Source organism: Muntiacus reevesi, chromosome X, assembly GCF_963930625.1.
Source record: "Muntiacus reevesi chromosome X, mMunRee1.1, whole genome shotgun sequence".
NCBI classification, from domain to species: domain Eukaryota; kingdom Metazoa; phylum Chordata; class Mammalia; order Artiodactyla; family Cervidae; genus Muntiacus; species Muntiacus reevesi.
This window is the reverse complement of record NC_089271.1, coordinates 29,478,901-29,623,079: the sequence shown is the minus strand read 5'-3', so window position 1 is coordinate 29,623,079 and position 144,179 is coordinate 29,478,901. Positions and strand designations below refer to the sequence as shown.

At 39.2% G+C, this 144,179-nt stretch overlaps 1 protein-coding gene across 5 annotated transcripts; it reads right to left on the bottom strand.

The window, feature by feature from the left end:
* Positions 1-46,009: 46,009 nt before the first annotated feature.
* GK (glycerol kinase) lies at positions 46,010-124,077 on the bottom strand. 5 transcript variants are annotated; one of them, XM_065915623.1, is made up of 22 exons: positions 123,847-124,077; positions 112,434-112,507; positions 109,954-110,060; positions 102,479-102,556; positions 95,264-95,347; positions 91,503-91,579; positions 88,972-89,109; positions 86,779-86,888; positions 86,097-86,163; positions 84,977-84,994; positions 83,198-83,233; positions 82,755-82,822; positions 76,617-76,659; positions 75,845-75,925; positions 61,165-61,243; positions 59,987-60,083; positions 58,890-58,974; positions 57,921-58,041; positions 57,668-57,811; positions 55,261-55,341; positions 52,210-52,296; positions 46,010-50,393 (listed from the first exon to the last, which is right to left on the bottom strand). In XM_065915623.1, the coding sequence occupies exons 1-22, from the start codon at positions 123,922-123,924 to the stop codon at positions 50,383-50,385; spliced, it is 1,764 nt and encodes a 587-aa protein (XP_065771695.1). In that variant the 5' UTR covers positions 123,925-124,077; the 3' UTR covers positions 46,010-50,382. The 5 variants fall into 5 exon arrangements, with proteins under 5 accessions (XP_065771695.1, XP_065771698.1, XP_065771696.1 ...); XM_065915626.1 differs by lacking the exon at positions 52,210-52,296; XM_065915624.1 differs by lacking the exon at positions 84,977-84,994.
* Positions 124,078-144,179: the final 20,102 nt, after the last annotated feature.

Below are 144,179 nucleotides of genomic sequence, written 5' to 3'. Positions count from 1 at the left end.
ACTTTGCAACCCACGGATGGAGAAGCCTGGTAGGCTACAGTCCATGGGATTTTCCAGGCAAGAGTACCAGAGTCGGTTGCCATTTCCTTCTCCAGGGAATCTTCCCAACCCAGGGATCGAACCTGGGTCTCCAACATTGCCGGCAGACACTTTAACCTCTGAGCCACCAGGGAAGCTTTTATTTAAAAATAAGTTACTATTTATTAAAAAAAAAGTATATCTTCAGCTCTGATAGACTAGAAGCAATTAATTCAGCAATGTATAAACGGGCATCAGTTGAGCACTTAATATATTCCACATAATGAATGAAGTACAGGAGATCAAAAGATGATAATTTCTTCCCTCAAAATCTGAATGATCTTAATATTTTACATTCATAGATAACAATTATAATTTTAAAGCAATAAAGTGAATCAATTACCCATTCTGAGAAAAGGTTTAGAAGGTATATATAAATCAGAAAATATTGCTACTAGCTTACAATATTATCTAAGGCAGGGGTTAACAAACTGTAGCCTGTGGACCAAATCCAGCCCACTGTTTGGATATAAATAAAGTTTTATTGGAACACAGCCATACCCATTTATATATATTTATTCTATGACTGCCTTCCTAATACGGTGGCATAGCTGAATAGTTGCAACAGAATCGAATAGTTGAGATGGAAACCATAGATTGCAAAATCTAAAATATTTACTATCTGGCCCTTTACAGAAAATGTTTGCCAATCCCTTATTTAAGGGGGAAAGGAAGAATGTTTATATATAATAATAGATGGTTCTTGTTTATCTCATCATGTCTTCCAAATGTTTTACTAACATTTGACTCTCTGGTTTTTGGTTTTGTACCAATTCAGCAGATTGGACATCAACATCAGTAATATAAGACTTTGATTACTTGTGCCACTGCTACTTTGAAAACATTAAAAGAATGCTTCAGTTAGCAGATTAAGTTATTTTTGTTTCAGAGAGCACTTATTCACTCTGTTCAAGATGACAAAGATTTGATTCGGTTGGCTTAAATGACATTTTTGGAGAACTTGAATTTATTAGTGCATATATAAGTATATTGTGTGAGGCAAGTCAAATTCAGCTGACTCCAGTTTGTTTCCTGGCATTGCCCAAGACACCTGGAAGTTTCCCTTCATCTGGTGGCTGAATATCCACACCTAAATGCTTGTCCGTGTCTCAGATACAGGTTTCAAGTTCAACTCAACCCTTCTCTCCACCCTGTCCCATGCTTGTTTATAGTGTCCCCCACCTAGCCAGACGTTCCACAGGCTGGGGTTCTAATTCTGACTTCACCACTCTTGGAACTTGGGCCCACTTTTCAAACTGTCTCAAGCTTCAGCTTTCTCTTTTGTACAATGGGGACAATTGTATTCACCTCACTTAGGGTTGGTGTAAAAATTAAAGGAGACATTGAGTATAAAGTGCTTGGCTCACAGCAGATATAAAAAATTACTTCTCCTTCCAGACACTTCTCAAAACAGTAGGCTTTAAATCTTGAGAATTCAGCTTCTGCTGCAGGCTTCAAATCTTTTCCAAAAACGCGGCTATCACCTTGCTTCTTCCCTGTGTATGTGCTAAGTCGCTTCAGTCATGTCCAACTCTTTGAGACCCCATGGACTGTAACCCGCCAGGCTCCTCTGTCCATGGGTTTTTCTAGGCAAGAACACTGGAGTGGGTTGCCATGCCCTCTTCCAGGGGATCTTCCTGACAGGGGATCGAACCCGTATTTTTTGCATTGGCAGGCCGATTCTTTACAACTAGGGCCACCTGGGAAGCCTCTCTAAATGACTGCAATTATCTCCCATCTCTTCTTCCTTGCTCTGATTGCATGCTTTTTGAGTCATCTTACTACAATTTTGCTTAGCAATTTACATTTACAACAAAATAAAACTCCATTCTTAGTTTGCTACATTTGTTGATCAATTCAATCATGATCTGCCTTCCTCTCCAAGCCCGTCTCTGCTCCACCTGGTGTCTCACCTTCCAATCGGCCAGCCCAAGCGTCTTCCAATGGTAGACTCGGGGTCCAAAGAGCAGAAGAAAAGTCGCAGTGAGCTAGCACTTTTCGAGTCTCTGTGTCTTTTTCTTATTGCAATATATTATATTATACCTGCTTGTGTCCTCTTTGTTTATGTCTGATTGGATGTAACAAGTTACATGGCCTAGAGTCAGTGTGGATAAGAGTATGTATATAAGGAGAGGTTCTTCTTGGGGGGGGGCATTACTGTAACAATCTAGCCCAGTCACTTCCTGCTTATGTGACACTTGGACAAGTCACTGTTGTGACTTGTCACAACACTGACACTGTTTCTTAAATGTGTACAATGCAGACACCATTCATAAGATCCCTGTAAAGATGAATACTTTTTAATTCCTTACATATATTGTGCCTTACACATAAACCCATTGTTATAGGAACTAAGGAGAACTAAGGAAAAACAAAGGGTGTCAGTAAATATCTGTTGTTTATATAAATGAAATGATTGCCTTGAGAAATGGACTAGTTGTAATATGGTCTTTGTCAGAGATGTTTTCCACTTTAATGACTTTTTTCCTCCCGATTTAGAAGTGTATCTTTAGAGTAGAAAAATAGAGGAAAGTACAGAGGAAAGTAAAATTAACTAAAATCCCCTTCGTAAGAGAAGCACTCTTAACATCCCATCAGATTCCTCTTCAACTTTGTTTTCTATGAATTTTTTTTTTAATTTGGATTTCAAGCTCATTAATAGCTTACAAGAAAAGTTAAAACATCTTCTGAAAAGAGAAAATGGTTTAATTATTTCCACTTTTAAAACTTATTAAAAACATTTGTGTGTCGAAATAAAAGCCAACTTACTGACACACCATATAATTTTTGTTAATAAGGCATCAAGAATGGTGACTGAGAGATTGCCAGGAGACAGAAAAACATTCACTTGCTTGTTTGGCAGCTAATAAGTCACAGCCATAAAACTCACAATAACTGACAAGTGATAAATATGCCCTATTTTCGGTCTTTAAAAAATTCCTCATAATCAAAATCATTTCCTTTACTTGACTCATCACAGGCGCCTTCTGCCAAGAGTATCTTCTCCATGCAAGAGTGAAAAAGCAGCTCCACCTTTTTAAAGTTTTTTGTTTGTTTTTTACAGAGGCTACTACTGTCTAATCTTTCAGCAGTTTCTGGTTTTTCATGTGTTCCTTATTCATCTCTTGGCCACCCTGATCAATTTCATTGAACTTTTAGCAAGTGTATTGGTATGTCCTTGGGGTCTCTCCCATTCAAAACTGTTGCAAATACACATGAGCCACATGAATGCAGTTTAAACCATCTCAATTTATCAGATTTCCACTTCATTAGTGAGACTTTACACATGGTTAAAAAAGTAATATGGGCAAATAGAAAGAACTTTACCCTAATTACAAACCTACCATTGACGTAGTGACCTGCTACTAATCTAACAAGGACGATTTCAGAGGATTATTACCAATAGACTGGAAGGGAGGAAGGGAGGAGAAGAGGAAGGACTAGTAAATAATGTCTAATTTCCCTACCGTGAAGAATTAAGTCATGTTTCCATGTCTATGTGAATATGCATCTTTTTGGAATGAATTTTCAAAGGTAACCAAGTAAGCTAGGACTACTCGGTTACAGAATCACAATCATGATTGAATGGGTTGAGGGAGTTCAGATAGCCTAAGGGGTAAGTTCAAAGAATTGATTTTAGAGGAGTTGGAAAAATTTTGGCCAACCATATAGATTATTTGGCTGGGACGAGGCTGGGCATACACTTTCACCAAGACATCTGTTGAGTAGTGACCAAATCTCTACCTGAAGTTAATCGATATCACACATCAAGCAATCAGTGAATAAATGAGGAGCACCGTCAAAAGCTGGGGCTTCCCTGGTGGCTCAGCAGGTCTAGAATCTGCCTGCAATGCAGGAGATACAGGTTCGATCCCTGGGTCAAGAAGATCCCCTGGACAAGGAAACGGCAACCCACTCCAGTATTCTTACCTGGAGAATCCCCATGGGCAGAGGAGCCTGGCAGGCTGCAGTCCATGGGGTCACAGTTGGACACGACTGAGCGACTAAGCACATACATATGGCCAAAAGTTGTTGTGCATCGTTTCCTTTTCAAAAGGTAGTTTCAAGTGAAACCCTGTTAAAATGGTGAAGTCACTCTAGGCTAATCCTTTCCTCCAAGGTTTACTCCCATTCAAAATGTGCCTGCTTTGGTTCACTCTCTGGAGCCTTTAGGAAGTTATTTCTTATTTTGCTCGAGTTTTTAGTTCTCTTTGCTGAGTCACTTTATTAGGAGCCTCCTTGGCCACACAGGAAGTGGAATTCCAGGTGAATCACATTTAGCTCAGAGAACATGACCGGTATGGTACTAATTCTTTGGCCTATGTTGATACTTGTTTCATGGACCAGTTTTCGCAAACTGTGTGTTTGAAAAGAATATGTAATTCTGCCAGTATTGGGTGCAGTGTTTCTTTCATGTCAAATGGGATTATGTACTTCAAATTGTCTGTGACCTTAATGGTTTTCATCTTTGTGATACAGTAAATCAGAAGAGTACATTAATATTTTCCACTATGATTGTGGATTTGTCTACTTATCCTTGTATTTCTATCATTTTGACTATATATTTGCAGTCTGTATTAAGTGCGTAACATTTTTAGTTGTTTTGACTTCCTGGCATATTGAAACTTTTATCGTAATAATAATTTTTAAAAGTCTTTGGAAAAAAATTTTTTAAGGGAGGATAGGGGAAAAAAAAAGTCTTTGGGGCTTACCTCATGGTCCAGTGGTTAGGAATCCACCTTGCAATTCAAAGGACACCGGTTCAATCCCTGGCTTGGGAAGATCCCACATGCCAAGAGGCAATTAAAACAGTGCACAACGAAAGAATCCCTCACATTCTAGAGCCTGTGCTCCACAACAAGAGAAGTCACTACAATGAGAAGCCTGCACACAGCAACTGGAGAGTAATCCCCACTCGCTGCAACTAGAGAAAGCTCATGTGCAGCATGAAGACCCAGCATAGCCCCCCAAAAGAGAATCTTCACAGAGGTTCTTTGCAGTGTAATTGTATTCTGTTCTCTGTTTAGATCTCTTGGTTCACAGCTGTATGATAGACTTGATTTAGAAAACATTTAGCATCTATCTCATCTGAACAATGACCTTCTTTAAGGACATGCTCCTCCCTCACTTCATCCAGTTTCTGGAATTGTCGACCATAGTCTCTCTGTTCGCTTGTCCACAGTATGTAGTCTGAGAAGTAAGCAAATGGCCCCAGCTGGGCCAAAGTTCTTCCCCAGACTTTTCTGGATCATTAGCTAGACAGAAAGTTTCCCTTCTTCAATAGTCAGAAAACTACTGAGATGGATGCCCAGGATTTCCAGGTGAGGTACTCTCTCTGGAAAATTCTCTCTGCTGTGAAAGAGAATGAGACCAGCAGTGAGAGAGCAGCAGAGATAACATAGTATATGTGTGTCTGTGTGCATGTGTGTGTTGGCAAGACTGGGAATGGGGGTAGACACCACTCATGCCTGTCTAGCTCCACTGCTGGGGGCTTACATGAGATGGTAAGTTTCTACTTCATCCTTTTCCCACAAGGCTGTCTGTATGTCCGCTGCAATGAATGAACACCTTCATGAAGTCCTTTAAAAGGGTACTATGAAATTCTGGCCAAAGAAGACAGTGTAGTAACCAATAGCCATCTTCATCATAAGTTCTAAAATTTCATAGGAAGGAAAGGAGTGCTTTTCTGTTTAATAATAAAAGTATTCATACTTAGAGGAATGCAGTGATAAAATCTTCAAGAGACTTCCCTGGTGGTTCAGTGGTTTAGACTCCCCACTCCCCTATGCAGGGGGCCTAGGTTTGATCCCTGGTCAGGGAACTAGATCCTGCATGCTCCAAGTAAAATCTCTCATGCCATAACTGGGAAAAAAAAAAAAAAAAATCCTGCATGCCGCAACTAAGACCCAGCACAGCCAAATAAATAAATAAATATTTTTAAAAATCTTTAAAGTATGCAGAGCTTCCTGGGAGGCTCAGTGGTAGGGAGTTCACCTGCCGATGCAGGAGACACAGGTTCAACCCCTGGTCCAGGAGGACCCCATGTGCTGCAGAGCAACTAAGCCCATGTGCGACAACTACTGAGCCTGTGCTCCAGAGCCTGGGAGCTGCAACTACCGAAGCCTGCATGCCCTGGAGTCCATGCTTGGCAACAAGAGAAGTCACTGCAATGACACCCCACCCCACCCCCCACCCCCACCCCCCATACTGCAACTAAAGAATACCCCCTGCTCACCACATCACCAAGACTAGAGAAAGGCCTGTGCAGGCCTGCACAAACACCCAGCACAGCCAAAAGCAAACATAAATAAATAAAAATGTGCAAAAAAAAATTTTAGTGCTTAATATACCTGAATACGTGAGTACACATCATTTGTGCTTTTGGAATATACCAGGCAATGACTTGAAGGAAAACATATTGATTCAATCAAGAAGATAGAACTAATTTTGAAAATAATGATTATGATTTTATGTAGGTGGTAAAGCAATGATGTCATTTATAAACACAAAAGTCACACAAAAATAGAAAAGTGCAGTCTGGAAGCACTAAAGTCTTGATATGAAACAGGGTTTTGCATAAACAAACTAATCAAAAAAAGGCCAAAGTTTCATTTACTGGTAACATAAATTATTCTTAGCATATGCAAAAAATAATCATGAAAATACCCTTTGAAACCAAATTGTGTGTTTCAAAAAGGACAAATTTATTGAGTAAGATCAGAATCACTAATTTTAAACTTGATATTCAATTGCCACAGATACAGATAGATACTTCTCACAACATAAATATTGCATAAACAAATACTACTTTATGCAAAAGCTATTCAGCACACTAAACTCCATAATATGTCATGCTTTTTAGTAATTGTCTTTATCTCTCCAGCATGCAATATTTAATTCAAGAATAATTTACTGAAGGAAATACACAAAACTTGTTGGTAAATTTCTGATTGAAAAAGCATGTTTATTAACTCAGTTTGGATATCTTAATGATTCTTGCTTATAATCACATTCTCCCTGCCCTTTATTTATCTCCCTGTATTCTATTTTATCTCAAAGAAAGACAAATGAGATAAAGAGAAGCAAGTTGCTGGACTAGACCTATACTGGAGTCTTGCTTTATACTTAGTCAAATGCAAGACCTAGAGTGCTTCTAAATGTGGTCACTTTCTTCCATTCAGTTTTTTGCTGTAGGAGTAATATCAGATAAACAGAAAACACTGATATATATACACACACACACACACACACATAATTTACATAATACATATTTATCTATTTAAAGCAATACCTGACATGTTATTCAAATCTTGGTTGTGTGAAGTGAATCAAACTTTTGACAGTGATTTGAGTGTGTGTGTGTGTGTGTGTATGTGCAGCCTTCAAATATGTGATTTATACTAGTGAGTAGGAATATGCCCTAAAAGTAATTAATATTCCATAACTAACAAGCAAGCTCATTTCCAGGAGAAATCAGTTAGCAGCTTCTAGCTAACCCCACCTGTGAATTCCCACTCATAGCATTAAAATCACTAAGAAAGCAAATTTTAGTATCAGTTCAGTTCAGTTCAGTCGCTCAGTCATTTCCAACTCTTTGCAACCCCATGAAGCGCAGCACGCCAGGCCTCCCTGTCCATCACCAACTCCCAGAGTCTACTCAAACTCATGGCCATCAAGTCAGTGATGTCATCCAGCCATCGCATCCTCTGTCGTCCCCTTCTCCTCCTGCCCCCAATCCCTCCCAGCATCAGGGTCTTTTCCAGTGAGTCAACTCTTTGCATGAGGTGGCCAAAGTATTGGAGTTTCAGCGTCAGCATCAGTCCTTCCAATGAACACCCAGGACTGATCTCCTTTAGGATGGACTGGTTGGATCTCCTTGCAGTCCAAGGGACTCTCGAGAGTCTTCTCCAACACCATAGTTCAAAAGCATCAATTTTTCAGCGTTCAGCTTTCTTCACAGTCCAATTCTCTCATCCATACATGACCACTGGAAAAACCATAGCCTTGACCAGACGGACTTTTGCTATCTAGGTTGGTCATAACTTTCCTTCCAAGGAGTAAGCGTCTTTTAATTTCATGTCTGCAATCACCATTTGCAATGATTTTGGAGCCCAAAAAAATAAAGTCTGACACTGTTTCCACTGTCTCCCCATCTATTTCCCATGAAGTGATGGGACAAGATGCCATGATCTTAGTTTTCTGAATGTTGAGCTTTAAGCCAACTTTTTCACTCTCCTCTTTCACTTTCATCAAGAGGCTTTTTAGTTCATCCTCACTTTCTGCCATAAGGGTGGTGTCATCTGCATATCTGAGGTTATTGATATTTCTCTCGGCAATCTTGATTCCAGCTTGTACTTCTTCCAGCCCAGCGTTTCTCATGATGTACTCTGCATATAAGTTAAATAAGCAAGGTGACAATATACAGCCTTGACGTACTCCTTTTCCTGTTTGGAACCAGTCTGTTGTTCCATGTCCAGTTCTAACTGTTGCTTCCTGACCTGCATACTAGTTTCTCAAGAGGCAGGTCAGGTGGTCTGGTATTCCCATCTCTTTCAGAATTTTCCACAGTTTATTGTGATCCACACAGTCGAAGGCTTTCGTGTAGTCAATAAAGCAGAAATAGATGTTTCTCTGGAACTCTCTTGCTTTTTCGATGATCCAGCGGATGTTGACAATTTGATCTCTGGTTCCTCTGCCTTTTCTAAAACCAGCTTGAACATCTGGAAGTTCATGGTTCATGTATTGCTGAAGCCTGGCTAGGAGAATTTTGAGCATTACTTTAGTAGCGTGTGAGATGAGTGCAATTGTGCGGTAGTTAATTTTAGTATGGAGGACACCAATTATTTTTCAGCTTAAGTTCCCTTTTCCAAAACTGCCCATCTATTTCTGTCATGGAAGGATAAAGAGAAAATCATCAAAAGCTGTGGGGACTTCCCTGGTAGTCTAGTGGCTAAGATTCTCTGCTCCCAATGCAGGGGGGCTGGGTTCAATCCCTGGTCAAGGACCTAGATCCCACATGCTGTAACTAAAGATCCCGCACGCCACAACTAAGGCCCAACCCAGCCAAATAAGTGAATAATAAATATTCAAAAGAACAAAAAAGGCTGTGAAAATCAATAATATTCGCATTTGCCAAGATAGGTTAGGTTATGCTGTGATAACAACCCTCCAATCTCAGTGGCTAAACACAACAAAAGCGTATTTCTGGCCTCTGCTCAAAATGGTCATCTCACTGATGTAGGCACTTGGATCTACAATCACTGCAGCAGCAGAAGAGTGTTGTGGTGTCTACCACTGGCCATTTAATGGTGCCTCCATGTGCAATTGTGTCTGACTCTTTGAGACCCCATGGACTGTAGCCCACCAGGCTCCTCTCTCCCTGGGATTCTCCAGGAAAGAATACTGGAGTGGGTTGCCATTTCCTCCTCCAGGGGATCTTCCCGACCCAGGGACTGAACCTGTGGCTCCTGCATTGGCAGGCGGATTTTTTTTACCACTGAACCACCTGGAAAGCCCAAGCATTGTAACACCTAAAACTCAGGCAGCTGTGGGCATCTCAATTAGTACCCTGTGACTTAGATCAATTTGTATCCTGTGAATTAGAAGCAGTGACAGAAGAATACTCTTTGCCTGCAGAGAGAAGACCAAGTGGCAAGGACCTGATGGTGATCTAGCTCTTAGTTAACATAACGCTAAGGCTGACAAACCTTCCTGTCCTTGGGGTCCAAGATAAACCTGAAGGTCCATCCAATAAATGCCTTTTTTTCCCTTTGGCTGAAGCCAGTTTCTGTTGTTCAGAAACAAAAAACTTTACTACTGAATCAATACTGTTTAATCCAAGTGCCTCCTTACTGAGTAAAGTGAGCTGCTTCCCTAGGTTCAGGCTTGTGCGTTATGGAGGTACATACCGCCACCTCAATTCAAAGGAAATAAAGCATGTGATGATGCAGATACCTTCTCTTCTAAATTCTCCTACTGCATGCTCTTCTACATGATGAGTATTTTCCCCCTCAATCTCAGAGACTAAAGCTTTCTTTACTAATGCCCTAATTAGAACAGTAACTCAATGTGTCAAAGTGTTTAGCATTTTAGGCATTATGCTAAGCACTGTTTAGTTAAAGGAAGTGTGGCTTAGTTAAGTATAATGTCCAATGTCACAGAACTAGATAGCAGCACAGGTGATCTTGACCCTATCTGTCAGACTCCAGAGCTTCTGCTTTTCTTAACAGTTCTTGAAATCTCAACCTAAGCTAAACATCTATATCTCAAAACCATGAAAACAGATACAGGTACATTTTTCCCAATAAAACTTATGTTTTATTAAGAAATCCTAAGAGCATCGCCATGACACAAGATGTTCCTCTTTTTTGTCCCTCCCTTTCAATAAAGAATTGGACATCTATCCAAGAACCAAGAATTGGGCATCTATCCAAAAACTTCCCGGGTGGCTCAGACAGTAAAGCATCTGCCTATAATACAGGAGACCCAGGTTCGATCCCTGGGTCGGGAAGATCCTCTGGAGAAGGAAATGGCAACCCACTGGAAAATCCCATGGATGGAGGAGCATGGTAGGCTACAGTCCATGGGGTTGCAAAGAGTCAGACATGACTGAGCGACTTCACTCACTCCAGGAACCAAAGCACCTTTACAGGAGCTGTGGGATTGAGCACGACACACCAAGGGATTTGCCAACTGTGCATCAGACAGCCGGCAGAAAGACTTCAGTACACGCGGTGAACTGGTGAAACAGCAACCCGTCCCAGATCATCTCATGACAGTCAAGAAAAAACTTCTGAAGTGCTGACTGGGCAGGTACCCATGGACAAGACAGAAATTGCAGAAGTCCAGGCTTCCCAAAGCGAGATTCTAGCATGCCACTGGAGTAAAAATATATGGCATGCATTTTTGCAACATGTGAATACATGTAATATGTGAATGGGTTTGGACACAGGGACAACAGTAAGACCTTTACCTGTGCTGTTCTTCGTCCCTCAAGGGGATGAACAAGCAGTGGGCCTCCACCTCTAGTAGCGAAGAACTAGAGCAGGAAATGAGCGCTGACTTCTCCAGCTGTACCCGATGCAGCTGGAGAAACCCATTTTTCTCTAGCAGCACCCAGAGTACAGAGACCAGAATTCCACGGCTGGAAGGAGCAAAGAGAACCAGAAAAAAGGCGGACAAGAATACCGTATCAAAGGGCGTTAAAGGGACATGGTTCCTACTGAATTCACTCAGCAGGAAATCTACCCGCAAGCCTGTGGCAGGTACCTGCCAGGTCCCTGTGCACCCTCAATTTCCTAAATGCTAGATACACACCGCCCGCCACGCTGCAGCTGGTTGCCTGTGCACATTGCCCAGGACAGCAGGGACAGCTAGCTCTGGACAGTGAGTTCAAGAAAATAGGCCAGGGTCTACCGGCAAGGAAGCAGTCAGAAACGTGAGCTATAGTGCCACCTTCTGGAAAATGAGGTGTCCGCAGCCAGCCTGATGCGTTGTAAGAAGACATAAAAGTTCAAGGGTTCGGCCACAAGAGAGAGCAAGAGAGTGGAGCAGGTGTACCCATACAGACGCGGAAAAACCCAAGATAACAGCACTAACAAACGGAATACTCTATTTGAAAGCAACTAGCATAGATTGCTGAAGCTGAAACTCCAATACTTTGGCCACCTCATGCGAAGAGTTGATTCATTGGAAAAGACCCTGATGCTGGGAGGGATTGGGGGCAGGAGGAGAAGGGGACAACAGAAGATGAGATGGCTGGATGGCATCACTGACTCGATGGGCATGAGTTTGAGTAAACTCCGGGAGTTGGTGATGGACAGGGAGGCCTGGCGTGCTGCGATTCATGGGGTCGCAAAGAGTTGGACACGACTGAGCGACTGAACTGAACTGAGCATAGATTTTCCCTGGAGGAGGAAATGGCAACCCACCCCAGTATTCTTGCCTGGAGAACTCCATGGACATAGAAGCCTGGCAGACTACAGTCCATGGGATGGCAAACAGTCGGATACGTCTGAATTACTAACACTGGGGAGAGGTCAGAGGTGTCCCCCATGGGGCCCTGCTCCACCCTGCAGAGGCCCGGTGGTCCATGCAGCCAGCCCAACAGGCTAGACCTACTCAGAAGACTCCTCAGAAGCAGCCAGCCCTGAAGCATAGATTTAAAGATGTATCTACTAGTTCAAACGTGAAAGCAAGCAGTACAAAACTACCAGCAAGATGAAAACCAAAATCAAGGAATCATGTCATCAACAAAGATGCTTCTTCAACAATCAAGCTGTAAGGTACAAAATTCTTTGATCTAGCTGACAAAGAATTCAAAATAGCTGTTTGGAAGAAATTCAACAAGCTACAAAAAAAGAAATCACAGAAAGACAATTCATTGAAATCTCTCTCCCTCTCACACACACAATCATGATTATCATAGCAAAGGAAATCATCAACAAAATAAAAAGGCAATCTATTGAATGGGAGAAAACATTTGACCCATCACAAGCAAGGAAATCGAAACTGTAATAAAAAAATCTTCCAGCAAACGAAAGCCCAGGACCAGATGGCTTCACAGCTGAATTCTACCAAAAATTTAGAGAAGAGCTAACACCTATCTCACTCAAACTCTTCCAGAAAATTGCAGAAGAAGGCAAACTTCCAAACTCATTCTATGAGGCCACCATCACCCTAATTCCAAAACCAGACAAAGATGCCACAAAAAAAGAAAACTACAGGCCAATATCACTGATGAACATAGATGCAAAAATCCTTAACAAAATTCTAGCAAACAGAATCCAACAACATATTAAAAAAAGGATACACCATGACCAAGTGGGCTTTATCCCAGGAATGCAAGGATTCTTTAATATCCGCAAATCAATCAATGTAATACACCACATTAACAAATTGAAAGATAAAAACCATATGATTATCTCAATAGATGCAGAAAAAGCCTTTGACAAAATTCAACACTCATTTATGATAAAAACTCTCCAGAAAGCAGGAATAGAAGGAACACACCTCAACATAATAAAAGGAGGCTAATATCCAAAATATATGAAGAACCTATGAGTAAAAAAGCAAACAATCAAATTTTTAAAAATGAGCAGATCTAAACGCAGTTGACCCTTGAATAACATGCATTTGAACTGTGAGGTCCAATAGTATGCAAGTTTCTCTCTCTCAGTAAGTATGTGCTATTGTATTATTACACGATTCATGATTGGTTGAATCCACAGATGCAGAACCAGGGATACAGGGAGCTGACTAAACAGTTATTTGTAAATGTGACTGTGTCAGAGGGTTGGCACCCCAAACCCCTGCTTTGTTCAAGGGTCAATTGTAGGTATTTTTCCAAGACCTACAGATGTTTACAGAAAGATGTTCAACATCACTAATTATCAGGTAAATGCAAATCAAAACCACAATGAGATATCACCTCACAACCTGTTAGAATAGTTATTTTCTACAAAAGACAAGAAATAAGTGTTGGCAAGGATGTGGAGAAAAGGGAACCCCTGTACACTGTTGGTGGGAATGTAAATAGGTACAGCCACTCTGGAAAACAGTATGGAGGTTTCTCAGAAAATTAAAAATAGAACTACCATATAGCCCAGCCATTTCACTTCTGGATAATTATCTGAAGAATATGTAAACCTATTCAAAACCATATATGTACCCCTATGTTCATTGCAGCATTATTTACAATAGCCAGGCTATGGAAAAATCCTAACTGTTCATCAATGTATGAATGAATGAAGATGAGAGATGTGTGTGTATGAATACTCCTCATTCATAAAAAGAAAGCTGTGCCTGTTGTGACAGCATAGGCGGACCTTGACGGTATTATGCTAAGTGAAATAAGTCAGAGGAAAACAAATACTGTATGATTTCATTTTGTGTGGAATATAGAAAAAGGAAAAAACATCTCACAGATACTGAGAACAGATTGGTTACCAGAGAAGAGAATTGAGGCAAAATTGGTAGATAGGGTCAATTTGTATGGTGATGGATGGTAACTAGAGTTATGCTGGGGATCCCTTTGTAGTGTACACAAACATTAAATTATGTTTTAGGTCAAGTAAAAAATAAATGGGTGAAACAGATCACCAGCCCAGGCTGGATGCATGAGACAAGTGCTCGGGCCTGGTGCACTGGGAAGACCCAGAGGAATTGGGTGGAGAGGGAGGTGGGAGGGGGGGAATACATGTAAATCCATGGCTGATTCATGTCAATGTATGACAAAAACCACTACAATATTGTAAAGTAATTAGCCTCCAACTAATAAAAATAAATGAAAAAAATGTTCAAAATGAGATATTTACTGAAGAGATAAAAGTCATTTAAAAGAACTAAGCAAAATTTCTAGAGCTAAAAAAAAAGTCAATGAATGAAGTGAAAAAATGCAATAGAGAGCAGCTGGAATAAAGCAGAGCAAACAGAAGACAGAATAAATGAGATGATAGGAATTTTGAAATAACCCAGTCAGAAAAGAACAAAGAAAAAAGAATGAAAAAGAGACGAAAGTGTATGTGACTTGTAGAAGTCCATCAAAGAAGTAAATATTAGAATATTCAGGGTTTTACACAAAGAAGAAAGGGGGAAGGGGGCAGATAGCTTATCTAAAAAAATAGCTCAAAGAACTCAAACCTGGGAAGTGAATTAGACATCCAAATTCATGAAGCTAATAGATTAATTTATTATCTCAATGCAAAAAGATCTTCTCCAAGACATTATATGAAACTATCAAAACTCAAAAACAAAAAGAATCCTAAAAGCAGCCATGGAAGAGAAATTATAATCTACAAAAGGAAGCCCCATTAGGCTATCAATGGGTTTCTCAGCAAATACTCTACAGGTCCAGATTAAGTGAAACGACACATCCGAAGAGTTTAATGAAAAAAAGTCACCAGCCAAGTATATTCCATTCTGAATTTTGAAAGAGACATAAATACTTTCCAAGACAAAAAGCTGAGGGAGTTCATCACCACTAGCTCTATCTTGTAAGAAATGTTGAAAGTAGTTCTTCAAGCAGAAATGAAACCGACACTAATCAGTGACGTGAAAACATATGAAAGAACACAGCCCACCGGTGAAGAAAAATAAGCAGTCAGATTTAAAAACTTTAATTGTATAATGCAACAGTGTGTTAACCACTTAACTACAGTACAAAGATAAAAGGAAAACAATAATTAGAGCTATGCAATTTGTTAATGAATATACAATATAAAAAGTGGTAAATAATGGCATCAGAAATAGAAAAGGGGGGAGTAAAAGGGTGAAGTTTTTGCAGACAATTGAAGTTAAGTTCCTATCAGCTTAAAATGGACTGTTTTATTTATGAGATGTCCAACATAAGCCTCATGATTACTACAAAGTAAAAATCTAGAATAGATGCACAAAAGATAATCAGAAATAGAACCACAGAAAAATCACCTACTTACAAAGATACATATAAACAGAGGGGAAAAGAATCAATGGAAATACAAAACTATCAGAAAACAGAAAGATGGTATTAGTAAGTTCTTAGATATCAACACTGACTCTAAATGCAAGTGGACTGAATTCATCAGACAAAATGCACAGTGACTGAATGCATTTAAAAAAAAATCAAGACCCAACCAAATGCTGCCTACAAGAAACTCACTTCAACTTTAAGGACATACACATAGGCTCAAAGTGAAGGGATAGAAAAAATATATTTCATAAGTGGAAAATGAAAGAAAGCAGAGATAGTTATACTTTTATCAAATAATGCATACTTGAAGTCAAAATTCATAACAAGACCAAGTCATGTAATGATAACGGGATCAGTCATCAAGAAAATATAACAATCATAAATATTTATGTATACAACAGAGCACATAAATATATCAAGAAAATACTAACAGATCTGAATGGATAAATAAATAATATAATAATAGTAGGGGATTTCAGTATCCAACTTTCAGCAATGGATAGGGCATCCAGAAAGAAACCCAAGAAGGAAACACTGGACTTGAACCATACATTAGACCAAATGGACTTAACAGATAGTTGTAAAATATCCCATCCATTTTTCCATTTTTTTCAAGTGCACATGGAACATTTTCCAGAAGTGATCAAATGATAGTACTCAAAACAGTATAGCAAATTTAAGAAGACTGAAATCATACCAAGTATCTTTCCAACCACAACTATATGAAACTAGAAGTCACAAGAAGAAAGCTGGAAAATCTAGGAATATGTGGAAATTTAACAATGACTGCTCAACAACCTTGGGTCAAAATAGCAAATTTTATTTTTATTTTTTTGAGTTTTTTTTTCCATTTATTTTTATTAGTTGGAGGCTAATTACTTTACAATATTGTAGTGGTTTTTGCCATACATTGACATGAATCAGCCATGGATTTACATGTGTTCCCCATCCCAATCCCCCCTCCCCATCCCATCCCGCTGGGTCTTCCCAGTGCACCAGCCCCGAGCACTTGTCTCATGCATCCAACCTGGGCTGGTGATCTGTTTCACCCTTGATAGTATACTTGTTTTGATGCTGTTCTCTCGAAACATCCCACCCTCGCCTTCTCCCACAGAGTCCAAAAGTCTATTCTGTACATCTGTGTATTGAAAACAGAAATATAAAAAAAAAAAACAGAAATATAACATATCAAAACCTATAGGATGCTTAAAAAAAGCACTTTTGAAAGTTTTCTTTTTTACTTTTGAAAGTTTAGAGTGATAAATACAAATATTACAAAAACAGATTACAAATAAACAACTTTACACCTCAAGGGACTAGAAAAAGAAATTTCTTTTCTAAGCCCAAAATTAGCAGAAGGAAGAAAGTAACAAATTTCAGAATGGAAATAGAGACCAGAAAAATAGAAAAAAAATTAAACTAAGAATGGATTCTTTGAAAAAATAAGCAGAATTGATGAATCTTTAAGTAGACTAAGAAAGTAAGATTCAAATAACATCAGAAATATAAAATATGACCCAAATGAACTTATCTACAAAACAGAAACAGATTCACAGATACAGAGAACAGACCTGTGGTTGCCAGTGTGGTAGGGGAGGGATGGACTGGGAGTCTGGAGCTAGTAGATGCAAACTATTACATTTAGAATGGATAAATAACAAGGTCCTATTGTATAGCACAGGGAACTATATTCAGTATTCTGTGATAAACCATAATGGAAAAGAATATGAAAAAAATGTATATATGTGTAACTGAATCATATTGCTGTACAGTAGAAATCAACAGCACTGTAAATCAACAACAATAAAATAACATTAAAGAATAACATCAGAAATCCAAGAGGAGACATTGCAACTGATACTATAGAAATACAAAGAATTATAAGAGACTACTATGAATAATTATATGCTGGGAGATTACATAACATAGAAGAAGAAATGGATAAATTCCTGGAAATACACAATCTTATACCAAGACTAGATCATGAAGAAATAGGTAAATTGAACACACCAAGTAAGGAGATTGAATCAGTAATCAAAAACTTTCGAACACAGAAAACCTCAGGATCAGATGGCTTTACTGGTGAGTTCTACCAAAATTTGAGAGAAAAATTAATATCAATCATTCTCAAATTCTTCCAAAAAAGCCATGGAAGAGGGAATACTTCCAAAATTATTTCATCAGGCCAGCATTATCCTGATGTCAAAGTCAGGTAAAGACACTACAACAAAACCACAGATCAATATCCTGATAAATACAGATGCAAAAACTCTGTAACAGCAAACCAAAATTTATAACATGTAAATAAGGATTATATACCACAAACAAATGGAGTTTATCCCTGGGATGCAAGGCTAGTTCAACATATGTAAATCAATAAATATCATATACCACTTTAATAGAATGAAAGGTAAACATCATATGATCATTTCATTTAGATGTAGAAAAAGCATCTGATAAAATGTAACATCCTTTCATGATTAAAAAAAGAAACTGGAAAAAAAAAAAAAAGAAACTGGGTATCTAAAGGACGTGGTGGGGGTAATTTAGTCGTTAAGTCGTGTCCAATTTTCGTGACCCTATGAACTGTAGTCCGCCAGGCTCCTCTGTCCATGGGATTCTCCAGGCAAGAATAATGGAGTGTGTTGCCATTTCCTTCTCCATATAAAGAATGTATGTCAACATAATAAAAATCATATGAAACAACACTGAACTAATACTGTAATTCAAAGGTGCAAAACTAAAAACTTTCCTGTAAGACCAGCAACATAACAAGGGAGCTCATTCTCACCACTCTTATTGAATGTAGTACTGGAATCCTAGCTAGAGAAATTAGGCAAGACAAATAAAAGGCATCTAAATCAGAAAGGAAGAAGTCAACTGTCATTATTTGCAGATGATATAACAGAAAATCCTCATGACTCAACCAAAATAATGGCTAGAATAAACCGACTCAATAAAGTTGCAGGATATAAAATCAATACACAGAAATCAATTTTTATACACTAACAATAAAACATCTGAAGGAGAAACAAAAATATCCCACTCATAACACAATCAGAAACAGTGCTTAGGAATAGATTTAATCCAGGAGATAAAAGATCTGTATATTGAAAACTATGACTTTGATCAAAGACATTGAAGACAAACAAAGGAAAATATCCTGAGTTCATATATCAAAAGAATTATTAGAATGTCCATACTATTCAAAGTCATCTATAGATTCAATGCATTTCCTATTAAAATTCCAATGGGATTTTTCATAGAAATAGAAAAAAATTCTAAAATTTGTATAGAACTACAGAACGCCCTGAATAACCAAAAGGTCAACAATGGAAGCATCACACTTCTTGGTTTCAAACCATACCATAATGCTATAGTAACTTAAACAGTATGGTACTAGTATAAAAATAGATATTTTGAGCACTGGAACAGAATAACCCCCAGAAATAAACTCTTGCATTTACAGTCAAGTAATATTTGACAAAGGAGCCAAATACACTCAATGGGGAAGCGTAGTTTATTTAACAATGGGGTTGGGAAAACTGGATAACCATGTGCAGAAGAATCAAATAAAAATAGCATATAATATCATTTATATTGAAAATCTAAGGGAACTCCCTGGCACGTCGGTGGTTTGGATTCCAGACTTTCACTGCTGAGAGCCCAGGTTCAATCCCTGGTTAAGGAAATAAGATCCCACAAGCTGCATGGCAAGGCCAAAAGGAAAAAAAAAGAAAAAGCCTACTTGTAAAATCAAGAGAGTAGAATGGTGGTTACCAGAGACTGGGGAGCACGGGAATTAGGGAGATGTTGTTTAAGGGTACAAACTTGCAAAAAGCATATATAAATAAGTTTTGGAGATCTAACACACAGCACAGTAATTACAGCCAACAATACTGTATTATAAACCCCAAAGTTGCTGAGAGTTCAGTTCTTAACTATTCCCACCACAAAAAAAGAACTAGGTGATATAATAGAGGTGTTAGCTAACACTATGGTGTTAATCACGTTACATGTAAATATATTACGCCAACACACACATCTTAAACGTAAACATGTGTGCTTAGTCATTCAGTTGTGTCTGACTCTTTGCAACCCCATGGACTATAGCCCGCCAGGCTCCTCTCTCCATGGGGATTCTCTAGGCAAGAATACTGGAGTAGGTTGCCATTCCCTCTCTCCAAGGGATCTTCCCAAGCCAGGGATGGAACCCAGGTCTCCGGCATTGCAGGCAGATTCTTAACTTTTTGAACCCAGGTTGTGTCAATCATTTCAATAATAAATTTCTAACATTAAGAAACTATAGAAGTCTACACTTTTAGAAATATTTGCACTTACTCATTAGTATACATAATTCATGTAAATTTTATTTTTGCATTCTAAGGCAGTCCTTGAAAGCATAATACATTTTTTAAAAAGTTTGTGTGGGCCCTGCAGTGACTCATGTTTACTAATGGAGAAGATTCAAAAGAAACAGTCTGCTGGTTAATAGCTTCTATAGCGAGTATATATTTGCCTTTCATGAAAAACCAAACCTGCGTCAGGACCCCAGCTGAAGGCTGAAACTGCTTGCTTAGTAATCTCAAGCGGTACTTGCACTGGTGAATATGGGCAGGGAAAATTTGAGGGGGCCCATCAAAACAGACTGTTTCTTTTGCTCTAGTCATGCAGGGAATATTTTCAGAGTGGATATGGAGTTCTTTGGGGGTCGACATTGGAGTTTCTATTATTTATCCGCTTTCAAAATACCTTCACCTCACATGATGGTGAGTCATTTTGTGATGTCCAAATCCCTAGGCATGAGTTTGATCAAACTCTGGGAGATGGTGAAGGAAAGGGGAGGCTGGCGTGCTGGAGTCCACGGGGTCAGAAAGAGTCGGGTACAACTGAGGGACAGAACAACAACAAATTTTGTGCTGATGTTCAAGCCCCCAGTACTGGTTGTTCTGAGGCTCAAGTTTATCCTGCCCTTTGCTCCACTTGGTTCAGCCTCAAAACACGCAGGGGGCTTCCAATGACTCTTTCTTTGGCCGAAGCTATAGAGTATAGCTTTTACTATTTGACAAAGTACTGCAAAGCTCTGGCTTAGAACCAACATTAATTGAGCTCACGATACTGTGAGTCAGCTGGCTGATGCTGGGCTGCCCGGGTTGATCTTGTCCAGCTGCAAGCCCTCTTCAAACCTCTGATGGCCTCAGAATTTTTCAGCTCCCCCTGGCCAAAGCAAGTCACTTGATCATCCCAGATTCAAGAGGCAGATAGACCATCCCCTTGTGAAGAGAGAAAAACAATTACGGCCAGGTTTGCAATCCACCACAGTTTGTTTAAACTGATTTCCTGTAGCTTGTAATGAACCACTGATGAAAACTTTTAATTAATTTCTTTGGCCACACCACATGGCTTGTAGGATCTTAGTTCCCTGACCAGGGAGTGAACCCAGGCTCTCAGCAGTGAAAATGTGGAGTCCTAACCACTGGACTGCTGGGGAATTCCCTATTTTTAATTTTTAAAGTGTTAATATAATGTTTTTATAATCACATCTCATTGGCACAATGATCACACAGCTAATCAGGCAAACTTTACAAGAAATACATTAAGTTGATAAACCAACCGTGACTACAAACCAATCTCCTGCTGACATTTAAACCCTTAAAAATGGGTAATCCCACTTTCAAAGACTTTAGATGGGCTCTTTAATGATCTTGGAGACTCACATTGTGTGTATACATATATTTTTGTGTCCTGAAACTACTTCCTTTGTAAATTTAGTCCATAATATTCCCAAGTGCTTTTCTCCTAGTAGGCAAGGAGGGAAAGTTCTGGAAACTGCTGTTGTGGCAAACACAATAATGGCTCACACATTCTGTTGCAGAAGAGAGCAGTACTGATGATTTTGTCACACTTGGTGTATATTTTACCAGAAATGCTGGAGGTTTACACTTAAAACCCCTCCCAAAGTGGTAGAAGTGGCTCAGCACATAATGTTGAATCTTCCAGCTCAATAAAACACTTCTGTATCCTCAAGCAGTGATGAGGCCATCTGGAGCCTGGCATGACCAGACCAATGGGCAACACTGGTTACTACTCCTTCTCCTCAAGGAACATTAACTAAAATGTCCTTTTAAAGCAAAGCATCTGGACCGATTTATCACCGTTTAACAATGCGAAGGGGGTTGCATCTTAACAAGAGGACTGCATTAAGATGCTGAGGATACAGCAAAAAGAAATTCAACAAGTACAGAAATGACTGTCAACATCTCACCTTGCCCAAGACTTAGAACTCAGTGTCATGGGTGGCAAAAAATCCCCATTCTATGTTTCCGTATTTCAGAGTCTCTTTGACTTTTCAAAATAAGATAAAAAGTTGCCCCTATATTAGATTCTTCAGAAACAGATGTCACTTCATCAACACTGAGCATTTCCTGACCCACTCATATACACATATACACAGAGATCTGACCAAACTCCTGAATGAATCCTGACTTCTCAAGAGGCCTCCTCATCCAGCCCCTGACCTCCGATTGATGGTTCCTTCCTCAGGGCCAGTACTGAATCTTGAAGGCTCTTCAGTGGTGCAGTAACACCTTAGGTTCCTGTTTAGAAAACTGTTTGAGCTGCAAGACTGGGAGCTAGTTTCTGATGGGTTAAAGAAGGAACCCCAAACAGAGATGCTTAAAGAAGCAATCGTTTCATTGCTCATGATTCTGTGGGCAAAGCAAATCACGTGGCCAAACCCTGAGTCTGTGCCCGTAGGGACCAGTTAAAGGTGTGGATAGGGAAAGTGGAAACAAACAGGGAACCGGCACTGCAGTCATTTACTGCAGAAGGCTTCATCATTTCACCTGTGAGTTCCTTCAAAACTTGTGGCTGGATTTTCTACGACCCTGGTGACTTTTTCTTTTGACATATGAGAGACAATGAGGCTTTATTACTTGCTCAGTCGTGACGGACTCTTTGCAATCCCATGGACTGTAGCCTGCCAGGCTCCTCTGTCCATGGAATTCTCCAGGATGAGGAGGATGATCAGGGGACAGGAAAGTATGTATGTTCTCTTTTCATTTCTATTTATGTTTAAGTCGACTTCAATGCATACTCTTTTTGTTTTTTAACTGAAACTAGTCTAGTGTTTTACAAACCAAGAGAATTCATCCTGCCAACTTTATAGAAATATTAAGTAACCATGACCATAGCATGTTATCCTCTAGAACCTCACCACTGCCTGTAGATCTACATTCAGAGAAGTAGCCATTTCCATTTATTTTATTTACTAGTTAGTTCTCTATTTATACAAAAGACACCACTTAATCGACTGTTTCAAGTATAAAAAAGAATACTTGTTCTTTTGGTCATGATTTTTATCTTTTGAAAATGCTCTAATTGGATGATTCATTCATTCCAAAAATAGTATTTAGCTTGTTATGTGCAAGAAACACAATGCCATGGAAGATACTGTGTTTTCCTATTTGCTCTCCCCTCCCTATCCCAGGCTAATTCATTCATTTCTTATTCATTCAGCAAATATATACTGAGTATATTATAGGCCAAGTGCAATGACAACTCTGCATAGCAAACTCATACATTCAATCCATACCTATGTACTGAGTGTCTGTTATGCGGTAGGCACTATACCAGGCCCAGCTCCAAGGGTGAGCTAAATTTGGCAGGCTTTTCTTTCTGTGGTTTACAGTGGACTTGGGAATACAGACATTAATCTGAAAAAAAAAATCACACAAACATGAGTATATTCAATCACAAAATGAGATAAAAGTACAACAAAGGAAAAGAACAGCCTGCACTAGGGAGCTACAAAAGTCTTCCTTAAGTGATGTTTGAGGTGAGATGAGAGGTCTGGGAAAAGCCAGTGGGGGAACAAGAGAAGAATCCATGACAAAGCCCCAGCCCAGAACTGAAGGAAGGAGGGGCGGGGAGGGAGATGGAGGCAGGAAGGTGTGAGGATGAGGCTGGAGGTGGGGGTTGGGGGTGACTGATGCTGTTGAACCTGAGTAGGGCCCTTCTGGGTACAAAAGCTTCTCTGTTTCTCCCGTTTCTTATTGGCAGGAAAGGGGCTTGAGCCCCCTAGACCTGCCCTGAGTTCCAAGGGTCAGAGGCAAACAATTACTAGTCAGGGAATGAAAGGGATGCGGAAACAGTGTGCATGCTAACTTGCCTCAGTCATGTCTGACTCTTTGCGACGCCATGGACTGTAGCCTGCCAGGCTCCTCTGTCCATGGGGATTCTCTAGGCAAGAATACTTGAGTGGATTGCCATGCCCACCTCCAGGGGGTCTTCCTGACCCCGGAATCGAACCCGCATCTCTTATGTCTCCTGCAGTGGCAGGTGGGCTCTCTACCACTAGCGCCACCTGGGAAGCCCCACAGAAACAGAACAGTCAATAGTGACAAATGCATGACATTATGGTATCATACAGAAAACTTCCATCACCCCCCAAATGTCCTATGCTTCATCATTTCATGGCCCTATACCCTCCCCTCCAAACCTCACCCCAAATAAGGAACCAAATCACCACCCCTGTCCTCAGGGAGCAAGCAAGCCACGTGTTACCTTGTTCTCCCTCTGTGAATCCCAATAAAGCCTTGCCCCCCCCCCAAAATGTAAATATAGTGCAGAGATGGGGCAGTGTCCTGGTTCCTTCTCAAGAAACATACTTAACACTTTGGAGCTCTTCTACACTAAGGCTGCAGCCCAGGTGGAAGATGGTAACTTCAGGCTGAGCACCAGAGTCCTGGAGTACCTCCCTGTTAACTCATCACCCACCAGTCAGGACAAAGTCACACCACCTGCAGCCCTGACCCCAAATACTGCCCAAAAACATCTCTTCCCCCAAACCAGAGAGTTCCAGGTTTTTTGAGCCTGAGGTGCCCTTTCTCCTTGTTTGACCCTGCAATAAACCCTTCCGTGCTCCAAACTTTGATGATTCAATGTGTTTGGTTTCAGCTGGGCATGGGCACACACAGTCGCATTTGATAACATGGTGAAGGGCTATCCATCACAGTAACTACATGGGTTTTTATCTTAAGATAAATGAGAGTGATGGAAGAATTTTAACTGACAGGGAGACACGGTCAGATTTGTTTATAAAGTGACTGCTCTGTTATGTTAGAGAAGACACTGGTGTGGGGGCAGGGAGATGAGTAGGAGAAATCCCTGTTGTCCAGGACGGAGCCTTGACTACAGTGGTGCCAGTGTCAGTGGAGAAAAAGAAGATGTATTGCAGATTTATAGGAGGTAAAAACAACAGACTCTGGTGATGGGTGTGCACAAGCTTAGAGAGAAGGGGGTATCAAAGCTGACTCCAAGATCAGTGGCTCAATAATACCTTTAGTAAGCTTTCTACCTCTAATCTACACCCAATTCTAATCTGTGTTTTTAATTCTAAACCATGTTTTTTCCCTCACCACTATCCTCTTAAGTGTGTTGCTCAGTCGTGTCTGACTCTGTGACCCTGTGGACTGTAGCCCACCAGGCTCCTCTATCCATGGGATTCTCTAGGCAAGAATACTGGAGTGGGTTGCCCTTTCCTTCTCCAGGGGATCTTCCCAACCCAGGGATTGAACCTTGGTCTCCTGCATCACAGGTAGATGACTTTACCCTCTGAGCCACCAGGGAAGACCACCCTCTTAAGGCAACTCAATTCTGATGCCCTCTACCTGGAGATGCATAAGATCCCACAGGTTATGGGCCCCCTTCAGACATCAATCACAAATCAGAGTTGTTACCTGTGCTTCTGACCCACCAGCTATAGATCACATCACCATCCCCTCCCCTCAGGTCTGATTAGCTCATTTGGGCAGCTCACAAAACTCAGAGAAACACGTGACTTACTGGAGTATGGGGATATGAGGGAAGGCCACCACTCGGGAACAGCCTGAGAGGAGATCAGCGTGGGGCATGTGGAAAGGGCTGCAAAGCTGCCATGCCTTCTCTAGGTGTGCCGCTCTCCTCAGTGCTCACCAGCCTGGAAAAGCTCTGAACCCCATCCCTTTGGGTTTTTCTGGAGGCTTCATTACATTGGTCATTGGTGATAGAACTCAACCACCCATGGCCCTCTCCCCCAGCAATCTGCAGGGGAGTCGGTAGGACTGAATGTTCCACCCTCTTATCACATGGTTGGTTCCCCTTGCAACCAACCCCACCCCAAGCTTAGATGCTTTCCAAATGACCTTATTAACATAACACAAGACACCTTTTTATTAATACTACTCTCATTGCATGCAATTCCAAGGTTTCAGGAGCTCTGTGCCAGAAATGGAGATGAAGACCAAATATACACATTATTATAAATCACAGTATCACATTATCAACTTGTTGGAACAAGACACTTCCTTTTGAGTAAGAATTACGGAGGCCTTCCACGAGGTCACCCCACAAGATGTATCCATTAGTTTCTACTGTGACATAAACCACTTCCAAAATGTAATGGCTTAAAACAACAATCATTTATTTACTCACAGTTTTGAGGTTTGGCAATTGGAGCTATGCTCATGTGGGTCGCTCCCCTCCTGCGGGCCTCTGCACTCAGGCTGGTGAGTGCAGTCAGCTGGAAGTTTAACTGACTAAGGGCCTTCAGCTGAGATGACCTAGTGACTGTTTCCACCTGATCTCAGCTTCCAGAGGGCAAGCCTGGCTTCTTTCCACAGTGGTCTCAGGGCTCCAAAGAAGAACAAGAGGCGATTCCCAAAGGGCTATCACTTTTCAAGCTTTTTTGCTTGCACTTTATTTACTTTTGCCTCACTGGACAATACAAGTCACACAGTCAAGCCCAGAGTCATTGTACAAGAGGCTCACTCAGGGGCATGGATATAGGGAGCTGTGACTGAATAGGGGAAAAACACTGAAACACTCTGCCACACAGGTTTTTATCTTTTTAATTAAAAATTTTTTTTATTTTAATATTTTTTAATTTAAATTTTTTTTAATTTTTTAATTTTAATTTTTAAAAATTTTTAATTTTTTTTTTAATTTTAAAGTTTTTGGCCAAACTGAGCAGCATTGTGGGATCTTAATTCCCTGGTCAGGGATTGAACCCACACCCCCTGCATTAGAAGCACAAAGTCTTAATGACCCGACCAACCAGGGAATTCCCAGTTTCATTGTTTTAACTATGAATGACTTGAAAACTTCTGGGAGGATTTCCTACTATAATATCTCAGGGATTTACTTACATTTATGTAGAATCAATGCATTGTGACTGCCAACTAAAGAATGTCACTCACCATCTAGCTCTACAAGGATTGTCATCAACTACTGCAGTCACTGACCTTCAGCACCCCCTGAACAGTGTTCAGGGCAGAAATCTGGAATGAGGCACTCTGGGAGCTGGGAAAACTGGCAGAACAGGCCTTTAGATACGTGTTTTCAGGAGACATTTTTATGAAACCAATTTCCTACATCTTCCCATACTTAGCACTAAAACCATTATCTAAGAGGTCTGTTCCTTGTGACTAGTAGTTACCTTCTACCAAGATGTGCCATGATAGCACATAACCCTTCTATAAAACCAACATATTCACAAAATACTCCTCTTTGGAATAGTTCCCCAGAGCTATCTGAGAGGCTGTCTCCTGAGCCATAGTCCCCGTAAGTCCCCAAATAAAACTCAAACTCACAGCTCCCATGTTGTGCGGTTTTATTTCAGTCAACATTATCTAGGTACAACTACTGTTTGATCTGGTGTTCTTCATCTAGTGTCACACACACAGTGTATCAAGTAAATAGTTTGCCTAGTAAAACACCCCTTATTCCCTGCAAAATCTCGTACTTTATATATCTATTGTTGCCTTGCTGTACCCTCAAAACAAGACAAACTATATAAAATATACAACACTTAACTAAATCACCTAACAAACATTACCTTTATTTCATGAGACTAAAGTTAGTAATTACCCCAAACTAGCCTCCTAACTATATCTATGCATTACTTAGGTATGTAAAGTTCATAAAGACAGACATCCCCCTCAATCTGCCATTACTGCCAACAAAATCAAAGTGAAAGTACATTTTATTAAACTCCAAAAGAAAAAAAATATTTCAATACTAATTTTAGCACAAGCCAAACTACCATACCAAATACCAATATATCACTTAAATATATAATTATTATACATATAAAACCCAACTCAACCTGTTAACGTAGCTTAATAATTAAAACAAGGCACTGAACTTCCCTGGTGGTCCAATGGATAAGAATCCGCCTACCAATGTAGGAGACATGGGTTTGATTTCCGGTCTGGGAAGATTCCACATGCCATGGAGCAACTAAGCCCTTAAACAGGCCCCACTCTGCAGACGGCGAGCCAGAACTACTGAAGTCCAAGCGCCTAGAGCCTGTGCTCTGCAACAAGAGAAGGCACGGCAATGAGAAGACAATGCACCACAACTAGAGTAGCCGCCGCTTCCTACAACTTAAGTAAAGTTCATGCAGCAACGAAGACCTAGCACACCCAAAAAGAGAATAAATAATTTTTTAAAATTTAAAAAAAATAATAAAAATCTAGGCACTGAAAACTACTTAGATGAGTTTACTAACTCTGAAAACGCATAGGTTTGGCCCCAGCCTTTCTATCAATTTTAGGTAAAATTACATATACGAGTACCTGCAGCCCAGGGAGAAAGCCCACTAAATCATAAAAGATCAAAAGCAGCAGGCCTCAAGCACACTAGAAAGCGGCTCACAACATCTTGCTTAACCTTACCCCACGGGAAACGGCAGTGCTAAAAAGTAAGCTTGTCACCGAAAATTTAAGCTACATTAACGAAACAGGGTTGGTAAATTTAGACTGGCCACCGCAGTCAGACAATTTACCCAAATTAATAGAAATCCACAGTAAAGCGTGCCAAAGAGTACCTCAAAATAAAGTCCTAGCTATGCTAACCATAAGCCAAATAAAAATAAATAATAAAATAAAATATAAAATATAAATACAATAAAATATTAAAATAATAATAAAATGAAAATCAGTTGCAAAATTGACCTTAACATTTCTGATTACACAACAACTAAGACCCAAACTGGGGTTAGATATCCCACTCTGTTTAGCCCTAAACCCAAATGATTCTAACAACAGAATTATTTACCAGAGTACTACTGGTGATAGCTCAACTCAAAGGACTTGACAGTGTTTCATACCCCTCCAGAGGAGCCTGTTCTATCATCAATAAACCCGGATAAACCTCACCAACCCTTGTTAATACAGTCTATATACTGCACACCCTAAAAGAAATAACAGTAAGCATAATGATCAGCATAAAAACATTAGGTCAAGGGGTAACCTATGGGATTGGAAGAAATGGGTTACACTTTTTACCTCAAGAACATAAAATATTCTCTAAGAAAACTTTTATGAAATAAAAAGCCAAAGGAGAATTTAGAGCACTTAATTCAATCAGGCACACACTGCCCTTCACCCTCCACAAACTTCAAAAACTTCTTTTAACTTACTAAAGTATCAAACATATAAGCAGAGATTAAATCACAAGGAAAGTGGGCTTGGATGAATCAAAAAGTGTGGCTTAAACAAATGCACTTACTTTATACCCAGGAGACTGCATGCTCTGTGAACACTGGGAACTAAAACTGGCCCAAACTTCCCACCAAACTCAACTATTAAAAGGAAATTAAATAAAACACTTATTCAATATCTTAAGTATAGGAGACAGAAATTTTAACTTGGCAGTTTAGAGAAATGACTATTAAAGGAATGATGCAAAGAAGCAGTAAAAGTAGCAAAAACCAAAGTTTACCCCCTTTGACCTTTTGTACTGAATATGATGATTTAACTAGAAAATTTGAACAAAGAGAACTTCAGTTAATGCCCCTAAAACTAGAAGAGCTACTTATGAACAGTTTATAAGGACAACTCACCTAACAGACAAAACAGATCTCAGAGAAGAGGCGATAAGCCTAAAAGCCTGGTGCAGGCTGCAGTAACATGATGTTGCGTCCTCAGCAGTCCAGATCAGAGGGGAGAGTAACTGAACGTCCTCCCTCCACTGACTCTCCTCCTGGATCCTCCACCATACCTCTAAAGCACTGATTCCCTAGCAAGCTCTCCAGGCCCTGCAGTATCACTTCCGGTTGGCTTTGGGCTTCTAAAGAGGAAAGCTTGAATTTTTTTGGTCTCCATTCTCTTGTATTTGACCCAAAGTGTTTCTGGGATCACTGTACATTTGCTTATGTCAGCTTTCCATTGTAAAAAAAAAAATAGCCCAACAGACACAGTTATTGTATTGGTCAGTTATTAGCATGTAATTGATGAAACAAAATCTGTTGCATACAATCAACAGTGATTGTGCTCACAGGGCTGTGAGTCAGATGGGAGTCTGTCGATCTAAGTGCCTCTGGGTCAGCTGCATGTCTATCTTACTGTCCTGGATCCACAGGGCTAGCTAATCAGGATGCTTCAGTAATGACTTATCTTTTAAATCTACTGGCCACAATGAGTTCCCAGGTTGGTTGCTTTGCTTGGAGGTTTTTTCATTTGCCTCTTTCTCCTTCCTTCTGCCCCTAACCCGACTCCCCTGTGTTTAAAATGTGGCTTTAAAAAAGTTTTAAGACACAGTAGCTTGTTTCTCTGACTTTTAAATTCAAATTTTTAAAAAGATTTTTTAAAAGATGCCTTTTCTTTTATCTACTACATTTATGAAATTTACAGAGACATTTTAGTTTATTATTTCTACACCTGTCAATTCCCAGAACAGGTGGGTAAGAAATCTGTTCATTACACTAAGATATCAAGGGCTCTTTTTATTACAACTATATCAAGACATTCCTTCCTTTTCTGGTATTATTATTCACAGAGGAAGGATCACCTTCTGTCCTTAACTTGAAATGAAAGTTCTAGCTAGACATTTATCAAACATCCAGCACTTTCAAAGGCTTCTCAGGCTATTTTGCCAGTTATCTGAGAAGGAATGATGATGAAAAGAAGCTCTGAAACCTCCCCAGAGAATCAGTGATGAAAAAATAAATTACTTCTAGAATGAATAAATCTTCTGTGGTTGATGGGATGGGAGTTTGCTAATTTAGGGTCACCTACTTAGGAATAATTTCGTATGCTTTACGGATTAATCATAAATATTAATGGCAGAGGTTACTGAAGTAGAAAATAAAGGCTTACAAATACATATATCTGCAAATATTCACCATGGAAACTTTATTGAATGAAAATGAACCACATTTCCAGCCTGGATGGGAGGGGAATTTGGGGGAGAATCAATACACGATTATGAATGGCTGAGTCCTTTTGCTGTTTACCTCAAACTGTTACAACATTGTTAACTGGCTATACTCCAATACAAAATAAAAAGTTTAAAAGAAAAGAAAATGAGTCACATATCTAGGAAGCAAGCCTACATCAAAGACTAGAATATGGAATCAAAGTTCACCCAGTAGAACTTCAGGGCATGTGGCTCAATTGCACCTGTCTTTCTACTCTCCCACCACCATTTCTTGCTAACATTTCTGAATGGGTACATCACCCAGCTTTGGGCCCCAGAAATGCATATGGAAGGACAACAGTTAATTGTGATCTGAAGAGACTCAGTAGTGCTAAGAATTCTGATAGTGTGGTTCAGAGCATTTGCTCTGGAGTCTGACATACTCAGACCTGTGTCTTGCTCTTAGACTTTGGGCAAATCACTCAACATCCCTGAGCCCTCTCTAGGGATTCAGAGGGCTTGTCTGTTCTGGAGAAGATTCTAGTCCTAGGATCAGCCTCCTTGAGTACCACTCCATCTGCCCCTCCCCACACCTGCCCACCCACGAGGCCTCTGAAATTCCCTCCTGGGGTTTTTGTAGGGAGAAGAACCTGAACCTTCCCTCTGGTGGAGACTTGGGGCTCTGGGCCCTTTATTTCCTAACTCACTGTCTTTAGAAGCATTTATCTTTGTCCCTCACACCCCACCCAGTCAAGCATAAAGCCCTCCAAGCATTAAAAGGAAAAAAAAAAGCAGAAAAACACTCAATAAATTATCTAGTCAGAATTAAATAGTATTAACTAATTTTAAGGATATTGATGAGAATTCAACGTGATAATGTATGACAAAGCATATAACGCACTTAACGTGGATATAAAATAACATCTCAATTAATATGATTATTATTGTTGTCTACTGATCACCTTATAAGAGCAACATTTTATAAACCAGAGGATCAACACTGGATATTGAACCTCTTGGGCAGTTTGCCTTCCCAGGTGGCTGAGTGGTAAAGGACCTGCCTGTCAATGCAGGAGATGCAGGAGACATGGGTTCGATCCTTAGGTGGGGATGATCCCCTGGAGTAGGAAATGGCAACCCACTCCAGTATTCTTGCCTGGGAAATCCCATGGACAGAAGAGCCTGGCGGGCTACAGTCCATGGACTTGCAAGAGTCTGACACAATGAGCGACTGAGCACTCAAAGCACACACAGTGAACTAAAGTTCAGTTGCTCAGTCGTGTCCGACTCTTTGCGACCCCATGAATCGCAGCACGCCAGGCCTCCCTGTCCATCACCAACTCCCAGAGTTTACTCAAACTCATGCCCATCGAGTCGGTGATGCCATCCAGCCATCTCATCCTCTGTCGTCCCCTTCTCCTCCTGCCCCCAATCCCTCCCAGCATCAGGGTCTTTTCCAGTGAGTCAGCTCTTCGCATGAGGTGGCCACAGTATTGGAGTTTCAGCTTCAGCATCAGTCCTTCCAATCAACACCCAGGACTTATCTCCTTTAGGATGGACTGGTTGGATCTCCTTGCAGTCCAAGGGACTCTCAAGAGTCTTCTCCAACACCACAGTTCAAAAGCATCAATTCTTCGGCATTCAGCTTTCTTCACAGTCCAACTCTCACATCCATACATGACCACTGGAAAAACCACAGCCTTGACTAGACGGACCTTTGTTGGCAAAGTAAAGCACACACAAGACAGACTTAAATTCAAATTCTGGTTCCTTCTTTTTAAGGACATGCAAGGGCTTCCCTGGTGGCTGAGAGAGTAAAGAATCTGCCTGCAATGCAGGAGACCTAGGTTTGATCCCTGGCTTGGGAAGATCCCCTGGAGTAGGAAATGGAAACCCACTCCAGTATCCTTGCCTGGAAAATCCCATGGACAGACAAGCCTGGCAGGCTGTTGTCCATGGACTCACAAAAGAGTCAGACACGACTGAGCACATACACACACACATCTTATCTTGACTGTTTTTCCTATCTACTAAAAGATAATAATAGTTAACATTTACTGAGCAGTTACTCTATGACACCCCTATTCTAAGCAATTTGTTTAGCCCTCACAACTTAAGAGGTGAGGACTGTTATTATTTTCTAGATGAGGGAAAAACGCAGACACATTGAACAACTAGACGGACAGCACACAACAAATTATTGTATGTCAAACCTAGGAAGAGAGCCCAAAAGCTTAACCACGTCATCCTTGTTCCCCTTAGTTTTCCTCTGATGTTTTAGAAATGCATTTTATTCTCCCTCAAGATTCTTCTTACAAGTTGAGATTTGCTTTCTATTTATTACCTATACAAGCTGCAATTCTTATAAAACCTCTTAAAAAGTCAAACAATGTGAATGTATATACAGTAAAAGGGAAGGAACTTCCCTGGTAATCCAGTGGGCAAGACCTCACACTCCTCATGCAGGGAGCCTGGGTTCAACCCCTGGTCGGGGAACTTGAACCCACATGCCACAGCTAAAGATCTCACATGCTGCAACGAAGATCAAAGATCAAAGATCCTGCATGCTGCAATTAAGACCTGGTGCAGCCAAATAAAATAAACAAAAATAAATATTTAAAAATAAATTTAAAAAAGGGAAAGTCTCCTACCCCATACTAGGAAAAGTATGGTCCTCTTCACACACTAGAAAAGCACCATAAATTGTTCAGTGTAGACCTTTCTTAAAAATCTCAATAGCATTCTCTACTGACATCACAGTGGCCACAGTAGGAGAAAACCAGTGTCATGAGTTTACAATAGGACTATAATATGCAGGAACTATGTCCAGAATTGTTTCTGACTTCTGATCATTTCTGTTAAACTGTCTTCACTTAACCTCAACATTTAAGGAGAATTTGGAAGAAGAAAAGTGACTCTGGAGGTAACTCCTAGGAGATAAAATGGCAACTGAGCCCTCCTTCAGACCAGATTCTGGGAAACTGAACACTCCAGTGACCAGTCACCATATACATGATGAAAAATTATTACCCAAGCCACCAGAAGGTGCATCATTCATAAAGCAGCATTCAAAAATGGCCATTCCCAAACCACCAGAACAGTCTTTTGTAGCTAAAGGTAAATTCTTAGAATGTGAGTCATTCATTTATTCTACACATATATATTCAGCATCTACCACATGCTACACACTCCTAGGTAATAAGAATTAAGAAACAGACTTAATCAGAAAATTTGAAAAAAAACTCTGTCTTCATGGAGCATACCTTCTAGAGAATGGTAAGAGAAACAAACAAGCAAAGTCATTTAATAAAATATATGATGTGTCAGAAGGTAATAAATATTATGGAGGAAAAATATCAGAGTTAAAAGTGTTGGATAGGCCCAAGATTTTATTCATGTTGCTTATTTCTCATTTAAGATATTTTCTTCTATGGTCTTAGCTGTGTTTTAAATTTTTGGCTTTCTTATTGTGAGATAGAATTTACATACAGAAAAGCACATAAAAATATACATATGCAATTATATAAAGTATACATTATTATAAGGTGAACACCTTGTACCCACCACTCCACTCATGAGATAGAATGGCCTGCTATACACTGAATGTTTGTGTCTCCCCAGAATTCATATTGTTGAAGCCTCATTCCCAATGTGATGATGTTGGGAGTTGGGCCTTTGGACATGATTATGTCATGAGGGTGAGGCCCTCATAAATGGGATCAGTGCCCTTATAAGAGAGACCTCAAAGAGCTCCCTTGTCCCTTCTACCTTGTGAGGACAGAGTGTGAAGATGGTTGTCTATGAACCAGGAAGCAGGCCCTCTCCTGATATCGAATCTGCTGGTGCCTTGCTCTTGGACTTCCCAGTCTCCAGAACTGTGAAAAATAAATGTTGTTAAAGCCACTAGTCTATCATATTTTTGTTATCACAACCCGAATGGACTAAGACATGGCCCACCCACAACACCCTCCACAGACTTTCAGAGGTATCCACTATTCTGACTTCCACATTAGTCACTCTCTTGCATTTTAATAGTTTAACTACCTATATATACCTTCCTGGGCTTCCCAGGTGGGTAAAGAACTAGTGGTAAAGAACATGCCTGTCAATGCAGGAGACGTAAGAGTCTTGGGTTCAATCTCTTAGTTGGGAAGGTCCCCTGGAGGAGGGCACGGCAACCCACTCCAGTGTTCTTGCCTGGAGAATTCCATGGACAAAGGAGACTGTCAGGCTACAGTCCATGGGGTCACAAAGAGGCAGACACAACTGAAGCGACTTAACACACACACACACATACTTCTCTAAAAAATGATAGTATAGGCTTTGGGATTTCCTCTGTGATGAGGTGCTTCTTCCATTCCTCTAACCATTTTTCTAAATTGGGTTGTCTCCTTTTTTCTTATTGATTTACAGATGTTTCTTTCAATTCTGGACACAAGTGCTTGGTTTTATATATATGTGTGTGTGTGTGTGTGTGTGTGTGTGTGTGTGTGTGTGTGTGTGTGTGTGTGTGTATGTGTGTGTGTGTGTGTATATATATGATGCAAATATTTGTCCCTTCTCTGACTGGTGTTCTCACTTCTTACAAAGTCTGTGATAGGCATGGAAGGGGCTCTGGCCACCTGCAAAGAGGGAGGTTAGCTGATAGCCTCCTGCTGTTGGGTCCTCTGGGGTCCTTCTCAGTGTTTGAACTGCACTTAGGCTTTTTGGGGTAGCCACTGGCCCATGACTGACCACGTGGTGGTACTCAGGGCTGGCCATTTCTTTCTCTTTTAAAATTAAAACAAAAATTATTTTATTTATTTACTTTAGGCTGGGCTGGGTCTTCGCTGCTGCGTGGGCTCTTCTCTAGTTGCAGCGAACAGGGGCTACTCTCTAGTTATGCTTCTCAGACTTCTCATTGTGGTGGCCTCTCTTGTTGTGGAGTATGGACTCTAGGGCCCACGGGCTCTAGTCGTTGTGACTCATGGACTCTAGAGCTCAGGCTCAATAGCTGTGGCATATGGGCTTAGCTGTTCTGTGGCATGTGGGATCTTCCTGGACCAGGGATCAAACCCATGTATCCTGCATTGGTAGGCAGATTCTTTACCACTGAGCCACCAGAGAAGCCCCTCAGCAGTTTATTTTTCATCATGTCTTATCTTTCAGTGGTTTCATGAACTCCAGGCTAGTAGGTGCCTTAGGAAAATTATTTCTGGTGGCTTCCAATAGCCTCAGGTCGAGAGGCTTTGTGGTTTGATTAGGCCAGACACCTTGCAGGCATTTTCTGTCCAGATTTCATCAACTAATTTCAGGGCTTGAGGGACCCAGCTCATTGAAGCTAGGAGTTCTGGGGGTACAAATTTGCATGAGACAGGCATGTGCCAACTTCTCAGGGGCTCTTTTCCTTCTCTCTTCTACTCTATCTGTGCTCAGAGCCAAGGCAGCCTTCTCTCTAGTTCCCTGGGATAGGGAATAAGGGCAGTCTTCTTGGGTCCCTTCATAATGCTGCAGAATCACAAGAGACTCCCTTTTATCATGACTGTGTCCTGGTCCTGGACATCTGGATCCCAGGTGTAAAGCTTATTCATCTTCAGTGCTCTGAAAGCTTATATCATGGACTACAGGCTACCATCCCTACATTAAATAACCTGGGAGATATATATATATATATATATATATATATATATATATATATATTTAGTTCTTCCATAGTTTTAAGGTATTATTTCAATATTTCCAATGAGAAGGTTGATCCAAATCACCTAGTGTGATAAATATGGCCACCAATTATTTGCAGCTCTTTCTGTCAAGAGACAGGAACTATTTTCCCTTCCTCTGACTTCAGGCTGGACATATGATTTGCTTTGACCAACAGAAAGCAGCAGAAGTGACACTGTAGGATTTCCAAGCCAAAGCCTCAAGGGGCCCTAGAATTTGCACTTTTGCTCAGTTGGAACCCAGCCACCATGAGAACAGCGAGCAACTTAGGTGCTCTGGTTGACAGCCTTAGCTAACTGTTAGATATGTGAGTGGGGTCACCTGGGGCCAGCCAGCTCCCAGCCAACTTGTCATCTGACTGGGGGCCCATAACTGATCCAAGCCAGATCAACAAAACTGCCCTCAATGAGCCCAGGTCAAACGGATGGTCCACAGAACTGTGATCAATACAATTGTTTTAAACCACAAAGCTTTGAGGCAGTCTCCTATGCAGCAATAGATAACTGACACATCCAGCTCACCAGTTATTAAAAACTGCAACTACCCTAAACTGAAATTTTGATGCTAAAAACATCAGTAACTTAATTGTGTTAATTAATATTTTGAGAAGATATTTAAGCAAAATTTGTTAATAAGCTAAGGATATTCTACTTTAGGAACCACATATTTGTGGCAGAATTGGACTTTTAATTTTTTTCCTTTTGATTCTAGAAAATCTTTAAGCATACATGATTAGAATGGCCAAGTCCATTTGGATATACTAAAGCCAACTGATCAGTAAAACATAATAAGAAAAACTCTGCCTTACTTCCGCTAATCCCTTCCCTAAGTGGCCTAAAAGTAGCTCCACAAAAAGCAACTTTAAAAATAAAAACCATTGGACCTAGAGATTATCATACTACGCGAAGTAAGTCAGAAAGGGAGAGACAAATACCATAGATATGTGGAATCTAAAACACAACACAAATGAACATATTTATGAAACAGAAACAGACACATGGACACAGAAAACAGACTTGTGGTTGCCAACGTTGGGTGGGGGAGGGAAGGACTGGGAGTTTGGGATTAGCAGATGCAAACTAGTATATATAGGATGGATAAAAAAACGAAGCTGTACTGTATGGCCAGAGAACTATATTCAATATCCTGTGATAAATCATAATGAAAAACATATGAAAAAGGATATATATGTATAACTGAATCACTTTGCTGTGCAGCAGAAATTAACACACTGTAAATCAACTATACTTCAATAAAATAAAGAAACAAAACTCATTCTTTAACCTAGAAAGCTGAGTGTAGAGAAAGGAACAGTCTAACTCTAAGGCCATTCACTTTGTTTCAAGTTAACATCCTAGTCACACGTTTTGGATAAAATTCTTCTTAATGTCTTTCCACAGCAAAGCTCAAAATATTTTTGGAGCAAAGAATCTTTCACTATGTTTTCCTACTTCAGTAGTTTTTTTTAGCATCTATGCATCTACAACTAAATTTCTTACTTATACTACATTGCAAAGCAGAATATCATTACTTCTCTTAGACAAAAATTAATTTGGATGACTCAGTTCTAAAGTTGTTTATGATTCTTTTTAGATTAGTACATTCAAGGAAACTTCTTCTGAAAAATGTTTTATTTTAAAGAAAAAGAGTTCCATTTACAATGAAATTTATTCAAAAGATACCCAAGCAATAAATTGTAAAAACACTTGGATCAACAACTATTCTATGATTGAAGGAATTTAATCCTACTTGTAGCTTATTAACATCCATATGAGTCTATTATGATTTTTTTTCCAAAGTATCATATCTCATGTAATTGTATGTGGAAAGTGTTTACAAATTATTCTATAAATTATTCATCAATTTCCAGATGAGTTGTATTTGATTAGATGCTAAAGTGTTATAGTGGATATATGATTAAAGTGCTGATGGACTACTAGAGAAGGAAATGGCAACCCGCTCCAGTATTCTTGCCTGGAGAATCCCGTGGACAGAGGAGCCTGGTGGGCTACAGTCCATGGGGTCACAGAGTCAGACACGACTGAAGCGACTTAGCAGCAGCAGCAGCAGCAGCAGCAGCTGATGGACTACAGTAATAAAAAACATTTTCTTAGAAATTTTATAAAACTCAATATGTACAAAGCTAATGAAAATGATAATGGAGGTTTTTTCCATTTAAAAAATTTATTATAATTTTTTAATAAAAATCTTAAAGGTTATACTCCACTTACAGTGTTTACAAAATACTGGCTATATTTCCCATGCTGTACAATACATCCTTGTAGACTCTCTTACATCCAACATTTTGTACCTCCCATTCCCCCACCCCTATATGTCTCTCTCCCCCCTCCCCATGGATAATCACTAGTTTGCTTCCTATATCCATAAGTCTGCTTCTTTTTCTTACAATCATCAGTTTGTTGTATATTTTATTTTTTATTTTTTAATTGAAGGATAATTGCTTTACAGAATTTTGTTTTCTACCATACATCAACATGAATCAGCCATAGGTATACATATGTCTCCTCCCTCTTGAGCCTCCCTCCCAATCCCACACCTCTGGGTTGATGCAGAGCCCCTATTTGAGTTCCCTGAGTCATACTGCAAATTCCCATTGACTATCTATTTTACATATGTTAATGGAAGTTTCCATGTTACTCTCTCCGTACATCTCACCCTCTGCTCCCCTCTCCCCATGTCCATAACTCTGTTCTCTGTATCTTTTTCTACATTGCTTCCCTTCAAAAAATTCATCAGTACCAGCTTTCTAGATTCCATATATATGCATTAGTATACAATATTTATTGTTCTCTTTCTGACTTACTTCACTCTGTATAATAGGCTCTAGGTTCATCCACCTCATTAGAACTGACTCAAATGCATTCCTTTTTATGGCTGAGTAATATTCCATTGTGTATATGTACCACACTTCTTTATCCATTCATCTGTCGATGGACATCTAGGTTGCTTCCATGTTCTAGCTATTGTAAATAGTGCTGCAATGAACAATGGGATACATGTGTCTCTTTCAATTTTGGTTTCCTCAGAACATATGCCAAGGAGTGGGATTGCTGGGTCATATGGTAGTTCTATTCCTAGTTTTTTAAGGAATCTCCATACCGTCTTCCATAGTGGCTGTATCAATTTGCATTCCCACCAACAGTGCAAGAGCATTCCCTTTTCTCCACACCCTCTCCAGCATTTATTGTTTATAGACTTTTTGATGAGGGCCATTCTGACTGGTGTAAGTTGATATCTCATTGTAGTTTTGATTTGCATTTCTCTAATAATGAGCGATGTTGAGCATCTTTTCATGTGTTTGTTAGCCATCTGTATGTCTTCTTTGGAGAAATGTCTGTTTAGCTCTTTTTCCACTTTTTGATTGGGTTGTTTCTTTTTCTGGTATTGAGTTGTATGAGCTGCTTGTATATGTTGAAAATTAATCCTTTGTCAGTTGTTTCATTTGCTATTATTTTCTCCCATTCTGAGGGTTATCTTTTCACCTTGCTTATAGTTTCCTTTCCTATGCAAAAGCTTTTAAGTGTAATCAGGTCCCACTTGTTTACTTTTATTTCCTTTACTCCAGAACGTGGGACATAGAGGATCTTGCTTTGATTTATGTTATTGAGTGTTCTGCCTATGTTATCCTCTAAGACATTTATAGTTCCTGGTCTTACATTTAAGTCTTTAATCCATTTTGAGTTTATCTTTGTGTATGGTGTTAGTAAGTGTTCTAATTTCATCCTTTTACATGTAGCTGTCCAGTCTTCCCAGCACCATTTATTGAAGAGGCTATCTTTGCCTCATTGTATATTCTTGCCTCCTTTGTCAAATATAAGGTACCCATAGGTGCGTGGGTTTATTTCTGGGCTTTCCATCTTGTTCCATTGGTCTATATTTCTGTTTTTGTGCCAGTACCATACTGTCTTGATGACGGTTTCTTTGAAGCATAATCTGAAGTCAGGAAGGTTGATTCCTCTAGCTCCATTCTTTCTCAAGACCATGTTGGATATTTTGGGTCTTTTGTGTTTCCGTATGAATTGTGAAATTTTTTGTTCTAGTTCTGTGAAAAATGTCATTAGTAATTCCATAGGTATCACATTGAATCTGTAGATTGCATTTGGTAGTATAGTCATTTTCAAAATATTGATTCTTCCTACCCAGGAACATGGAATATCTCTCCATCTGTTTATGCTGTCTTTGTTTCTTTCATCAGTGTCTTATAATTTTCTGTATATAGTTCTTTTGTCTCCTTGGGTAGGTTTATTCCTAGATATTTTATTCTTTTTGTCACAATGGTGAATGGAACTGATTTCTTGACTTCTCTGATTTTTAATTGTTAGTATATAGGAATGCAAGTGATTTCTGTGTCTTGATTTTGTATCCTGTGATTTTGCTAAATTCACTGATTACTTCTAGTAATTTTCTGATAGTATCTTTAGGGTTTTCTATATATATTATCATGTCATCTGCAAACAGGAAGAGCTTTACTTCTTCTTTTCTGATCTGGATTCCTTTTATTTCTTTTTCTTCTGATTGCCATAGCTAGGAATTCCAAAACTATGTTGAATAATAGTGGTGAGAATGGACACCCTTGTCTTGTTCCTGATCTTAGGGGGAATGCTTTCAGTTTTTTCACCATTGACAATAATGTTTGCTGTAGGCTTATCATATATGACCTTTACTGTGTTGAGGTAGGTTCCTTCTGTGCCCATTTTTTGAAGTGTTTTAATCATAAATATGTGCTGAATTTTGTCAAAGGCTTTTTCTGCATCTATTTAAATGATCATATGGTTTTGATCTTTCAATTTGTTAATACGGTGTATCACATTGATTGATTTGCATATATTGAAGAATCCTTGCATCCCTGGAATAAACCCAACTTGCTCATGGTGTACGAGCTTTTTGATGTGTTGCTGAATTGTTTGCTAAAATTCTGTTGATGATTTTTGCATCTATGTTCATCAGTGATATTGGCCTGTAGTTTTCTTTTTGTGTGTTGTTTTTGTCTGGTTTTAGTATCAGGGTGATGGTGGCCTCATAGAGTTTGGAAGTGTTCCTTCCTCTGCAATTATTTGAAAGAGTGTTAGAAGGATAGGCATTAGCTCTTCTCTAAATGTTTGATAGGATTCATCTGCAAAGCCATCTGGTCCTGAGCTTTTGTTTTTTGGGAGATTATTGATCACAGTTTCGATTTCAGTGCCTGTAACTGGGCTGTTCATAATTTCTATGTCTTCTTGGTTCAGTCTTGGAAGATTGAACTTATCTAAGAATCTGTCCATTTCTTTCAGGGTATCCATTTTATTGCCATATATTTGCTCATGATAGTCTCTTATAATCCTTCATATTTCTTCATAGTCTGTTGTAACCTCTCCTTTTTCATTTCTGATTTTGTTGATTTGATTCTTCTTTTTTCTTAATAAGTCTGGCTAAAAGTTTGTCAATTTTATTTATTTCCTCAAGGTCTGTTGTATGTTTTAGTTCCACATATAAGAGAACTCATACAGTATTTGTCTATCTGACTTGTTTCACTTAGCATAGTTTTTGTCTTAGTCACTAAGTTGTGTCCAATTCTTTTGCGATCCCATGGACCCACCAGGCTTCACTGTTAATGGGATTTCCAAGGCAAGAATACTGGACTGGGCTGCCATTTCCTTCTCCAGGATAATGGAGTTTTAAGATACTTGCTTGGTATTGAGACAATAATGTTGTGATCAATACCAGGTACAATTAACACAATTTTGTCTTGAATTGGTCATATTTGTGGATTGCTATAAACAGATTCTTGGAGAAGGAAATGGCAAACCACTCCAGTACTCTTGCCTGGAAAATCCCATGGACAGAGGAGACTGTTAGGCTACAGTCCATGGGGTCGCAGAGTCGGACACGACTGAGTGACTTCGCTTTCACTTTTAACTTTCATAAACAGATTCTTTATAATGTTCTAGAACCATATAAGTGAGGCAGAAACAATAAAATAAAGAAGAATGAAAATAATTTGGTTGGTATTGGGGAAAAGAATGGGTGCACAATTTTTCCTCGGAATTGGTTGATTCTACTATGTCATCCCAAGAGTCAACTATGAACAGAGGTATTTTAAAAAGCTTGTTTACAGGAAATAGGCTAACTATGAAGACAGTACAATGCAAAGCAGAATATCATTACTTCTCTTAGATAAAAATTAATTTCAATGACTCAATTCCAAAGTTGTTTATGATATTTTTTATGATTCTATTTTTATGATTGAATAAGTTTAGGAGAGTAATAATGTGTAATTAGCAGAGATATTTCAGTTTTTAAATTGTTAAATGTCAAATTATAGATGATGAAGAAAATTATCTATAAATCTAAATTTTTCATGAGCTGAAAAGCCTAAGAAATATCAAAACAGTAGGAAAGTATAAGTGGAGTAATGGCTTCACTGAAGCCTTTGGTTTTTTACGATCCTAGCATGAAGGCATCCTGGACATCATTGTAGAGATCGTACATGATCACTACAATGCTATCATGTAATTATGATTACGCAAAACAAGTGTACCAGCCACTTCTGCAGCACACAATGATGGAAAGGGAGGCTACCTAAGAAGACAGAAATGCCTTGAGTGTTGAAAACAGCGCCACCTAGCGGTTGAATTTGTTTCTAACAAGCCAGCTTCTTTTGATTCCACATGACCTTTATTTAGCAAGCTGACAAAAAATTTTAGACTTCAAGTGATAGACTTTGAAAACATAGGTGAATCTTGTATGGTACACACTGTGACTATATATCTGAGACAATTCAGTAGAAATGGCTCAGCATCCTTCCATGTTATAATTACTTAATATTTGCATTACAACTTCCAAAGTATAACTCAACTAAAGAAAAAAAAAAAAACACACATTACATTTGAAATCCTGTCTACTATGATCAGATGAAAGAAATCCTTGTTGACACTTGTGCCTTCACCAGTTCTTCCAGTTGTGGGACACAAATCCTTTAAAAATCTATTAGACAAAGTGGCTAAATACCAGTCTTACCTCCCAGTGAGTAAAGAGAAGTGAAATACCCAGCCACAAATGGGAAAAAGAAATCCAGCACAGGTGAACAGCTCCCAGCAACCCATCCTCTCTGTTCCTCTGGCATCCTTCCCTCAGTGCAACACCTCCCTGGTTCTTACTGTGTATGACTTACTCCTTCAGACAGACCGCAGGGTCCTTGAAGGCAGGTCAAGCCCTCTTCTCTTGGGTGCCCTTGTGCTGCTGGCGCTGGGCTGAGCACCCAGCGATGGCTTATTGGTTGACTGATGTCATGGGGGGATGAACTGGAAGGGAGGGCGACTGATTCCAGCTGAGGAACGAGGGAGGCAGGTGCAGGCTTGAAGGGAATGGGTGCCAAGAATGGAATGGTGGTGTCAGGAAGCTCAGTAGCTCTAAAGGAGTCTGCTCCCACCCCCAAGGCTCTGACTTAGGAACGTGGGTTAAAAAAAATGTTTACAGAAGTAATTCCAGAGTGAATAAATAAATTACTGTAACTCCCGAGATGAAATATGACAGCCATTAAAAGTTCTTTGAATATTGTGGGGATAACTGTTCAGTTTCCGAGCCCAATTTTCCCTCCACAGAAAGTGTTAATCATTTCGACTGTCACTGCACCATTTTATTTTACCCATGTCTTTGTGGTCTTTTAAACACGTTTGAAAGGAAACCAATTTCATCCAATTTTATAATTCAGTGCTTTCTTTCAACTGTAATGAACTAGAACCTGAAATAGAATAAAACAGGTCTTGTGCCCAATTTGAAATCCAGTATAATGGCACTGCTCTTTCTCCCTTGATATTAAACCTATATCTAGAATGGAGACTTTGTGGCCCAGAAACTTTCTAGCCTTAATATATAATTCTGAATGTGGTGGACTGACAGTAGTACAATTCAAATTTGTTGGAAGGTTCTATACTGGAAATAAGACAAATAAGTATTTCTTCTGAGTCATGGAATTCAGAACAAATGGATGGTTAAGGATATAATTTCTAATATACATTATTTATTCTGAATATTGATGCTTTATATGAGGTGCTTAAAATAATTCTGCCAGAAGATCAGTAAGATTTCAGCCCTTTTAATTGGGAAAGGTGTCAGGATAAACAAGATTACACTAATGGACTTTGATACAGATAATTAGGACGATGATACATTGTCTTTTTGTTCACCTTATCTTTTTACTATGAAATAGTTCAAGCATACAGAAAAGTAGAGGATATAGTAAAAAAATAAATCCATACTCCCATCACTCAATCAAATCTTAAGATTTTGCTATATTTGCTTTAACTCTTTTAATTTTTTAAGAAACACAACTTTTCAGGTTCCAGTGAAGTCTCTTGCCTGATCCCGTGCTCTGCCTTCTAGAGGTAACCACCATCCAAAACTTGGTCATCTATCATCCCTGTCCAGGTTTCATACTTCTAATTCAATTGTATGTGTTCACATACATGATACATTGTGCTGTTTGGCAGGTTAAAATTTTTACACAACATTTATGAATATCCAAGATCTGTGAAAATACCACCTTAAAGTTTAGGAAAAAATTAAAATAACCAGAGGTATTATTTACAAGTCTGGATGATTTTCTACTCTTCTTTCTAACCTATTTTCCAATTTTTCTAAGAACAGTATTATTCATTTCCAACAAACAATTTGATCAAAAAATTAAACGGACAAGAATGCTCATTTTACAAAGAGGTCCCTTGGCTGTTGAGAAACCAGTGATGTAGAGAATGAACTTGCAAATATTCACTGTCATTTGAATTAAATCTACAATTATTGGAAGAGGTAGATGGCAAACAGACATTGTTTTCTCCTATAAACACTGCAGTAAAGAAAGAGACGTGGTGGTAAATTAATAAAAGGCTGAAGGTTTAAAATGAGCTTGAGGAGAAAGAAGATGAGATTAAACTTCAAGAAAATTAAGACAGCACAGTTTCTTAACTACAAGTCAAGTTACTGGTAATTATTGTAATATGTTTTACTTAATATGTTCAGAAGACTGCCTCCTCATATACCAAGTCTTTGGGGAAAACAAGTTAGCTATATCCTTTTGATCAGTATATTCTATTGGACAAACCATGAAAATCCCTGGGAAGCTGAATGGGAGCCCAGATCTTCTATTTCTTCATAATCTTTTATGTATTAGTGACTAAAAGATTTTTATTGTAAAGTAATTAGCCTGCAACTAATAAAAATAATTGGGAAAAAATAAAAATAAAAGATTTTTCTTATTTCCAGTATTAGATACTTGAAAAAGAGTTAATGAAAGTGAAATAAAAAGGAGGTACATTTATTAACCTCCATATTTTCTTGGAGCAAATAAAATTTATTTCCTTCAAAGGGTTCATTTCAGGAACTATAAGCTCACATGCTGTCAGGGACTGGTCAAATATATTTATTTTACATAAATGCAAATTACATTTTCATTGAGGTATAATTCATATACCATAAATGCACTCCTTTAAAGTGTATGCTTCAGTTTTTAGTATAATCACTAAGTTGTGCAATCATCACCCCAAAAGAAAACCTGTTCATTAGCAATCATGTCCCTTTTCCCCTCCCCGCACCCCACCCCCCCAGACTCTGGCAGCCACTAATCCACCGTCTGTCCCTGTGGATTTGTCTATTCTGGACATTTCATGCAATCTGAATCATACACTATGTGACTTTTTGTATGACTTTTTCCACACTGCATTGTTTTCAAGATTCATTTATGTTGTAGTATGTGTGTGGTACCTTATCACTTTTACATGTAAATAATATTCCATTGTATGGATATCTCACCTTTCATTTATCATTCATCAACTGATAAGACAGTTGTTTTCTCTCGCGCTATTATGAATAATGCTGTCATGAACATTCGTGTACAGTGGCCTCTGAATTTAAGCTCAAAAAATTTAGATTTGCAGGGGCTTCCCTGGTGGTACAGTGGTTAAGGCCCTGAGTTTCTGCTGCAAGGGGCAAGATTTCAATCCCTGCTTAGAGAACTAACATCCTGCACTGCAATGTGGCATGGCCAAAAATTAATTAAAATTAATTGAGCAACTAGTTTTTAAAAACTTTGTAAAAAACCTTCTCATTTCATATTGGGGTAAAGCCGACTAACATGAGCAACTTGTTTTTAACCTATTTTCTGCTTCTCAGAATATTTATCTTTATAGTCTCCAAATTTAAGTTAATAGGTCATGTTCACTAAATCTGATGATAGGGAAATCTTTAGAAACACTGGTGAGAGTTCTTTGTCTGTGATACTTAACACACTTTATCCTTTAACGTAAGATCAGAGCTAAGATATGTACCTATATAGATCAAGTAGCAATCAAGCTGGTTTTGAAACTCACTCAGTTTTCCAGTAATGTCTATTATGTGACCTGATGAACTGTTAGGTTGCAAGAACAGATCAAGTAAACTTCCTTACTTAAAAAGTACAGTTAACAAGCTATTACAAAGTTCTAGTTAAAAACTAATTCTTGGAACACTTTTACAGTGTTGGTGGGAATGTAAAATGGTGCAGTCACTATGGAAAACAGTATGAAGATTCCTCAAAAAATTAAAAATCGAACTACCATATTATCCAGCAAATCTACTTTTATGTATATGTCCCAGAGAATCAAAATCAGGATATCTACACTCCCAGGTTCACTGCAGCATTATTCACAACAGTCAAGACATAGATACAATCCAAATGTCCATTGACAGATGAATGGATAAAGAAAATGTGGTATATACATACAATGGAATCTTGATCAGCCTTAAAAAGAAGGAAATTCTACTGTTTGCAACATCAGTGGACCTGTAACACCTTATACTAAGTGAAACAAACTGGACACAAAAAGAAATATTGTGTAATCTTACTTTATGTGTGAAATCTTAAAAAGTCAAACATAGAAAGGAGATTGGTGGTTAGCAGGGGGTGGGGTGAGGGGGGAAATGGGGAATTATTCAATGGGTGTGAAGTTAGTTACACAAGATGGTTAAGTCCTAGAGATTTCTGTACAGCTTAGTGCCATAGTTAACAATACGCTATTGTGCATTTAAAAATTTAAGAGGGTAGATTTCATGTTAAGCATTCTTAAATGTACAAACACAGAAAGCAAAGGGACACAAGAAAATTTTTGGAGGTGATTGGTATGTTTATAACCTTGATTTTGGTGATGGGATAATGGGTGTGTGCATTAAGTCCAAGCTCATCAAAGTATATACATTAAATATGTACAGTTTTCTATATATCAATTATACCTTATTAAAGCTATAAAAATAGTAAATTTTGCACTTCTCTTTATGATTAGATACTATGAGGTAAAAACTACCTACTTGACTACCAGTGCTGTTATAGTTTCTGTGCTATGACATCTTTTGTTTCATGGTTCCTCCTAAATTGCAATCATTCTTCATTCCCACAGGATACAAAATACTTATAAGCCAAAGAACTGAGACTTAGGCATTTAAAAGAAACACACTAAAAAATTCTAAGATATTATTACAGAAGCAAAAATGCCTTATTTATGTTACTGATTACCTGGAGAACAAAAGATTGAGGTGTTGGTGACTGAGTTCAGAGAATAATGGCGTACTTGACTCCACCAACTCACCCAGGTAGAGAGGAACTGAAGCATAGAGCGAACCAGTAAGTCATGGTTAGCCATGACTGCAAGACCCTATTGAGAACAGCTGCTGACCTCATCGGGGCATTTTCTGGATGCTGAGATGGGACAGTGTAGTCTTTTTTGACAGAACAAGTAAGGTGCTCATCATCCCAGAAACTACTTCTTTAGCTGTTGATTCATTCTTCAGTGTGTACCTGATCAAGGGCTAACAGCTGAGCTGAACGTTTCCTGAACCATCCTTCTCAAATAACTTTGATCTAAGTTCTAGTCTGTAAATGAGAAATGCAAGTAAGAATGAGGGTCAATTTATTTTAAGTAAATTTATCATTAAATATCAACGTGTATCATTTAAAACATTTATAAATATCACAATTTATAGAAAATTAATGAATCTTAAAATTATTGGAACAATTATTTTCACAATTATTTACATTAACTCAAACTAACTTTGTAGAAACAAACAATGTTTAAAAGTGTCCTTGCCACAAAGTAATAATTTCATAGTACCTTTCTGTAACACTTTTGTCACTAAAGTGGCAGCTGCACCAATAAAACTCAGCAGATTCAATAATTTAATTCAATAATTCAACAAACAGCATAATCAGAACTGAAAATGCAAGCTACCATTCATTCCAAACAAAACATTTTATATTAATATATATAAATATATTAATATATAAATATTTTTCCATTTTCATCACTGAAGAAAATAATTAGGAGGCAGTATTTTCCTGTTTGTAGTAAAAAAATTAATCTTAAGATTATTTTAAAGTTGACATTGAGAAGCTAGATTAGGTAAGTTGTTATAATGCCTCACATTAAATTTTTTGAGAATTTCTTGGTTGTGGGTGCAGCGAGAAGGAAATTCTTGGGTTTACTGGAAGCTTTTTCTATCAATTAAACCATTTTTCTGTTGTATTAATAATATGTCCATAAGCAGAGATAACTACTTGTCATCTCAAATAGAAATTTTAATTGCTTATCAGCAATTTATAACATACTTGGAAAGAGATTCTTGGCTTTCTTTTTTTTTTTCTACTTAAGTTTGTAAACTTTTTTTGATAGCCCCTAAAAAGGATCCTAAATAGATCTAAATATATGTCAAAGGAAAAGCAAACTTTATATGGACTCAGTGCTTGTATTTGAAAACAGTATTTGCTATACTATTCCACAGGTTTTTTTTAGCATATAAAAGTATGGTACACGAAATTATAGTTACAATAAAGTACATTTTCTTTTATTCACATAGAACATATACTTAAATTTTAAATGTTGGCTCTTCAAGAAAGCTTCTCCTGGTAAATAATATGCATAACCGTTGCCCAAAAATGTATACAGCTGTTTTCCCCAAAATATTTATACACATAGTGGTCCACTTAAGACCAGCCTCATTAGAATCCACTGAATACAATGTGTTCTTAATTTATAAATGGGCTATCCTCAGTATATAAAATATAAATGCATGTATGTTACACATACAAAGTAAGAAATATAAAAAGGAGAGATGAAAAGGAAGTGTTCTTCCCTATAAGATCCTGACAGAAATTCAGTGTAATTAGTGAGAACATGTACTCTTAATTTGTAAATGGGCTACCCTCATTATACAAAATATAGAGGCATGTATGTTATACACAACGTAAAAAATATAAAAAGGAGAGATGAACAGAAAAAAAAGGAAAGTGTCCTTCCCTATAAGATCCAGATAGCAATTCAGTATAATTAGTGAGACCATGTTGCATGAAGAATTCTCAGTTTTGGCAAATACTTTTTAGAAAAATGCCTAAGGAATGAGGGTATTAAATTTCTATTTTATAAATTTAGTAGAGGCTTCCATTTAAACATTTAGTGAAGATGTTGTGGTCTCCCTAATAAGCAGCAAAGAGGACTTTGGGTAGGGGAGTCTGTTAAAAGAAGCAAACAAAAAAATCACAGATTTTTAGCCGGTTAGTTAATAGCCCCTTAATGAAGTGTGTGTAGTGCAGGAATCAAATCCTGGCCCATCAGAGTTTGAATATAAGTGATAAAAGATTCCAATGGACAGGATCTGAATTCTTCCTAGATCTTACAGGGAATGAGGCAGGAAATGATTGCAAAGGAGGGGGTCAGCCCCAAAGGTGGCTGGTCCAATCTTAACTAGTGCTGTTAAAAAACACGCCAAATGTTTCTATAGCATTCTTTCTGCTGCATTTTCTTTATTTCAAGCCACAGGTCTACTTGGAGGATCATGCAGCAAGTGGCTTATAAATAAAATCAGTCTATGAATAGTGTCATCACATTAAGAGACAGAATCACTGGATTCTCTTCATAGATAAAGAGCTCGCATCTTTGGAATCCATGAGTTGGTAGTATTTACGGCACACCTAAAATGGGACAAAAATCAAATATGTCAATAATAATATACATGCAATTTAGGAGTTAAAGCAATGAAGATGATTAAATCATTATTGAGCTAGAAATTCCATATGATTCCTAAATATTGCTTCATAGGTAAAATGCAACAAATATAACTGGGTCAATTTCAAAATTAGCAAATGAACACTACTGCTAACTGTTTACCAAGACAAGTCATTCCAATTTTTCTCAAATCTCAGCATATGTTACCAAGAGAGATCCTAAAGATGGCAATCATATCTATTTTGGAAGTCTAGGAATTCGGATATTTACTGTATCCTTTAGCTTAGAGATATGTTATATATCCTATTTTTTCAAAGACCAAGCTTTTTCATTCTGTACTGGTATCAAAGGGAAACAGAAGGGAAAAATATCAATGAAAACATTCAGCTGCAATGTTATTTTCTTTCCTTTTCCAGACCATCATAATGCAGCCAAAAACAAACAAACAAACAAAAATAAAACCTCAGGATAAAGAAAAAAATAGAACTTTTCCTAAAACAGAATTTAAAAAAATTTAAATTACAGTTCTTCTGGGGAATACTCAGACTCTTCCACCAAACATTCCTGAGAAGCAGAAAGATAAGCATCTGCTAATTCTGTACAGATTTATGTATACAGAAGCCTTTTGTAATGTGTAAAGCACTAATACCAATATAAGGAATGGTTATTACGGAAGAAAAATATTTGAACAAATTTATTATAAACACGAAGAATACAGAAAAAGGTAAATCTAATTTTAAATTCTCATGCACATAATTGAAATTTTATCATGATTTAAAAGATAATTTAATGTTCTGCTAATGTTGATAATTTTTATTCCCTTTCTGCTAACGTAAATAACTTTTCATTCCATATTTATATATATTGCTTTAGTGATGATGTCAAGCTGATTAATGCTTGTTAGACTTCTAAAAACAGATGTTCTCCCATATCAATAAAAAATTTTTACATTTTAAACCCAGGTCATCTTGTAATTAATTAAGAGAAATAATTCAACTCTTTCCCTAATTAAGAAGATTTTTTAAATGTTTCACTTTCTTGGCAACATATGAAATACGTCATATTCATTTAGGCCACTAATTTGAAGAAAAACTGAGCTATCATCAGGAACAACTTCCAAAAATGATTATTATATTTAAATTAATGCTGGTTATGCAGTGAGTTTTATAATGTACTGAGCAATTTTACTTTTATAAGAATATTCAGAATATGCAAAAATAATAATTCAGTTTGAATTTCACCAATTTATTTCAGCAATGATTTAAAAAAATTTCAGTTCACCAATGTATTCTCTTAACTAAAATAAAAGTGACAATAAATTATCCCCAGGTTTAGAGTTTTACAGAAACTCTGCTAACATACTCTGGCCGAAAGTCTTACCAGGATTGAAATATTAAGACTTGTGTAGCAGATTTTCATAAGCATGAAAAACAACTTAGGTACATTTGAAAGCCAGTTCAATTGATTTCAAATACTATACATTTCATCTACCACTCTGAATATCCCTTCATTTAAGCATGAACAGTAGTACTTGTGCTTACTGCTGCACTTGCCAGCAGAATGTAGTCCCTAAAAGAAAATCATCTACTAAAAATCAAAGAGAATAGAAGCAGAGTCACAGTCCTTAATTCTGAATTAAATGGTCTATTAACTAGACCTTTAAAAGATTTTCCAGGTTCCTAAGAACAGGAAGAAGCAAAACTACTGAAAACTTTCTGTTGATTTATACACAAATACATTAATGCTAACTCATATAATTGTCTAATTTAAAGAGGAACTGACCTGAGAGGTACCTTGCTCCGATTAACATTACCACGCTACTCACTATAAAAAAGCCCAAGGGTAGACTACAGAAGATACTAGGGTCACCTGTTGTCATCCGAGTAGGAGGGAATTCCAGTCAAGCAAACCAAAAGAGAGACACATAATTACAATATTTGTGTTAAGAATCACATGATAGCAAAAAAAAAAGTTATAAAAATAGTATATTCATAAAAGCTAGCAAAGAGTTATTACTTTAAATCAAAACCAGAATCAAAATTGAGGGCTTATGACAGTTAACAAACAATACAGATCGCGTGCCACAAATAGCAAGAACATAGAGCATATAGACCAACATAAACCTTCCACTGGCAAAGCCAAAGAAAGCTGAAGGAGAACTTCCTTTTTGGGAGGCTGCTGATTTTAGCTTTCTTGGTTCTTCCCCAAAAGATACTAAGTGAGCAATCCCATTCCCCATCCAGATTAAAATTATAGATCCTTTGGCTATCAGAGAAGAGTTATATTAGTCCAATTCATTAGTTTGAAAATGAACTTCAAACCCTATTGGTTTCATTTTCGTTTTTACACACAGTTGGTATAACAAAATGAACCTGAAAATTAATGTTACTATATAATTTAAAAACTAAACTGTATTAATCTATATTTTTTTAAAAATATTGTCTGAGAATACAACTGTTTTGATATTTTCTAACCTGATTGAAAACATTTCCTTTAAATAATAGCTAGATAGATACAGACATAGGCTTTTCTTGAATTTAAACATTATGTCTCTTGAACATTTAGCATTTTTTGAAAAAAATGTTATTTTGGTAGGTTTGGAGTACAAAGTCATAAAGTCATTATTTATCATAAGCTCTCTCCAAAAAATATTACATCCCCAATCATTTCTACATTTTAAGCATATTAAATGCATGTTAAAAATTCTTTACACTCCATTCAAATATAGTTACAAACAAGAAAATAAATATGAATGCTTCAAAATTGGCAATATGCTTTGGAAATTAAGCTAACATAATATTCTTCCCATAAATTAAAACTATTTAAAGAGGATAAGAGGCCAGGTAGCAATTTGAATAGCCTTATGAGATCATCAAAATAGGAATCTATCTGTACTATTACTAAATAGCTTACATTGCTTGAGGAATAATCAGCATTTCACTAAATGAATATTGTTACCTGGATTATTATACAGTTTTAGAGACTCTCAAAATGTTGTACATGAGTGCTTTTCATAAATCTACTACAAATTGTTTTTCACACTTTGCCTTAAATACACTGCAGCCTAACTGAAACAAAAACCAAGTTTGAAAAATCGAAAGCTCTGAAAAAATAAAATTATTTTAGCATCAATTCTGAAGGCAGAAACAAAAAAAATCATGTAATTTTCTTTTATCCACTTTTTCTTGGCATTTTAAGTTCACTGACAGTAAGGTAAGCAAACAGAAAATGATCAATTGGCTTTGTTGGAACTTGGCGATTAAATCCTCAACTGCAAGTAAGAAAGAAGTATGTGTGGCATTGACATGGAGGCGGATACAGCGAGGGAGGGGAACAGGTTGAACTGTGCCATTTAATTTATTTATTTGGCCATATAATATTTTTTTGGCCACAAAATAAATAAATTTATTTATTTTGGGGGGAGCATGTGGGATCTTGTTCACTGACTAGGGATGAACCTGTGCCCCATGCATTGGAAGTGTGGAGTCTCAACCACTGGACTGCCCGGGACGTTTCTGTGCCATTTAAAAAAATACAACTAGTCAAAGAAATCACAGAACTCATTTTCACCAGCTTTTAATTGAGGGCAATCAGAAAAGAAAGCAGAGTGCACGGCTGTTGCATCCTTCAAAGCAACTAGCACTGTGCTACAAAAAATACCTATGATTGAGAAGTTTAACTATAAAAGGTCTCAAAACTGAAAACAGTCTTAGCAAGAAAGGCTTTGTCACCATCTTAGAAAGAAAGGTGGGTCTCAGAACAAAAGATTTAAAGACAATGGATATTAAGCCTAACGCTTACTTAGGAGAATAAACAAAAGCTTCAAGTAGAAACAGCATGATCCCAGAAGCTTCTCTGAAAATCTAGATACATTAAAAGTGGTTCTTGGGACTTCCCTGGTGATCCAGTGGCTAAGACTCTGGGCTCCTAATGAAGGGAGCCCGGGTTTGACCCCTAGATAGGGAACTAGATCCCACGTGCTGCAACTAAGCACCGGTGCAGCCAATAAATGAATAATTTTTTTAAAAAGTGGTTCTATACTCACTTTGGGGTTGGAAGGCAGGCTATTATTTATAAACTCTTCTCTCTTAAACTATATGCTTCAAAATATTACTGGCCATTGTTTCATTCATTAAATTCCAAATTTTGTATTTAGCAAAGGAGTACAATATCATGCCATATTAAAGGTATGTTAAAGGCTGTTTCAATATTAAAGGCAGCTCAGAGCTGTTTACAACTAAATAGTTTATTTACGGTAGATACCTTCCCACCTAAGTGAATAAAAACAAAAGTTCTCAAATTTCTGCCAAGAGCATTTCCCAATTATGACACTTCTAATTTACTATGTTTGGTACTTTTCTTCCTCTGATTTCAATGAATTCTTACAACATACACTCACTAAGGGCTTGGGAGCAGTCTAGGAAGTAGTGAAATGTATTCTGAAATCAATATAGCTTTTGGTCGGTTCAGGTCATGAAGACAGCCCCCCAAAAAGGCAAAGTCAGTCACGAAAAGGGAAAAAAAAGTTTAGTTGATTTTTTTTTCATTAGGAAGAAACTAGAAATACTTTTACTTTTAGAAAACTAAGTTATCAATCGAAGTACCAGGAATAAACTAATAAGGAAAGGTATGGCAGGACAGAGTTAAGCACATTTATCAATCTGATAATTTACATTTTATGTTTAGAACTTTAAAGTGTTTTCAAAATGTTAGAAACTATGAGCATATGATAATGCTATTCTTCAGAGCAGCCTTGCTAAGTATAAACAGATACTTAATGAAGCTATTTAACATATTAGGACAAAGTGGCAATAACAATAAAAACATTTTTACCACTTTCTGAAGACTGAGTTGTAACCCAACCCATTGATTTCATCACAGCTTTCTTCCATGTAGAATAACGAATTTCACTTTCTAGAAATAGAAGGTAGGAAAACCATACATAAGAAAGGCAGTTTACTCAATGTTATGTGGCAGACTGGATGGGAGGGGAGTCTGGGGGAGAATGGATACATGTATATGTATGGAATCATCTGCCAGGAGACCCCAGTTTGATTCCTGGACTGGGAAGATCCACTGAAGAAGGGATAGGCTACCCACTCCAGTATTCTTGGACTTCCGTGGTGGCTCAGACAGGAAAGAATCCGCCTGCAATGTGGGAGATCTGGGTTCAATCCCTGGGTTGGGAAGATCCCCTGGAGAAGGGAAAGGCTACCCACTCCAGTATTCTGGCCTGGAGAATTCCATGGACTGTATAGTCCATGTGGTCGCAAAGATTTGGACACGACTGAGCAACTTTCACTTTCACATGTATGGCTGAGTCACTTTGCTCTATACCTGAAACTATCAATAACAACTGCTAGTTACCATGCTGCTAAGTCGCGTTATTCGTGTCCGACTCTGTGCGACCCCATAGACGGCAGCCCACCAGGCTCCCCCGTCCCTGGGATTCTCCAGGCAAGAACACTGGAGTGGGTTGCCATTTCCTTCTGCAGCGCATCAAAGTGAAAAGTGAAAGTGAAGTCACTCAGTCGTGTCCGACTCTTAGCGACCTCATAGACGGCAGCCTACCAGGCTCCTCTGTCCATGGGATTTTCCAGGCAAGAGTACTGGAGTGGGGTGCCATTGCCTTCTCCGGTTAGTTACTATACTCCAATACAAAATAAAATTTCTTTAAAAAAGAAAGACAGTTTACTAAGATGTTCTAAGTACTATACTTATATTCACTCATCATTCTTGACAAATTGTTTCGCTTATTAAACTGATGCTTGTTACACTGTATTTAACTGACATGGAACTTTACCAGGACTCAGATCCCGGTATGGTTGCCAAAGACTGCCAGTGACTGCAGAGAGAAGCTTGTGTGGAAGTTGGAGGGAAATTCAGCCTGGTCTGCAAAATGAATGGAGATGTGGAGACAGGCTATCTGCTAAGACCAGGTCATTCACAAGCAGGTGGTGATGAATTAGAAAGGGGAATCCTATTTGATCTTTCTCTTTGGGGAAGGGCAGAGGACCTTGGAAAGCGAAAGTCGCTCAGTCGTGTCCCACTCTTTGTGACTCTTTGACTCTTTGTGACCCCACGCACTGTAGCCCACCAGGCTCCTCTGTCCATGCAATTCTCCAGGCAAGAATACTGGAGTAGGTAGCTGTTCCCTTCTCCAGGGGATCTTCCCAATCCAGGGATCAAACCCAGGTGTCCCACATTGCAAGAAGATTCTTTACCATCTGAACCACCAAAGAATCCACTATGATGCCATTTTATACATAGCTTTTTAAAAAGGTTTAAAACCAAATTGAATATATAAAACCTGACTTTTGTACACAAACTTAATTACAGGCATTGGGGCTTCCCAGGTGGCGCAGTGATAAAGAATACACTTGTCAATGCAGGAGATGCAAGAGACATGGATTTGATCCCTGGGTCAGAAGATCCCCTGGAGGAGGAACTGACAACCCACTCCAGTATTCTTGCCTGGAATAGTTCAGGGACAGAGGAGCCTGGTGGGTTACGGTCTATTAGTCTGGCTTGTAGCTTAGTTTTGTTTGTTACAACAGTAAGTCAAATATTTAATGCTCATTGATTTAAATTGTTGCTGCTTTTCTCAGGCTAGCCCTGCTGTGCTTAAAAGTTACCATAATGGTCCTTAGCCCAGTTAATCCTGTCCTAAAACTGGTCATTGGCACTAAAGATGACCCAATGCAGACATGATGGGTTGGTGGTCTATATATTATCTCCCTTGTCACTGTCAGAAAAGGTTACACTAACAGGCTATTAATAAAGCTGATAATGTGGCAGTGTTATCCTTGTACATGAAGAGACTATAAACAGTAGAAGTGAATGGTAAAAAAGTGATTATAGAAGTTTGTTTTTTTAAAATAGGGAACTATTTCTCTTATTCACATTCATTCAAATATGAAGCCAAATATGTTTAGCAGCTGAATATGAAATTACCTTCACATTTGCAATCTTATTTCATTTCTTGATTTGTGACTAAACCACCAAACTCTCTCTCCCTTTTCACAGTACACCAATCTTCAGTCTTTACGAGTACCCTCACTCAAAAAGATAACTGTAGAGCACAGGGAACTATACTCAATATTATGTAATAACCTATAAGGGAAAAGAATCTGAAAAACATAGTATATATCATTGAATCACTTTGCTGTACTTCTGGAACTAACACAACATTGTATTAGAAATCAACTCTACTTCAATAAAAATAAATAAATAAAAGTACCCTCAGCGTTGATCTGAGGTTCAAATCGCTCCATTGTGACAGCGGACAAGTCCTCAGGCTCCAGACTCCAGACGCCAACCCCTTCTGCAGCCCCTGCAGCCATGGCGGCTCCCAGGGCAGTTGTTTCGGGCATGGATGGCTTCACTGAGGGGAGTGAACAACATTGCTATCTTAGCAGTTACATATGCCTGAAAAATCAGTTCTTCCAAAAAAATGTGACTATTGGGGTTTGAAGGAATGAGGGCTTACTAACCTACTGGAATATACAGAATGTCTGCTTGTAACTGCATAAGGATTTTGTTGTTGGTCATCCCACCATCTACCTGCAAATGGCTGAGTGGAATTCCACAGTCGCGGTTCATGGCGTCCAAAATCTGAAAAAGAAAAATGCAATGAACATCATCAAAGTACCACATAGTAATATCTCAGAAAATAGCCATCTTCTACTTAAAAACATGCCGAAGCTCCCCAAAGCCTACAGAAGGAAAACTGAGATTTCTTCTAGGTCCTCCTTGATCTGGTTACCACCAACCTTTTCTCTTACCACTCCTCTGCACTCACCTCTATATCCAGACAAGCCAGACAACTCTATTTTGCGCCCTGATTTCCTGCCGTGGTGTCTATGTTTGTGCTACTATTCAAATCCTTTGCCTAATATGTGTTGCTCAGCATCCCCTCAACTGTAAAATGCCCAGTGCCCAGCAGCTAACAGGAACTTAGTAATGACAGCTGGGAAAACAAAACAAACTTGCATTTATTATATTACTGTTTAGGCAGGCTTAATTTAAAAAAAAATTTCTTTTGGCCTTACTGTGCAGCCCATGGGATCTTAGTTCCCTGACCTGGGATGGAACCCATGACCCCTGCAGTGGAAGCATGAAGTCTTAATCACTGGACTGCTAGGGAAGTCCCCAGGCTTAATTTCTGATTATGCTGGGAAGATTGAGGGCAAGAGCAGAAGGGTGCGGCAGAGGATGAGACGGTTGGATGGCATCACTGACTCAATGGACATGAGTTTGAACAAACTCTGGAGATGGTGAAGGACAGGGAAGCCTGGCGTGCTGCAGTCCATGGGGTCACAAAGAGTCGGCCACGACTTAGTGACTGAACAACAAGAACAAGCTTATTAAATTTTCATAAATTTCTGGCATATATATGTATATAATTTTCGTAGGAATAAAAAAGGTGGATTTAGTACAGGAAAAAAGCCCATATTGATTACCTCTCGAGTTTGGAAACAAACAGCTTCTAATGCAGCAAAAGCAATATGGCATTTATTGGTGAACTGAGTGAGTCCACAGATGATCCTAAAAATACACACAAAAATTTTTAAGATTAGAGCAGAATAAATGAGTCATCAGTCGGGAATGCTCTAAATATGGAAAGGTTGAATTTGGTACATAGAAGTGTACGGGGGGAAAAAAAAGACATAAAAAAGCCAAAACTGGACACAAACATTAAGAAGCTGGCAAAATCTTTATAGTCTACAATGTTGCATCCACATATGAAAAAGTTCATGATCTATCTGAATAGATGACAATAATATAAAACCAAATCAATATTCATCTAGATGATGGCCTTTTGATACATAACTTGCAGGTGCCTTGAAGACAAAAGATTATAACACTAACATGAATAGGAATATGGCCGGGGCTTATTGTCAGATGACATAACTTCATGGAATTTTTTCTAGTATTTACTTACTGATTTGGCTGAACCAGGTCTTAGTTGCAGCAGGTGGGATCTAAAACCCAGGTGCCCTGAACTGGCAGGGAGGGCAGAGTCCCAGCCACTGAACCACCAGGGAAGTCCCTGGAGTTCTTTCTTTATGTCATGCCACGGGGCATGCAGTGCAGTATCTCAGTTCCTCAACCAGGGATCGAATCCATGTCTCCTGCAGTGGAAGTGTGGAGTCCTAACCACTGGACAGCCAGGGAAGTCCCAACTTCTTGGAATTTAAAGGTTCTAAAATTATACTTCCCAAGTCTAAAAGGTTTCCTCCATACTTCAAAATCATTTGAAAATAGAAAACTATTAACCACTTTTCACTTATTGAAGTGAAAGTGAAGTCGCTCAGTCGTGTCCGACTCTTTGCGACATGTCTGTCCATGGGATTATCCAGGCAAGAATACTGGAGTGGGTTGCCAGTTCCTTCTCCAGGGGATCTTCCCAACCCAGGGATAGAACCCAGATCTCCTGCATTGCAGACAGACGCTTTAACCTCTGAGCCACCAGGGAAGCCCCAATTAACCAATAAGTTCTTAGCTAATTGTAAATAAATCAAGACTGACAAAAGCATACCTTATTTTCATTTCTTACCCTCTTGCACTGGGCTCCCAATAAGGTGCATACAGCCCCGAAAATGCTGGGACGAAATAGCAGCCATAAGAAGTACCTACTTCTTTAGCAAGTTTTTCTAATGTTAAAAACAAACAACAACAACAACAACAAAGAACACAAAAAATCATTCCAATATATACTACTTCTTTTCATCAATAAGCACACGTGTTTTAAAAATTAAGACAGGACTTTTGGTTTCCTAGTATGCAATACAGCAAAATGTTGCTAATTGTAGCAGAATACGAGGAGCAACAAAAGCAGATTTCTCCACTAAATATAACCCAGTCCAAGAATGAAAGGAACTGGATTAGTTTTGTTAAGGTATTGTAGCTTATTTCCACTATTTTTTAAAAAATATTTAATTTATTTTCGGATGTGCTGGGTCTTTGTTGCCGTGCGCAGGCTTTCTCTAGTTGCAACGAGTGGAAGCTGCTCTCTAGACATGGGGCACAGGTTTCTCATCGCAGGGGCTTCTTTTGTTGTGGAGCACAAACTCTGGGGCATGTAGCCTCAGTAGCAGTGGTGTACGAGCTTAGATGCCCCACGGCATGTGGGATCTTAGTTCTTGGACCGAGGGTTGATCCTGTGTCCCCTGCACTGGTAGGCGGATTCTTAACTACTGGATCATCAGGGAAGTCCCCATTTCCACTGTTTTAAGGTTGATGACTAGCAGATGAAGAAGTGGCCTTCACTGCATTCCTAATCAGAAATATGTCCCTGACTGTCTCACCTTCAGGTGAAATGAAAGAGTAGGAGAGTGGGTGGGGAGTTCAAAATAATTACCTATCATTTGTAAATAGCCATAGTAATACTTAAATTATAGGTACGGGAGTTTTAATTCTCACTCTATTAAGAGTTAAAGCTCTTTCTCTTCAGATAAATTTAACTGCAGATTCAGGCGATCTTCAGTGTTCAATTTTACACTTGGGTGATTTTTATGCCCTAACGTGCCTGTTTATGAATAAACACCACTAATTATGTCAATTTGTTGTTTTATAAATCTTCACAAAGAGTCTTTTATATATATATATATATCAAACTCATAATTGGGATCCATATAGTTTAATGTCAAATATAGGGCAAAGCATTGATTGCAAGGGTAAAATATTTAAAATTTTCATTATTTAGATTCCAGCCCTTTGTTAGAACATACTCACCAATTTCCTCGGAGCTTTTTATAATTCCAAGGTTGTCTCTTAGCCAGCGAATAACAGCACCAGCTATAGCTACCGAACCCTGTGGGAAATAAGGAATCCGAGAAAGAATGCATTAAATATGTTATCAGTAAAGTTCTTATTGAGCATATTCTCTGTGTATGACTCTACCAGATGGATACGATTCAAAAATTTCAACTTTGGGACTTCTACAAACGTCATAAACCAGGTCTTTTAATATAAACATGGTTTTGTCTAAGTCATTATAGAAATTTTTCATAAGGCAGAGAAGAGAGCCCTCCAGTAGACCTTGGACCTGTCCCCATAGATGGACATCACGGTCCTGAGCAATTTGTTTCGTGTACAATTGTTCTGTTGCTAAATGACAAAGGTATATTATCACCCAGAATACATTCCCATCATAGCCACAAAGTTATTGGGAAATGCTACCCTGAAAGTTTTTTAAGCCCATTTCCCAAATTAAACACTATATTAAATCTAGCAACCACAGAAAAAAAAAAAAGAGTCAGCAAAGAAGGCTCACTGCAAAGTAATTATTCTTAGATAACTAATGAGGACCTAACTGTATAGCACAGGGAAGTCTACCCAATGCTCTGTGGTGACCTAAATGAGAAGGAAATTTTTTAAAAGAGCAGATAGATGTATAACTGATTCACTTTGCTATACAGCAGAAACTAACACAGCATTGTAAAGCAATTATACTCCAATAAAATTCACTAAAAAATAATTATTCTTTACAACAAAATCACCAAGGGATGGAGTAGAGTAGGAATGTATGGCTGTGGCAGTAAGGAAGAAAACATACAGTTTGGAGTCAGATGAACCGGGTTTAAGGCTGAATTCTATTTCTTAATTCATACGTAATTTTAGGTAAATTAGTTGGGCTTTCCAAGACTCCATTTATTTGCCTATATAATGGTGATGACTATAATAATAGTTACCTAAAGAAATTACAAGGAAGCTTAATATAGGAAGCATACTGGAATATATAGGAAAGTTATTACTGAATGTAAATATTAGTTTCACTAGTTCTTTAAGTGTTAAAAAAACATATCAGCCAAATTCCATTGACTGATGTATGGATAAATGTAGTATACCTACACACTGGAAAATTATTTGACCATGAAAAAACATGAAATTCTGCTACAACATGGGTGAATGTTGAAAACATTATGCTAAAAGAAAGATCATATACTGTATAACTCAATCTATGTGAAATGTCCACAATACACAAATCCATAGGCACAAAGAGTTGGTTAGTGCTTGCCTAGGGTTGAGGTGATGGAGTTAGTCTTTGGGGAAATAAAAATGTTCTCAATTTAGACTGGTGATGGCTGCACAACTCTGTGAACATACTAAAAACCACTGAATCATACACTTTAAAAGAGTGAATTGTGTGATATGGGAAGGACATATCCATAAAGCTGTTTATTTAAAAAAAAAAAAAAGATTCTGGGGCCAAAAGAAGCATTAGCACAAACCATTAGGAGTTCCAAAAAAAGGTTTTTTGGTTCTGATATTTCATTCATACACATTTGTTCATCTTCTGTGTTTCTTTTTCCATATAGATTATTAATGTAAATTACTTCCATAGAGTCACTCCAAACCAAAACATCAGGTAGTATAGTAAGTGTAGGAAACAGAAATTTTTTATACGTTGCCTGCCTCTCTATCCCCAGTAAATTGAATTGCAAATGGTTATCTCTTCTTGCCATCAGTTTTCAGGATGTAAACAAACTATATGCTGAACATGTTGTTATTAATACTTTCTACCATTCATAGCTGCTATGAAAACAAGTCACTATATTCTGGCAAAACACCAGTCGCTCTTTTTATACAGTGAATTTTCAGCTATAAAAATTGAGGAACTGATTCGACATCTCTGTGAAGATAGAACCAGATTTTAAAAGTGGGACGACAATTTAGCAAACACCTGACAAGGGACACTAACCCAATGCCTCTCCTCAAAGAATACACTTCCTAACTTTGATATATTATATACTTAGGTACAGAGTAGGACCATTATGGAGAACTAAGTACATTTTTTGCTTCTGAAGTTAATTCAACTCTGAAACATCCTTTGGAAGCAAACAATTCAGAGATACTAGTTGCCAAAGACTAGAAAACACATAAGATTCTCTAGACCAATGCTGTTAACAGAAATATAATGTGAATTGCAAATATAATTTAACTTTTTAGTTACCATAGTTAAAAAGGTTAGATTAATTGTAATATATTTTGTTTAACCCAACATATTAAAAATATTATCATTGTAACATGTAACTATATAAACATTGAGATATGTTTTTATATATATATATATAATTCACTGAGTCTTTGAAATCAGGTATATATTTTCCACTTACAGCACATCTCAATCTGGACTAACCACATTTCAAGTGTTCAACAGTCAGGTGTGGCTAGCGGCTACCATACTGGACAGCACAGTTCTAGATCTACATGGAAAAACAGATGTTCTTTCTCCTCATACGCTCAGAAAGACACTGGTCCTACATGGCATCTAACCAAGAAATGTGTACGCTTCCAATGATTTTAGGTGAGTAAACAACGAATTTTTAAAAGCCATTGGGCTGGAAGTTTAGTGGAGTGGTCTTATGGCTATCAGCTAGTGGAACTTCATATTTTGGGAAATTAAATGTTGGTGTACTGATGAGGGCAATATGCTACATGCTCAGATAATTTTTTTGAGAGGAAACAATGTGGTTGTAATAAAAGGAAAATTAAGATTTTCATTAAAGTTAACTGATTGAGAACATTATTGAGGACATTATTTAAAGCCACTGTCAAGCTTCCAGAAGAAAATTATTTTAAATTCGGTCAGCAGGAGTATACAGGAGTGTTCTATTGTTGAACAAAGAAGTAGGTTTAATATGAAAAATACTTATCTGAAATAAGTATATAATTTTGGTATCATGATATAATACTTGGTATAGCTCTTTACAAATTAATAAAAATAAGAGACACCTCCAAATTCACAAAAGATGTAGTCTTCTGAATTCAAAGGCAGGAGATAAATTGGAAGGTGGTATAATGCTTTGAAGATGGGCAGGGAAAAAGAGTACAGGAATGGAAACCTAAAATGATAGATAGAAGGTGACTGTCTAATTGTGATCAAATAAGTTATTGTCAATTATATCATAAATATAAAGATTCAATACTTCAGCTCATCAACTACAAATATGAATCAACCCTTATTCTAAGTCATGATCCACTGGGAAAGCTACACAGAAACCTAATTGAGATTTTCTAAGAAAAAAAAAAAACATAATAGAAATGAGAGGGCTTCCTCAGTTGCTCAGTGGTAAAGAATCCACCTGAAATGCTGGAGATGTGGGTTCAACCCCTTGGTCGGGAAGATCCCCTAGAGAAGTAAATGGCAACCCACTCCAGTATTCTTGCCTGGGAAAACCAATGGACAGAGGAGCCTGGCGGGCTAAGGTTCATAGGGTTGCAAAGAGTCGGATACAACTGAGTGACTGAGCGTGCACAAAGAAAAACATAATAGAAATGAGGGGTAAAAAGAAGAAGTTCAATGATAACTGGACAAGAGAAATAAATTACTCAAAACTAGATACACAGCCTGGAAAAGTGAAAAGCTAAGGAAAAGGCTATATGAAGATTAGATTAAAAATAATCAAGTAGCTCTGATATAATGTTGTAGCAGGCAAACATACATTCCCTCAAAAGTTCCTTGAGATAAATGTTACTGCCATGAACAGTATTATAAAGTAGATTATTTCAGGACGTAGGATGTGTCTTACAACGCAGTTATGGTTAAAATCAGTACATGTGGAGAAAAATTATGTAAAATCGAGGTTATCCTTAAATTGCTCAAAATCAACCATTAGGCACAGGAAACATAGTTTTGTGTATGCTACAGTAATACACAAAACTATATAATTTATACTGTACTTAATTTATATATGATTACAAATGCAAAAATCTAACTCTACAGCATTTTTAATTGCAAAGAGAAGAAAATAGGAGCAGAGAAGTGAACTGGGGAAGCATTTTTGAAATGTAATCTATATCATTAATACTTTGGTAACAAGTTAGAGAATTAAAATTAAAAGCACTTATTTGTCAGAAAGTATACTTTCTAAGAAAGTACATTAGAAAAGTCCATAAACAATGTTTATAGGGCCCCCATGATCCTCAACTCCTGCTATTTATGCTCTTCCATGATCCTTTCCCTTTAAGTAAGGTGGGATCTATGACATGCTTTTAACCAACAGGACCTGTCAAAGGTGACAGGATGTATGTGACAATATGTATGTGATTACGTTGCATAAGATTATCACACCTGTTTTCTGGACTCTCTCCCCCCCTTGCTGGTGTTAAGCCCTCACGTAGGAAGGAACTGCAGGTGGCCTCTAGGAGTTGAGGGCAGCCTCTTGCTGACTGCTAGTAAGAAACTGAAACATCCAGTCCTACAACCACAAGGAACTAAATTTGGTCAATAACCTGAGTGAACCTAGAAACAGATGGAGTCTCAGATGAGACTGCAACCTCAGTCTACACCTTGCGCAATCTCAGTCTAAATCTTGACTGCAGCCTGGTGAGACCCTGAGTAGAGGATCCAGCTAAGCTTTGCCTGGAATCCTGACCCATGAAAACTGTAAGATAATAAATGGGTATGGTTTTAAGCCACTTACATCAGTGGTAGTATTGTTATGCAGCAACAGTTAACTAATAAATAAGGTTTATACCTAAAATGAATATCTGGCTCAAGAGAGACGAAAAACTCCAAAAAAGAAAAATTCAACACTAAAATCACAAATCACATCAAAGAGATGAGAAAAAGGACATTTAAGGAAAACAATGGGGGGGGGTGTTAGCCCCTATGGAAGACGGTATGGAGATTCCTTTAAAAAACTAGGAATAAAACCATCATTCAGTTCAGTTCAGTCGCTCAGTCGTGTCTGACTCTTTGTGACCCCATGAATAGCAGCACACCAGGCCTCTCTGTCCATCACCAGCTCCCGAAGTTTACTCAAACTCATGCCCATCGAGTCGGTGATGCCATCGAGCCATCTCATCCTCTGTCATCCCTTTCTCCTCCTGCTCCCAATCCCTCCCAGCATCAGGGTCTTTTTCAATGAGTCAACTCTTCACATGAGGGGGCCAAAGTACTGGAGTTTCAGCTTCAGCATCAGTCCTTCCAATGAACACCCAGGACTGATCTCCTTCAGGATGGACTGGTTGGATCTCCTTGCAGTCCAAGGGACTCTCAAGAGTCTTCTCCAACACCACAGTTCAAAAGCATCAATTCTTCGGCACTCAGCTTTCTTTATAGTCCAACTCTCACATCCATACATGAACACTGGAAAAACCATAGTCTTGACCAGACAGACCTTTGTTGGCAAAATAATGTCTCTGCTTTTATATACGCTATCTAGGTTGGTCATAACTTTTCTTCCAAGGAGTATGCATCTTTTAATTTCATGGCTGCAATCACCATCTGCAGTGATTTTGGAGCCCAAAGAAATGAAGTCTGACACTGTTTCTACTGTCTCCCCATCTATTTCCCATGAGGTGATGGGACCAGATGCTATAACTTAGTTTTCTGAATGTTAAGCTTTAAGCCAACTTTTTCACTCTCCTCTTTCACTTTCATCAAGAGGCTCTTTAGTTCCTCTTCACTCTCGGCCATAAGGGTGGTGTCATCTGCATATCTGAGGTTATTGATATTTCTTCCAGCAATCTTGATTCTAGCTTGTGCTTCTTCCAGCCCAGCGTTTCTCATGATGTACTCTGCATATAAGTTAAATAAGCAGGGTGACAATATACAGCCTTGACGTACTCCTTTCCCAATTTGGAACCAGTCTGTTGTTCCATGTCTGGTTCTAACTGTTGCTTCCTGACCTGCATACAGGTTTCTCACGAGGCAGGTCAGGTGGTCTGGTATTCCCATCTCTTTCAGAATTTTCCACAGTTTATTGTGATCCACACAGTTAAAGGCTTTGGCATAGTCAATAAAGCAAAAATAGATGTTTGACTATGCCAAAGCCTTTGATTGTGTGGATCACAAAACAATCATATGACCCAGCAATCCCATTCCTAGGCATATGTCCTGAGGAAACTAAAACTGAAAAAGACACATGTATCCCATTGTTCATTGCAGCACTATTTACAATAGCTAGAACATGGAAGCAACTTATATATCCATCAACAGATGAATGGATAAAGAAGTTATGGTACATATACACAATGGAATATTACTCAGCCATAAAAAGGAACACATTTGAGTCAGTTCTAATGAGGTGGATGAACCTAGAGCCTATTATACAGAATGAAATAAGTCAGAAAGAGAAAGATAAATATCATATACTAACACATATATATGGAATCTAGAAAGATGGTCTTAAAGCATTTATTTGCAAGGCAGTAATGGAGAAACAGACATAGAGAACAGACTTATGGACATGGGGAGAGGGGAGGAAAGGGTGAGATGTATAGAAAGAGTAACATGGAAACTTATATTACATGTAAAATAGATAGCCAATGGGAATTTGCTGTATGTCTCACGGAACTCAAACAGGGGCTCTGTGTCAACCTAGAGGGGTGGGAAGGGGAAGGAGATGGGAGGGAGGTTCAAGAGGGAGGGGACATATGTACACCTATGGCTGATTCATGTTGAGGTTTGACAGAAAACAACAAAATTCTGTAAAGCAATTATCCTTCAAATAAAGAATAAATAAATTTAAAAAAACAATGGGGGTGTTATAAGTAATCCTCTTTGGAGCTCATGTTTAAACAGGCAAAAATGGTATAACATAGAATTTGGTATATAAACAATACCTACTGAGTGTCTACTATACGCCAGACTCTGGGATAGAGTGGTGAACAAGAGAGGCAAGTCTTCTGACTGCAGGGAACTTATATCCTAGTGACAGAATACAGAACATGGAAGTCTCAAACCCATAGTATGCTCATGTTCATAATCAGATCAAAGCTCCCCAAAAGAATTTTGTTTTGGGAAATAACACTTAAAAAAAGAAGATGAACGAGGAAGGGAGAAGCAAAGCTTGGGGAAGACGGCACACAGATGGCAGAGGGAAGGCAGAACTACTCACTCTATTTTGGTAATTCTTGCTCTATTTTGTTTCAGTATCTTCCACCACTAAGGAAAATTTCCAACGAGCAACAGTGGGACAAATTTAAGCAGTTTAATACAAGTTTAAAGTCTCAAAACAACTGAAGGATCATGTGTCCCACTTCCTTTTTACTAACAATGAAATAGGAACCCAGAGATGTTAACATTCTTAGTGATAAAATCCCTATCAACAGAGATGGTTGAGTTTGTGCCTTAAAAAAAATCACCTGTCCCTAACAGAGGATAACAGGAAAAACAGAAAAACAAAACAACACAGGCTAACTCAAGAAGAGAATAGCGTCAATGTGGACAGAAACAGAAATGCACGGCCAAGCAGAGTTTGAGGCCACAGGCAAGATGGATTCGGATTCATTGTTCTGTATGTGTCAGGCAGCAGGAGGGGCTGGAACTGACTCCTGCAGAGGAAAAGAATTCAGAGTGCTTCATGTAAGACCAGGATGGGTGTCAGTGCTTGAAGCCAGGGGCTCAGTGGTGCTCTCCTGCTTGTGTAGGGGTGTCTACCTGCTGACTAAGGCTATTGGCTTAATGGGAAACGAGACTAGAAGGGAAAATTTCAAAATACATGAAGAAATCCAGTATTAAAACATCAGACACAGTGTTCAGAAAACAGAACACCTACATGCAAAAGAATCAAACCAGACTACTTTCTCACACCATATATGAAAATAAACTCCAAACAGATTTAAAACTTAAATGCAAGTTCTGAAAGTATAAAACTTCTAGAAGAAAACATAGGCTGTATGCTCTTTGACCTCAGCAATATTCTTTCTGTACTGTCTCCTCAGGCATGGGAAACCAAAGCAAAAATAAACTAAAAAGCTTTTGCACAGTGAATGGGAGAGAATATTTGCAAATGGGGTTAGTATACAAAATATACAAAGAATTCATATAACTCAATGTCAAAAACTATCTGATTACAACATTGACAGAGGACCTAAATAGATATTTTTCCAAAGAAGACATATAGATAGTAAATAGCCCCATGAAAAGGTGCTCAACATCACTAATCATCAAGGAAATGCAAATCAAAATCACAATGCAATCTCCTCACGCCTGTCATAATGGCTATTATCAATAAGACAAGAAATAACAAGTGTTGGCAAGGATATGGAAAAGAGGGAACCCTTGAGCCCTGGTATCTACTTCTGAGTAAATTTTCAAAGAAAACAAAAACACTAGTTAGAAAAGATATATGCACCACCATGTTCATTGCAGCATTACTTACAATTGCCAAGATATGAAAGCGACCTGAATATCTCTTGATAGATGAATAAAATGGATAATTTTATAATATATACAATGGAATATTACTCAGCCATAAAGAGGGGTGAAATCTTGTGATTTGAGAAAATATGGGTGGACCTAGAGGGTACTTGCTAAGTGAAATAAGTCAGAGAAAGAAAATATAGCATGGTATCGCTTGTATGTGGAATCCAAAAAATAAAACAAATGAACAAACAAAATAGAAATATAGTCACAGAAACAGAGAACAAAATGTTGGTTGCCAGAGGGGAAGAGGGTAGGAGGATGAATGAAAGAGATGAGGGAGATTAAGAGGTACAAGCTTCGGGACTTCCCTGGTGGTCCAGTGGTTAAGACTCTATGCTTCCAGTGCAGGGGGTATAGGTTCGATCCCTGATTGAGAAGCTAAGATCCCATAAATGGTGTGGCCAATAAATAAATTAATTACAAAAATAAATAAGTCACAGGGATATAATATATAGCACTGGGGATATAGTCAATATATTATAATAATTTTGCACAGTGACAGATGTTAACTAGACTTATTGTGATCATTTTTTAATGTATAAAAATACTGAGTCACTATGTTGTACACTTAAAGCTAAGTTAAGTATAAATTAATTACACTTTTATTAAAATTTGATTAAATTAAATATACACACTTTTTAGTAAATTGGATATTACTGCACATCATATGCTAGTTTAGAAGCATCACTTCTAGTAAAAATGTATGAAAAGGGAAGAAATCACATCAGTCAACAAAACTTAACAGTTGGGACAGAATTCATTCCAGTTTGACAAATAAGTCCTTAAAATAAGTATGTGCTAAATGTATTCAAAGGAATGAAATTAAGAGACTTCCCTGGTGGTCCAGATTAGGATTCTGAGCTTCCACTGCAGGGGTACAGGTTCAATTCCTGGTCGGGAAACTAAGATCCTGCATGCCTTGCAGCATGGCCAAAAAAGAAATAAAAAATAAACAAAAGCCAAAGAGGTAAATTAAGGTATGATTTCCATGAAAATAAAATGAATTACAAACCAAAAGAAAAAGAGAAATAAAACAAAATCAGGTGAAAACTAACCAATTAAAGATTCTAGAAATGAAAGTACTGAGTGAGATTAAAAAAGGTAGTAGATGAGATAAACCATAGAACAGACAAGAGAGGTAAATTATTGTTCTTATACACTGCTGGTGGTATTTACATATGGTAATGAAAAAGAATGAAACAATAGCGGTGAATTTCACAAATAGAATGTTGACTGAAAGAGACCAAAGTTTGCATACTGTATTATGCAGTCTCACTCTTTTGTATTGTTAACATATAAACTATTAAAAACATCCAAAACTAACTCTGGTGTCCAGGGTTGCACATTTAAGTGTTAGAACTATAAAGAAAATAAGAAAGTGGTTATAATAAAAGTCAAGGCAGTGGTTACCTTAGGGGAAAAGAAAGAGGCTGTGCTTGGGAGTGGCACATAGTGGGTTCCTGGCAGTTCTCTGTTTTTTGACCTGGGTGAGTTTACATGGGTCTTCATCTTTAATATTTCTTTGTTCTGGCTGTGCAGCATGTGAAAACTTAGTTCCCTGACCAGGGATTGAACCCCAGGCCCCTTGCAGTTGAAGTGTGGAGTCTTAATCACTGGACTGCTGGGGAAGTCCCACATGGGTCTTCTTTAATAATAACATACTAAGCTGTACATTGATGGTTTATGCATTTTTCTCTACACGTCTTACATTTCATAATTAAAATGTTTTTGTTTTGTTTGTTTAAAAGAGAGAATTTTGAAATGTAGATACTGAGAAACTCACCAGGGATACAGTACAGAGAAACAAAGAGATTAAAAATACATAAAAGGGCAGTTAAGAGACATGGAGGGTGGGTTGGAAAGTTCCAATATCCAGACAATAGCAATTCCAGAAGAGGATGGAGGCAACGGTAGAGGAGCAATTTTGAAGACATAATTGCTGAGAATGTTTCAGAACTGAAGACAGACTTGTATCCAAGTACCTAACAGAATAAGTAAAAATAAATCTAAACTAAGGCATATCATAGTAAAACTATAGAATATCAGTGATAAGGATATAAAGTTTAAAAACTTTTATATCAGGGCAGCCAAGGTCTGATTGGCAGCAAAAAATGGCCAGAAGGGATGTAGCTACAAAAACTGAGATTTTTATATCCATTCCAGAGAGATGGCATAATAAAGAGAAACCTATAAAGAATAGGCTTACTACCCCAGATTCTATGAACTTTGAAAGGTTGTCCCTCAGCAAGATAAAGCTGGGGGTGGTGAATGGGGACATAAATGTTCTGGGACCAAAGAAATGATACTGGACACAGAAATGGATAAACACGTCAGTTAATATGATTTATGATTGACTGAAAATAGTATGAATTACTGTACATTTTAGAAAAGGGGGAAATGAAAATTTTAAATTCAATAGCATGACTGCTGGTGGAAGTGGTAGGTATAAAGCATTCAAGGTCCTCATCATGGTTGGATAGTTATTAAAAATATTAAAAATTATAAACACTCTTGGAAAAATACATAATTATTATTTTGAAAGTACTACCAAAAAACCCCCAAACAACAATACAAAATTAGAAATGCCTTATGTTGCTTCCTAGTCAGCAGAAGCATAGAGAAAGAAGACTAAAAACTAAGAGGGGTAGGTGTAGTTTCTGTTTTCAAAGAGGGTACTTTAAAAATTTTTTATTTATTTAGGCCTCACCAGGTGGGATCTTTGTTCCCTGACCAGGGATTGAAACTCTGTCCCTGGCAGTGAAAGCATGGAGTCCCAACCACTGGACCACCAGGGAATTCCCCAAAGAGAGTACTTTTGAAAGTAAAGAAAGTTACTTTTTGACACTTCAGATTGCAAAGCCTAGCCAAAATCTGTCAAATTACAGAAATGAGTATTAAATACTGCTTTATAAGCACTTTCCCTAAAAATTAAGCAGGGTGACCAGGTGGAATTTGCATGAATTCTACTGAGAAAAAGTTATACCCATCTAGCTTGATTCTCTGCATTCTTTTTTGATTTTTAAAAAAATTGTACAAAATTTTTGTGAAAAGAATTAGAAAACATGGGAAAAAAATTCTATCTGTCATTAACAAATGAGTGTGTGTGTGTTATGGCTGAGTTGCTAGGTTAGCAGAAGAAGAGTGCGACATATGGGGGATGCTGTGAGAAGAACACTGGACTGGGGAGACTGAAGCTCTGAATATTCAGATATATAAGGAAGGAGATGGTCCAGTGGGGCAGCCTAGGCATCTAGACTCTGATGTCCAATAATGTGGATTTGCATCAAACTACCTTGGCCAAATGACTCCAGTTTCACTTGCCTTCTTCACGCATGAAACAAGGGGGATAGCAGGGTGTAGCGAAGCCTGTTGTCACCTAATCCACTGCTTCCCTCAGCTTTAAAATTCTATGAAACTAAAAAGAATTACATGAATCAAAACAAAATCATATGGCAATATATATGTTGGTGCTCTGTGTCAACCCGGAGGGATACAGTGGGGAGGGAGGATGGAGGAGACGCATGTATACCTATGGCCGATTCATATACGGCAACAACAATCACAGTATTGTAAAATTATTATCCTCCAATTAAAATAAATAATTTTTTAAAAAAATCATAAAGCCAATGTGTTAAGTCTCCAGATAAGACAAAACTGGAAGAGTAAGAGTGAAGAATGAAAACGCATTCAGACTTGTGTCAGAATTGGCTGAAATCGGTAGGCTACCAGTCCACGGGGTCGCAAAGAGTCAGACACAACTGAGCGACTTCACTTTCACTTTTTCACTTTCACTATCATGAAGTTCAATAGGAAGAAACAAAAGACCTCAATTTAGATGAACAAAAGATCGTCTGTGCAAATATTAATACAAAATGACATAGACGTGGCTTGATAATTCATTCAAAGAGAGCTAGATATTTTAATATATGCTCCTGGAGCCAAGGATATGATCGGATGATTAGACTAAATTAATGAACTCTCAGGTTAGAGTAGCCAGAAACAGTGTTTATGGTCATGGAGGCACAAATCCCACAGTGGGCATATTTCATTTTATTATTTTTTAAACATTTATTTATTTGGTTGTACAGGGTCTTAGCTGCAGCATGTGGGATCTAGTTCCCTGACCAGAGATTAAACCTGGGCCCCCGGCACTGGAGTGTGGAATCTTAACCATTGGAAAACCAGGGAAGTCCCAGGAATACCTCATTTTACTGTGCTTCCCAGACACTAGGTTTTTTTTCCCCCCACAAATTGAAGGTTTGTCACAACCCTGCACAGAGCAGGTCTACTGGTGCCATTTTTCTAACATTTGCTCACTTTGTATCTCTGTGTCACATTTTGGTAATTCTAGCAATATTTCAAAATTTATTATTATATTTGTTAAGGTGATCCATGATCAGTGATTCTTGGTGTTACTACTGTAATTGTTCTGGGGTGCCACAAATTGTTCCTATATAAGACAGCGAACTTAACGATAAGTGTGTATGTTCTGACAGCTCCACCAACTGGCCATTCCCCATTTCTCTACTTCTTCTCAGACCTCCCTATTCCCCGAGGTGGAACAATATTGAAATTAGGCCAATTAATAACCCTACAATAACCTCTAAATGCTCAAGTGAAAGGAAGAGTCCCATGTCTCACTTTAAACCAAAAACTCAATAGAAATAATTAAACTAGTGAGGAAATAATATCTAAAGCTGAGACAGACTGAAAGCTAGGCCTCTGGCACCAAATGGTTAGCCAAGTTGTGAATGCAAAGGAAAACTTGAAGTAGATTTTAGAAAGTGCTATTCCAGTGAACACATGAATGATAAAGAAGCGAAACAACTTTACTGCTGATATGGAGCAAGTCTGAGTGATCTGGATAGGAGAACAAACGAACCACAACATTCCCTTAAGCCAGAGCAAGACCCTAACTCTCTTTAATTCTATGAATGCTGGAAGAGGAGAGGAAGCTTCAGAAAAAAAGTCTGGAGCTAGCAGAGGTTGGTTCACATAGTTTAAGGAAAGAAATTGTCTCTGTAACATAAAAGTGCAAGGCGAAGCAGCAAGCGGTGATGTAGAAGCCACAGCAAGTTATCCAGAAGATCTAGCTAAGGCCATTAATGAAGGTGCCTACTAAACAACACATTTTCAATGTAGATGGAATAGCCTTATATTGGAAGGAAAGACATCTGAGACTTTCACAGCTGGAGACAAGAAGTCAATGTCTAACTTCAAAGCTTCAGAGGACAGGCTATCTCTCTTGTTAGGGGCTAATACAGCTGGTGACCTTAAATTGAAACCAATGTTCGTTTACCACTCTGAAAATCCTAGGGTCCTTAAGAATTATGGTAACTCTACGCTGCCCGTGCTCTATAAATGAAACAAGAAAGCTTAGATAAGAGCACATTGTTCACAACATGAAGTGCTGAATATTTTAAACCCACTGTGGAAACATAAGCTCAGAAGAGGATTCCCTTCAAAATATGAAGGGAACTGACAACATACCTGGTCACACAAGAGCTCTGATGGAGACTTACAGTGAGATTCATGTTGTTTTCCTGCCTACTAATGCAACATATGGGCTTCCCTGATGCCTCACAGATAAAAAATCTGCCTGTCAATGCAAGAGATGTGTGTTCCATCCCTGGGTTGGGAAGATCCCCTGGAGAAGGAAATGGCAACCCACTCCAGTATTCTTGCCTGGAGAATCCCATGGACAGAGGAGTCTGGTGGGATACAGTCCATGGGGTTGTGAAGAGTTGGACACCACTAAGTGACTAAACAACAACAACAATGCAGCATACATTCTGCAGCCCATGAATCACAGAGTAATTGTGACTTTCAGCTCTCACTGTTTTAAGAAAGACAACTTGTATGGCTACAGTTGCCATAGACAGTGATTTCTCTGATGAATCTATCCTGGGCAAACTATAATGAAAACCTACTAGAAAGGATTCACCATTCTAGATGCCATAAGAACATTTGTAATTCATGTGAAGAGGTCAAAATTACATCAACCAGAGTTTAGAAGAAGTTCACTCCATCCCTCATGGATAACTTTGAGAAGTTCAACACGATTTCTAGGAAGTAACTAGAAATAACAAGAACTAGAATTGGAAATGGAGCTGCTTTTTTGTGACTGAATTGTTGCAATGTCATGATAAAACTATAACGAATGAGAAGTTGCTTCTCATTCTTACAGATAACACTGTTATTTTCATTAGCTTTGAGTGTCTGTCATAATGTCTATACTGATTGAAATGTACTTACTTCTAATGCATAATATACGGGTTTATCTCTGCCGAGTTTGTACGCCACAGTGGTCAGAAGGCCATGTTCAGAAAATACACACTGTAGGAAAGAGAAAAAGAGTTTATAGCCAGGAAAACAAAAAGACAGTATACGAAGATTTTTAAAGCAAAAATGATCTAGTTATAACATAATTCAATAAACACGACAATTTAGAAAATGTATCTTAAAAATCAAAATTACCAGTATTACGAACAATACACTTGGGAGACTGGGATAGAGACATATATACTACTATATATAAAACAGACAACTAATAAGGATAACTAATAGCACAGGAAACTCTACTCAACACTCTGCAATGACCTACATGGGAAAAGAATCTTAAAAAAGTGGAAATTCTTTGCTGTACACCTGAAACTACCACAACATTATAAATCAACTATTAACTCCAATACAAATTATTTTAAAAAGAACAATACACTCAAATAGTACAAAAAGATTATCCCTTGTTGGAAATTAGACTTGAATTAAGAATCTGACAAGCTCCGAGTGAGATCTTCTACTAACACAATTAAAAATACACATATAAAAGTCAAAGAACCTAAAATGGTTCTTACAAGAATGCTTCAAATGTAGTGATACTCATCATTTTTATTGAGCTCTAAATGAAACCTAGATAAAGAAAAAAGCTGCTGACTCAAAAGTTACTTAATAGCAAATTATGTTGAAATACTGTTTACATGAAGTTAAAGAAGACTTCCATGAATCATTTAATTTGAAAAACACCAACCTTACGGCCTGTATTACATAGTAAGAAGCAGCCTGTTCCATACCTACAGTTAGGGGAAGAATGAACAGTAGGACAATTTTATTAAAAGTAAATGCTAACATTTAATAAATGTTAATAATACAACGTTGACATTTAACATAGAACAATAAAAGAAATTAAATTTTTAGAAAAGTTTCAAAAGTTAACAAATATCACATACACTCTTGGAATAATGTTTTAAAGAACAGTCTAGGGACTTCCCTGGTGATCCAGTGGTAAAGAATTTCTCCTGCCAATGCAGATAACCCTGTTTTGATCCCTGGTCTGGGAAGACCCCACATGCTACAAGGCAACTAAGCCCATGTGCTACAACCACTGAGCCCACACTCCTCAAAGCCCATGCTCCGCAACAAGAGAAACCATCACAATGAGAAGCCCAAGCACCACTAGAAAGTATCCCCCACTTGCCACAACTAGAGAAAGCCTGCACAGCAACCAAGACCCAGCATGGCCAAAAATAAATTAATATTTTTTAAATATGTGTTTCTTTAAAAAAAAAGTCTAGAAGAAAATGTACTTAGTGGAATCCTAATGGAAAAGCTCAACATTCAAAACACTAAGATCATGACATCTAGTCCCATCACTTCATAGCAAAGAGATGGGGAAAAAATGGAAACAGTGACAGACTTTATTTTCTTGGCATCCAAAATCACTGCAGATGGTGACTGCAGCCATGAAATTACAAGACACTTGCTCCTTGGAAGAAAAGCTATGACAAATCTAGACAGTGTATTGAAAAGCAGAGATATCACTTTGCCTACAAAGGTCCATATGGTCAAAGCTGTGGTTTTTCCAGTAGTCATGTATGGATGTGAGAGTTGGGCCATAAAGAAGGCTGAGTGTCGAAGAATTGATGCTTTCAAACTGTGGTGCTGGAGAAGACTCTTGAGAGTCCCTTGGACAGCAAGGAGATCAAACCAGTTAATCCTAAAGGAAATCAACTCTGAATATTCACTGGAAGAACCAATGCTAAAACTGAAGCTCCAATACTTTGGTCATCTGATGCAAAGAGCTGACTCAGTGGAAAAGACCCTGATGCTGGGAAAGATTGAGGGCAGGAGAAGGGGGCAGCAGAGGATGAGATGGTTGGATGGCATCACCGACTCAATGGACATGAGTTTGAGCAAGCTCCAGGAGTTGGTGATGGACAGGGAAGTCTGGCGTGCTGCAGTCCATGGGGTTGCAAAGAGTCGGACATGACTGAGTGACTGAACAACAATGAAAAAATGTAAGTATAGTATTTGGAGCTTAGTCATAACCCAGGTCCATGTTTATATTAATAAAATAGCACTGAGTTACAATAAACCCTAAATTCTCTCACAGTTACATCTCTACTAATCCATGTGAAGTGAAACATCATGGCTAATAGCCATTCAGCAATGGGACAGGCCGACCTAGGGCCATCACTAGGCAGTCGTAAACCTCTGGCATGGAGAGAGTGTAGGTCCAGCGTGGGGGAAAAGTGTAGCTGGACTTTGGGACAGGAGTGGCGAGGAGGGAAAAGCTATTGCTGGTCTATTTCCTCCCTTCCCTATGCAGGCTAGGGTGTTCTAACAGTGCTCAGAGAGTCAGAGCCAGCACGTAGCACAGCTGCCAGGGAAGAACTGAATTTACTTTGTGGCGGCCTTATCAGCAAAAGCTTTGGACTCTGCAACAAATCTGGCACTTGGACATGCGTGAGTGATTCTGAACTGTGTCGAGCAGATAAGTGGTTCAAGCTGATATCAGCAAGGGTCCCATGGCAACACTTTTCAAACGAGTTGGCTGTCATCTCTGGCTTGCCCCAGCTGTCCTAACCTGCCTGGGATTCCCTCCCCACAGGCCTTGCTGCTGTGCCCAGGTGGGAGAAGGGGGAGGGCTCAGCCCAGGGGTGCGCAGACAGATCCCAGCAGATGCTGCTATTAATATGAGTCAGCGCTAAGCCAACAGACCCCCACTCGCTGTGTTTGTCTTATGGAGCAAACAGAACGGGGGCAATTTTTCCCGAAAAACATGTTTCCAGGAACCACTGATGTGAAGAAGAATTCGCCCAAGACCATCTATCTCTTTTGCTCAATTCAAGCATGATTGTGGGCTGCTTGATGACCAGTCAGCACATTCAGGGAGCATGGCATTCATGAGTATCTATCTCAATTTTCAAAGACACCAGTCAAATAACACTAGGTTCCGGTAATAATACATTTATGAAGTCAAAACACGTAAATCGCTATACCTTTTCACTTCTGTGATGCTAAAAAAGCTACATATTTTAAGTCAATCTCCATGAACAAATATTCATAAAAGTGGAAGTCAGTTATCTGTTCCACACTTTATAAAGGAGAAATCTGTACTGATTTAGTCCCCATATAAACACTATGTATACTGAACAGAAGTGTACAAGTCCTAAATTATGAAATTGACACAGAAGCTCAAGGTACTTAATAGAAGTATATTCTTAAGTTCATGTACACTTAATAAATAATTAATGAGCATTATCAACACATGAAGAGACTTCTTTGCTACATTTAGGCCACAGCATTTTTTCTTTTTTTTTTTGGTGGCTGAACAGTATGTGAGATCTTAGTTCCCCAACCAAGGATAGAACCCATGCCCCCTGCAGTAGAAATTTGGAGTCTTAACCACTGGACCACCGGGGAAGTCCCTAGACCACTGCTTGCAAAGTCATATATAGGCAATTATTTTCCTCTTAAATTTTATTTTTTTTTCTTTCCAATCATCAAAAATATATGGGTTTTTCAGCATTTATATGGTATACCAATCCTTTCTCAAGATTCTACTGTGTTCAGACAGTGGGGGTGGTGGTGTGGGGGTGTGTGAGTGGTCCTGGTTGAATCTGTGGAAGAGGCAGGAGGTCTCTGCTACTGCACTTAAGAGCCTCTGGGAGAGAGGAGGCACTTAAAACACAAGTTAAATTAAAAACACAAACAAACAAAATTCCCCAAAGTTGGAAAGATCCTATTAATCTAACAAACTGTCTACTTTATTCCCCCTTCCTGGATGGTTGCGTTTTTGCATAGCACATTCTGTCCTGCTGTCTCTATCTTCTACTTACCTGCATCTCTTTTGACCATTTGTAACCTGGCTTCCATCTTGAGCATTCTATTAAAGCTTCATTCTTGGAAGTCACCACTGAAGACCTGATTTCTATGTCCTTTTTGTTCCATTTTGCACTGCTGACCAAGCCCCTCTCTTAAATAGAGACCCTGGATCTCCACATTAATGACTCACTACATTCTATTTGTCTGAATTCTCCACCCTGTCATCTCTTCCTTCTTCTAAATATCTCCTCTACCTATATACTTTTTCTTGGTAATTTCATCAATTCTTATTGCTTCAAAAATCACCTCTAAATATGGGAAATTCAAAATCTATACTTTTATACTACATTCATTCCCCATGACCATGTATGTATAATGTATAGCCTACCAGTATCACCAACGTATCCCAAACAGAAAGTCTTCTACTTGAACCCATTCCATACGCTGGCTACGTCTAACCACTGGGTCCAGGTGACTAGACCCCATACCTACTTCCTGTCTCGTGTTCCATGGACATCCACCCATGCCTCCATCTCAGTCCTCCTCATCCTTCTTAGTCCTTGTTGCTGTTACGGAGATGCTGTAGCAGCCTCCATGTCCTCTCTGCCTCTAGTTTTGCCTCACTTTATTTTTTTAAAAAAATTTAGTTATTTATTTTTGGCTATGCTGGGTCTTCATTGCTGAGTGGGCTTTATCTAGTTGTGGCAAGTGGGGGCCACTCTCTAGTTACAATGCATGGGCTTCTCATTGTGCTGGCTTCTCTTGCAGAGCGCAGGCTCTAGGTGCGGGAGCTTCAGTAGTTGCAGGATGTGGGCTCAGCAGTTGTGGCTCCTAGGCTCTAGAGCACAAGCTCAGTAGTGGTGGCACAGGGGCTTAGTCACCATGCGGCATGTGGGATCTTTGGGGATCAAGGATCGAACCGTGACTCCTGCATTGGCAGGCAGATTCTTTACCACAGAGCCGCCAGGGAAGCCTTCTCCTCACTTTAACGCAGGACTGCCATATCATTAATGAACAGCAACAGTCACCTCTGAAGAGCAGCCCCCAAACCTTCAGAACTATCCCACTGCCATCCAGAAAAAAAAACAAACAAACAAACTCCTTACTCTGGAATTTAGGGTGTCACACCACCTTAGCCTTATTTCCCCACAATCACTTCCCTACCCAACTGTTCTCTGCATTCTCTAAATAAAGTTTTCCATGTCCTTATTTGCACCTTGGTTCAGTGTTCCACGTGTTCACCAATACTGTTCAGCCTTCAAAACGTCTCACTACTAACAATCTTTGTGATTTTTCTTCCCTCCCTTTGAGACCCAACAGCAGTACTTCCAAGTTTCTTATGGCACAGAAGTTCTTATCTATACCATGATGAACTGTATATCTGTGGTCTTTTCCTTCAGGAAGAGAAACATGAGCCAAAGATCTTAAAATTCTTCCCCTCTTCCAACCTGCAGGGGCTGCTGAGGTACTCAGCCTGCCCTCCCTAACTTAAAGCCCGCATTTCCGGAATTGGCTGATAATGCTTAAGAGGGAGGGGAGTATAAACAGAAACAAAATCAGGCAACTTTACTGGGCACCTCCCATGTGCTCTAGAGTGTCAGGTACTTGCCAAAGAGAGATAGCATCTGCTTTACTAGCATTAGGGTGCCAGGCAGAGGAGGAAAGAAGAGGGTGGGGGGATAGCCCACTTTTCTATCTTTTCTATCACTTCTCTGACTCCTGACTTAGCTACCTGGAATCCAGAATTCAAAGAATATGTTTCTAGACCCACAGGATACCATGACCTGTGAAGAATTTTCCTATCTCTCCTCTCAGAAAAACTGCCACCCAAATGTCACACTTTTGCATGAGGACTTCTGACCCTACTAGAATATAAGAACACTACATCTAAAATATAGAGACATTCCATTACTGACCAAAAAGGAGAATGTAAGCACTGAAGTTAACAATGAGAGAATTAGAAAATGCTCAACAGGACTTCCCTGGCGGTCCAGAGGTTAAGACTGCATACTGTATGGAGGTTGAGACTCCATACGGCAGAGGGTATGGGTTTGACCCCTGGTCTGGGAACTAAGATCCCACATACTGTGGGGTGTGGCCAAAAACAGAATTCTCAAGATAAAAACCATTAAAGGTAGACAGCCAGCTGCCAGGGCTACGGAAATCTTTGCCACACAGGGGACAGTAAAGTATAAAGGTCAAGTGCCCTAAGTCCAATCAGCTGGATTCGGATGCAAAGACTGCTTTCCTCACTTATTAGCTTAACTTCTCTGAGTATCTGTTTTTCTCATCCTAAAGTGGGAGTCATCTTATCACCCTTAAATATGGGGCTTGTTATAGACTACATGTGTGACTATTAAGAAGACGAGATGAGAAGAAAAATGCACCAAATCTCTACTTCTGTCATTCCTTCTGCTTTGTGTTGAAGCAGAAACTTCAAATGACAGGAGAAAGCATAGTGCCAGAGAAATAACTTTGAAAAATCCCACAAGAATATGACTTCAAAATCAGAAAGCCTTGGGCAGGAACAATATGTTGAAAATTAGAGTTTCATCATGGCTTTCTTCCCTCTGCTCAGCCTACTTCCAACAACCTCTGCAAAGGGCAAGAATCCTTTATTTTTTATTATTTAAATTTTTTTAAATAATTGTATTTATTTTGGCTGCCTGCATGGCATGTGGGATTATCACATTCCCTGACTAGGGATCAAACCCATGCCTCCTACATTGGACATGCAGAGTCTTAACCACTGGACCACCAGGGAAGTCCATCCCAAGGCAGAAATACTTTAAACCAACACTTAGTTTCTGTATGGAAAAGGTTTTGAATTTTATAAATTAAGGTTTTCACAAGCTTCAGTGTGTTTACATATGCCATGGTGTGATTTATGTAAAGGAAATGAACAAACGGCAAAAAGTGTATACATATATAACTGTAATGGCACTCTTGAACTATTAATTTTCAGTCTGGAGAAACTTCAAAAGCTTTTCCTCATTCCAAACATCAAAGGGAAAAACAAACAAGACTCCATTGGTTTGCAGGTCTGTTTCTTAAAACTCACGTGTTTTTGGCTTGTCCATCTTGGAAGCACATTTGTCCCACCAACGCAGCAGACTGGTCTCCCAAACACTGAAATGATATATGACAATAAAGAATACTAAGACAATATTATTCATTTTCTTTTTAGGAGAGCCATAAGATTTATTTTTCCTTCTTCATTTATAAAGGAGTGAACTGTCTTATATTCTTTGCATTGCCTCCATTTAGCCATTGCCCTATGTGTTAATGCTCCGAACAGGGATGGGAAGAGAGAGTTAGAATTAATTTACTCAGCAAAATTCTCAACAGCCCCCACTGCGTCCCGTCAAGACAAGAATTAGCCAATCCTTCTGCTCTTGCTTATTTTCCATAGTTAAAGAAGGAACAGATTGATTAAGGGAAGCCAGAACATGAAAGGGGGTGGGGTGGGGAGGTGGTAGGGAGATGTTTGGTGATGAAACTTACCCCAGATATTGGCACACCTTCCAAGGCCCCAGCTTTCTAATAAAATTTTAAAAAAGGATTATGAATAATCACAAATTTGGCTCTACTAACATAACTGTAACAGAAATGAACACAAATAGCAACATGCCAGAGCATGTGGGCAGACAAGACAAAGCAAGTGTTTCAACTACATGAGTGGTTCAGAGAGAGAGATACTAGAAATAATCCTTGAAGAGACATGGACATAAAACACTGGACAGGGAGCCAGGAGATGCAGGACCTACTCCTGGTTAGTTAGTTAGTTAGTCACTGAGCAGGCTGCTGAAACTTCTCTATACCTCAATTTATTCATCTACAAAATGGGCCTGAGCTTATATGAACACCACAGACCATTAGTTCTTTGCGATTATTGCTGTTACTATGAACAGACTAACACATCCTTCACAATGAACACAGAGCTATCAAACCAGCATGGAACATGTTTATTTCGGAAGGCTTTATTTTACCAACTGTTCTTCCTACCCAAACTGCTCTTAATAAGAAACAAGAGAGGGGTTCGGGTATGGGGCATTAGTTGTTCATAGCCAACATCATTCTTCAAGTTTTGATAAGCAAGAGTTAATTTGTATCATGAATAGTGGTTTTGATTTTGAGCCAGTATGGCCAGCACTCTAAGGAAAAAATGAGATTTAAGTGGCTGACTGTGAACTTTACCAAATTTAATTTTGAAAAAAATACTTACACTAATACAAACCAACACGTATTGATATCAAGGAATTAGGGGAAAGGAATATGATCCCCAAAGTACCTGTGATGCATTGATGTACTTTCATTTAAAAGTTCATTTGGGTTTTTCCATATCATGTTACAGAAAAATCCAAACAAACATTATGATGAACCTGATATTAGGAAGAGGACCAAACAAAAGCTTTCACCTAACATTTCTATCTGCCATTTCTCTGGGAGCTTTGGGTTCCCTCTCTGTGATAGTGAGGGGAAGAAGAGAAGTCACCTCACACAGCTATGGTTAGGAAATAAGAGCATGCATGTGGAAACCATTCACAAAATAGAAAATACCCACTAGATAGTGGGGTAATATTTTATTTCTTTTATGCTTTTGGGTTAATCCAAGAACTTTTATTTACTGTATATATTCTTGGACAATCTGAACCTGGCTTATAAGTGAAAGTGAATCAGGAAACCTAGAGACTGGATATGTAAGGTATTCAGATACTGGAAGAAGTCTTTGCTCACACTATTCAAGTTATTATCAAACTACCAGCAGAATCTACTATGTGCGGTCAGGCACAGAAAGCGCTCTTTTTTCTTTACGGGGAGGGGGTCCCTGGAGGATTCCTGGGAATATTCTCTGGTGAAGCATGCAGAAAAAGTGACAGTGCATTTCCAACTAGCTGATCTGAAAGGCTGGGCAAGATGTCATTTAAGAGACGTAGAGTACATCTAAAAACTATACCTCATTTCCCTATTATGCTAAAGCCCAAAAGCACATCACAACTGTACTTTGTAATAGGGACCAACAGAATTTCTCATTTCAGAAAACTATCTTAGTCTTTTACTTTGAAACATCACTCCCAGTTTTATGGAGGACTTAAAAATAAATAAGATTATGCTTTAACAATAACTAAAGCTTCACTAGAGCTTATAATAATTTGGAGGGTCATGGAAGAGTCTGCATTAATTTGCTGAGTAAATGGATTTCTGCTTATCTAAAACTAAATGGAAATGCACTGTATCTTTTCCAAATGAATGGGTAGCATCATTGGTGGGCAACCTACTCACCGGGCTATGAGAGATTTTCTATAGTCAGCAAGGGGGAGAGAGGGGGACAGAAGGATAATATTTTAAATGCAAGAGAAAACTAGGCCAGTTAAATGTTTTTTCAACCATCCTCTGAAACTGTTTCTCAAGAACAGTTTTTTTTTTCCTCTGACCCAAGTCAGTTTATAGGTAGCTATGAAATTATCAAAGCACTTTTAAACTGTAGATAAGCAATGATTATGCTTCCCTTAAAAAATTCCATGTTGCCTTAAAAGGCTTTATTATAAATGAAACACTTAAGACTTCTTGCTTAAGCTTTAACCAGAACACTTGGGTGTTCTAGTAAGTAGACTAATATTTTTTATGAGATGTCCAAACATTATTTTTTGGTAATTAATCTTAGACTTTTCTTAATTTTTACCATAAATTCTATATTTTTGAGCTTAAACACCAGTTCAAATTGTCCTAAAGGTTTTCATTCCTGGTGTGTAATCAGAAATACTCAGTGATGCTACGTGTAATTTGTGCTTAGACTACTTCTGTGGGTTTCAGTGAAAGCAATAGTAAAAATGCCCATGATGAAAACCAGTTTAATTAACAATCACAAATCAGAACAGACTCTTTGCTTTCAGCTTCTCTGCTAAAGTTTTGTTCAGGCTGACAAAGAATCTGAGACACGGTCTGGCCATTAAAGGAGATTCAATAGGAAAAAGAATGTCACTAAAATGTGAAGAGACCTTCCTATAAATTAAAAGCAGGCAATGCAACTACTAAATAGTTATTTGGATTAAAAGAAGAAACTGGCTCAAATATTCCCTTATCAACTACTGCAGTTAGATTATCTCATCAATACTTTAAAATACTCAAAGAAAAGCCAATAAAGTTCATAGTATATAAAGTTTTATATGTAGTTTTATATAAAGTATACATAAAACATAAACTGGCAAGAAGGACTCAAGAATTTGAAGTTATAAAACTATCTAAATAATACTAAATTCTTATTTTACATACTGCCAACATTCATAAAAAATTCACAGGTCTCAAAATACAAAACATTACACAACTGACTTTTGAATTCTGAATAGTAAGGTTTTTTTTTTAAGATAAAAATTAAATTTAAAAAATTTCTTTTTCTTTTTACCATTAGGCCATAGATCTCTGAAGAACTTCGGACATTTGGAAGAATTTTCATTGGAATTTCAAAAAATCTAAAAAAACAGTAAAATAAGATTGGGTATATAATACTATTTTAAGTAAATGTCTAGAAACATTTATATGAATTTAAAGGCATGCAAACAAGAATTAAAAACAGGCATATTTGAGAGTTAACTGGGAAGAAATAAATAAGCCAGCAGTAGGCTTAGATATTTAACAGTCTAACTTTACATAAAGAAATCAATACAAAAGCAAAAGTACACAAAAAACAAAGTACTTTTATAAAGGAACCTAATTTTCCTTGAAGAATAATCAAGACAATTACTTAATTTGGCCTATTTATTATATATGCAGTAATAGTCTCTTACAGGGAGCCCAGCCTTTGTGCTCTGTGGTGACCCAGAGGGGTGGGATGTGGTGGGGGAGGGAGGCTCAAGAAGGAAGGTGTATATATACATATTCGAGTTGTTGTATGGCAGAAACCAACACAACACTGTAAAGCGATTGTCCTCCAATTAGAAAAAAAAGAGTATACAACATAGACTTGTATATTGTAGTTAAATATCAACAAAGTTTGGTGCTCCACTGACAATTTGAAAATAATTAAGATTTAGGTTATAGACAGGCAACAAATTAGAAAACTATTCTGAGGGCAAAACACAACTCACTCGCAGAGCTCTTTATCCCATTCCAAAGAATGGATGTTGAAAAGCATCGTCCTGCTTGCATTTGTTACATCTGTACAATGGACACCTCCACTGGCTCCTCCAGTCAAGCTCTGGACAGAAGAAAAGGACATGTTAAATCTGTACTTATTTGCAATTTAATTTCTACTTTGTCAAGAGCCAGAATCTGTTGCAGACCCCACATAGCAAGAGAATGGAACATTTCAATTACTTCATCCTCTAGTGTTCTTTGGTGTCCAACAGAAATACAATGTAACAGAACCACATTGACCCACACATGTAATTGGATATTTTCTAGTTGCTACATTTAAAAAGCATAAAGAAGCAGGTGAAATGAATAATACTGTAAGTTTTATTTAACTTAACATATTCAAAATATCCTTTCAACGTATGAAATTATTACTAAGACATTTCACCTTCTTTTTTTGTATTAACCCTTTGAAATACAGTGTATATTTTACACTCATGCACACCTCAATTCAGACCTGCCACATTTCAAGTTCTCCATGGCCATATGTGGTCAAGTGGGCCATCATAGTAGACAGCAGTTCTAGTTGACGGTTAATGAAAAAAAAATCAGTTTTGCTTCCATCCTCTTATCTTTGGAAGATGCAGAGTCTTATTAAATTTGATGTGCCTGCCTCTTGGGATGTTACTGACCTGTGTTGCTCCTGTTGTTCTTGTTGTATGTGTGCATGTGTGTGTGTGCGTGTGTGCCTGTTTTGAAGTAACAAGTCTCACTGGGCTGAACCTCATTGACCCAAACACATACCCTGAAAGCAGAGCTTTAAACTCTCTAATGTTAATACCCTTGGACCTGAGCTACACGGACTGCTGCTTTCTTTTATGCAGAAGCAGTGGGAAGTAAGAATGGAACAGAAGTGCCGAAATGGCATCATGTGGGAACAGGGGAGGCAGGGGACAGCTCAATGTGCTCCCCCGAGTGTCCTGCAGCTCACAGTTCAACATACTGCCCTACTCTGGCTCCAGGCAATGGTGAGAACTATTGTCCGAATTATTTCAACTGTGACTAAAACATATGAAAACTGCTGGCCATGAACACAAAGCATAGTGTGCCCTGGCCAAGACAGGGAGGGCTGGGGAAGGCGCCACTTCCTGATAGAGGGTTTTGTCTGATCTGCTCTGTGGATCTGGCAAGTGACAAGAGGGGCAATGTTCCTTTAATGTTCCCCTGAACGTTGAAAAAAAAAATAATCCCACACTTACAGAAGTGTTTGCAAATGAAATTATATGTCTGAGATTTGCTTTAAAATTATCCATGGGGAGAAGGAGTGAGTATAGTGGGAACAAGTTTGGCCATAGCCAGTGACTGTAGCTGATTAATTATTCTAGAGGTTCATGACACTATTCCCTCCATGTTTGGGGTGTATTTGAAAATGCCCTTGAAAATAACTGAGAATAAGAGAGGCAGGGAGAAAGCAGAGGGAGGGACGAGAAGATATGTATGTATCCGGGAAATGTTGGTTTCTACTCATTTATGTTCAGGTTAGGCAAGAAGATTATACATCAGAAATTTCCACAATGATTTTTCCTATTGTGGCCTAATTAAGTAATAGACAGCTATGTGATGTTGAAAGCAAAAGCTAAAAAGTAGTCCCAGGTTTATTATCATAGTAGATAGTAGAAAATAGTTAAATAGTAGAAAATAGAAGAGATAATTTCTTCTAAGAAATGGCTAGTGGAAAAGAGGTACAGTTAACCCTTGTGCAACACAGGTTCAAACTGTGCAGGCATGCTTATACGTAGATTTTTAAAATAAAAACTATAGTATTACACAATCCGTAGATACAGACTGCTAACTATCTCCAGTGGGTGCTAGAACCAGTCCCCTGCATGTACCAAGGGAGTGAATGATAGGCAAGGGATACAGGCGACAGAAATTTACTACTTGATAACTACCTAAATTAGTTATGCTAAAGGTAACAGACATGAGATGTGGTTTTGGCAATCATCCTTCATTTTTACTGAAATAAGGCAAGAAAAAATCAAGAGGAAGTAGCCAAAAATGCCTCTCAAATGGCAGCTGAAATTTTCTGCTGTTTCTTGAGTGGCCTTTCTTAATGATGCTGCCAACTAAAAAGTTTGAAACTCTCCATAGAAAAAAGATAAGCAATTTAAAAATGTTTTCCATACATACATGATTTTTAAACATACCCAAATAAGCCATGAATCAATGGTCCCAAAAAGAGCTCTATCTTCTTCAACGGCCTTTTGAACTTTTCTCACATTGTCAAGGAGCCAACGAAGCTTCACCGCACTGAAATAAGTGCTAAGCGGAAGGCCTGTCTTGGACTAAATACAGTTATGACATTCAGCCAGGAAGTGAAATTCATAACAGCTTAAAATGAAACACCAAATCAAAAAGGTCAACAAATTACAAAATATACAATGACCCTAAAGGCAATCTCTAAGTATTACGGATGAAAAAACACTTTTCCTATCTCATGGCACAGGAAAGCATGTTCGTGAACAAAGATCAGAGTGATATGTTCGCAGTTCAAAGAGCATCCATGTAGCAAGATAAAGAGAAAATTAAATGACACATGCCCTGAAACCTAGATAGCTCAGCCACAGATGTTAACTTTTGTGATAAGTTAGTATTACACACACAACCTAGTCCAAAACCCTGCCTTTTATTTTATATTCACTGAAATTAATATTTAAAACTATTGAAAATCAGAGAATGCAAGTTTATCAATTCATAAACTAAAGACCACAATCAGAAAATTGTTTTAAGATAGATAAGACTTAACAAAAACAATATATTTGTGTGCTAAAAATATAATAAATACATAGTCAAACACACATACATATTCAAATAACATAAAATTGGCGGACAATAGAGCTCAAAGACATGCCAGATGAAAGCAACCCAAAGTTGTTCTATTTAAGAAAGTAGTTGCCAGTTGAAATACAGTGTTGTACACATGAAACTTACATGATTTTTACAAACCAATGTTACTTCAATTAAATACTGTATATATATATATGTAAGATTGAGTTTGCATAAATTCCACAAATACATTCAACAAAGGGAGGGTTAACTGAATAAAGGATAGAGGGTAAAAATGAAACAAAGGTTTCCTTGAGAATGGATCCAGTCCAACTCATTTTAGTTAGCATATCCAACACTATATTTAGAAGGGCTGGTGAAAGTGATTAAAAAAAATACATCAAAATAATGCAACTATCTTTTCCTTCTCAATCCCCATTCTCATTTAGCACCTCACCTAACTGCAGGAAGTGATCCCTTTTCCTTCTCACCTCCCATGGATATGCATAGTAAAAAAATCTCTAACTATTTAACACTGTTATGCAACCTTGTAAGTTAAGAATCTTAACTCACAGTTTACTGTGAAAAGATTCATGCTCAAAAATTATAATAGAAATAACATATGAACTTATAAATAATAGAAATAACATATGCTTCATTTGAGGGACCAAGGGTCATCCCACAAACCAAAGAGTAAGGTAGCATATAAGTATCTTATTTTTATGATTTAAGTAGAAAGTGTAAAAGTTGCCTAAAATGGCTTTGGAGAGAAAAACATGCATCCCATGAAGCAAAGCGTGGCTGGAGGTAGGCGTGAGGTTTGGGCAGGTTGATCAAGAATAGGAAATGGGTGATGGTATATTCAGGACAAGACCAAAGTTATATGGGTGGGTAAGGGTAAAGGATGGTTTATTAGATTGATGCAATTAATGGGATTTGAGCACTAGTTGTGGCTCAGCTGGTAAAAAATCCGCCTGCAATGCAGGAGACCTGGGTTCGATCCCTGGGTTGGGAAGATCTCAACCCAGAATGGAAAGGCTATCCACTCCATTATTCTGGCCTGGAGAACTCCACGGACTGTATAGTCCATGGGGTCGCAAAGAGTCAGACACGACTGAGTGACTTTCACTTTCACACTTTCACTTTCAGAACCAACAACCACAAGAAACTACCATTTAAGAGTCCCACTGACAAGTATAATGGAAATAAACCAAAAGCCCCAAACAAACAAACCAAAAATCAAAGAAACAAAAAACTCTGGAATTTCCTTTTGGATACTAGGAGAACTTGACCTTGCTAACAAAGGTACCTCACCTGTTTTAAAATTTTTCTTCCCATTTGTCTGAAGAGAGATCTATTTAAGGACCGAAAACTAGGCAATTTTTTGGCATCTCCATATGAAGAAAAGTGGAAGAGGAATTCACGTAAAGGCTGGAGTGTCTTTTACTTTCTCTCCCTGAGTCCAGATGCCTAAAACCTCAAAAGCACCCAGAACTTTCTTTAATGGATGGTGAAAAAGCAAGAGAGAAGGATTTGGAAAGCATAGTGGAATTATAGAAGCACTCCCTAAGGAGTACGGTTTAAGTCACTGGGACAGTTTATCATCCCCTCCAGTGCCTGGAGAATCCCAGGGACGGCGGAGCCTGGTGGGCTGCCATCTATGGGGTCGCACAGAGTCGAACGACTGAAGCGACTTAGCAGCAGCAGCAGCCAGACTATTAATCTTGGAACATTATTTCTCCAATTCACCACAGGGTAAGAAAGACAGGAAGGTAATTATCTGTAGAGAAATATTCTATAAATTGTACCAAATAACTATTGTGCAATAAGACAGAAAGCCTGGTGAAATATCCAAGTTTTTTTTTCTGTTAAATGAGCATTTTAATAGCATATTTTTTAAGAGATCTCTTACCTTGACAAAGTTATTATTTCCTGGGATTCTTTTACTAAGACTCTCAACGGTAGACTGGGTTCTTAGGTCAAGCCACACTATAGATCAAAACACAACAATAAATATGAAAAACTTGATTTTAAAAAAATCAGACCTTAATGAAGTCACTGTCAAGGATAGGAGATCGATTAGTTTCTATAAGCAATTAAAATGCTGTAGCTTTCCAAAGACAGAAATTAGAAAATTAGAAGTGAATGGGCATATTGTTAGAAGAGAGGATAAATTTATGAGGGAGAATTTAAAGCTTTTATGCAAAATTATAGACCAATACATACCTTAGGGTGTTGATTTTGTATCCTTTTCACAGAAAAAGATGAAAAAACTGTTTTGGATATGGACTTTCTATGCATACATGAGTGCAGAAAAAAAATCTAAATGCAAGGCAGGCTAGTTACCAGGGCAAAATGCACAGCTCAGGATCACTGTACTACGTATAAAAGGCTGTACCTTGGAAAAACTGGGTAGCAATTTGTGACAAAGTAGAGAACCTGACACTACTATAGAGGGGAAAAAATAGATTCATTTGCTTATGCACAGAATGCTTATTTATATTAAACTCTTTCAAAGTAGACTAGAATCGGGACTCATTACACGAATCATTTAAAGGTCACCATTCTTTCTCCTTGCTAGATTATAAAATAAACTCTCCATTTTAACAGATCAACCTTGTTTTTACTGAGTAACTATCACCCACTTTCTGATCTCCCTAGTAGGAAGTTGTGTTCTGCTTTATGACAGAAGGCTTGGGAAAGAGAATGCATTAATACAAAGCAACTGTGAAAGATAAACAATAGCATCAGCTGAGCTTTATTTGTCAGATTTCAGTTCTGAACCAAACTTTTGTAACTTTGAATCTGTGAGTGCTCACTCGATATTTTTAGGCACTGACTATGCTCAGACGCCTCCTGAAAACAGTCTATTTAAAGGGCACGAGGAAGATCACGCATGCTTGTCTGCTACCCATGTGAGCGCTGGCAGTTACTGTCTAGTTTGGTTCACCTTTAACTATACTATGCCTTTCTCTTCATTTAAAAATCAGTTACTTCCTGTTGTGGATTTTAATCAATTCTTTTTAATTACTTAGAGCATTATTTCCCTTGAGGGCAGTCTGTGCTTGATTTTGATGGTGGCTACTTTGCAGGAGAATCAAATCAGGGACTTCGGGATACTATACTGCTGTGGTCCCCAATCTTGTTGGCACCAAGGACTGGTTTCGTGGAAGACAATTTGTTCCAGGACCAGGGCGGGGGAGAGGGGTGATGATTCAAGTGCAGTAGGGTTCGAGCTCCTACGAGAATCTAATGCTGTTGTTGATCTGACGGAGGTGGTAATGTGAGGGATGTAGAGCGGCTGTGAATACAGTTGAAGCTTTGCGTGCTTGCTTGCCCTCCATTCACCTCCTGCTATGTGGCCCAGTTCCTAACTGGTCACGGACCAGTACTGGTCCATGGCCTGGGGGTTGGGTACCCCTGCTATACTGGTTTCCAAAGTAGAAAACAAGGCTCTTCATCACCAATGAAACAGGAGGCAAAGAGGAAGCCCATGGAAATACATGGCCAAGCAATGACCCCTGCTCTTTGCTGCCAGGCATCCATTCCTCCTGCTTCTGGGAGCTGTAGTTCTAATTCTCTTTAGGAAACCACCCCTCCTTCAACCTCAGCCTGAGATTCCACCCTACCCTCGGCTCTAGGATCTTGTCCCCAATGATCGGTTCAGGTGTAGTCAGATTAGCCTGCCTGAGATTTTTGTGCTTAGTCCACAAGAGTCCCTGTTCTCAGCTCAGCTTGGGAGTGTGCAGCTGGGACCTGCTGCACCCTGGAAGAGAGCTGAATCGACCACATCTGGGGTCAACCTCAAAGAGAGACTGGTGGGAGACCCAGGACTGTCTGACTCAGGAATCAAACAGCACCTGAACAAAACTACTCACAGGATTCCTGGTTTTTTCCCCTTATGACTTCATTTTAGTTGGGGCTGACTTTTCTATGACTTGCCCTGGGGTGGATACAAGCCGTTAGTAGCAGCATGATGGAGTCTCCAAGGTCTCCTGTGTCCAGGGAACATGGCAATCTACCCACTTTGTCCACAGAGGCAGTGGTGTGTGACTGTGACCCAAGTGGACCTTCCTCATAGGCAAGCAACCCTAGCAGGTGTTAATGGCTGGACCAGAGCAGCTGGGCAAAGTAGAGGCTTTCTAGAGAAAGCTTTAAATCTGTGACAGGTAGAATTCACAAGCACATCTCTATCCTCCATGTTTCAAACTACAATGGGCTAGGGGTTTAAAAATCAATGTAACTTTGATTACCTATGCCAAAAAAAATGAAATAAGATGGTTAGGATGGAAAATGTCAACATCCACTGAACTCAGCAGGATAAATATTGACTTGTGAAACTTTGTTTTAGTTATGCTGGTTTGCCGAATCATGAGTTTTTATCAAGGGACACTGCTCCAGGCTTTAGGCTTTTTTTGCTTACTGATTCAAAGCCTTCCAGATCAGCATTTTTTCTATATTTTAATGGACATAAAAATTACTAGGGAGTTTAAAGATAAATCCCACTGACAGAAATTCTAGGACAATAAGTCTAGGGAGGGGGCCCAGAAATTACACCTTGTAAATAGATGCCCTCTCTTTAAGAAACACTGCGAGACTCAACAGCAGTGGTTCTGATCCAGAAAGCACACCTGAACCACCTGGAAAACTTTGAAATCACATATCCTGGTCCTTACATCAGAGGATTCTTATTTTTTTTCCTTTTCTGGTCATGCTGCATGGCATGTGGGATCTCAGTTCCCCAAGCAGGGAAATGAACCCACGCCGCCTGCGGTGGAAGCATGGAGTCTTAACCACCAGGGAAGTCCCTGCATTGTAGGAATCTGGTTGCGAGTCTAGGCAAGGAGGGCCTGAATCCTCCTACCTCTGTTATTCAGTGTTCTGCTCAAGCTTGAGAACCTCTTTTTTAGGGCAAGTTCTTTAGGACACTGCATTTGTCTCAACTGTTAATTTCAAAAAAAACTAGACACACACTGATGATCAAGTGGCTCTGTGACTCTATTGCTCTTGGACAAGGACTACTTAAGTTAACGGGGCACTATGCTCCTCACTTAAAAGCTTTGAAGTACCCACAGTACTGGTATCTGGTATCCACAGAATGAAACCCTCACCGAAGAGACTCAAAACACTGGAGGTGAAATCTACATTTTTGGCTTTGCCGCCAACAAGCTATGTGACTCAAGCAAGTCTCGTTTCCCTTTAGGACCTGGGTTTCCAGAATATAAAATAAGGCAGTTTAGACTAGATGGTCTCAGAAGTCCCTCTCCTTCCATTATCCCATGATCACGGAAGGCTGGCAGAATTTTTGTTTTTATAACTTGAGTTTAAAGCGATTAGAATACATGGAATGAATTAGTAAAACTGCCAAAGAGGAAAATGTCAGTGGTTGGTACACTACCAAGCAATACACAAATGTTTGAAATTAATTGAATTAAGAACAAAGGAAAATTAGAAAACTCATTAAAGGAGCTAAGATGGCAGAATTACATGAGCAGAATAAGAGACCAAAAGCCAAAGAGAAGATCCCGAGCAGGAGGACTAAGCCCCATGTGGAGGTAATTTCTGAGAACAATCAGAAGAGGTGCTAGATCCAGAACCAACAGCAGCAGTCAATTTTCCCCAACATGTATGAGTTGGAAGCTGGGGCGCGAGCAAGAGACAGAGCACCAATACCTGAGGAAGCGCCAGCAGCTGGAACTGAAGAGCCAGAGGGAACAACGGCAGCTGGATCTGAAGGACCGGGAGAAACTGGAGCAGCTGGAGCATTAGGAGAAATAATGGCAATTCATGCTAGAGATGGCCAGCTTCAAGGTTTGCGTTCTCTTCCTGACCATTTAGGACACGGTGGCTCACATGGGCAAGTTCATCAGAATGAACAGTTTTCTACCCATTTGAGTGTAGAAAAAGATAAGGAAGAGACGTGGAGCAGAAGGGGAACAGAGGCTGTCCAGTCAGTCTCTGGTTCAATAGCATTTCTGGCTGGACAAAGATCAGGTCAATTCCTGCTTCTTGTTCAGATGACTCTTCCCTACCTGGCCACACAGTCTGTGTCCTGGTTAGGAAAGTGGCTCAGTTGGTTACTGACTGCTGACCTGACCGCAGAACTGAAATGCTCTGTGATGCAGTGAGTGAGTGCATCACTAGGGGATGTATGAATGGAATGTTAAGGGAACTGCTAGTCTCTGCTGAAGGGGGCAGGGCACCCATAGGAAGACAAGTGGATTTGGGAAGGCAGTGCTCCAGGAAAGCACTCCCCTGGAAGGGTGGCAGGAGGTGAAGTCCACAGAAAGCAACAGCATGTCTAGAGGAAACAGAGAATTGCTCAGTCCCAAAGTGATTCAGAAAAACATGGGAAGGAAAACAGAGTCCAGAACACCATACAGCCTGTTTCTAGAAAACACGCCCCTTACTTAGACTAAATAAACTGGATTTAAATGGTTCCCACCATCAAATGAATAGGTTCCAAAACCCCAACTTGGGTGACCTGGAATTTGTCTTTGTATTAAATGAAGTCATATCCAATATATGTGTCACAGATTTAGTTTGTTCTGAAAAACAAAGTTTTAAGAGTAAAGAAAAATGCAGTTGCCTCAAAGCCCATGGGTCAAGGTTAACTGAGTGATAGAGTAAACAGTATAGAGGAAGAAATATGTTTTAGAATATTTAGAAATTTGAATCAGTTTTGGTTAGTTATAACAATAGAAGGGCAATGTACCAAAGAGGGGGGGGAGAAAACCACACTAGAGATCATCTAAATTATTTTCAGTTGACTAGAAGCAAAGGCAAATAATACAGCTCCTAGGGATGATTTGCTATGAGGTGCAACTGGCCTGACAGTGAGATAAGGTAAGGTTACAGGTTATGGAAGGACTAAGCAAGGACTGCTGGCAGTTACACTCAATGTTTTGGGGTTGCTTTCCCCACAATGGACATTAAATCCAGGAAACCAGATTTAACTGCTATGTGTTATGGTAATTAGTCAAAAGTTAAGCTAGTATAATTAAGCTGGGTATGCGGTCATTTGCAAAGGGGAAGAGACTATCCATCAGCTGATGACATTTTCTGAAATCAGGTGCCAAGAGAAAAATGGAGAGTTGGGGGAGGGGGCAGTGAATGAAAACATGTGTGTCAAAATTTGGGGGCTGAAACCTATTTCAGCTTTTATGTGTATAAATGTCAAGATGCCAATGGCTGACATGAGTGCATGTGACCCCAGGTAGGCTCTGCGTTTCGCCTAAGAACACCTGTTGTTTCAACCACCCATTTCATCTGGCATTCCTAGACTGAAAAGGTCATTAGCCAACTCAAAATAGTGGCCATGTTCTGAATACTTACTGAAGCCTGATAGTCTGTTAGGCATTATTTTAAGTGTCCTATGTGTATTAATTCATTGATCCTCAAGCCTATGAGGGCCACTTTTAATTTCTCCAGCTTAATCACTCAGGAAACAGGCACAGAATGGCAGTAAGTGGAAAAGGCAGAATTTGAACCCAGAATCTGAGTCCAGAATTAAATCTCTATGATAGAGATGTAACCAAGAAGAAGTCATAGCCTTAAAAGAATATGAAAAAACATAGCTCCAAGTTGAACTCTAATTTAGTTTCTTTTTATTTAAAGTGGCAGAGTTGAGGAATTCAAGCAACACAAAATATGGCAGTATTTCTTTACCCAGGATTGAAGGAGATGTAAGACATCCAAAGAACTATGCAACAAAAGACATGAAAAAAAAAGAAAAATAAGTGGATTGTGACAGAGTGGAATATTCCATATTTTAACAAAAAATAACGATCTGTTCCATTCCCAAGAAAAACAATACAAAACCACACCTTTGTTGTTTAAGACCAAGCATGCTTAGGAGTTTTAGGAGGTTTGCCAGCTATGGTTTTCTTTCATGTTGATACTCTGAAACATATCCCAGTTCCCGAAAAGATAAAAGAATTGAGCTCAAGGTTCCTTCAGATCTCAACAGATGACTAACTAGATTTAGTCATTGGCCTGGGGTGAAATAATATGCAAAATTTTTTTAAAAAGGTAAAGAGAATGACCAACGTCTAAAACTGTCACTCTCTGCATAAAGAGTCATGTGTCACTGGAAACTTTAAATCCAGTACCTTTGAAAAAAATGTTTGTAATACCATTTAAAGAAGGAATAATGGCTGAGAGACACATGATTTTAATTGGCAGTTTTCTGTAATATACTACAGGGCTCACATCAGTGACTTTGGCCTCTCTGGATATTAGTCCTTACTATGAATAACATTTTGACATTAAATCATGAATTGTGTTCAACAGAAAGCTACCACGATGAGGATCCTATTGCACTTGGCTTGCCATGCGCACCAAGCAACTTCAGTAGTGAGTGACGAAACTTAGCCAAGAACTGGGGAAAGAGACGGGCCATCCGAGTCAGGCCAGAATGTTTCCCGGGCAGCATCAGTGAAATGTGTATATGAATGTGCAAAAATATCAGTTGATTCAAGCCTTCCCCCACTTAACATCCGAACTACCTGTGGAGCTTTGGCTTCTTTATCAGTTTAGTCTGTGGTACATCTGTCAATCTAAACCTCCTTTTCAACACTATTAAGAAGACAGCAAGGCCTGTAGACCACTAAAAAAAAAGGTGGTTCTGGAAGGAAAAGGCTTAGAAAAATGGTGGGGAGAGGAGTGGAGGGAATTCTTTGGAAAATATTGATGAAGATAATGCTGAGAGGGAGAAAAGTCAGAGGGATGAGGAAAACGAAAGACAGACGAGAGAAGGCAGAGACCTGCTTCAGATCCAGGGCCACAAAGCTGCTGCAATCCATCCGTGAGACCACCACGGCTGCATCATGGCCCAGGGACTAGGAAGGAGGGATGTGTTTTATCTCCACCTTGGGTACCACACCAATGTTCACCTCGCCAATCACAGAACATAGAAACGCTAAGACTATATGAAGCTTCTGAAACAGACCATCTGTGCCTCAATGGATGACTTTGCATGTTTTCCTATCTCATAAGCATATCGTCATAAAAGATGTCAGACGACAAACACACCCTGATGACAAGGAAGAACAAACAGGCTTTCTTGGTCTTCAACGTCTTCACCAAGCCTGTTTCATGTCCACTAATAGGACCCTGAATTTCTCCTCTCTGTTATTGTACAGGGGTTGAGTGAATAGATTACCTATCAAGGACCCCATAAAAATGGTTGACATAATAAAAAAAGCAAGACTGTCCCTCTCCTGTGCTTGCCTCTAACAAATACTGTTTATCAGTTATATAATTTACTAAGTAAAGAGAGAGAAAAATGAAGAAGCACAGGATAGGCTTCAAGTGAGAAAAGGTTTACAAGAGGAAGGGACAAGAAGGAGGAAAATATATAGATAGAGAGAGAGGGAAAAAGTGGAAAACCCACAGGCCATAATATAAATGAAGACAAAGATATGTAAAAAGCTGATTCTGTTTCCATCAATTCCCTTTCATCTTGTTTCAAGATAAAGCTGCTAAAGATTTCATATTGTGTTGATATTCTCAACTGAAAACTTGCATGGACATATGCCACCTTAGTATTTCCTGGGTGGAAGAAAATTGGAGGCAGAATTTATCCTTGTCATGACTTAGTGGTGTCTCCTCCCAGCTAATTACTCCCTGTCCTCCTTTTCTATTCTCTTTCCTTGTCTAGCCTCCAAATTTGTACCCCTAGCCTTCTGTGTCACCAAGGCAAGCATAGTAACTGCCTGGTTTGTCACTATCCGCCTAGGGGTCATCACAGAACCTGTCTACAGAAAGGTACTTAAACTTTAGTTGCATAAATTAACGTAACCTTCATTCTTATGGTGAATTCATCTATAATAAACTGAGACTATATTAACAACTTTTTTTTTTTTGAATGCACCACAAGGCATGCAGGATCTTAGTTCCTGGACCAGGGATCAAACCTGCACCCCTTGCATTGGAAGCATGGAGTCTTACCCACTGGACCACCAGGGAAGTTCCTGTTATCAACTTTTAAGTCTACATTTTGAACAATCTCTTTATAACAGAGCCACAAATTCTAATTGTTCAGAAATGAGCTTTAATTCCAAGTCCCATATTCAATTTGTCCAAGAAAGAAAGTCATTTTTCTCTCATGTTGGCACTCTTTAAATATTACTTAATTTCCTTCTGTTCTTTCAGGCTAAAAATCTTATAGCCCTGTTTTATTTTTGCCTCACGTTTATGCCCTATTCAATTTCCAAACATACCAGTTGTATCTTTTCTCTGAAAGGTCTGACCAATTTGTCTCTCCAATCTTACTGTTCTAATCCCATCAGCTCATTAGCAGTTTCAATTAACTCCTTTGCTTCAGACTTTACTGAAGAGAGTAATCTGGTCCTTTTTAATATAATTACTTACATGGTAGGATTTAAATGCTTCCTATTTGTCCTTTCTTCCTGGTTCTATTCCTTTTTCTTTCCTTTCTTGCCTTCTTTTTAAAAGTCATTCCATTTTCCCCCTTTATTATACATTATTTACTCTCTTACTGCTTACTCTAGAGATTACAACATGCATCCTTGACAGTACTGGGACCACAAGACACTTTAACCTCATCTACTGCATATTCCTTTCATGTACTATTGTTGCTATGTAGTATTTAAAATTTTAATATATTTTGAACATCACAATACATTATTATTTTATACAGTCAAAATTCAGTTAGAATGACCTACATATTTTCTCTTTCTTGGCCTCTGTGTTTCTCCTTGCATTGCCGAATTTCCACCTGAGAACATTTTTTTCCTTTTACCAGAAAAAAACTACTTAGTTTTTCTTTCAGTAGGGATTTGCTTGTAATGATTTTTCTAAGTTTTGGTTTGTTGTTGCCTTTATATTTTACCTTCATTTCTTAAGGATATTTTCACTAAATATAGAATTCCAGGTGGATATTATTTTCTTTTAGCACTTCAAAGATTTCATTCCACTGTACTCTGCTTCCATTGAGAAATCAGCTAGAAGTTTTAGTGTTGCTCTCTTCAAAGTCACGTGCTCTGGCTACTTTAAAATTCTTTTTATCTTCAGGTCTCAGCCTGTGTTTGTGTATGACTTTCTGTGTATATATCTTGCCTGGGGATTCATAGTGCTTCTTGAATTGGTGGCATATTTTTCAACAGTTTTGAAAAAACTTCTCTCTCGCTCGCTTTCCTTTTCTTCTGGGTCCCCAATTAAAAATGTATTGAACCTTCTTATCTTACTCTATATTTCTCTTAGATACTTTTCTGCATTTTCTTAACCTTTGTGTGTCTGTGCCTCAGCTGTGTCTAATATGATGTAAAACTCATCAATGGAGTTTAACACCATTATAAAATTTCTATCCTCAAATTTCTAATTGTTTGCTAAGATTATCAATCTTCCCCATGAATTTCTTGAACATGCAGATCATGGTTAAAGCCTGGCAACTCTAATATTAGGATTTCCTATGGGTCTGTTTATAATGTCAGTTGTTTCTTTTGGTTTTCAGTCATTCTTTTTTTGAACGCCTAATATTTTTAAAATAGAAAAATAGAAATTGTAGAAGAAAAAGGAATGAATAAATAAGCACATCACAAAAAGTCTTCCTGGTGAAATATTTACTGAAATCCTTCACTATAACTTCAACTAACCTAGTTGCATTATTTTAAAATGACAACTCAAAGTCCAAAGCTGCATTTCTACAATTCAAAGTTTACAGTTTAATAAGAACTTTCTGGTTCCTGTGAGTAGGCCCTTCCTTTCGTGAGGGGGAAAACAAATGTGAAACCCTAACTAGTATAAAAAGTTGGCTAACATTCGTCTGTGAAAGAATACTCTCCTAGTCACTAAAGTTCTAATATCCTGCTTATAATCAAAATGAGCTGCTCATGAGAATGAGAAGAAAATAAAGATTCAAAAGAGGTACTTTGTCTAATAGGACCTTTGGTTGCAATTCTTTGACCTTTTTTTGCATCTTTTCTTTTGTATCACAAGTACAGAAGACATACTAAATGCTTTCTTATAACGCAGTAACATTAAACACCTTAATTTTTTATAAAGATTCTTTCCAAAGGATTCACGCTACTCTTACAAAACACTTTTTAAGCATATTTTCTGCTTGAACGTCACTTTTTCCAATCTATACTAAAGTAACTGCAAAGTAAAAATTGCTCACTCCATAAATCATTCCATCTCTGACAACTTTTGTCTCCACTCCCCAACCCACAACCTGTTACTTTATTGACCAAAAAATGGTGCTTTTCTATTTGTGACAGAATGATGCCTTTTAGTGATTGTATATTTAGAACAGAATCTTCCTTTTAGTAAGTGACAGTGTCATTCAGTGCTCAATTGTCATGTGCTGCTAAGAGTAAGACTCAAATATACGTGGTTATTTCCGCTGAATAAAGCATGATATCTAATGGTGGTATGTTTGAGATTGAGCCTTTCCACCCTGTGGACATAGCCATGTTTATAGCAGAAGGAGCTAAAATGAGGAGATTTTTGTTTTCATAAGCTCAGCAGAGTCGATTCAAATGCCTATATGGGAAGAACAATTGCACAAATACTTTACGGAGAGATAGATATGGGACTGGGGACATGTGTAATCTTGAGTTTTGAGGGGAGGAGGAGGTGAGATCTCTTTTAGGTGTCAGAAACAGCAGGGATTATTAAAAGTTCTAGCCATACTGATTCATTTGTCTAATACAGATTATCAGGATGGGGAGAGCAAAAGAAAGAGTTAATTCAACATGAGAATAACTATTCAAAATTGGTAAATATATAACAACCCATTTCTTAGAAGACTCTTTGAGATTATAGGAAACATGACTTCATGCTTTTTGAGTCAGATGTTTTAGCATGACCACATCTGCAAGTAGAAAAAGGCCTTGCATTTGACATCCATGCACAACAGCTTACCCACAGCGTTGTAGAGAGGTTCTCCAGTTAATTTGTCCCAGACTACAGTGGTTTCCCTCTGGTTACTGACACCAATAGCTTTCAAGAGAAAATTAAACAGAAAAGAATTTAAAAAAAACAAGCAAAAATCTGAGGATAATTCTCTTTTTTTAATATATATAGGCACAAGTAAACAGAACAATGTGGGGGAAAAAAAAAGCATTTGGAACATTGGTAGTAGTATTGAGTTGATTTTTTTCGAAAGACCCAAGAAAAATGAACCTCCAAGTCAAGCTTCTTTTTTTTCTCCTACAGACTCCTTCCCTCTTTACTATCAGCTCACCATGACACAGACCCAGATTAATAGCGAAGAGACTCGCAGGCTGGCTTATAAAAAGGGAATGCAATAACTTCCCCAGTTTACAACACCCTATTTATTATGCTGAGGCAACCAGCAATAACCTCATTCATTTACTCACTAACTGCTACAAGAAATTTCCCTCTGTGTGTGTGCACGCACACATCTGCATTAAAAAAAAAAAAAAAAACAGCCACCGATAGAATCCTTCATGCTGGTTAAACTCGTATTATGGTTAGTTAGAAATTCAGTTTTCTTCATTTATTTTAATAATAGTTTACAAGACATAGAGTTTGAATCAGGAGTAAGTACAATATGTGATGGCAATTACCTCATACTAATCTATATACAACTCAAGGGCTGTAGTTACAGTAAGTTACTCTAAGTAAAATACCATTCCATACCATTTTATTCAGTTTAGCTTGATTCATCTAAACTGGAGGTTTTCAGACTTGGCTGTATATTAGAATCAACTGCAGAGTTTTTATAGATTTCTAGTACCCAGGCCCTGGAGCAAACATTCTAATTTAACTACTTGGGGTAGCATCAGAGCATTGGTATATTTTTCTTAATACTCCCCACATGTATAGAGTTGCATATGCTGGACTAAAGGGTGATGCTGCTCTTTCAGAATTTAACCTTAAAGGCAATATAATCAACCCATTATGCTCAAATCTCTGGAATTGCCTGTTACGAGACCATTCAGACAGCACTTCTAGTGAAAAGATACTACCTCTCACGAGGCAAACCAATCTCTACTGCATAGCTTTGCTATTTGAAAAAAATCCTTTTCTGTTGATCTTTGCCACACTCTTTGGAGATACAAGAATAAGGTGACTCCTTCCACAGGTCAGCCTTTCACACTTGAAGCAGTTATTCTGTCCCTCCAGGCTTCTCTTCCCTTGCCGAGGCTGAACAATCCAATTTCGTTCCACTGCCCCCACCTCCATACAGCATGGTTTAAAGTCCCTTCACCACCTCCTCTAGGAACATGCACCTATCTGTCCAAATTACTCACACTGTACCCCAGAATAAACACACTAGCAACATTCTGACCGACAGAGATCTAAAGGAGACCAGCAGCTCCCTTGTTTTAAATCATCTTCATCCAACGCAGAGTTACTCATTGTAACACCTTGCCTAGACGTACAAAGATGAATGAGATTCCACTCCCAGGAAACTTAGAGGCACAGGGTGAAGGGAAGAGATTTGGGGGTGATTTTTTTTTACAAAAGGAAGACAAAAATGTTTGCAGGAATATAGGAAGAGAAAGAAGAATATGGGAGTAGGGGAGGAAGGGGTCTGGAAATGAATGGGACACCATCCTGGTTCTTACAGTAACAGAGGGGATGAGATTAACACCCAGGGAGCAGCTTCACTAGGGCAGAAGCTTATTTGCTGCCCTTGTGGTGGAGGGAAGGGGGCAAGAGATACAGACCTTAAGAACAGGGACAGGAAGTTGAGGAATTTAGATGCCAGGGCCTCAACTTTCTCTATGAAGTAGTGTACAAGGCGATCTGCCAAAATGGGGATTGTGCAATTGGGCACTGTTCAATAGAGCTCAGGCTCCAAAGCCAGACGGCCTCTGCTTTCTAGCAGTGTAACCCTGGGTCTCAGTTTTATCTTCTGTAAAATGGATATCACCAATAACTCCCAACTTGAAAGTGCAAGTGTTAGTTACTCAGTCTGTCTGACTCTTGCAACCCCATGGACTGTAGCCCACCAGGCTCTTCTGTCCATGAAACTTCCCAGGCAAGAATACCTGGAGTGGGTTGCCATTCCCTTCTCCAGGGGATCTTCCTGACCCAGGTATTGAACCCGGGTCTCCTGCATTGCAGGCAGATTCTTTACCATCTGAGTCACCAAGCAAGCCTTATCAGGTTCCAAAAAGGGGAACCTGAATTGATGCCTATTAAAACAGTGCCTGAGAGGACACACATATATCCATGGTCGGTTCATGTCGATATACGACAGAAATCAGCAGAATATTATAAAGCAATTACCCTCCAATTAAAAATAAATAAATAAATAAACAAACAGTGCCTGGCGCACAGTAACCACTCCATACATGTTACTTATGGCTGCCGTTCAGTGACATCATTGCTATGCAGACAGTGGAGTGTCAGTCTCAAGGAATGGGACTGAATGAAGTGGGATACACAAAAATAAAGGAATTCCCTAGCAGCGCTGTGGGCACAGCAGAGGTCAGAGACTTCAGCAGGACCTTGGCAATGGTTGTTAAGGTGAATTTCACAATGAGGACTCATCAGGAATTCATGCTTTACTAAACTCTCCTATTCTTCCCCACTGCATTAATTAGCGGTTAACTAGTTGTCTGCTTCCTGAGTTGCAATCTGGAGTTTCTATTCTACGCCCTTCAGGCTACCCTTCCTTATTGGCTCATTCTACCTGGTATTTAGAACATTATCTAGAGCTACTGCCCTCTGAGTCATCAGTCACAGGTTCCACTCTGACCACCCCTTCTTTCCCCTCTCTCTCAATTTGGTTCCTTCATGCCAAGCAAAAGTGCTTTTCTTGTAGACAAAGTCCAGCGAACCAGCTTTCTCAGGACTCTCTTCCAGACTCAAACACGTCTGGCACTACTTTCTCTGATTCAGGTCTCTGAACTTCTGAACTCCTTTCACAAGCTGAATTTTTGCCATTTTTACCCTAAAATCCTCTAGGTTTTTCTATGCTCCTGAAAGAAACCTTTTCTGACTGCGCAGGTACTTATCTTAATAGTTTCCAATTTTAATTCCCCCTTTTTCAGAGTAACATGTTTAGGTTTCATAATTTGCCACCCTAGTCAAGCTACAATAAGAGCCTATGACATACAAGTCTTTTAGCTACAGATATTATAATCATTGGCACATATAAAACCCAATGTATAAAAAAAACAAAAACAAACAAACAAAACAAACAAAACACCCCGATGTATTACTCTTGTATCTGGCAGATACTTTTTTAGGATTTTGTTTTCCTCAACACTGAGTGTCGTTATAAAATTAACTAGTTAAATTCTACATTTAAAACCTGGTTAAATTTTGCTTAAGATTGCCTATGAAAAGTTATAACTGCAGTTAAGAAAATATAATGAGGAAAAAGCCTTTGGAAATAGTCCAGAATGTGATCATTGTTGTCTCTGTAGAATTATAGATGACATGCATCCTTATTTTAAAATAACTTATAATTTATAGTTGGAACACATTTCTGAAAAAAAAAAAATGAAAAACACACATAGTAAAAGAAAGTGGCTCCACGGTAAAGAGTACATCTGCCAATGCAGGAGACACTGGGTCAGGACTATCCCCTGGAGGAGGGAATGGCAACCCACTCCAGTATTCTTGACTGGAGAATCCCATGGACAGAGGAGTCTAGCAGGCTACGTCCATGGGGTCGCATAGAGTCGGACACAACTGAGCACACACACACAAACTAATACAATCCCTAGAGGAAGCCTCTGGGGCTACTGGAAGGTCCATGTGGGAAGCAGTATAAAGCTTTCTAAGAAAGCAGCGTCTGGAAGACGTGTGCTTATGGCAAGTCGTAACAATTGCAAATGATATCTGGCCACTGCTGAGAAGTGCTTTGGGACAAAGAAGACCTCTTCTGAGAGGCCAAGTCTGAGAGGTGAAGGAAATGTCTGTGGATGTGTTGAGTAGGGTGAGGCAGTGGGCGTGGGGGCTTCCTTGTTTTGCAAGGGTGTGAGAACTACTATCTAATCACTGAGGATTTGATGCTCTCAACTTGGTAACAGTGTATTTTGTGTTCTGTTTGTAGCTCATGGCAGAGGATGGATGAGAGAGATTATCTGGTTTTGTCAGTCTGTATACTTTTTATTTGAATTTTGTATTGGGGTATAGCCAATTAACAACGTTGAACAGCAAAGGGACTTAGCCATACATAAACCTGTATGCATCCTTCCCCAAACTCCCCTCCGCTCCAGGCTGTCACAGAACACTGAGCAGAATTCCCTGTGCCATACAACAGGTCCTTGTGAGTTATCTCTTTTAAATACACCAGTGTGTACATGCCCGTCTCACACTCCCTAACTATCCCTTCCACCTATCCTTCCCCTTAGCAACCATGAGTTCGTTTTCTAAGTCTGTGAGTCTCTTTCTGTTTTGTAAGGAACTCTGCTTGTACCATTTCTTTTTAGATTCCATATATAAAGGATGTCATATAATACTTCTCTTTCTCTGTCTTACTTCACTCACTATGACAGTCTCGATGTCCACCCATGATACTGCAGACGGCATTATTTCAGTCTTTCTAATGGCTAGTCAGTCTGTATACTTTGAATTTCCTTCAGTCCAGTGACAGCCAAACAGAGCTGCCCAGCTCTCTAAGCCAAGAAGGAAAGCAGCAGCCTATTCACTTGTCTTGGGCTCCTGTGAGCTGTTAAACTGGAAAGTGAACTCTGATTTTAGAGACGCTGTTTGTAGGGACCTGAAATCAACACACTTCGGCTGATGAGGACAACTAAAACCAATGAAACTGGAGTTTGTAAAAGAAATACAACCAGCTATGATGAACTCTGGGATTACCAGGTAAGTGATCAATGAGTCACTCTTCAGTGGGGGGAAAAAATTATTTATTTGCCACACTGCAACTCAAAACTCAAGCCATTCTGAGGTTAACATCTGTGTGGCTCAGGAAAGAGACGACTTGACCAGGAGAAAGGGCAGCTGAGCATGCATGTTATCCACCACTAAAGAGCTCCACGACCTGTGATGGCTTCCTGTCCCCTCATCCGCAACTCGGTTTGGGTGATGGAAAATCCTTTACCTCATGAGGCTTCTGGGACCTAGAGCTCTAGCCAAAGCTTGGCCCTTGATAGCGCCAGTTCAAGAAATTATCTGGGAAAAAAAATTTTTTTAGCACAACTGGCCTGGTATGGATGGGCTTGTGGAATGTTCTCTTGCTCGGCCGTAGGCTGGGAGTTGTTGAGAAGGAAGTGCTGGGTCACTTTGATTAGGGCATAAGTTTCACACTGGCCAGACACAGAGGAACAGAGAGCAGGGAGCTGTGTGTTCAGTGCTCTTACAGACAATGTAAGTGGAAGACAAGTCACTTGGACTGCAGTTATGTGACATCTTTATGAACATCACAAAAACAAGAAAAAAAAGAACCACCTGAGTAGGTCCAGAAGGCTAACACACCACAGGCTACCTTACCTGTAAGGGAGGTAGAATGAGGTCAAAATCATGGCCAGTGGCTCTGGAGTCTACTTCCTGAACATGGCGTTCAGCCACCTAGATGATTAACATCACTGCTAATGGATATTTTGACCACAGAGTGTGCTGCTGAATCCCTCATATGTTTGCACTGTTCAGACTGTGAAAGCTGTGAGGACAATTCAAGAAAACCGACCAACAATCACTTTCACATGCAACTCATCTAAAACTTGGTGAATGCAACTCTAAAAGAAGTGTGAAGTTCTTCCCTTAGATGTAGGAATAAAATGAGGGTAGGAGATTAAAAAATTGTTAACCTACATCAAACTGCCCATGGGTATTTCTTGTAAAAATCTGCAGTAACAGAAATATCACTGTTACAGTATCCCATGAATTTGTAATGAGATTGACATGTTTCTCCCACTTGACAGCTGTATAACCCTATTTGTGCTCCACTGTGTCCCAAGGGCACTTAGCACATTGTAGGCACTCTGAGTTTGCTGAATGACTAGTTTTGATTGTGCTTAGTCGTTTTTTGAAATGACCTTTATTTAGGAAATAAGGGAAACTCTGGGGGAAAAAAATCAATGTTTCAACTTAGGAGTGTAAGTTAATTTCAGAGCCAAGATGACATGAATTAAGGAACCACCACCATCAACAAATTGTTCCCTCAATCTAGAGACAAATTAGCCAAGGAAGAAAGAGAAGAGCCCTTGAATGAAGAGCTAGAAACATTTAAACTCTAAGGAGATGGCAATAACCACATCATGCCTTCATCCTGTACACTAGTAGCACATCAATTTTAGATATCTGGGTTATTTTTTCCTCCCTGTATGAATGAAGCAAAGTCAAACATAGGCAGATATTCTGTTAAAACTACGAGGAATGAACAGAGGCATCTATAATAATCTCACACTCTCAATTATTTTAGGGCAACTTCATACATGAAGTGCTTCGATTTCAAATAATCTCTGTCCACTCCAAGCTGTTCCTTATTCTATTCTTTCTCTCTTCAGTACAGACCATCTCTATAACCAGCCAAGAGCTCCAGGAAAAAAAACAACAAAACCAAGTCTCATCTGTGACCCATCTCTCCCCCTCACCCCAGTACTCTCTCTGTTCCCCTGACATTCAATTCATCAGCAAGTTCTGGCCCTTTCTCCTCACCTTCACTACGACCACTGTTGATCAAGGCATCGTCCTCTCTCTCTCTCAGGACTTCCAGGGTGTTCTCCACACCGGTCTCCTTGCGTCCACACTTATACCTTTCCTATCCACTCTCCACACAGTGGTCAGGAAGTTGTTTCCAAACTGCAAGTCAGATCCTGTTACCCTCTATCACCTCACTTAAAGCCTTCTCATGGCTCCTTGTGACACTAAGAACAACATTCAAACTCCTAACTGTGGCCAACAAGGCCCTATCCACTTTCCAGATTTCAATTTCTACTGAAAGCCTTTATCAGGTTGTAAGAAACAATCCTTCTTTTATGTTGTTTTTGACATGTTAGCCTTCTTTCTGATCCAGGAATTGGCCAAGCTTATACCCACTCAGGGCCTTTGCACATGCTACTTTCTTTTCCTCAAACACTCTTCCCCTAGATATTTGTATGGCTGGCCCCTTTTGGCCTCCAAGACATCAGAAAAAGGGTCACCTCCTCAGAGAGGCCTTCTCTGGTCTTCTAATCTAAAAGAAGCCTTTCTCCGTATACTCTACCATATCACTGGGTTTTATTTTCTGCATGGAACTTATCCATATCTGAAATTAGCTAATATTTCTCTGCTCTTCTTGGTGGTCCCAAATGCACCAAGAGCAAAGAGAAAAAAGACCCAATCTTCCTATTTATTGTGTATCCTCAGTTCTTGAAGAAATGCTTGCCATTACACAGGCACTCGAGTATGTGCTGAATGAATGGATGAATTTAATTGAGATAATCACAGAGAGAGTAAAACATTAAAAATACCTTTTATGTTGGAAATATCAATATTTAGCTGCCCGAGTTTCTCACACGTTTTCTCTATACACTCATAGACAGACTGCAGAATTTCCTTAGGGTCCTGCTCCACCCACCTTCAAACAAAAGAAAGTATTTTGGTTAGTCCAGAAACAAGCAAGACAGATATAATTTATTTCTCTAGAGATGTTCACTTATGAGGATGTGGCTGCATAAACTAAAGAAAATCAGATAAGCAAGGCATATCCAATATTCTAAAGAAATGACTTAAAGAAGGGCCAATTTCCCTTACATTTTTATTATTCTTCATACAGTAATTAACCATTTGAAAGGAGATTATACTAGGCCACAAACAGCAGATATTCTACCTGTTTTAAAATCATTTTTTCAAATCCAGCGAGAAATAAGTTCCCCAATTTTTTATATCTTGTAGGTCTGATGAATTCTGATAATATTCACATTTCACTAGTCATTAGTCATTTTTAAACAGACTAGATACAGATATTATTCTTTTGACGCACTGACTGATTTCCTTCCTTATATATTTGTTTATTTATTTATGAAGCACAACAAATTCCAAAGTCAAATAAGTATATTAATCACTTTTGTCATGATTTTTCCTAATATGTTTCATTAGAAAGTAGGGAAACATTTTTAATTCCTTCCAAGAACTATGTCATGTAGACAAGTGATTGGTCCAAGTTTTCAGACCAAATCCCAGTGCAATTGTATGTAAGGCACAAGGACCTCAGAAGGATGAATGGCTTATAATAAATGACAAGGATGAATATCTGGGAGAAACAAATGGCATACCTTATCTATGGAAAAGTAGAAATGACACAAGTTAAAAGAATCCTACGCTACAATCTGGAAGTAGCAAGGGAATGCCAAATGCCTTTCTTCTCAGCCTTCCTCCAGGTCTGCCCAGCCCTCCCAAGCTACGAATTCTGTCTCTAAATTTTCTCTTTCCAAAAACACGATTTCCTTCCACATATTTCTAATTTCTATCCCTCCAAGACTAACTATCCTCTCTTTTAAACTGCAACAGGATCAGGTCTATGGATAGTCATTCAAATGCTAGAAACATGTCAATAACTTTTATTATTAAACAAAGGAATTCCCTGAAACATAGGAGAACATTTTTAATGGAAAATCTGATAAGGCACTGCTTTGTTTTCCTCTTTCTTAAATTGAAGTAAACTTTACAAAATAATGAACAGATCTAAAGCACACACATTTGTTGAGTTTCAACAAATGCATATACCAATTTAACCAACACCCACATCCAGATATAGAATATTTCCATTGCTCCAGAAAAGTTCTTTCATGCCTTCAAGTCAATCACACACTCACAGGCAACCACTTTCGGGATTCTTATCATCCTAATTAGTTCAGCATCTTCTTAAATTTTAGATAGTCATATAGGATGTATTCTCCTATGCCCAGCTTTTTTTTATTTTCCATGATATTAAAGAGATTCAACCATGTTGCTGCATGTATCAGGTCACTGTTTTAAAACTGTCTAACAGTATTTCATTGTGATTGTTTACTGATGAATAGTATATTCATTGTTTACTGACAGCAAACATTTGAGGAGTTTTCAGTTTTATTATGAACAAAGCTACTATAAGCATTCATGTAGATAAGTCTTTCTATAGGCCTATGCTTTCACTTCTCTTGGATGAATTCCTAAGAGTGGAATGCAGCAGATATATGATTAATTTGATAAGAAACTACCACACAGTTTTTCAAAGTGGTTGTATCATAAATATCAATTTTTGAACACTGTACAGTTCATGTATATGTACTATATAATGCATGCATATTAGTAATACTACAATTACTACATATGAACATTATTTCCCAAAAGAATGATTTAGTAGCAGATGTTAAGATATATGAATTAAAAAAACCCCATTTCTTTATTTAAGGAAAAAACCCTCACGTGCAAATCAGGAGAGAAGCAGCTTGACAATAATGAAGACATAAAACTAAATGACTTCAAAGTCAATGTGGAATTTCTGATATCTAATACACCTTTGCTTTATTACTTTATTACTCCTTTTCTGTCCCTGAATTTCTTTTTTTTTTTTTTTTGTCCCTGAATTTCTAAGCCATCAGTCATTCACATTTTTGCTGACCTGCCAAGTTAGTGCTTCTTTTTTATATATATATTTACTGATTTTATTTATTCTTTTTGCTAAGCCGAGTCTGAGTTATGGCACATGGGCTCAGTGGCTCCTTGGCAAGTCAGATCTTAGTTCCCTGACCAGGGATAGAAACCAAGTTCCCTGCACTGCAAGGCAGATTCTTAACCATTGGACCATCTGGGAAGTCCCAAGTTACTGCTTCTTTTCTTGACTAATACCTATTCCTTGTCTTCTCAGGAGGGTGTTTGGTCAAGTGTACTTTACCGAGGAATAGGGCAGGTGGGTTGAGATTGAGTAATAAACATGAGGTATATTTACATATTAAATTAGGAAACATACCCTTCTCTTGGAAACTCTTGTTTTATTTCCACTTGATGATGACTAAGTAGTTCGGCTGTTTTTGAATTGAAAACCTGAAAAATATATTGCAAGAGTAGAGTAAGAAATGCAGGTAGACAGCAAAGATGTTCAAAAGTTATTAGGCAACTGAAGTTCTTATTCACTGAGAGAAAAATCATTTCAGAGGAAATGCCTGGCAAGATGTTCTACATTCTCTTCAGATAGAATCATGCGAATTATAAGGTAGCTTCAGAAATAACTTCTTTTTAGATAAATGAAAATCTGTGAAAGGTGACGCTGAAGAGGCAATTCTTCATTCTTTAAAAAATGGTTCCAGATGTAGGAAATTTAATACATCAACCAGTGAATAGTATGGATTTCTTTTAGATATTAGGAAAACCAAAATTAAAAGAGTTGGATCAGTGCTGATAGTGATAGTGTCAGGTTCGATTCTGCATCCATCTTGCATGTAGAAACAGGAATCATAGATGCCCAGGCAGGAAAGCATCTTGTGTAAAATTCCTTTGAAGGAAAGTGTAACAATGCATCTCACTCTTATGAGAGCCAAGGAGAGTCGTTACCAGGAAGGAGGGAAGAGGACTGACCATGGCATCAAGCTGAGTGCTCTCTGTGACATAAATTGGTAACCCTTGATTATAAAACATTAAAACCCGTGGAGGAAAGCTACCAAAGAATAAGTGCAGTACTAGCCTCTGCAATTTTAACACCATTAAAATAACGCTTCCTAAAAACCTAACAACTTCTTTTCCAAGTATTATTTTTCACCTGGGTATATCTATATTTAAGTATCACATGACTTTGTCTTTCAGAGTTAAGAGTTTTTAATTAAAATTAACTTCCCCAATCACTCTAATTGCAGCAGTGAAGTCACCTCCAATTAAGAAAGTGTTTCCAGGCCTAGGTTTCCTGTGGGAGAAAATTCCTCACTGAAGACAGACTCAGAAAGACAAAGTAGTAAGGGAAAACACATGGTGAGTCTTATTGCTGCTCACCTCCCTACTCACCACACACATCATCTTTTGGGGAGGAAGTGATAAACATAATGAAAACAAGAAGGCAAATTCTCAAGTCCTCTGAGGAGATAAAATATCTCACAAGTCAAAGGTTAACCTGACACATCATAAATAAAAGGCAGTTGGCAGAAACCAGTGTAATATACCAGTAATTTACAACTTAAGCATTAGTGTAAGTTTCTAGGATGTCCACTCCATTTGTCCCATTTTTTCTAAAGTTTCTCTAGGGCCTGGAATAGTGCCTGGCCTAGAGTCGGTAATTAATAAATATTTGTTGAATATCTAAAACACTGGGGTTTATCAGGTACTTATTAGGAGATACATTATTAAATCAAATGGGAAATGGTTATATGGCAGAAACTCTAATAGGAAGCCATAGTTGTATAATGTTTCCTCATATTACTCCTGCTCCCAAAGTCTACAAGTCCCCAAAGGACTCTGGAACAAGAAACAAGAGGGGTGAGATGGGAAGGGGGAAGCAGGCTTAAGAAGGAGGGAATACACATATAATTATGGCTGATTCGTGTTGTTGTACAGCAGAAATCAACACAATATTGCAAAACAATTATCCTCCAATTAAATTTTTTTTAAAAAATAAGGTGTGCCTTTTTGGTGGATGGATTCATAAAAGACTTCGGCAGTGGACCTATAGGGAGCTGTGAATGGAGTAGGCTTCCTCTTCCATCACCCCCTAGTTTTAAGTAGGCTAATGCCAGGACCCTCACGCACACACACAAAAATGGATTTAAACGTTGTTGTAATAGGCACAGAAAAGGGAAGGAATCTGGCAAATCCTATCTGGCATATGAGAGAGTGATGTCTGATCACAGAACATGTGGATGTAAGAGGATGAAGTCTGGACCTCTCTACTTCTTTAGAGCTCTGACTCTGAGGAGAAAATGGATATCACCTTTAGATGTTTAGGATCTGACCCTGTGTACCACTCCCCAGTGTATGGGGCAGGTTTTAGATTTACTATTTTAGAATCTGCAACTTGCTTCATGAATCACCATCCAACAAAAATATAATGCAAGTCACAAATGCAAGCCACATATAATTCATAACATAAATTTATAATTTAAAATTTTCTCAGGTAAAATTAATCTTAATCACATTTTTAAACCAATATATCTAAAATAATTTCAACAGATGAGATCAATACAAAATTGATTAGCTTGTCTACTTTTTTAGTACTAAGTCTTTGAAATCTGGTATAGATTTTATATTTCTGGTCCAACTCAATTCAGACTAACCACATTCAAAGTGATCAATAGCCACCTGAGACCAGTGGCTGCCATATTGGACAGTGAAGTTGTAGAGCAGTGCTTTTCTCATATACCTAGCTTCACATGAGTAATTGTAATGGAGCCTCCTGATTATCCATTTGTCTGCAGGTGGACAAGTATCCAAAGTAACCTAAGGATGTTTCCATAAGACTCTATGGCTGATGGGTAGGTAACTCCAATTACAACACATTACCCAGGAGCGAAATGCTAGTCTGTTCTTTTCAGGCAGATTGCAAAAGCCACTGTCACTGAAAGATGGCAATGGGTATACAGTTTGCTTTATAAAATGAGTAGCATGGTCATTCATGTAAAAACTGTTAGATGGCAAGGGAGAAACACCCCTGAGTTACAGATGTTCCTCATCTTTTTCGCCCTTTTCAAGTTTGAAACTCAATTTAAAGATCAGTCCAAACTGCAGACGCACAATGGCACAGAACAGAAACTCTCTTTTAAAAAATTCATTTTAAGAAAATTCATTTAAAGGAATACATAAGAGTTTATGGGATCTGGAAGAGATCTGGGCCAGTGTTCAGTGCCCTCCCCGCATCTCTAGAACCCTTCAAAAGCCGGGAGGGAGGGAGGGACAGAGAATTTTAGCTCAGTCTCTGGACTACACTCTACCTTAGATTTCATATTTTACTGACTTCAGCTTCCAGATTTAAACTCTTCTAGAAGTGCGCTTGGGGCTTCCCTGGTAGCTCAGATGGTAAAGCGTCTGCCTACAATGCGAGAGACCCAGGTTCGATCCCTGGGTTGGGAAGATCTCCTGGAGAAGGCAATGGCAACCCACTTCAGTATTCTTGCCTGGAAAATCCCATGGACGGAGGATCCTGGTAGGTTACAGTCCATGGGTTGCAAAGAGTCGGACATGACTGAGCGACTTCACTAAGTCACTAAGAAGTGTGCTTAACCATGGAGTTCCAAGGCAGAAAGCAAAATGACAATACAAACTGAAACCCATGGACCTAACGGAATGCTCTCTGACTTACCAACTGAGCTCCAAGAGATGGGATAGGACTGACGAAACAGGGCTAAGCTCTAGGTTTTCTAAATACCAGAGCTTTTCCAGTACAAAATCATACCAGGACTAATTGTGATGTTTTCATCCATTAAGTAGCAGAGAATACGAAGAGGTTTTCTAATGTAGGGCTGCCTATGCTATCAAGAGGAGTAAGGACATCCAACTCACACTTGGGGGGAGTCAGAGAAGGGCTCTCAGAAGATGTAATTTGCAGATTAAAACTGGGAACAGTGGGGAAGATAGGCTGAGGCAGGGAAAGCAGCTGAGGATGTATGTGTATGCAGTGATCCATGTAAGATGCCTAGAGGTGTCGTGGCAGCCATGGGCACTGAATGAAGTGCATTACTGAGATATTCAGTTTAGGAGGTATAAGTATTTAGATGCATCAAGGGCTTAGATCGGTAGGAATGACAAAAAAGGAGGAATACTCAAGGATGACAGGTTACAGGTTACAAGAGTAGGCAGTATTTTGCTATATTCAAATGGATAACCAACAAGGACCTACTTACAGCACAGGGCACTGCTCAATGTTATGTGGCAGCCTGGATGAGAGGGTAGTTTGGGTGAGAATGGATAGATACATGTATATGTATGACTGTGTCCCTTCACTGTTCACTTGAAACCACCCCAACATTGCTAATTGGCTATACCTCAATATAAAATAAAAAAGTTAAAAAAAAGAAAGAGTAGGCAATGTTACAAAACAAAGGTATGGGAAGAAGCAGTAATTACAGTATGGAAGGGGTAAAGAGATTGCCAGTTTCATTCTAAATAACCTCTGTTTGAGTGAAGACACCCAGAAGTCAGTTGCTAATGTTTGAGGACGTAGCTGAAAGAGATCCATTAAGGGTAGAAACTTGGAACTAGTAGATAAATAAGTCCTGGAGAGCTGATGCACAACAGAGTGATTAGAATCAATGGTAATGTACCAGAAACTTCAAAGTTGCTAAGAGACTTGATCTTAATGGCTTCCACCAAAAAAAATAAGTGAGAATGATGTGACAAGGCAGAGCTATGGAGATAATGCTATGGTGGTAATCATATGGCAATATACAAATATATCAAAAAACACAAATGTACATCTTAAACTTACATGACCTTCTGTGTCAACCATTTGTCTATTAAAAGAGAGAGAGAGAGAGTTTTAGAACTGCATGTGAGCCAGAAAGGTAGTTGAGAGCCTCATGCTTGATGTCATATGGAGGCAAAAAGCACAGACCTGGAAGAGCTTGGGCTGGGGGTCAAGCTCAGCCCTATCCATATCAGTTGTTTGGTTGTGTTTTTTGTCTTTTTTTTGGCCATGCAGCACAGCATGTGGGATCTTCCTTGACCAAGAACAGAGACTGAACAGGTGCCCCCTGCAGTGGGAGCATGGAGTCTTAACCACTGGCGTGCGTGCTAAGTCGCTTCAGTTGTGTCTGACTCTTTGCGACCCCATGGACTGTAGCCCCTCCAGGCTCCTCTGTCCATGGGGATTCTCCAAGCAAGAATACTGGAGTGGGTTGTCATACCCTCCTCTAGTGGATCTTCCCGACCCAGGGATAGAACTTGTGTCTCTTACGTCTCCTGCATTGGCAGGCAGGTTCTTTACCACTAGTGCCACCTGGGAAGCCCTTAACCCCTGGACCACCATGGAAGCCCCATGTCAGCCGTCTGACTTTAACTTTTCTAAGTTGCTGATTTTTCCATCTGCAAAGGACTAAATAATGTATGAAAAGTATTTCATACAGGGCGAGCACACAACATGTATCCAAAAGATGTTACCACTACTGTTGTTATCAGTGCTACTATTTTGATTACTGTTCCTATTATTACTACTACCACCAGCACAGCAGAAAGGTGATAAGAGTTCGGATTTATTTAAAAAAAAATCACCAGTTCTGTATTCATCTCTAAGCCCAAATCATGTCTCAGTTCCAGAGTTTGTTTTTGGTGGGGGAGGGCAATGAAAACCTGCAGAAACATGTTCAGGTAGGAAAAGAGAAGTTCAGCATAGTGCTGGCACATAGCAGAAACCCAAAAGATGTTACCACTACTGCTGTTGCTACTACTACTGCTGCTGACACTCACTACTGCTGTTTCTATTATAAGCAGGAGAATTAGAAGTCATTAGTCCATATTCACCGCTGTGCCTAAATTATGATCAATTTCCAGATTTGGAAGAGGGGGACACTTAAAAACCTAAAACAAGGAAAATTACTTCTATAAAAACTATTTAAAAAGAACTTTCTGAAACAATGACCACCTTTTTTGTCTCAGCCAAAGGGGAATAGTGGAGACACAAAATACAGTCCTTACTAAGTAACTGTCTTTCAGGCTTGCCTCACCCACCCTGTGACTAACTCAAGCATCCCATCATAAACATGCATTCACTTCCCTCCCGACGTGATTTCCCCACTAGCCTACTCATGCCACACTCTACTGGGTAAGTAAGACATTTTTCAGGAATGCAAGCTCCCTCTCTAAAACACCATGATATTATGTAAATCTGTAGCATCTAAAATAAAAATACTAGCTACGAACATGTCACATTGCAAACTTGACCACAAACGGCATCATGGCATCTTCCCAAGGCCAAAGAAGTAAAGAAAACGTAGCAAATGGCATATTTTTCTTTAGAAAGTGAGGTTATATTCAATAGCATGTATTTATACATACCTCTAGTATAACTATAGTTGTTAAATCCAACTTCTCCCAAGACCCCACAAGTTTTCCCTTTCTAGTCTTTCAGTCCAAGAGTTCTAGACAACACATCGAGCCCTGGAGGCCTCTCTCTGCTGATGTCTATTCATGCAACAAGCACCTCTGTTGTTGCTGTTATTTAGTCGCTAAGTTGTGCCAAATACTTTGCGAACCTATGGGCTGTATGTAGCCCACCAGGCTCCTCTGTCCATGGGATTCTCTAGGCAAGAATCCTCGAGTGGGTTGCCATTTCCTCCGCCAGGGTTCTTCCTGACCCAGGGATCAAACCGATGTCTCTTGTGTCTCCTGCACTGGCAGGCAGATTCTTTGCCACTGAACCACCAGGGAAGTCCAAGGAGCACCTACCAGATGCCAAACATTGTGTTAAGCTTTGGAGAGGGGGAAAAAAAGATACCACTCTGCCCCTCATGGAAGTCCAAACTGAAGGCTCTAAACGTTTATGTTTATGCAACAAGAGGACAAGAGAGGGTGGCAGCCCTCTGATCAGATGTTCTTACCATTTCTGTAATGTGATGGGCAAGAAAGAAAACCAACTTAGTGGGGGTTGGAAAACACAGTTACATTTATTATATAAGAGGGGTCTCATTCCAGCTGTGGGCCAAATTCATTTGACCAAATTCACTGTTCATTAGTTCCTGTCCCCTAATGGGTGCTTAATATTTATGTGTTGAATACATAAATGAAAGAAAGAAAGCGGAAACCTATCCCTTAACCTTGAGATCTCTAAGTATGATGAGACAGCCGGGGCCAAGGCAATGTTTCCTGCCAAAATAAGCATGGAGCTACAATTCAAGTCATTCTTCACAGAAGCTGGCTATTGGAACAAAATGGTTACGCAACCATTATGCACGGTGACTACACCTAAGTCCTGCCCAGGCCCCACTTAATCTGAGTCACAAGATGATCAAAACCAGCAGTACTTATTCAAAGGCAACCTTTAAAAAAATATTGTGAAACCAGTATGTAAGTCTGTTTTACTTGGTGAAGATTCATCTGTGACCATAATCAGAACTGTTAAGTGCCCAGCCTCCTATCTCCCTTCCACAGTCGGTCTTCCACATCCACGGTTCCGCTTCTACAGATTTGAGCAACTGCAGATCCAATCCAAAGTGTTTTCTAAAAAAGATTCCAAAAAGTTTGAAAAAGCAAAATGTGAAGTTACCCTGTGCCTGGCACCTATGTGCACAACATCTATACTGTGTTTACATATATTTACATGTATATACTGTATTTACTCCTTACACAGTACTTCCATTGTGTTAGGTTTAAGTCATCTAGAGAGGATTTAAAGCATAAGGGAGGCTGTGCCTAGATTATATGCAAGTGATATGCTTTTTCATTATGTAAGGGATGTGAGCATCCTACAATTTTTGTATCCATGGGGGACCTGGAACCAATCCCCTGGATACAGAGAAACAACTGTACTCAGAAAACTGGGGAGCCTACTGAAGGTAGGAGGAGTTAGGCTGATAGGCTTCTGACTGGGAGAGACCTGGACTTGAATCCCAGTTCCACCAGTCACTCTGCAAACCTGGGCACATTCCCCATCATGTTCTAATCACCTGTGTAAAGGAGCTCGATAATACTACCTACATCACAGTTATGAGGATTAAATGGAAAGTCCTCAATGAGTACCTGACACATCACAGGTACAACACAAATCCAAGCCTTTGTTTTTTTCATGTATTTTTAATTGGAGGATAATTGCTTTACAATGTTGTGTTGATTTATGCCATACATCAACATCAATCAGCCGTCAATATACACACATCCCCTCCCTCTTGAGCCACCCTCCCATCTCCTACCCCATTCTACCCTTCTAGGTGGAGTCTTTTTTTTAACAGTCAATCTAATGGAGAAACAACAAAGCCACCAAATTAAAGAAGGAAGTTGACTGTTTAAGCTGAAGCTTTTGTCTTATAAAGAAATGGCCCCTCCTTTAAACCTGTTACACCAATTCTCTTTCCAAGAAGTTCCTACTCTGCAATCTGGGTAAACCCCTGCCAAGCCCAGTTCACTTTCCTATCAGACAAGTTGGAAATTTTCCTTTGGTGCAAAACATGCCTAGAGTCTCCAGGTTAAGTCTTTGACTACTAGAGGAAGAAATGAACACATTCTAAATTTGCAGCTCTATTATTAAAAGAGAAGCAATTAAGTAATCAGACATACCCAAGTCAGAGAGGTTTAAGATTTTTTGACAAGATAAAAAGGATAATCAGAATTAAAATTCAGTTGACCTATAAAAATCTTTTGAAGAAATATGTGTAAAGTGCTCCCTGTAGAGAAGACAGGTGCTCATTTGTCATGTTGACCAAGACATTTTAAGGAATACAAAGATGAACAAGTCTCCAAAAGGAGGTTCCTGCTTTAAGTTCAGCAGATATATAATAACACAAAGTAAAGCTGATAAGAGCTATTAACAGAGACATAAAAAGAATGCTCTAGGAAGGGGGAGAAATTCTGAGTATGGGTTTGAGCAAAGACTTCCACCAAGAGATGGTAACTGAGCCACTATTTGGAGGCAGAACAGAATTTCAAGAAGCAGATATAGGAAAATGGGGAGGAGGCATTTCCCTTGGATGAGAGAACATGAATAAAGAAATCTTGTGTCCTTTATGGGAGAAAAAAATGTATCTGGCATAGAAAAAGGGACAGGGAAGCTCAGTGAGGTGATTGGTCTTGTGAACACTGAATGAGACACGAAAATGCAATGAATAATGGCCAGTAAATTATTTTAATACTTTTCGCTTTATAAGCTTCTTTATGACAGTTCTTATCCGTTGTATTCTTTCCTGAGAAGGTAAGCAATTATTTTTAAGTCATAATTACGATGTGGAACAATATGACAGGAACCACCCCTGGGGATCACCTTGTGACTGAAGCACTTGTTCAGAAAATCTATTATCTGAATTTTGCAGAGAGTGGTTTAGCAACTTTCCTTATAACCAAGGGAGAAAAAAAAAACAACCCCTTTCTAAACCATTGCCAGATTTTTCTCTACTTCACCCAGGATCTCTTCACACAGGTAATCTTCTATCTACCTCTGAAGCTTTCTTGAAGAGTTGTTTCTCAAGGAGCAGGAAACTTTACTGATCAACTTTTAAACATCACTCTATAAGCAGGATGGGAGCCTTCTGAATGTGCACCTTAGCTTACTCATTGAGATCAAGGCACAGTATAACAGCAGCCGACTTCTTAAAGGCTCCTGCTATTCATGTTAATCGCTGAACAACTGACTGTGATAATAGAAGGTTGATTCATTCCTTCCCCACCAATGCAGAAGGACACTCCTCGGGCAACAGAATCTGAGGGGCCAGGAACAACCTGCAGTAAATAAAGAAGACTGCTGGGCTACATGCATGGTAACAGTGTTAGACACTCCGTTGTGTCTGACTCTTTGTGATCCTATGGACTGTAGCACCTACCAGGCTCCTCCGTCCATGGGGTTCTCCAGGTAAGAATACATTCCCTTCTCCAGGGGATCTCCCCAACCCAGGGATTGAACTTGGGTCTTCCGAATTGCAGGCAGATTCTTTACCCTCTGAGCATCCAGGGAAGCCCCATGTACAGCAACATTGACAAGTCAAAAGGAAGACCAACGCAGTCAGGCTGGCAACTCAAAAGGCAGCCTACAGAGTTAGGAAATATTATACCCACTTTCAGAGAGGGCAAAGGCTGTATAAACTTGGGAACAACTGCCATGTTTGGTTTGGCTCCTACACTCCGTTAGCAACTAGTTGCCAACATGTAAGGACAGGAAGATTTCACTGAAAACGCTTGACTACCAATTTTTCTTAAAGAATCTGAAGCTTGTGCAACCTGAGGCGAGTGTTCCTGCCTGGCAGCTAGAGGCTGTCCCTTTAGCCTGAGTCTGCTCTCCAGCCTTCATCCTCACTCTGTCTGTCCCCTGCAGGCATTTGTGTGGGCAATTCTTGAATGTGGCTTCAAAACTCAACCCACAGTTAGCACACATGTCTTAATGGTCTTTCTTAATTTGGGAAGACGGTAGTGATGACTGCGTACTTTATTAATCAAATCTAGTTAGGTGATCTTTCTTACTTATGATTCAGGGTTACTTTATAGATATTTATATGAAAATAAGACAAAGTGAAACCTGCCCTGTCTGATCAAAAGATAAACAATGTAAGAAACAGGAGAATTAGGTCTTGGCAGCTCAAACCAGAGTAACTCATTAAATAAGAACCAAGCTAAAACTGGACTGAAAGCTTCTGACTTTAGACGAGAGATGAATATCAAAATGAAGGTACAAATGTAGGTTTTAGTCAAGTGGTCATCTAAATAGAGTTCTGAACAAAATATACATATAAGGTATATACAATGTATACATACACATACATACTAAATAAGACATACTAAATGAAAACATGAATTGAGACAAAGAAGTGAAGAGGAAGCTAACCAATCATTAAAGATTTATATCAACTTGCCAGGTTAGTCAAATGTCCATTGAAACAATGAGCTCTTAACCAACAACAGTTTATTTCAATTACTTTTAAATGATCTTACTGAACTCAGTACTAGATCACTTTAAGAACAAGTTTCCTAATTGCCCCAAACAAATCAATCAGCAGAGAGTCACTTAAATAGCACTCCATTATGACAAAACTCTGCTGTCACACATGGCAAATAAAAAGAGAAACAATTTCCCTGTCACTTTATGCTGTGAAGTGCCGAGAGAACAGTCATCTTTGTAACAGGCAAAGTATCGGAAATGAAATTTACGAAGCTTCAAAATGAAATCAAGATTCTAGTAAAAGCAGTGTAGTGTGACTTTTTCCTAACGTGTTCTGCCACTCGCCAGCCCCGAGCATTCTACCTTCTGCAATGTCTGTGGGAGAGGATGACAAGGCATCATCACGCAAATACTATATTTGTTTGACTGCTCCACAACACGCTGTGTTAGGCTCCCACAGCCGTGACACAGCTTCCCCCCATCCAAGGACGTCCTGAGCCGGGCAGGCCAAATGCTTCTGGGGAAGGCTGCAGCAGCGGTCAGTGTGGCCACCTGTCCCCGGCTGCAGGCGGGCCGCTCTGCACGGATGCTCGATGAGTCCTAGCTCCCTTCGGGGAAGGAATCCCCCCATCAGTAGGCGGTCGCTCTCCACCACCGAGGCCAGGGATACTCAGCTCAGCCGCGGGGGTCGCGAGAGGCCGCGTTCCCCCAGGCCGGGCGGGGCGGCTCCAGCGTGGCAAGTCCCACTACAGTGCCCTTGGCCTCCTCCTCTTGCCCCGTGGCCGGGGCCCCGGGCCGTGGGAAGAACGGGATGGGGACGCGACACCCAGCCCCGGCGTTCTAAGCTCCCGCCCCGGTTCAGCACCTTCTCAAGTGGCACCCATCCCGGGCTCACCAGAAAGCGCGTCGAGCTGGTGCCCTGGTCCACTGCTCCCACCAAGGGCCCCAAAACTGCTTTCTTCGCGGCTGCCATGAAACCAGCTTGGGGTCGGCGGGCGGTCTGGACCCGTTTCCCTGGTGACGGCGGCGGGCGGGGAAGGGGCGTGCTGCGAGCCTAGAGGGCCTGAAGGCTGGCGGCAGTAGATGGCTCGGACCGCGCTTCTAGCGGCCCCTTTACCGGCGCGGAGCCTTCTCGCCCCGCCCCTCCGGCCCAGGCCCCGCCCCCACCCGCGTTCCCCACGACTTCGGGGGCGGGGCGAAGGGGGGGGCGCTGTCTGCCAGGCCGGCCAATGACCGAAAGCGGAAAGAGAAGGAACGTTCAGACAATCTGAGGGAGCGTGACGTCATGGGGCGGGGCCTGGGCGCGGCGGAGGCGGTGTCCCGCGCGGCAGGTCACGTGGGCCCGGCGAGCCGGCCGCCGAGCCCGCCTGCAGCAGGGCCGCAGGGGGAAGCTGGTGCTACCCAATGCAGGGAGCATCACTGGCCTGCGGAAAGGGCACAAGCCCACCTACGCCCTGGTGCTTCGGCTCGCGGATGGGTTCCAAAATGCAGAACTGCTTGCCCCTCTGGTGGGCTGTGCTGAGCACGGCGTGAGTCACTCTTTGGACCGACCCCGCCCGGCCTTCCCGCGCTTCCGATGCCCCGCCCACTTCCCCGTTCCTAGTCCCACTTAAGAATAATCCCCTTCACTGGGGCTGACCCTAGGTTGTGTCACCTTCAGGAGCAGCACGAATCCTTCGTCTCTGGAGGCTTTTCAGGGATAAGGAACTCAGAAGTTCTTTCAGTTTAGCGTTTAAGGAAAGCGCTCACAAATCAACCTCTTCAGGTCATCAACTGACTATCCAGAAAGTCCCGGGGCTCCTCCCTGTTCTGATGCGCCCCTGCTCCTCGCTTGACCTCGCTCTGGTGTCCTCTCCCTTACCCGCCATTTCCTCTTCCTCCGTTAAATGCTGTGGACAGCAAAAGGAGAGAAAAGGGGCCTGCTTATTTGACCTTGAATTTACCTTGCTGGGTTCTTTGAGATTCTGTTTTTCAGGAGTTTTCAAACTCTGGACCAAGCCCTACTATGAGAAATAGTTAACAAAACAACCCCAGGCATATGTTCGAGTGTGTGTGTGTGTGTGTGTGTGTGCACGCGTGTGCATTTATAATTTATATAGTTACATGTTATATATATTTTATATATTGTTACATATATTCTAGATGTTTCCAAAACAATATTTATCTTTCCATCCTATGCATTCTGTAATTTTGTTATTCTATTGTATATCATCTTGTTAAAATGCTGGTTGAAAAATCACTAAGTTGATTTTGTAAACCAGCACGCTCTATCAATGTCAAAAGCATTGTACTATTCCCACTCTCACATTTCTTTCCACCCCAATTTCCTTAATCTCTCAGTGTTCTGGAACATCATTTCTATTTTTCCCCCCTTTTGCCTTACTCGCCACCACATCACTTATTCATCTCTTGTGTTACAGTTTTCTCACTCTTGCTCTGGAAGCAAATTTTCCTATACTCTGTTTAGAAATCAAATTCTAGTGTTCCAGATGAGGCCTGCTTCTAGAGATGCTGAACTCGGTAAGTACTGATAAACTCACTTGCTTTAGGAGTGCGGATGAAACAGTTATTTCTGAATTTCCTGGAAGAAGAAAAGACACAGACAGGCATACCGGCAATGTAAAGGAATTAGGCCAACTTGCCCCAGATGGAAAACCCTGAAAAATGTTAATTGACTGATACAGATAAAGATTTCCTTGACTCTTAACAGGCAGTAAAAAGAAAGTCACCAAACCTACCACATTGAGCCATTAAACAAGAATCCCTGAGCATGTCTAACTTTCACACACTTTTGACTTTCAGATTCTAACAGGACGGCAAATCAGTTGTTCAGCAGTATCGTGTGATCAGAATTCAGACGTTTCAGAAAAAGTAGGGCTAGATGTACCCAAGAGCTTCTGAAACTTATTGATCTTGTGGTTCCCATGATAGTCTGTGTGTTCCACATTGTCATTCCTTTACCAAAATAGAACTTATGTCTTTGAGGAAATGTGATTTATCAATGTCTTATCCTGGATGGAAATCTAAACTTTGAACCCTTCTTATCTTTAACATAGGCATTCAGAACATCTGCCCAGTGTTCCAGAAACTTAAGATACTTATCGAACCCTTACTGTAACCTAACTCACGATTCCTTAAAGACAAATATTCCCATTCTTTTGTTGGTTCAGCTGTAATTCTTGAACCACCTTGTGGCTTTTGCCTGTATAAGCCCTTTACTCTTTCTCTTCCCCAGAAGAGAACCTGAATCTGTGTCTCTGGAAATGCAATTCCGAGGACTCCAACAAAGCTCTTTGTTTTGCAGCCTTGATATTGATGATTGATACCAAGGGTATCAATGAGTCTTAAATGGGAGAATCCAACTCAGCCTTATCTCAACTCCACACCCTAAATATTTACTCTGACTCTCAGAAACTTATTCACTCTCATCCTTTTGGAATCATCCTTGTTTGCATGCTGTTTCTTATCCCTTTAAACCCCAGCTACAGTCTGGAAACTTAAATCTATTATATGGACTTCCCTGGTGGCTCAGACGGTAAAGTATCTGCCTAAAATGTGGGAGACCTGGATTTGATCCCTGGGTTGGGAAGATTCCCTGGAGAAGGAGATGGCAACCCACTCCAGTATCCTTGCCTGGAAAATCCCATGGACAGAGGATCCTATTAGGTTACAGTCCATGGGGTTGCAAAGAGTCAGACATGACTGAGCCGCATATAAATATAAAAATCAACCAATATATATTCTGATTCTATTTTTCATACTATGAGAAAAAGTTGGAAATAACTGGTGATGAAAAATTAATCAAGGGACTTCCCAGGCAGTTCAGCAGTTAAAACTCTGTGAGCCTAATGCAGGGGGTGTAGGTTCGATCCCTGGTCGGGGAGCTAAAATCCCACATGCCGTGTAGCATGGGCCCCCACAAAAAATAAATTAATCAAAAGTCGATTTAGGAAAGAAATGGAAAATTTTTTAACCAATCTGAGGATTATAGCCAAGGAGACCGTCTTTTAGAGAGCTCTAAGGACCGTCAGAAGACAGATCACAGTTATGTTTTTGAGACTAAAGGTGATATGTCAAATGACATATTGACATGTTTATGCAATCCATATCTGCATGTAGAAAGCTATTAGTGGGTCATCCTGTTTGCAAAGTTAGGAAGGAATGGTATCTCCTAAGGAGGTCTGTGATACAGATGCACAATACACATTAAAGGGGACAGAGGAAACCCAAACAGGCAGAGAATAATATCATGTTTAAATTTTTCTCATCCCGCCATAAAATGTCATAAAATGAATTTAATCTCATCATAACAATGGTCCACATGAGGCCCAGAGTGCATAAGTGACTTGTCTGAGACCTTCAGTAGTAGAACCAAGACCAGAATTTCCACCCTGACACAAGCAGAATGCCCTCTGACAGCAACCTGAGGAAAATTAGGAAGAGAAATGGATAAAAAGGAAGAAGATAGGATGCTGGTCCACCTTGATCTCCCCAACACCCACTGAGATTTGAAGGCAAAGTGATAGAAGAAACATTGGATTGGAAAACTAAGGACCTTTGTCTGAAGTTGGCCCTGGCATTTAACACTTAATCTTCCTGAACTTGAGTATCTCATTGCTTCCCATGGCTTTCTTTGGCTTGTCTGTAAAATAGGGAAAATATCTCTGACATGGGTAGGTTAATGTGAGACTTAAGTAACACAGTGTCTGTGAAAACATTCTACAAGTAGCACAGTTCATCATGAAAGGCAAGATGGAGGCTTACTAGCAGGTGTGCAAATGATTTAAGTAGCTTGAGTCATCGAAAGCTCATTGTGAAATATCTCTAACTGGTACAGCAAGAAATCAGTGTTAACCCCACCCCTCCCCCAAGAGTTTCTGCGTGTTTCACTTATAGTTCTCCTCTAGTTTTCTTGTTCTTATTAATTTACAAAGAATTTATATAAGCAGAAAGGCCACATTTCCTTAGAGAATTTTTTTTTCTTTTTGTCTAGTAACACTTCTTGGTCTTTTCATATTTGCCCGACTTATTTTTTTCTAGTCTAGTCTTTTTTTTTTTTGTTTGTTTGTTTGTTTCTCACTGCCTCTTTGATCAGGTTTTTATTCAAAATCAGCTATCCAAAATGATTTGATAGTCTAGTCTATTTGGAAAGTTAGCCTTTTCTTAATCTCTCCTGATTATTCTAATGATTACTTGGATATGGATTGACAGACAAGTATAATCTGGAAAGTTAGTGCTGGAAAGGATTATAATAAATAGGAGTGGTTCTTCTATATTTTATGGGACTGGAATGATTTAGGCAGATACACGAAGTGCTGTGCTCAAGGTAGCAGAAGAAGTTAAAGAGAGATTCAAAATTTAAATATACTTGATAATAACAGCCAGATTGAGGGCCATCCCCTCCTGCTATGTGAACTGGACAATCTCCTCGCAGGCATTTAACAATATAAGTATAACATCACTTTGCCAACAAAGGTCCGTATAGTCAAAGCCATGTTTTTTTTTCTAGTAGTCATGTATGGATATGAGAGTTGGACCATAAAGAAGGCTGAATGTCGAATAATTGATGCTTTTGAACTGTGGTACTGGAGAAGACTACTGAAAGTTCCTTGGACAGCAAGGAGATCAAACCAGTCATCCTAAAGGAAATTAACCCTGAATATTCATTGGAAGGACTGATGTTGAAGTTTCAATACTTGGGCTACCTGATTTGAAGAGTCAACTCATTGGAAAAGACCCTGATGCTGGGAAAGATTGAGGGCAGGAGGAGAAGGGGGCAACAGAGGATGGATGGTTGGACGGCATCACAGACTCAATGCATGTGAATTTGAGCAAACTCCAGGAGATAGTGAAGGACAGGGAAGCCTGGCATACTGCTGTCCATGGGGTCACAAAGAGCCAGACAAAACTGAGTGACTAAACAACAACAACAAACTATCTAGCATTATATATCATTCCATGCAGTGTTACAGTTATAATAGATATGGTGATCATTCTCAAACTTTACCTACATTAGAATCACCTAGCAGCAGTCCCCAACCTTTCTATCACCAGGGACTGGTATCATGAATGATAATTGTTCCACAGACCGGGATGGGGTTTGGTTTCAGGATGACTCAAGCCCATTACATTTATTGTGCACTTTCTTTCTTTTATTATTACATCAGCTCCACCTCAGATCATCAGGCATTAGATCCCAGAGGTTGGGGATCCCTGATATAGAGGACTTGTTAAAACCTGAGCCCACAACCCCAGAATTCCTGGTTTAGTAGATGAGGTCTGAAAATCTGCATTTCTAACAAGCTCCCAGGTGATGCTCCTACTGCTGGTACAAGGACCACACTTTGAGAGTCACTGTGCCATGCATATGCTAGAATTTCTATTCTTCTGGGATTTGGCAAAACTGTGAGATATGAGAAATTTGTCTTCTGACTTGTATAGAACTCTTTTGTCCCAAATCTTAGTTCTCTGTTAACAATCAAATAATCCACTTAGAATACTAGTAGTAAAGATTAGAGGCAGAGATTCTCAAACATTAGTCTGTGTCAGAATCACCTAGGGCACTTATTAAGGATGCAGATTCCTGACCCCTCAAATGCAATGTACAAGGCTCCCTGGTACCAGGGATTTTCTCCTGATCATTATTATATGCCTAGGGGATGGGTGTTCTATAAGTAACTGTTGAATGAATGAATGAATCTATCAATATGATAGACTGTTACATAAGTGGCTCCTAATGAATTGTGCCTTTTGATAATAATGTCCTTGTATTGTACCTTCCCACATTTTGGCAGGGGGTGGTAGTGGTGGTTATTTTAAAGTTTTGTTATAGACTTTGCTACTGGATACAAATAAAGGCATACAACTGTTATAGGTGTGATGGGCAAAGTCTAAGCTGTAAAAAAGCATTTCAAAATACAGACTTGTGTTTTGGAATACATTGTGTCAGAGGCTGCCCATATTAATGTTTTTGGTATAAAATGGTAACATTTCCCTTGATAAGCAGATAAAGCCTATCCATTACCTTATAGACATTTCCATCTTCTGTAACTACTCTACTCTCACTTACCCAAATTAGTCACAACTCATTTCTGTCCCTTCACAGGTACAGAGGACACTGGGTTTGGGCCATGTGACTTTCACGATTAATGGGATGTTAGAAAACTTGATGCAGGCAGAGACTTGAATAAGTCTTTGTACAAGAAACATATGCCCTTTTGAAACTGAGCCACCATGCTGTTAAGAAAACCGAACTAACCTACTAGCCAATGAGAAGCCTCGTGAAGGAAAGCTATGGCATTTTTGTTGACCAACACCAGCTTCCAGATACAAGAATGAAACCATCTTGGATATATTGGCCCCACCGGAGGTCCCAGCTGATTGCAGCTGCTAAATGAGGGACCAAGCTGAATGAGTGACCTTAGCCAATATCACCCAGAGCAAGAAAACCAGCTATGTCTAGCTCGTTCATAGAGTTATGAGAGATAATAAATAGTTGCTGTTTCTAGGCACTTGCTTTTAGGGCACCAGAGAAATGATATGATGAGTACATTTTGGCATCATCTCTATTCCTCACAGAATTGAACTCTTATTTGAATTAAAATTCATATTTGGTTACAACCGAGACACTGGCTCTTTTGGAAAAGTCAAAGTATGAGCATCCAGAAGCTTTCTCATCTTCCAAAACCTTTGAACTGATGCAAGTTGAGAAGCTTTCAATTGAAAACCTGTTCCTGATAAGGTTCTGGGCAAGGGTGATACCTGGAATGCGTTTGAAGTCTTGGTTCGATCTGTTAAACCCAAGTGGTGCTTAAGATGGGACCATGAACTTTGCTTGCTTTGATTTCCTTCTCCCAGCATCTGTTTGGCTCTCTAGGCTCACATTCTCTTATATCCTTCATGGTTTCTCTTTCACATACTTGTTTGCCTTTCTCTCTGCATATGCTCACCTCCAGGCCTCAAGTGGCTAACAGAAGACAAAGATGTATGCTCCTTTTTATTTTCTGCTTTTGGCTACTATATATAAAGATGGAATTTTCCATGTGGAAAATGCTTAAAGAGATGGGAATACCAGATCACCTTACCTGCTTCCTGAGAAATCTGTATGCAGGTCAACATACAGCAACAGTTAGAACTGGACATGGAACAACAGACTGGTTCTAAATAGGGAAAGGAGTACATCAAGGCTGTATATTGTCACCCTGCTTATTTAACTTATGTGCAGAGTACATCATGAGAAACGCCAGGCTGGATGAAGCACAAGCTGGAATCCAGATTACTGGGAGAAATATCAATAACCTCAGATATGCAGATGACACCACCCTTATGGCAGAAAGTGAAGAGGAACTAAAGAGCCTCTTGATGAAAGTGAAAGAGGAGAGTGAAAAAGTTGACTTAAAACTCAACATTCAGAAAACTAAGATCATGGCATCAGGTCCCATCACTTCATGGTAAATAGATGGGGAAACAATGGAAACAGTGACAGACTTTATTTTGGAGGAGCTCCAGAATTACTGCAGATGGTGACTGCAGTCATTAAATTAAATGACGATTGCTCCTTGGGAGAAAAGCTATGACCAACCTAGACAGCATATTAAAAAGAAGAGACACTACTTTGCCAACAAAGGTCCATCTAGTCAAATCTATGGTTTTTCCAGTAGTCATGTATGGATGTGAGAGTTGGACTATAAAGAAAGCTGAGTGCTGAAGAATTGATGCTTTTGTACTGTGGTGTTGGAGAAGACTCTTGAGAGTCCCTTGGACTGCAAGGAAATCAGCCCTGAATATTCATTGGAAGGACCGATGATGAAGCTGAAACTCCAATACTTTGGCCACCTGATGCGAAGAACTGACTCATTGGAGAAGACCTGATGCTGGGAAAGACTGAAGGCAGGAAGAGAAGCAGACGACAGAGGATGAGATGGTTGGATGGCATCACTGACTCGATGGACATGAGTTTGAGCGAGCTCCAGGAGTTGGTGATGGACAGGGAAGGCTGGCGTGCTGCAGTTCATGGGGTCACAAAGAGTCAGACATGACTGAGCGACTGAACTGAACTGATATAAAAATGGAAAAAAAATATGAATAATGACAAAAATGAGCTCAATGGCATATATCCACTATTGACACTATGTATAAAATAGATAACCAATGAGAACCTACTGTATAGCACAGGGAATGCTACTCAGTGCTCTGTGGTGACTTAAATGGGAAAGGAATCCAAAAAAGAGTGGTTATATGTATATGTATGGCTGATTCACTTTGTTCTACAGTAGATAGTAACATAACATTGTAAAACAGCGGCACTCTAATAAAAATTAATTTTAAAAAAGTGAAGTCAGTGGAATCACAATTATGTCCAATATTGTGTTCAATTATGATTAGAAATTATGCATTACATTTATGATCATGGGGCAATGGCTTTTCAAGTGCTCCATTCACACATTCATATCAAACAAAGAAAAGAAAATTGCTTTAGTGCCTTTCTGAAAAGTCCCAGAGTAGGCATAAAATACATGTTGGGATGAAGGAATTCACCAGTCTCAGTGAGATTACAATCATTCATTTGCTAATTCTTTGACAAAAAATGTGTGCTCTTGAAAACAAAAGGTAATTTTACAGTTTGTTTGTCTAAGTTCCCTATTTAAACTTGACTAGGGAAAAGACGGAGGAAAACCTATCATTTATCACTCAGTAATGGCGTGTAAGAAAAGAGGAACAATGATATTAATTGAAGTATATTCATTGTGCTTTTAATGGGAAACTATTTATTTTTGAAATATTCCACTAAAGTCATCTGTGTCTTTTGGGAAATTTATATGTAAAGACACATATGTATGTATTTAAATTTTGGGGGGCCTCACCCCTTGGCATGTGGGATCCTTGTTCCCTGACCAGGGATTCCCATACCCCCTGCATTAGAAGCAAGGAGTCTTAACTACTGGACCACCAGGGAAGTCCCTGGATTTATTTTCTTAATTAAAGGACTGGAAATATCTTTTCAGATTATCTAGTTGAACTGAACTTATTAGAGTAGGAGAAAATATAGGCAAGCATCTAAGTTGCTTGTCCAAGGTCACTCAAACATATGAGGTTGGTTACCAAGTGCTGAGATGCACATGTGTGTCTTATGTGTGTCGGCTCAGTCATGTCCAACTCTTTGTGACCCCATGGACTAAAGCCCACCAGGCTCCTCTGTCCATGGGATTCTCCAGGCAAGAATACTCGAGTAGGTTGCTATTCCCTTCTCCAATGAATTTATTACTATTCATGAAAAAAGAACTCAGAATAAAAGCCAGCCTACAAGGAATCAATAGTACTATTTTCCCCAAATACTGCAAACATATAAACATTATATATATAAATGACTAATAACTTAAAAAAAAGCTGTGGCCTCTTTTCAGAGTCATTCTACCATACTTTTTGTTCTCCATTCTCCCAGGGCCCCATTTCTCACCACTACACAAAACCAAAATCTTCATCTCTGTCACCAATCTCTCTACATTATAGAATGAGTAATTTAAAGCCGCACAGAAAACACCAGATGCTGGTGAGGATGTGGGGCAGTGGGACCTCTCATTCACTTCTGGTGGGACTGCAAAATAGTACAGCCACTTTGGAAGACAGAATGGCAGTTTCTTACAAAACTAAACATACTTTTACCACTGGACTCAGCAATTATACTCCTTGGTATTTACCCAGAAGAGCTGAAAACTCATATCTACACAAAAACCTGCAGCAGATGTTTATAGCAGCTTTATTCATAACTGCCAAAACTTGGAAGCCATCAAGATGTACTTCAGTAGGTGAATGGATAAGTGAACTATGGTACACGCAGACAAGAGAATATTATTCAGTGCTAAAAAAGAAATGAGCTCTAAAGCCATGAAGAGACATGGAAGGATCATAAATGGACATTGCTAAGTGAGAGCAAGCAATATGATTTCAAGTATAGGACAATTTGGAAAAGGCTAAACTATGGAGACAGTAAAAAGATCAGTGCTAGCCAGGGGTTTGTGGGGTGGGGATATGTGGGGATGAATAGGTAGAGTACAGAAGATTTTTAGGTTGGTGTAACTACTCTGTATTGATACTATAATGGTAGATACATGTCATTATACATTTGTCTAAACCCACAGAATGTAAACATTAAGAGCAAACCCTACTGTAAACTATGGACTCTGGGTGATAATGATGGGCCAATGTAGGTTCATCAGTTGTTAACAAATGTAGTACTCTGGTAGTGGATGTTGATAATGGGGGAGGCTGTGGGTATAGGGGCAGTGGCCAAATAGGAATTCTCTATCCTTCCTGCTAAATTTTGTTGTGAGTTCAAAACTGCTCTAAAAAATCTCTTAAAAAAAAACTAGAAATACTTCTGATAGATATGGATGGTTCTGTCCCTACTTATCCTCCTCAGCTGACTGTACATTACTGGGCATTTATTACTTTGGTTGAGAAATCACCACTTTTCCCCTCCCATTGTCATTTCGATTCTCTGGTCTTGACCTCCTTTACTACTTTATTCTATTTATTGCAGCACCACATAGCTTGTGGGATCTTAGTTACCCAACCAAGGATTGAACCCATGCCCCTGCAGTGGAAGCTCCTAACCACTGGACTACCATGGAATTCCTTCAATCTCCTTCACTTTTGACCACATTGCTTGCACTGGTGCATTTTCTTGCTTATGATAAAATGAATTTTTTAGAATTCCTTTTAGTTGTTTTTTAATGCTGTTGTTCAGTCGCTAAGTTGTGTCTGAGTCTTTTGCAACCCCATGGGCTGTATGTAGCCTGCCAGGTTCCTCTGTCCAAGGGATTTCCCAGGCAAGAATATTGGAGTGGGTTGCCATTTCCTTTTCCATGTATTTTAAAAGGCTTATGAATTTAATACTTTTTTTTAAAAAAAAGCTAAGGCTATTTTAAATATTTTGTGAAAACTGGCACAGGATGGAATCACTAACTTCTGGAGGACAGAGAGTTTTTTTTCCTTCTTTTAAGACCAGTTGATCCCTAAATCCTTGCTGTTCAGGAGAATTTCAAGAATATTTTGTACTTCCATTTTCAAATATACCTCTTCTCTTCTCCCCTTTATGCCCTTTCCCCCGGTTGCTGGTTCATGACACTAAAGTCCACAAATGGAAATTATTTCTTTGTAGTTCATGTCTGCCTGGAAATGATGGTGATGTCACAATCTTTGGTTAGGCAACCTAGCAAGAGGAACCTGGTTAAAGGGAAGATAACTTCTATCTGTAAATTAGCATTTGTACAATGAAAAAACTATCTGTTTCTCAGTTCAGGACTGCGTCTTCTTTTGGACAAGGTGATAGGACATCTCTGCCCATTAAAGAGAACTTGCTTTGATGTAATGCCAATGTCCAGATCCTTTGAAATGCCTGCCTATTCTGCAGGTGACAGAGTCCACATTACTTCATCCTTTAGACATTGCCAGTCAACGAATCTCACAGATAGGGACACCCAGACTGGCATATGTGTTCAGAAATAGAGAACAGAGTGACAACTTTGAACTCATGATTCACAGCTATGTGGTTACAAAGTTTAGAGGAACAAGCCCCATTTCAAGTGAGGGTTTCATGCCTTCTTCGGTACCCTCAGTGAAGTGTTTTGCAGTAGAATAGCTTTTCCTTCTATAACTGTGTTTATTATTTGGGAGTCTTCTCTGCTAACAAATATAAGAGAGCTTGTGACATGGACTGCATTAAGGAAAGACTATTTTCGATCTTTTGATTTTCCCTGTTTAATTCTACTGATACTCTTTTTTTCTAAAGAAGAAACGGCAGATCATATATTCCAATCAGAGTGAAAATACTCAGATACTTGTATATTTTATAACTATTTTTCTTTCTTTTTTGAAAAAATTGAGGTATAACTGACAACATATTAGTTTCAAGTGTACAACACGATTCGACACCTGCAGACACTGTAACATGATCACCACAGTAAGTCTAGTCACCATCCATCACCATAAAAAGTTACTAAAATAAATGTTTTTCTTGTGATGAGAACTTTCAAGATCCAGGCTCCTGGCAACCTTGAAACATGCGGAACAATGCCACTGACTACTGTCACCATGCTGCTCACCAACCCCATGACCGATGCTTTTTACAACTGGCAGTCTGTACCTTAGACCCCCTTTACCCATTTCACCCACCCCCAAACCTTCCTCACTCCTGGCAACCACCATGTTGTTCTCCACATCTATGAGTTCTGTTTTGTTTCTGTTCTGTTTTACAGATACCACAAGTGAGTGATCATATGGTATTTGTCTTTCTCTGTCTTACTTATTTCACTTAGGATAATGCCCTCAAGATCCATTCATGTTATCACAAATGGAAAGATTTCTTTTTCTTTTTTTTTGGCCATGCCTTGTGGGATCTTAGTTCCCTGACCAGGGAAGAAACTTGTGCCCTCTGCAATAGAAGCATGGACTCTTAACCACTGGATCTCTAGGGAAGTCTCTACATTTAATTTTTTTATAGCTACTTAGATGAGTGTTTCAGTGGCTTTAGAGTCACACAAGTCTCTGAGTTAAAATCTTGTTTTGCAGGACAAGTTGTAGCAAATTGAAGGTTTTCTTAGACTCACCCCTTTAAAAATACCACTTTCGTGACCTTTGACCCTTGCTCACAGGCCCTTCTTTAGCAGTAGTCCCTTCTCCTTCCCTGCCTGATGTAGCTTGTGTGTGCTGCAATAATGGCTTCCAATGTGTTTACTCCCCACTGTCTCCAAGCCCTTGCTTAGGCTCCATCACCCTAGGTCTACACTTGACCAGGTGACTTGCTTTGGCTAAGGGAGCAATAGGAACTATGACAAGCAGACACTTAAAACAAGCTTCTTCATTTGGACCAGGGCTCCCTTGCTTGAAACTTCCCTGGTGGTCAAGTGGTTAAGACTCCATGCTTCCAATGAAGGGGACACAGGTTCAATCCCTGGTCAGGGAACTATGATTCCACATATCATGTGGTGCAGCCAAAAAAAAAAAAAAAAAAAAAAAAAAACAAAGGGAAAAGAAAAACCCACCTAACAATCACCGGGGATGCGAGTGAGATTATCCCAGAATGTCCAGCCTCAACCCAGCCAGCCTAGAGATCAGAAAGCTGATCTTTAAGTAGGAAAACAGAGCAGATGCTCCAACAGTTTCAGAGAAGAGTCCCAGAGAGGTCAAAAAATGAAAATTAGAGTCGACTCAGTTCTCAGAGGCTTCTCGGCACCAGCAAACATAAGGCCTGATTGAGCTGCAGGTCTTGTGTATAAGAGGTTGTCTGTTTTGTCATTAAAACCATCACTTATCTCCCAGTTAGCATATTCACTTATGCACCTGCACACACACTCACACACATATACACATGGGACAGATAGGTTGGGCAAGAACTCTTGAGCATCTACTGGTTGACTTGGGTTCTGCTGATCTAGGCTGAGCTGGGCTACGTGCCCCTGCTTCAGGCTTTGGCAGCCTGGGTGGCCCTTTTTTGCACTGCTGATTGTATATTGTGTGTGCAAAGTTGCTTCAGTCATGTCCAAGTCTTTGAAACCCTATGGACTGTAGCCCATGGGCTCCTCTGTCCATGGGATTCTTCAGGCAAAAATACTGGAGTGGGTTATCATCCCCTTCAGGGAATCTTCCCGACCCAGAGATCGAACCTGCGTCTCTTGTGTCTCCAGCACTGGCAGGCAGGTTCTTTACCACTAACACCACCTGGAAAGCCTGGTTGTGTATTAGATAGGCTCTACTCCACATGTACTCTTTCCTTCTTTGCTTCAGTGAGATAGCTTGTTCTGACGCATGTTTATCTCCTGGAGAGGGCAAAAGTGCAGGAGAACAAATGGAAATGTGCAAGGCTTATTAAGGCTAGGCTCAAAACTGTCACATTGGTACTTCCATCCAGATATCGTTTATCAAAGCTAGTTACATGACCAAGCCCAAGGTCAAGGGGCAGGGAAATCCACTCCACCCACGATGAGACCATGACAAGTGTCTGTCTGCAGGGAGAACTGAAGAACCAGAGTCAGCAATGCAATCGGATGCATCTTCCCCTTTCCACACCTTTGAGATGCTCGTCATTGGACCAGCAGAGATGGCAGCGGTGGTGACTAATGGTGAAGAGTGGGAAGAGATAGGTCCAGGGGTTAGAGGAACTAGTCTACGGGAATAGCTTCTAAAATTGTTAGCAGTCAAAGTGACACCATTTAAAGGGACATGGTAGATATGGGCTTGCTCTGGATCAATACTATTATTCCAGGAGACCCAATCTAGTACCATAGTTGCAATCTCCAGGCCACGACATGACCCTACTGGAGAGGGCCAGCCAAGCTGTTCAGGGTGGAGCCCTTTTCCATGGAATGAGAAAACTGCTGTGCACATGAGGAGAGCAACACAGATATATACAGTCACACAGCTGACTGACACAGAAGAGGTCAGTGCTGAAGTGGCAGCATGACAGCAAGCACTGGCCCAAGGCTAATAGCACAAGACTACTTCGGGCCCCGGGCTTCCCAGGTGGCTCAGTGGTAAAGAACCCGCCTGCCAATGCAGCAGACGTGGGTTGAATCCCTGGTCTGGGAAGATCCCCTGGAGAAGGAAACAGCAACCCACTCCAGTATCCTTGCCTGCAAAATCCATGGACCTGGCTGGCTACAGACCATCGGGTTGTAAAGAGCTGGACACAATTGAGCGACTAAGCATGCACTTTAGGCCCCAGAAGGTTTACTTTGGTCAGGCTTGGCTAGGGCCAGAGATGAAAAGTTATTGAAGTCCCAAGGGCCTGGCAAGGAAAAAAAAATGGACCAATTCTGCTAGCTCACAATGTTTGTTCTGTCTTGTAAGCCCTCTGCCTCCAGTGCCCAGCCTGCTATACAACTTGTCTAAATGATTCAGTTGGCAGGTATCATGTTCCACCTTATCTGTTTCTTACTTATCATGTGTGGATCGTGTGAAAAATCACATGACTGTTTAAAATGATAAAAATTAGAGCAGGCCTATGTCCATGTAGTTGGTTCTGACTTTTTAAGGAACAGAAATTAGGGTTACAAAGTCAGAAGACCCAGTAGGTATAAACAGGTGGTAGGAAGAAGAGGCAATAAAAACCAGAAATTATTAGTCAGGGTTTACTCTGATAGGCCCAGAAGAGGCTCCCAATACAAGTGAGCTCCTAATGGTGAAAAGAGCCTGTACCCTGAATATGTGTTAGGAGAAATGGGGGAGAAGCCTGTTTTGAGCCCTTAGGGGAAGAAATGGACATTGGCCAAGCAGCAGTGAGAACTCTTTAAAACTTCCTCATCTCTGAATTCAGAGTAAGCTCCTGTTCATTTTTGCAGTCTCATTCCCCACAACTTCCCCATCTGTACTCTACCCACTGCCAATGAGCAAGCTTTCTGTTTCTCAAAGATGTCCTGCTCTTTCCCTGTTCTGTGCCTTTGACTGGGCTGTTCTCACCATCTAGGATGCTGTCTTTCCAACTTTTGCTGATCAAGTTATTCTCACCCTGCAATATCCACTATCTCTAATTCTACTTCTTCCATGAAGTGGACTCCTCAAGCAAATGTGACCCATTCTCACTTTAGCTCCCACAGGACATCTCACAGTCTGCCTTTTATTATTATTTTACTTGTACTTGTTTTATCCATCCTTTCTCTCACCTTCCCTTTATAATCAGTTCAGTTCAGTCACTCAGTCGTGTCTGACTCTTTGTGACCCTATGAACTGCAGTACACCAGGCCTCCCTGTCCATCGCCAACTCCTGGAGTTGACCCAAACTCATGTCCATTGGGTCGGTGATGCCGTCCAACCATCTCATCCTCTGTCATCCCCTTCTCCTCCTGCTCTCAATCTTTCCCAGCATTAGGGTCTTTTCAAATGAGTCAGCTCTTCACATCAAGTGACCAAAGTACTAAAGTTTCAGCTTCAACATCAGTCCTTCCAATGAATACCCAGGACTGATCTCCTTCAGGATGGACTGGTTGGATCTCCTTGCAGTCCAAGGGACTCTCAAGAGCCTTCTCCAACACCACAGTTCGAAAGCATCAATTCTTTGGCACTCAGCTTTCTTTATAGTCCAACTCTCACATCCATACATGACTACTGGAAAAACCATAGCCTTGACCAGATGGACCTTTGTTGGCAAAGTATTGTCTCTGCTTTTTAATATGCTGTCTAGGTTGGTCATAACTTTCCTTCCAAGGAGTAAGTGTCTTTTAATTTCATGGCTGCAATCACCATCTGCAGTGATTTTGGAACCCAAAAAAATAAAGTCAGCCACTATTTCCCCATCTATTTGTCATGAAGTGATGGGACCTGATGCCATGATCTTAGTTTTCTGAATGTTGAGCTTTAAGCCAACTTTTTCACTCTCCTCTTTCACTTTCATCAAGAGGCTCTTTAGTTCTTCTTCACTTTCTGCCATAACGGTGGTGTCATCTGCATATCTGAGGTTATTGATATTTCTCCCGGCAATCTTGATTCCAGCTTATGCTTCCTCCAGTTCAGTGTTTCCCATGATGTACTCTGCATATAAGTTAAATAAGCAGGGTGACAATATACAGCCTTGGCGTACTCCTTTTCCTATTTGGGACCAGTCTGTTGTTCCATGTCCAGTTCTAACTGTTGCTTCTTGACCTGCATACAGGTTCCTCAAGAGGCAGGTCAGGTGGTCCGGTATTCCCATCTCTCAGAATTTCCCACAGTTCATTGTGACCCACACAGCCAGAGGCCCTCTGTATTAGTTATCTCTTATTGCTGTTGCTGTTCAGTCACTAAGTCCTGTCCCCATGGACCACAGCATGCCAGGCTTCCTTGTTCTTCACTATCTCCCAGAGTTTGCTAAAACTTAATCCCATTGAGTCGGTGATGACATCCAGCCATCTCATTCTCTTCTGCGCCTCCCCCCCCCTTAAATCTTTCCCAGCATCAAGATCTTTTCTAATGAGTCAGCTCTTTGCATCAGGTGGCCAAAGTACTGGAGCTTCAGCTTCAGCATCAGTCCTTCCAATGAATATTCGGGGTTGATTTCCTTTAGCATTGACTGGTTTCATCTCCTTTCAGTCCAAGGGACTCTCCAGAGTCTTCTCTAGCACCATCCTCTGTTTTATCAGGACCTATAAAGATGCTTGTTCTCAAAGTCTCTGCCCTCAAAACACTCTAGTTTTTCTAGAGGGAGATATAAACAGATGACTGGGAATTGAACATATGATAAGGATTAAACAGAAGGGAGTGTAAGTACTATGCATCCTGTAAGAAGGGAATGCTAACCAGCCTTCAGGAGTCAGAATGCAGAGGGTAAAGGGCAGAAGTCATTCAAGCAGAGTTGGCAGCATATGCAGAGACCCTGGGATTATTCACAAATTTCTGTAAGAAGCAGTGCATTAGATATTTATATTTAGATCTTGGAAAATTAATAACCCAAATGTATCAATTATATAAAAACTTTCTTATTTGTCACATCTTCTGGCAACCTTCAATAAGCTATCAGTCATTGCAATTTATAAATGAGGAAACCAGGGCCAAGGTTCAAATGATCAACCTGGAGTCAATCAAATTCAAAGTAGCATGTATTCCCCATCCCGATCCCCCCTCCCACCTCCCTCTCCACCCGATCCCTCTGGGTCTTCCCAGTGCACCAGGCCCGAGCACTTGTCTCATGCATCCAACCTGGGCTGGTGATCTGTTTCACTATAGATAATATACATGTTTCCATGCTGTTCTCTCAAAACATCCCACCCTCGCCTTCTCCCACAGAGTCCAAAAGTCTGTTCTGTACATCTGTGTCTCTTTCTGTTTTGCATATAGGGCCTTCAACTAATAAAAATAAATGAAAAAAAATAAATAAATAAAAATAAAAAGCAGAGAAAAAAAATTCAAAGTAGCAGAGTAAGGGTGACAACACAGATCTTCTGATGCCAGGGTCATGCTCTTTCCTCTACATTCTGCCTCTCAGATCCAGCTCCTCTTGAAAGGAGAGAACCGGGCAAAAGGTCAAGGAGAGGCTGGAGGATAAATAACACAACTTTCATGGTCTGAGCCCAAGACTAACTCTGCTTAATAAAGTATAGAAAATCCAATGCTGGTAGTGGGTAGACCAGGGTGCCTTTTAATCCCTTCCCGTGGACTCCTCTGCTTTCAATGGTTGGCACTGCTTTTCACACAGGTAATAAGAAGGGTGGTGGTGAAGGATGACCTCTAACCTACTTAAAGAACTGATATGCAAGGAGTGATAGTAGCCAACAAGAATGTCATAACATTCAAGTATAAAGAATTACTTGGTAGTTGCACAACTCACCTGACTGAAATTCTAACGTCAGTACAAATGACATCTCAATGGTGAACTTTTTTTTCATAAAGGATACTACTATATTATAGCTCAAAGTTTTACTGTGTTTCCACTTAAAAATATACATGTGCATATACATGTATATGTGTGTATACATTCATAATATTTAAGAGGGGTAATATAGGTAAAATCTAAAGAGATTGTTTTAATTCCCCAAATTCTGGTCTCTACAGAGATCAGCACTGCCACCCTCTGTAAAAGGTGGAAACTGCAATTATCTAGTAATGATACTGTATCCTTAAATGTCAATTGCTTCCCTTATTAATAGCCTTGAATGACGGAATATCTGTGTTGGATAAAACCTTGGCGATCACACCTCATTTTCTACATTACAAATTAGATTCAGAGAAATTTGATGATTCTCCCGGGCAACATTTCTTTGGGATTTTCATATATGTGATGCCATTTCATCACTGAAATCTCAAAAAGTAGACAGAACGAATGGTATTCAATTTTACAGACAGGAAAAAAGAGCTCAAAGAGTTCAAGCCTTGCTTATGAGCACAAGAGTAATAAATGCCTATGCCAGCATTTTTGTGCTTTTCCCTGTGCCACGTGACCCTTCATGAATTTCAATTGATCTGAAGGAAATGCCAATTAAGAACAATAATTTAAAATTGGCATTCTACTGTTTTCTGATGCAAGATAATAAAGAGGTGGAAACTGTTCTAGATGGAATCTGAGACATTTCTAGCAGCTACTGGCCGAGTAACCTTTGGACTAACTTCTTACATGTGTTCATCTCTGAAGTCACAAGTCTGGAATTTGACCTGTCTCTCAGGGTTAGTATGAAGCTCAAATGAGCTAATTGCTAGAAAAATGCTGTGTAAACTAGAAAATGTTAACTGATTATATGGTGATTCCAGACAGACTACTTAACAGAACTTGATTATCTGTAAACTTTTTATGGAAAAACATTCTAACCAATGTTTTTATATAAAAAAAGACAACTGTAGGATTTGCTCTGTCAAAGTTTTAAATGATTGTCAAAATTTTCTGGTGCTATCTTAAGTAGAGAAAACAGAACTATGAAGTAGAACAGATATAAAAAATAGACTAATAACATTTTAGGATGGCAATATATGGCAAGTCAGGTGACACAAGCAATAAAAATGAGTCATTAATAAGTGTGCTGAAGAAAATGGACAGGAATATGAAGAAAAATTAAATTATAGTGATATTTATATCATATCCTAAATATATTTCAAATTAGTTGGTTAAATATTAAACAGCCATCTATGAACAGAGCTAGAAAAAAATGGAATCATAAATCTTAAATTAATTGTGAAAGGGAGATAATTTCTTGATAATTAAACTCAGATATATCTGTGGTTAAATGCATAAAATAAGAAATGAAAAGTTTTCCCACAACAATTAATAATAAAATGAAAACAACTGAGTGAGAAAGATCTTTGTACTTGATATACAGGAATAAGAATTTCTGACCCAAAATATGTATGTAAGAGAGATACTAGTTTATAAAGGCAATAACTACTTTCCAATGGAAGCAGGGTAAAAGAATATGAATGTACAGTTACATAAGAGGAAACATATATAGTAATCAAATCTTATTCATTTATTTAGTTTATTTTGGGTTGCACTACATCTTTGTTGTGGTGAGTGGGCTTAGCTGCTCCATGGTATGGAGGATCTTAGTTCCCTTCCCATTTAGGTCACCACAGAGCACTGAGTAGAGTTCCCTGTGCTATACAGTAGGTTCTCATTAGTTATTAATATCTACTTTTTACACAGTATCAATAGTATATATATGTCAATCCCAATTCGTCTCACCCAGGAACATCAATTCTTTTCTAAGGTCCCAGGTGCACATTTTCGTCAACAGTTATATATAATCCACCCCCAACCCCCAAGCTTAATCTTTC

Excerpts from the sequence above, each read along its gene's own strand:
- GK (XM_065915623.1), bottom strand. The coding sequence starts at position 123,924 with ATGGCAGCCGCGAAGAAAGCAGTTTTGGGGCCCTTGGTGGGAGCAGTG. Across the intron at positions 86,164-86,778 it reads TGGGATAAAGAGCTCTGCGA|ATTTTTTGAAATTCCAATGA; the intron begins GTGAGTTGTGTT and ends CTGTTTTTTTAG. Across the intron at positions 58,975-59,986 it reads TGGGAGCCCAGTGCAAGAGG|GATCATCTGTGGACTCACTC; the intron begins GTAAGAAATGAA and ends GTGTATTTTTAG.